At 35.6% G+C, this 144,179-nt stretch overlaps 4 protein-coding genes and 1 long non-coding RNA gene across 11 annotated transcripts; 2 read left to right on the top strand and 3 right to left on the bottom strand.

Annotated features, from left to right (window-relative positions):
* Positions 1–638: 638 nt before the first annotated feature.
* On the bottom strand, positions 639–41,639 carry LOC125650217 (ankyrin repeat domain-containing protein 24-like). 2 transcript variants are annotated; one of them, XM_048878293.2, is made up of 23 exons: positions 41,509–41,639; positions 32,329–32,441; positions 30,100–30,230; positions 27,238–27,326; positions 22,469–22,533; positions 21,976–22,104; positions 21,179–21,285; positions 20,813–20,907; positions 20,531–20,635; positions 19,282–19,358; positions 18,961–19,047; positions 17,812–17,898; positions 16,591–16,605; positions 15,135–15,254; positions 14,833–14,859; positions 14,657–14,740; positions 14,465–14,534; positions 10,316–10,413; positions 9,261–9,410; positions 8,063–8,134; positions 4,745–5,803; positions 2,977–3,042; positions 639–2,677 (listed from the first exon to the last, which is right to left on the bottom strand). In XM_048878293.2, the coding sequence occupies exons 2-23, from the start codon at positions 32,398–32,400 to the stop codon at positions 2,603–2,605; spliced, it is 2,880 nt and encodes a 959-aa protein (XP_048734250.2). In that variant the 5' UTR covers positions 32,401–32,441; positions 41,509–41,639; the 3' UTR covers positions 639–2,602. The 2 variants fall into 2 exon arrangements, with proteins under 2 accessions (XP_048734250.2, XP_048734251.2); XM_048878294.2 differs by lacking the exon at positions 16,591–16,605.
* Positions 41,640–41,876: 237 nt separating this feature from the next.
* LOC125650083 (furin-like protease kpc-1) lies at positions 41,877–96,775 on the top strand. 6 transcript variants are annotated; one of them, XM_048878037.2, is made up of 15 exons: positions 41,877–42,307; positions 47,146–47,244; positions 58,050–58,169; positions 74,456–74,584; positions 76,660–76,736; positions 81,412–81,500; positions 81,729–81,901; positions 82,877–83,089; positions 83,670–83,770; positions 84,930–85,033; positions 85,138–85,255; positions 85,552–85,853; positions 87,408–87,806; positions 92,171–92,290; positions 92,897–96,775. In XM_048878037.2, the coding sequence occupies exons 1-15, from the start codon at positions 42,140–42,142 to the stop codon at positions 93,508–93,510; spliced, it is 2,826 nt and encodes a 941-aa protein (XP_048733994.2). In that variant the 5' UTR covers positions 41,877–42,139; the 3' UTR covers positions 93,511–96,775. The 6 variants fall into 6 exon arrangements, with proteins under 6 accessions (XP_048733994.2, XP_048733997.2, XP_056022621.1 ...); XM_048878038.2 differs by having other exon boundaries at positions 41,901–42,307; positions 87,408–87,767; XM_048878039.2 differs by having other exon boundaries at positions 41,903–42,307; positions 87,408–87,542.
* A 1,503-nt stretch (positions 96,776–98,278) lies between these two features.
* LOC130055127 (uncharacterized) lies at positions 98,279–99,049 on the bottom strand. Its single transcript, XR_008803383.1, has 2 exons — positions 98,613–99,049; positions 98,279–98,470 (listed from the first exon to the last, which is right to left on the bottom strand). It is a non-coding gene; the product is annotated as an uncharacterized LOC130055127 (long non-coding RNA).
* A 15,842-nt stretch (positions 99,050–114,891) lies between these two features.
* LOC125651338 (uncharacterized protein K02A2.6-like) lies at positions 114,892–117,678 on the bottom strand. The gene has a single exon (XM_048879903.2). It carries the CDS (start codon positions 117,676–117,678, stop codon positions 114,892–114,894), a length of 2,787 nt encoding a protein of 928 aa, XP_048735860.2.
* An 11,173-nt stretch (positions 117,679–128,851) lies between these two features.
* LOC125651914 (potassium voltage-gated channel subfamily B member 1-like) lies at positions 128,852–139,155 on the top strand. The gene is made up of 2 exons (XM_048880765.1): positions 128,852–129,295; positions 138,172–139,155. The coding sequence occupies exons 1-2, from the start codon at positions 128,852–128,854 to the stop codon at positions 139,153–139,155; spliced, it is 1,428 nt and encodes a 475-aa protein (XP_048736722.1).
* Positions 139,156–144,179: the final 5,024 nt, after the last annotated feature.

The following is a 144,179-nucleotide window of genomic DNA, read 5'->3' on the forward strand; positions in this document are numbered from 1 at the left end:
CTGAATGCCATGTTGCAAGCAATACTTACTGATTCTGTGAGCACCTACCCAACTATGTTGCTGAATGCCATGTTGCAAGCTATGCTTACCGAGTCTGGGAGCACCTACCAATGACATAGTGTGAACAGAGACAGTAGGCTTGCTTTGTGACAATGTGTTGCATGGGGATGCTGTGATTAAGGTTTGCTTGTTCATCAAGTGCAGATGTATTTAGAGTGTATATATATATTAACTTCCTATTTGGATACCTTCATCAATACTACTGTACAGTCACCAACGCTACAATCTGAAGAACTTGAATCTATTTAGATAAGTGATATGTAATCAAAATGAGACTTTTGATTTCTCAAGAGAAGTTGCTTGGGTATTAACGTGAATATCTAAAAATTGATAAAGTATGGAGAATCTTAAGTACCAAGTGTTGGTGTGGAAGCAGAGTCGCAAGGACGAAAGTTCTGTATGCCTTAAGGCAACTGAATATCTAATAATGACAGTCAAAAACCTCCACTACAGACGGTTTCCTTTGATGACTTCTCCATAGTATTTAATTTAGCAGCGAGATTCCAACTTTTTCATTCAGCAGTATCAATATACCAGCGATAAAAATACTAACCAAAAAACAATAATAACAGACCGTGTCATGTTTCCTGTTTATTTCGGAATATTATTGTTCATCATACATATTAAATATGCATTTCACCAAAATAAAATTTATTGTGTAAAAATATATATTTTTTATTGCAATAATATAATTATGTACAAACACACACATTTTCTGGGAATGGTGACTGATTTTGGCCAACAATTGAAGAGAAAATTAAAAAGGTAATGGCCACATAAAAAGTATGATATCTATGATTTTGAATAAGGAAAATAGTTTAAAAGGGAATGTGGAAAATAAAAATGAGAATAGGTATTAATTTAGTTTGTTCAATGCTCACATATTTAACATGAAAGGTGTACACGAATGGAATGTTCAAGAAAGGATCCACCCCTTCATTCTCAAAGTGCTCATTTTCAATATTTTTTTCATATATATCTTGTTACATCAAAATACTACTAAATCTCCAGTACTTTCCATGGACAACCCCCCCCCCCCCCCCCCCCCCCCCCCCACAATAATTTAAAAAAATAATAATACAAGAACAGAATACAAACTACAACCCATGCTGATACTTAGGACTTTTTAGATTTTCCTTCATTTACAATTTGTACAATTCGTTTAGTGTTCAAAAAGGCACAGCCAATATCTGCACAAACAGAGAGAATGGATATAATTATTAAAATTTCTTTTCTTGTTTGTACAACAAATAAAATTTCACGATATTAGAAGAAAATTGATTTTACTAATATAATCATCCAATCTTGATGAAAAAAGAAGGAATTTGGCATATTGTATATACTGTAAATTTTTATATGAAAGATATCGACCTCGCATAATTAAACACTACACGTATGATTTGCAAAGGAAATACATGTAATCAACACCACACGGAAATATCCATGTTGACAATTTGTTTCTTTCATAGTAATGTTTACAATTTGTTTCTTTCATAGTAATAAAGCTGTACTTTACAATCATTAAAACTGTTGTGAGAAGACTCACATGACAAATAAATTGTAAGATAATTTGTATACATCCGACTACTCCTAATTACCAGGCCCTATCAGGAATACAAAGAAAACAGATCAGTTATTTATATCACTGAGATTTTCCTACAAGAAGCAGTAATGCTGCCTTAATTAATGCTTTTTTCTGTACACTGAGAATAACAAGCAAATTATGTAGACCAGCTCTGCTTTCGAACTGTCAGACACCTGCTTTTACCCTTTCGATAAAGGAAAATTTGTTATAAAGCAATAGTACAAGAGCAATTTTTGAAATGAGATAACTACAATATGTAATTAGAGACATATTTGTTCAATATTCCCTGCACCTTTTCTCATACATATAAGACTGTTAAAAAACTGTTTACACAGACACTTTTTTAAAACACAAAATTCAGCTAGTGTTTTTCAGAAACTACATTTCGAGAACTATGCAAAACTAGAAATTTAAAAGTTTTTCAAGAAAATGGTATAAAATTTATAATATGATATGAAAATACACACACATATATATATATATAGCATTAGACAAAATGAGTATGAGTTAGATTCCTGAGTCGACTGTGAATATAAAAACAGACCTAGCCACCTTAAGATTGTCCTCTCACATAATGCACCAGTTGCTTGATGCACCGAATCTTTTATTTAAAAAAAATTAAATAAATAAAATTTACTGCATTACTCCAGCACACACAGTACCTGTGATCTGCAAAGCATTCAATTGTCAGGTATTCAACTAAATTAACTCAAAGAAAAAATTGCTTCACATTTCATTTAAACATTATGAGACTACCATGTTAAAAATATTTCCTCCAAAAAAATGGCAAGCATTTTCCCTACAAAGACAAAAACATCCTGATCTAAAATCTGCACTGTTGTGATTGGACACGCCCACAATTCCTCCTTCTCAGACATCAATGGGAGATCTTGCTGACTCTATGATTGGCAGTTTAAGAACATTTCCTCTTGACAGGCATTTCATTTTCTCCCGATTTTAGCAGTATTCTTCCATGCTACGGAGCTCTATGATATTATACAAGGCCTGTTGCACATCTGGATCCATGTGTCCCTAAAACCAAAGAAGGAATGTAGCGAAATAAATTGCCAAATCGACAATAAAAGTGAAAACTAACAAGGATCTTTTATTTTGTCCTGGGTTTTTAATTGCTAAATCTTGTTGATGATTCTCAAATGTTAGCATTTCTTCCGAATTGTGTAAATGCCCATTTAATTAAAATCCAATCTTTTCCACTTAATTACTGAATGATATTCTATGCTGGTAAGACCAAGAGTATCGAAGCAAGTAGGAAAGAATCTGTTGACAATGTAAATCATCTGCAATGTTCTGTTATTGTAATCAAGGTTTACCTGGACTGCGCTGATCAGGTGCGTTCTGTATGTATTGATCACATCCATATGATGACGATCGGTTTCCTGCAAATGGGAGCAGTAGAAGACCAATTAGTGTCAGTTACAAACTTTGGTGTTAAATATCACACGATTGCAGTTCTTGACAAATAAATCTGATCCTGGAAAATCCTTTATTTTCGTGGGATCAAATTTACATACTTTAAGAAAAATAAGCCAGACTTATGGGGACTTCGAAGAGGTGTTACTGTTGTCAAGTTTCTTTTGTTTGAAAAAGATTTAAATTCAAGGGTATATCCAACAAAAATTAACCTCCCATGAATATTAAATTACATGCAAATGTTTCAGATTTACATTGTCCTGAATAAGAAACTGTTCAAAGCAGCTAAATAGATACATATTCTGTTATATAATAGTACACATACATTTTTCCTTGGTATAAATACCATGTAACGAGGGCTGTTAAGACAGTCAGTTTGTGTGTGAAATGTGCAGTTACACATCAAAGCGGCAAGTTACTATCCAACAAATGGTTTATCTGTCAACACAACAACTGCTATTGCTCTGTGCTTCAAACAATCTGCAGTGTTATTTCTGATTGCAATAGATATACAACTATATATATTATATCAAGTTTTCATGAGCAAGGTCTTCTGATTTAAAACTTCTACAGCTGTTCACAGCTTGGGATCTGCTGATCATAACATAGCAACACACTGATTTTGACAATCACTGCAACATACAAAAATAAAAGGCTTCTATCACACTCTGAGTAAAGCAGCGAAAACACGAGAACTGAGGAGCAATTAATGTATAACGGCAGAATAAAAATACCTAAATAATCGGGAACGAAACAGTGCAACTATGAGCAGCAAATACATACGACAACAAAAAATGCAAATCCTGAAAACCACGGAACAACAAAAATCAGTGATACAATGACATGTGAAATCTACTTTCACTTTCTGGTGTACAAAGAAATCTACTTTCACTTCCTGGCGTACAAAGTCATGCTTTGTTCTTCTCAACACAACAGGAAGTACTATGTAAAACTCAACACAGCTTGTATCTATGTGTATTACACAATCAGATTGTGAGCACGTTTCCTCTCATTAATTTTAATCAAATTAATCATAGAAAAGATCTCAAATAAATGATCAGTTTTCTTGATTAAAATCTGGGATAAATGAAAAATCTAGCATTTATAGAATTACCTGATGAAGGATTTTCCTGAATATACTGTGAATATTAGTGACTCGATTATCCGTGCTCCAAACAAAATATTAAAGAGAAGAAAACTTGAGCAGGGTGACATTAGAAGCAGAACACAATACTCCAGATTAAGATGGAAGCCAATCAATTGGAATATGGTTACCTGAGTGGAGACGCCCCTTGTGATGAAACTGGTTCACATAATGCCTGTAAAATGTGGAGAGGAAACCAGCCTGCTTGCCGGTGTTGATGCGCAAATGTGGACCATTGAAACAATGATGACGACGATGCAGGAAAAAACACACACAAATAATGACCACTCTGTTGCATGCAATTTGATGCTCTGCTATCATTTCACACACAATAACTTAACCAAAATTTGAACACAAGGTAACCAAAATCATGAACCCACATAACCAAAATATCAAAGTCAGACTAGATAAGAAAAATAGTAAATATAAAGTAAAAAATATCCACCGGGTTTTGAACTTTTGGAGTGTGACATTTTGATAAGAGATATTGGATTTTTTTCCAATTAAAGGGATTAGAAACCTACAGCGAGCTGTTGTTGAAGTCTGGCGACCTGGACTTGAAGCGACTTGATCTGCTTCTCCTTGTCTGCTGCTGAGGGGTCTGATTGCACTATGTTACGGGCTGCCACTTCCTGTCTGAGCTGTTCCTGTGTTTTGGACAGCTCCTGTTGAACCTTACTACTCTCTTCCTCTATAAGAGCATTACTCTTGGACAGTTCATTGATTGTCATTTCTAGCTGTTCCTTTTCGTACGCAAGGATTTCGTTCTCCTGCTGCAGTTGTTCCTTTTCTTCCTGGAGGATTGGGTTTCTCTGTTCTACCTGAACACTTGCTGTTTGCACTTCTAGAAATTCTTGCTCTAATTTGTCCTTGTCCTGCAGCAGTTCAGAATAATCCTGTTCTAACTGGTTATAATCCTGCTGCAGAATTTCATGATTCTGAGTGAGTTGGTCAAACTCGTTTTGTGCATCCTCAAAATCCGCCTGGATCTGATCTTGCTCCCTCTGTAGAAGCCGGTTTTGTTCCTGAATATTCTGGACTTCTTCCAACACCACATCATGGTCATGCTTCAGACTTTCATTCTCACTTTTTAATTCTTCATTTTCCAGCTTTAACTTGTCTCTCTCTTCCATAACCTTCGCCATCTCACTAGCTTTCCCAGAAAAGTTTGAAGCACTAAGTTTTCTCTCTAAATCTTCCTTTTCTTCCATCACACTTTTGTACTTTTCCTGAAGTTTCTCCAGCTCATGGACAAGCTTCTCAAGGTCATCATGCATGGCATTACCATCTGAGAGAAGAAATTCATTTTCTTTGACAATTTCTTCCTTTTCTTGCACCAGTTTTTCGAACTCTTCGTACTGCTGGTCTTTCTCCATCAGCAGCTGGTCGTACATGTCCTGTAAATTGTCCCCCGCCTGTACTAACTTATCGTAAGTGTCCCTCAGAGCCTCCAAATCCACCTTCAGATTGTCTCGCTCTTCTTCCAGCCTGACATTTTCTTCCTGTAGTGTAGACATGTCTGTAGTGGGACTATCCTCTCCATCATTTTCTGGTTTTCCACTTTCTATACCATTCTCAACAACCTGCAACAAACCAGTCAAAGTATAAGTGCCAATATTACTGTCAAAAAGTTTGTCAACTTCATATTGTTACAATGTTTTGAGATTTATAATTTGTTATGATTGATTGATTGTATCTTGCTTAACATCTAGCTAGAGAATTTTTCACTCATATGGAGACGTCATAATTTGTTATGTCTTTCCAATCAACTTCATATTGTTATAATGTTTGGTGTTTTACAATTTTCTGTTTTTTTTAAATAGTCTTAAGTTATTACAATGTGATGTTCATGTTATTACAATGTGGTGTTCATGTTATTACAATGTGATGTTCATGTTATTACAATGTGGTGTTCATGTTATTACAATGTGATGTTTATGTTATTACAATGTGGTGTTCATGTTATTACAATGTGGTGTTCATGTTATTACAATGTGGTGTTTATGTTATTACAATGTGATGTTCATGTTATTACAATGTGGTGTTTGTTATTACAATGTGATGTTTATGTTATTACAATGTGATGTTTATGTTATTACAATGTGGTGTTCATGTTATTACAATGTGATGTTCATGTTGTTACAATGTGGTGTTCATGTTATTACAATGAGGTGTTCATGTTATTACAATATGGTGATCATGTTATTACAATGTGATGTGCATGTTATTACAATGTGGTGTTCATGTTATTACAATGAGGTGTTCATGTTATTACAATGTGGTGATCATGTTATTACAATGTGGTGTTCATGTTATTACAATGTGGTGATCATGTTATTACAATGTGATGTGCATGTTATTACAATGTGGTGTTCATGTTATTACAATGAGGTGTTCATGTTATTACAATGTGGTGATCATGTTATTACAATGAGGTGTTCATGTTATTACAATGTGGTGATCATGTTATTACAATGTGGTGTTCATGTTATTACAATGTGGTGTTTATGTTATTACAATGTGGTGATTATGTTATTACAATGTGGTGTTTATGTTATTACAATGTGATGTTCATGTTATTACAATGTGGTGTTCATGTTATTACAATGTGGTGATCATGTTATTACAATGTGGTGATCATGTTATTACAATGTGGTGATCATGTTATTACAATGTGGTGTTCATGTTATTACAATGTGGTGATCATGTTATTACAATGTGATGTTCATGTTGTTACAATGTGGTGTTCATGTTATTACAATGAGGTGTTCATGTTATTACAATGTGGTGTCTATGTTATTACAATGTGATGTTTATGTTATTACAATGTGGTGTCTATGATATTACAATGTGGTCTTTAAGTTACCGTATATCAGGTTTTTTCCGCGAATCAGAACCTAAAATAGTGTATTTAATTTACGCGAATCAAATTTTCACTATTTTAAAGTCATCGTGAAAATATAATTCAGGATTATTTAAACTTATAAAAGAATCCAGCTTGTGAAAGTATAACTCCTGATTTCTAAAGCAAAAAATTCACACAGGGAAACGATTTACACGATTTCTGAGTTACTGATCACACAATGATTTCGCACTTTTCTTTACACTATAGTAAATAAGCGACTCACTGCTGTATGTGACCGTAATAATCCACCCAAGGCGTTACCCTATCTATTGTACTTGTATTAAACGACCATGATTTTTATAACATTTCCGTGTGATTTCACGAAATTTTACCTTTATTCAACGACTTTACATTTTTCGATTATAACGCGATTTCTACTTTCTATTTCAGTCGAGCATGACTATTCTGAGAATTATCGCCCCTAGCACTTTCGTTTTAAAACGCACGGGTAATAGTTTGGCTGTGATCTTGTTTAGTTGACACACTGATTCAATTATTATACCCAAGCCATCAACTGATTAACATATAATCAACACTGGGTCGGATGAGGTTAATTAACAAAACCCGAGTTGTTTATTTAATAAAATCAAGAATCGGGGAATCAAGGCCGGTTTTCATAGTTGTGAATTTCGACAGACTTTGAGATGTGCGGGTTAGATCGGCCGTATAACTTTATCATAAAAGTAAACTTTGTATCAAATTTACGCGGATTTATTTTCCGCGATTTGGAAATTGTCGTGAAAAAAGCGGAAATTGAATACACGCGGAAAAAACCTGATATATGGTATTACAATGTGATGTTCATGTTATTACAATGTGATGTTCATGTTATTACAATATGGTGTTCATGCTGTTACAATGTGATGTTCATGTTGTTACAATGGGTTTTATAACTTTTTCCATCCTCTTACAAGTACTGACGGTAGTGGTACAGTACCTTCTGAAGTTTTTCTTCCTTTTCATTTTCCTCTGCTCTCAATTTCTTTAAAACCTCTGCTTGCTGACTTAGCTGAAAAGATAAATGGTGAAATTTAGGTACTGTAAACATATTTTTTGTGCGGTACTTATTTCTGCCAAGTTCACAGTCACATTATATCCGCATAATTTTATACCAGTGGACTTAACGCATGTAAGCTACTTTTATGTAAGCTAATTGCAACTCAGTGGAATTTCAAACCTGTGGATCAAACCAAAAATGATAATCCTTGAGATTATGACTCTGTGGAATTAAATACGTCTGCAGTATACGAAAGGAAGTTCATGTCAATTTCTACCAGTGGATCACACACATAGTTTATGACCCATGACTAAACAGTTCACCTACAGGAATATAACACTGTATGTTTTGCACCACGTGTTAGTTTAACAATACTCTGGTACCTAAATTTGGCGAGTGCTTTAATGCCATGTGTAACAATCTTTTAAGGATTGCCTAATTTTTCTTAAACTTAACACAAGGTCCAAGTGTTTCTTTATCACAAAGCTACGACCCAAATAAGGATTCCATATCATGGTGATTGTGACCTAATTGAAATGACCTTGTGTCAGGTCATCACACCCCCTCTAGTCACATGGACAGCCTTCATGTTAAGTATTTCCTCTTCTAATGTTAAAAAGTTACATGGCCTGGACAAGGTAAGAATGGAATTAAGAATTAATTCAGAATGGAAGACTTGCACAGACACCTGTACTGAGACAATTTGATTCTTACAGAATCATGCATTCCAATATCCTTTCCTTCTTCTTCAGATCAAATACATGTATTAAACAAATAAAAACACGAATATTCAAGGGAGGATTACATATTTTGTAGTGACCACTTGGTGTGACAACACGAGTATTGGAGGATTACATATTTTGTAGTGACCGCTTGGTGTGACATGAAACACGAGTATTGGAGGATTACATATTTTGTAGTGACCGCTTGGTGTGACATGAAACACGAGCATTGGAGGATTACATATTTTGTAGTGACCGCTTGGTGTGACAACATGAGTATTGGAGGATTACATATTTTGTAGTGATAGCTTGGTGTGACAACACGAGTATTGGAGGATTACATATTTTGTAGTGACCGCTTGATGTGAAGGAAACATGAGGATTGGGGGAATACATATTTTCTAGTTTAAACTGACCACTTGATCTGACAAAGCCTTGTTCTCCTCCTCTAAAGCATCAACACGTTCCTGCATTTCCTCCAGCTCCATCTTTAACTGTACCACCAGGTCATGTGATTCAATGTCATCTGAGTGATTAGCTTCACTAGTCTGGGGCTTTTCTTCTTCCTAAAAAAATACCATACAAATTCTTCTATTCAAACATTCGCATTGTATTTGTATTAGAAATAATAGCAGAACATTGCACCGATTGCTCATAAGATAATGCATAATATAGCAGATAGAAAATAAATGTTGGTTAGTGTAATGAATACAAAAACATTTCTTGACATGCTTGTCACTGAAGACTCATGCCTGCAGACAGATTTCATGCTCTCAGATGCTGCTAAAACCCATAATTTGGGCTTCTGCTGAGAGATATTCAACACAAACTGTCTAAACTTGACATTGGCAGGATGCAGACCTGTGAAGCAATATTCCTATATACAAAAGGAAACTGCATTCTGACGAAAGACAATATTTTCGATGTAGGAAGTGGTTTCCCAGTTTTTTTACACATTCATTTTGTTCTTGTCAATATAGTGCCTAAACCACCACAAAACTACCAATATGTGAGTCACAGTGATTGTAACAAATATTTTCTACATCCAAAATGCCCAAAATAAACAAATCAATTGAAAATTTAGTATCAAATTTTGCAAACCTGACAAATTAGTATAAAACAGTTGAAAATTTGGAAAAGGAAGACAAAACAAAAAATAAATGCATAAATAGAATTACTTCAGAGATGAATAGGACATGCATTTAATACATGTGCAGTTTAAATCAACAGTTTTAAAGGTGACCTTCAATTAAAAAATCATCATGCAGTACCGCAGTTAATAGTCTAATCACCATGTCCGCAGCAATTTTTTCTGAAAAGCAATCATCTATTGGTTTTGATTTTACAATCATTCCAAACCTCTAACATTTATGTATTCAGTTTCCTACCATCAATGACTTTCATCTCAAACAAATGAAGAAAGGTGCTTTATCAATTAAGAAGACATTGTCCATTTTCTGCAAGAACTAACCTTGTGCAGCTTTTGTTGATTAAGTTCTTGTTCTAGGGTGTAAATCTTGCTCCTCAGCATTGCAATCGTCTGTTTATCCTCTGGTTTTGATTTCCTTTCTAAAAAATAAAATAAAATACAGATATGACAAGTGCTTCAGATCTACAGCGACTGACACATAGCAACGATAAATACTGTTATCATAACTGGAATCTAAAGAAAGAACTACTCCGATTGGTTTATTCAGGGAACTGGGGGAACAAAACATACCTACTTTGGCGTCAGTTGAAATCTTAAAGTTTTTCATTTTGGCGCAATTCTCATTTCACAGGTGTATCATTTATATAAATAGAAATATTGGCACTTTCACTTTTGGCAATTTTTCCTCATCTGCCAAAATGGCCAGCATTTCCAATATGCCAACGTTACATGATATACAGTATTTCTCTGGAATAAAATTTATATTCCACTTCTCAGAAACCCCTCTAACATTATACGATATACAGTATTTCTCCACCTCTCAGAAACCCCTCTAACATTTCATGATATATAGTATTTCTTCATCTCTCAGAAACCCCTCTAACATTTCATGATATATAGTATTTCTCCACTTCTCAGAAACCCCTCTAACATTTCATGATATATAGTATTTCTCCACCTCTCAGAAACCCCTCTAACATTTCATGATATATAGTATTTCTTCACCTCTCAGAAACCCCTCTAACATTTCATGATATATAGTATTTCTCCACTTCTCAGAAACCCCTCTAACATTTCATGATATATAGTATTTCTCCACTTCTCAGAAACCCCTCTAACATTTCATGATATATAGTATTTCTCCACTTCTCAGAAACCCCTCTAACATTTCATGATATATAGTATTTCTTCACCTCTCAGAAACCCCTCTAGCATTGCATGATATATAGTATTTCTCCACTTCTCAGAAACCCCTCTAACATTTCATGATATATAGTATTTCTCCACCTCTCAGAAACCCCTCTAACATTTCATGATATATAGTATTTCTTCACCTCTCAGAACCCCTCTAGCAATACATGATATACAGTATTTTTTCACCTCTCAGAAACCCCTCTAGCATTGCATGATATATCGTATTTCTCCACCTCTCAGAAACCCCTCTAACATTACATGATATACAGTATTTCTTCACCTCTCAGAAACCCCTCTAGCATTGCATGATATATAGTATTTCTCCACCTCTCAAAAACCCCTCTAGCAATACATGATATACAGTATTTCTTCATCTCTCAGAAATCCCTCTAGCAATACATGATATACAGTTTTTCTTCACCTCTTAGAAACCCCTCTAGCATTGCATGATACACAGTATTTCTCCACCTCTCAGAAACCCCTTTAGCATTATATGATATACAGTATTTATCCACCTCTCAAAAACCCCTCTAACATTACATGATATACAGATTTCTCCACCTCTCAGAAACCCCTCTAGCATTGCATGATATACAGTATTTCTCCAACTCTCAGAAACCCCAAATTTCCCTTCCAATTCTTCCTCGTTCAACACATTAATGCCAGAGGAAGTAAATAAGCATTCCCCATTTGCACAACACAATCAAATGTCTACAATTTTGTTGCAAATGGAAACATTATGAGAATAGATGTCAATTTTTAAATACATGGATAATAATATACATTTATTGCATGATAGTGAGGGCGATATGAGGGCGTTGCCCTCGGGGAATATGATTTTTCTTGGGTGAATAAATCTTCATACTCCCGAACATTCATGCAATAAATTGTTTATTATACTGAAACAAAGCAAGACCACAAAATTGCATTTGAGATAGCTGAGATTGTCCTAACGGTAACACCGCGCCTCAACGAATTAGAAGGTACAAACAGCGAAATACAGTGATATGATAACCAGTTTTTGTTTTACCATTCTCCTTGAATGCTGATTTATTTGCTTGTTTTTGTATCAACCCAAACCAGGCAATTTAACTGTGTATCAGAGACCTGCATATTTTGTGCCTTACGAACTATGGAAGTAGAATGACTCGGACTTATTGTGACGTCACAATACATTTCGTCGTCTTTGACGTTAAATTTATGGAAAATGCACGAGGTTGCCCAAGCGGTAAATATGATAGGGAGATATGATGTTTGAGAGGGAGATATGAAGTTTTGTTATCCCTGGCATGTGACCGTCTAGACCAATGAGATTACGCGTTGCATAGAATTCTCATACTGAGGTATAATAATAAACAGTATATTGCAGGAATGTTTCATACACATGAAGCTTTTTTCATCCACAAAATATCATATCCCCCTTAAGCATAGCTGGAATATGACTTTTTCTTTGGTGCTAGTGGTAAATATCCCCTCCCCCCGCAGTCAGTTCTAAAAACAAGAGATGTTTGTAAAACACATATGCCCCCATGGTGCAAAATTGAAAAGGGTTATACACACACACATCATTTAATTGAGAGTAGTATCATCAATTCAAAATATTGAGCAGGCAATATCTTCCTATGTCAAGAGTGGATTGACCATGTGACCTAAAAATCAATAGGGGTCATTTTTTCCTGAAGATGTACCAATGTACTAAGTTTGAAGTCTGTCAAGCAAAGGGTTCTCAAGATATTGACCGGACAGTATATTCCTATGTCCAGTTTGACCCTTGACCTTTGACCATGTGACCTCAAAATCATTAGGGATCATCTTTTCCTGAAGATGTACCAGTGTACCAAGTTCGATGTCTGTCAAGCAAAGGGTTCTCAAGATATTGACCGGACAGTATATTCCTATGTCCAGTTTGACCCTTGACCTTTGACCATGTGACCTCAAAATCAATATGGGTCATCTTCTTCTAAAGATATACCAGTGTACCAAGTTTGATGTCTGTCAAGCAAAGGATTCTTGAGACATTCAGTGGTCAATATATTCCTATGTCCAGTTTGATCCTTCACCTTTGACCATGTGACCTCAAAATCAATAGGTGTCATCTTCTCCTGATGATGTACCAGTGTACCAAGTCTGATGTCTGTCAAGCAAAGGGTTCTCAAGATATTGAGGGGACAGTATATTCCTATGTCCAGAGTACATTGACCCTTGACCTTTAACCTTTTGACCTGAAAAACAATAGGGGTCCTCTTCTTTTTATAACCAACCCACATATGAAATATCATTACAATCAAGTGAACGGTTCTCAAGATATTGAGCGGACAACTCATGGTCTACCACATGGGGTTAAGATCAGCAGTTTGACCTTGACCTTTGACCACGTGACCTGAAAATCCATAGGGATCATCTACTCTCTAAGGAAAGCCTCTGTATCTATTTTGGCTATTATCAAGCAAAGGGGTCAAAGATATTGAGCAGACAACACATGGGCTTAAGACCAAAGGTTTGACCTTGACCTTTGACCATGTGACCTGAAGGTCAATAGGGATCATCTACTCTCCAAGGGCAACCCTTGTACCAAGTTTGGTAGTTATCGTGCATAGGGGTCAAAAGTTATTGAATGGACAACACATGGTCTACCACATGGGGTAAAGACCAGCAGTTTGACCTTGACCTTTGACCATGTGACCTGAAAATCAATAAGGATCATCTACTCTCCAGGTGCAACCCCTGTACCAAGTTTGGTTGTTATCAAGCAAAGGGGTCGAAAGATATTGAGCGGACAACACATGGTCTACAGACCGACCGACCGACCAACAGACCGACAGTTGCAAAACAATATGCCCCCTCTTTTTCAAAGGGGGGCATAAAAATCAATGTGACATAATGATGGCTTTTTTCATATGCACATGATCATTAAAGGAAACAAAATTGTTATATAGGAAATAAATTTCTGATCTAGGTCTCATTCTAGGAGTAAATTGTTATATAGGAAATAAATTTCTGATCTAGGTATATCTATACACCTTCTGTCTCAGGTTGTACCAAAACACAATCCAGGGCATATTTGTGTACATTCCTGATTAGACCTAGATAATTAATATCCCCCTTACCATCATATGAACAAGTACAAACTCTTATTACACAGGGTAACTTCCTCTGATTACACAGGGTAACTTCCTCATTAGTAATGTGTCTGAACTAATTTCCATTGGTAAGAATTCCTTGATATTCTCCAATCTACTTTAAAATCATCCCTTAAAAAGATTGGTTTATATGTACCTAGGGTATCAAACAGGCCTTTCTCATTGTCGTTCCACGTGTCAGCGGTGATTTCACCATCTTCAGCAACCTGAAATAAATCATCATCATGAAAAATTATTTCACTTCAAATCATTTCACTTCATTATTTACTGAAATTCATGCCAGCGTAATTAAAGACATATCATTGAATTCTACTGTTTGATAAGATACCTGTTTTTCACTAGCATCAAATTTCTGTTGAAGTTCCTGATTCTTTTCCTTTTCTACAGACAATGCATCTTCAAGTATCTCAATCTACAACACGTGAAAATAAACCCACAGATATCCTACAATGTTAATCATACACTCAATTCTTCATCAATTCCATGAGATTCTATACAACATACCCGCTCCTGCATCTTCTCAACCTCCACCTAAAAGCAGACATCCATCACATTGTATATCCCCACGAAATTTTTCATTTTGAGTTTAAGTTTTTAACACAACAGTACAAATTTTAGATTTCTCTGAAGTCTCGGTATGTGTTCTTGAGTTCGATACTATTCCTTACCCTGGACTCGGTTTGTTCCAGCTGTTTGAGTTCGATACTATTCCTTACCTTGGACTCGGTTTGTTCCAGCTGTTCGGTACTATTTCTTACTTCGGACTCGGTTTGTTCCAGCTGTTTGAGTTCGATACTATCTCTTACCTCAGACTCGGTTTGTTCCAGCTGTTTTTTGAGTCGAACCACTTCGTCCTGCAACTTCCTGTTGTGGAGCATCATCCTGTTCAAGTCTTCGTTGAGTTGTTCATGTTCTTCTTCTAATTCCTACCATTTAAAACAACGTAAAGCAATAAATCATCCATGAAATGAGGCATGACTGAAAATCCAGGACAGTCAAGAATACAGAATGGTCAAAAGGTCATTTTACAATTTTACATCCAAACTCTACAGTTACAGGTTTTAAATACAGTCAAACCTCATTATGTCCAACTCGAATGTGCAGAGAAATAGAAACATTCGAGGGTTTGAGATACCTAAAGAAAATGTAGTGCAGACTTCCAACTCCCTTTGATATATCCATGGTATTCGAAATATTGATGTTCGAGATACCAAAGTTCAACTGTACATTCAAATAAACAGCATAATTATTACTCTCATTCCAGATGTGTTATTTACTATCAGAACAGAGGACTCAGGATAAATACAGGGGAATACCACCCTAAATTGTCCAATCACACAATTTTATTTTAAACAGCAGTTCAGATTAATTGCATATTCTTATACATGTCCATTTAAAAAGCTATGTAATGTATAAATCATGATACAAATATTCTTTCTGAGGTTTCAACACCGGTTATATTAAGATGTTCTCAATGTCAACATTTAAATCAATTTCAGGTCTACAGGACATGCTGATATTCAGATCTATGACAATTTAATTTGAAATTTCAAAATAGTTGAGCTGCACAATACATTTACATGTGGACTCTGAAAAAGAAGGTGCTACAAGGGATATGATACCAAAATCCATGTAACACATCCTCTAACCTGTGGATCAAATTGCATCCAAGAATTGTAAAATGTGAGGTGAATTAGTGAGTAATAGACAAGTGTTAAGGGACTGTCTCAAAACATTAAAAAACACTTCTAAAAAACATCAAAACACTGTGAAAAGCCAAAGAGTTTGAAAACGTTAGAATTCTGCTCGGTGGATATTAATGGAACCTCTGAAAGAAATTTGTTCATTAAAGATAAGTACTAAGCATTATGAATTCATTGCTGACTGATAAGATCATAAAGCTCCAAAGAAACAGGAAATATATATTGTAAAAATCTCCGAAATCTCACTTCAAACCATCTAGCAAGTACAGCTTTTCACTCATGATATTTAATAAAACGCAAATTCAAAGAAAATTATGTCTGGCATTCTAATAATATAATTTGATTCGATGTCCTATACATGTATCAGGAGAGCATGATAACTACACATTTTCAACAAATGAAGACAAGAAAAAAATGTGCTCTTTTCCTTATTGACAGCCACTAATGACCTGATGATCCAAGATAGAATAAAAGGGTAGAGAGATTGTGCCAGCACCCATGCAAACTGTCATGCCAGGCCAGAATATTCAGGGAGGGGGGAGTCTTTATCGTTCCTTACCTGTGTACCCAATTCCTTTGAAACAAGAAAATTAACAAAGCTTTAGATACATCAAAATGAAACAAAAAAATGTCTGTAATACACGCATGTCCCCTTCCCTAAAACTTTGATCCATCTGCAAAAAAAAACCTGTTGACCTTCAATCTTTAATGTGTGACCAACCTGCCCATGAAGTTTAAGGACTAGTTGGATATTTTGTTAAAGTATGTTAGAAAGTTCTGTGACCTGTAACTTTTTGACCTGAAATCAACTGGCTTCATCAACTAGTTATGACCATCACATTCTCTTGTTATCATCCACACAATTGGTGTATTCAGTTATTGTAGAAATCATGGTGACCATTGGCCTTTGACCTTCAAACATACAAATTCATCTACTAGTTTTGATAAATTGTATATATATCAAAGCTTTATGATTATTAAGTTAAATGATACCAACCAACCAATTGAAAAGGGCAAATCAATCACCCATCTCTTTTTAAGGGGATATAAGTAATTGTAGTATAATTATCAATCATTTACTTGTGTGTGTGTTTACTTTATATTTCAATGCTGCATCAACTGTAAAGATTGCACTTGTACAGGAGAGTCAGATATTTGTATTTAGTATACAATAAAAAATTTACTTCCTAGTTCTTTTGTAGTACAACTTTAGGTAGTAATGAAAGCATTGTTTTACTGTTCAAATGACACAGTTTCCCAATAATTATCCCAAGACAAACTGTTTTATTGCACAGCTCCTGTTAGCTAGACTATAAAGTGTTAACGTTTTATCTCTGCACCAATAAAGTTGCCATCATTACATAACCATATCTTACTTTTTGTCTAGTAGCAATGCATCAATTTTTCAAAGCATTAGTTTCACAAATCAATAATGTGACAACATAATGTATGTACTCACATAAACTGAATTGACAGCTGTAGTACTACTACGTCAAATTCGTGATTAGTTTGATAAAATTTGCTACTAAATCTGAGATTTTAAAAATAATAATACAGAAATGAAAACTGGTTGCAATACAAAACAATCAAGGCTTTGTACAAAACATGCAAAACAAAATATATCCAACATTCCTTTCCTTTCTGCCCACCATCTCCCTCTGTCCACCATCACCCTCTGTCCACCTTCACCCCCTGCCCACCATCTCCCTCTGCCCACCTTCACCCCCTGCCCACCATCACCCTCTGTCCACCTTCACCCTGCCCATTTCCCTATCATTACCTTGTATGCTTCCATAGCTCTCTGTTGCTGAAGTTGCTGTTGTTCAGAATTCTGGGTGGAAGAACTGGCTGTCGACAATGTTCTTGGCTACAAAACACAAATTGATTTCCTTCATCTGCATAAATCTAGAAATACCTTACCTCCATTACATCATATTCCCATCCTTTTAAACCTGACATTGATTTTTTTAATCATTTAAATCTTATGTTCCTGTATCTCTTCAATCTAGATTAAGGACTCTCGATTCATGGCACTTCGGAAACGCACAAGAGTGTTTAGCAGTTTGAGTGATCTGCACCGATTCACGTTATAGACCGTTTGACTTTAAATGCTCAGTGTGTATACACTTTAGTAGTCAAGTGGTATTAGATCGACAATGACTGATAATCTTGATTCATTAGAGTGACTTTACATCCTGTTGGAGATTTTTATACTTTTTTAATCTTGACATTGTGTCAGTTTATAAGAATAAACCATTATCATTGTCTTACAATTTCTCTGTCCAACCTCCCACACAATAGACATTGTCTCATAATATCCCAATCCCTGGTACAGGTGTATTTACTGATAACTCCTCCCCCCACCCCCACGTCCTTGGTACAGGTGTACTTACTGATAACTCCCCCACCCCCACATGTCCTTGGTAGAGGTGTACTTACTGACAACTCCTCCCCCCACCCCCACGTCCTTGGTACAGGTGTACTTACTGATAACTCCCCCACCTCCACATGTCCTTGGTACAGGTGTACTTACTGATAACTCCTCCCCCCACCCCCACATGTCCTTGGTACAGGTGTACTTACTGATAACTCTCCCACCCCCACATGTCCCTGGTACAGGTATACTTACTGATAACTCCTCCCCCCACCCCCACATGTCCCTGGTACAGGTGCACTTACTGACAACTCCTCCCCCCACCCCCACATGTCCCTGGAACAGGTGCACTTACTGATAACTCCTCCCCCCACCCCCACATGTCCGTGGTACAGGTGCACTTACTGACAACTCCTCCCCCCACCCCCACATGTCCCTGGTACAGGTGCACTTACTGATAACTCCTCCCCCCATCCCCACATGTCCCTGGTACAGGTGCACTTACTGATAACTCCTCCCCCCACCCCCACATGTCCTTGGTACAGGTGCACTTACTGATAACTCCTCCCCCACCACATTCCTATGTTCCACTTTGGGGGATGGCTTTGGTGAAGGTTCTTCTACAAACTCTACAACATCAGCCTGTAAAAGCAAAGCTAAAAATGAAAGTAAAAGAAAAAGAATTCTGAGATCTGTAATTTTGCCTGTAATAGAAAAGCTAAAGACACAGCATTAAAGATGTTACCCACCAACTGAAATGCCTAGAAATATATTTGTATTAGTTTCCTACATCAATTTCAGCAGGTATGGAATATTCTCTACTGTATAATCTAACTCATTACGTTAAATAAAGCTGGTCAATGTTTTAAGCATTACCTGATCTACATGTGAATTTTCCACGGCTTCTCCCACATCAGGTCCCCCTGCTGCCCCCTGGACTGGCTTCGATTTGGCTGCAACACATATCATTCAACAGTTACAAACAGTGCAACTCAAGAAAACCAAGTTTACATATAAAGCATGTTTTCATATATAAGAAATTTCTTTGTAAATGTAAAAAGTATGGATGAAAAGAACCTCGGTTATAGGGAAGTGAATGTAAATGTTACTATGATATTTTTAAAGGTAAAAGAAATGATAGACATGGCATTGGCTGTCAGTCCTTGCAAATAGTTCTGTATTGAGCATTTCTACTTCATTCTCAAAATGTACTATGAAATAAATTTCAGTGATATTTCCAGAGCTCCAGATAATTTTTTACCCCAAAGAGTATTTACCCGCTGATTTTCAAATCAATGAGTATTTTGCTTTTCAGAAGAAGTCAAATGAGTATTTTGTTATTTACTTGTTATCTTTGCTGTTTTGCCACTAATACAGAATTGGATCGTAATCATGTGACTGGGTGTCTGACATATTAAATTTCAATACCCCAATGATATATTTAAAAATCCCAATGACAATGAAGAGTTTCAATAAAAAGAACTACAAAGGATTTCCCCCCCGTAAATATACAAGTAGCAAATAAATGTGTGACTCCCATTCTCGCAAATGCTTTTAAATACTTATTGAGACAATGCTGCTGGAGCGGCCTTTCAGTAAAAACGTTAAGTCAAAGTTTAACAGATGAAGTATTGTTTATCCTGTGATATTTTCTGTGCCATGTTTTTAGCAGCAATCATTCGTCCACAATTAATAATACAAGATTTTTTTCTCTCTGTGCTTTCAACTGCACACTACCTCTTTAAGAAAAAAGTATAATGAGTAGGACTATATAGTTGTGTTGATTTAACTCTTCCCAACTTTCAAAATTCTGATTGTCATCGAAAGGTATTTCATAGCGCTATTTCATGTATGACCAAACCCTGGGCTAACCTCAATTCATATGAATTGATAATTCGTATTTATGTTATACTACATGTATCACAAGTTACTTTAGGGGTGTAAAGCGTATCTAAATTCGCTAATGCATAATTGTACGCATGATTTTCAACTTAAATGCGTATCTGGTCGAATTAAACGAATATTTACGCTGATACGCATCTTATCTGGAGCTCTGTATTTCCGAGCATTATTCTTGTAATTACACAACTATATTACATGAGCAATATGTTATGAAAACACATACCAATATCGTTTTGTAAATCCCATGATGCTCTGGTGGGGGCTTTCTCAAAAATTCTTTTTATTTCATTGTGACCTTCATGCAATGCATAATCCAGTGCTTTACGACCTAGAAAGAAAAAAGGAAACATGTGCTGCGGTGCAATGTAATTTAAAAAAACCCAAAAAACACTGATACATAGTTTTACCAATTTGTTTCTTAAATAATCGAAATAATTCTCAACCATATTCTGCTCACGTGACCAATAAGCAATACAATGGGTGGAACATGATTAGTTTCTGTTACCCTGAACGTCAGTGAAGTTCCTGTCAGCTCCTTTCTTCAGTAACCACTCACAAACATCAGTGCGACCTTTCTTTGCTGCGGCCATCAGTGGAGTACTGGAAAAATTCCAAACAATTGCAATGACTGTAATTGGAATGAAGGCTCACATATTGACAAGACAATTTTCCCTAAAAATTCTTGGCAGTACCATGATTTCTAAACAAAACTGTTGCACTGCTACAGAAGAGACTTTGATTAAATTTCCTGTGGGTTGATGTTACTTCTGCGATCTTACAAGCAATGCTATTCTGAAGACTAGTCAGGCATTGAACATTTATGATATTTCTAAGTAATGAATGCTGCCCAGGTTTCCATTCTGAATCTTACACTTTGTGATTGTCACATGTATTGACGTCTGCTCCTTTGTCCAGCAGTTCCTTGCAGATGTTGAAGTCTCCACAATGAGCTGCATAAAACAGACAGGTTTTCCCGGTCTACAAGTAACACCAATTTTTTTTAAAATTTCAACAGAACCTCAAAATTTACTACTAATTTATAAAAGACTCTTCTAAATTTCATAAATGCTAGGTCAAGGTCAATTTGAAGATCAAGGTCACCAGATTTTGGCATGACTGAAATTCTCTCACCGTATCTAGTTAAATGATGAAGGAGTAACAAAGCTCCTTTTCTGACTAAATTCAAAATGGAATGGACAAAGTCACAGAGGAACAACAGAAAAATATGACCTAAATTAAAATTGGCATGCTTTAATTCACTAATTCACATTCTGGTGTGCTTTATATGTTTCCTTGCGGATTTACAATGTTGATTAATTTGCATTAGATTCTGTCATTACAGGGTGACTGAGTATTTTCCTCTTCCTAGATTTATTGTTACTGTCAATCGCAATAATAACAGTGCACCATCATTAAAACCATACCTAATTTTTAACTGATGACAGTAAGTTTTACATTGAGTCACCCAAAGTCTCACCACCTTCATTCAGGTCTCACGAGATTTTGAATAAATGAGACAAAATGTAAAACCAAGCCTAAATGGACATTTACATGTAGCATCTTGCACCTTTGATGGTCAAGAGATCCCCACTAACATGACAGCCCCACCTTATCCTTGATGTTGATATCAGTTGATGTTGATATCAGCTCCACTAACATGACACCCACCTTATCCTTGATGTTGATATCAGCTCCACTTCGGAGTAAGACCTGGACACACTCGTGCTTCGCATCCATACAGGCATGATGGAGGGCAGTCAGGTTGTTCCCATCCTTGTGGTCCACTACCGCTCCAATCTGAAAGGTTCAACCGTCTCCACATGTCACTCACAGTAACAGTAAAGGGGAATCCCTTACCATAATTACAAATCGCAGCCCCCATCTCATGTTAATCTGAAGTAATTTTTCAATGCTGTGTTGTTTAGGTTAGTGTAGTGTTAGTATGTTCTGTATGCCTTTTTATGTTTTAACGAGTTTGTATATTCTGCTACTGACCAAAATGTAAATTCACGGGGTCATGTTTGTACTTTAGAAAGATACTGCCAAAGCACATGTGTGCCCAATCATGCAGCAATACCCACCTGAACAAATCTGAGAACCATTTGTGTACCTACTTTAACACATTTAAGAACCACATGTGTACCCAATCAGCATTACCCACCTGAACAAGCTTGAGAACCACTTGTGGCCACCCATTGCTGGCTGATAACTGTAATGCTGTGCAACCTAGGAAAGACAAAATCAGCATGAGAGAAGATGGAGGGTAGAGTAATTTACTAATTTATCATCATCTCACAACAGACAAAATCAGCATGAGAGAAGACGGAGGGTAGAGTAATTTACTAATTTATCATCATCTCACAACAGACATATAGTGAGGATATAGTACCGTACAGCGGAGTTATCTGCAGGGTGATAATCTTGACTTATTCTAGCAATTCAGTATTTAATTTATTATTGAAATATGCAGCCAAATGTGTTTGCAATGAAAATACGTACTTCTGCAAGAAAGACAACTCTTTGGGTCAATTTGTTTTGACGCACAAGTTGTCTTCCATATTCTTACCTGAAATCATTTGTGAATTAGTACTCATTGATATCAAATATTCACCGTTAGATTAATAGATACCATTTGTAATTGTTTTACAGGCAACAGTTTGCTTCAGACTTTGAAGAATTAGCATCTTAAACTCCAATTGTAGATCTTCTTGGGCTGAGTGAATTGACAGAGGCAAATCATTATGTGCAAGAACTGGTATAGTCAAACCTTGTTATCTCAAACTCAATGGGACCAAGAAAAAAACTTCTGAGATATCTGAGGATTCGAGATATTGAGGGTAAAATACTTCGAGAATAAGTGGTTGGGTCATTCAAATCACGCAACATATCCATGGTATTCGAGATACCATTGGTCCAGATACCGTAGTTCAAAGTTCGGTAATTCTACAGAATCTCCAAAAGCGAGGAAAGTCTGTTACCTACTTTCCAAAAACCCGGGCTGACATAGGGAAATATGCTTTTGAAAATGGACCAGCAGCTAAGATTTGGAAGTTTAAAGACAACTTTCCAACATTAAGCAAAAGCATGGATGGTGGAATACAACAGAAAACGAGGACTCTCTGAAGTTTCGAAAATGAAAATTGGACTTGAGAATGAAGAAATATCTGAACTTCATAACAAACAAACGTGGAAGGCTGTTACTTTTTGGGAAGCACTTGATTCTAGAATTCAAACTTTAAAATATATGTGTGTGCTATGTGACAATAGGGCTGTGATTAACACTCAAATAGTTTATCAGTCGGGAGGGGGATCACTACTGCAACAGGTGAAACAAAGAAAACGGGAGAACTATCCATCTGGCAAAAAACTAGGCAAAAAAATTAATTCTATTTCAACCCCCCCCCCCAAAAAAAAACAACAACAAAAAAAAAAACTCTGTAAAACACCACACTTTTACAGCATGCAAAAATTAAAAAGTGGAAAATTTTGACAATTTAAAGTCCGAGTTTCTTATCCCTTTAAAGAATATGGTCACCGAATATAAGATTGTCTCCAAAGTCATCATAAACTTGGACCACATGGGCCTGAATATTGTATCAGTCTCCAATTGGACAATGTCTTCACATTGAAAAATTGGGTCCGTGGGACAAATACCAGAAAACACTTTGCAGGGATACTCTAAAGTGTGTCCACAATTATAACATTTCATTTTTAAGCTCATAGGTAAGACAATTTTGTTTAGTTACAGGTGAATTCCTGCTGCCAAAAATTATCTACTGTGGAAAAACAGAGAAATGACACTCAAGAAAATCCCAGCTGACTGGGACATAAGACACTCTGAAAATCCCAGCTGACTGGGACATAAGACACTCTGAAAATCCCAGCTGACTGGGACATAAGACACTCTGAAAACCATTGGGCCAATGCAGAAACACAAAGGAAGTACATTGAAAACATAATTCTGCCATACATCAACAAAGTTAAGAAAACTGAAAAGTATACTGGTGAATCAAAAGAGTTTGTGTATACAAATGTATCTAATGTGTAAATATCTAATGTTTTTCCTGTTCAGATTGGTGAAGAATTTCTTGACCATCTAGCAGAAAATAATGCAAAAGAAGTGTATGTTCCAGCTTGCAGTATGAACTGCCTGAAGGTCATTCTAATTTTGCATACAGAGAGTCATGAAAAATAAGAAGCTTCAGTCATTTGAGGACTGGGATTGCAAGCAAATTGTTTCACAGTTGAATGGTAATGACGATGTGCCCATTAACCTGGTTGACTTGTCGCTGAAAAAGCTGAAACCACTATCTGCCAAAAGGACTTGTACAAATGCATCAGCATATCAGAAGCCACCCCAACATCATTTGTAATGCTTTCAATGAGGCGGGGATCACAATAGCACACAAGGTGCATCTGGAGGTGAAACATCATCTCTCAGCATTGATTTAGGATGACTTCAGCATAATAAAAGACGTGGCTCTGATGACAGTGTCCATTTATCATTAAATTACTGATCGTTAATAAAAGCATTATTTTTGTCGAAGGTACATGTAGCACTTTTCAGTTTGGGAGGTAAATAAAGTACTAGTCACTTGTTTTCACTGACTGTAAAATGTTTTACAGATAAGTGATTAACTCTGATTTTCAAATCTTATGATTTGGAACTCCATGCCTGCCAAAATATTTTCTGTTAGAAATTAGAAATATACCTTTGAGCAAGCAAATTGCAAAATATTAGACCTGTCGAAAAAACGCTATACATTATCTTAAATCTTAGAAAAGGAATTAGGGATAATGAACATTATGAGACAACGTGGAACATTTTGATAAATGTTTTGTCAGTAACATACCAAGTGTTGTTTCAATGTATTTTATTTCTCAATAAAAACATGTCATGGATTAGTATTGTTTCAGCCTTACACAAAATTCTAAACAACTTAAATCATAATTCAAATAAAAGAATAAATGTATCAAATAGCACTGCAATATCTTCAAACAACCGTTTCTCATCTAAATTGCCAAGATTTGTAATTAAGTTATTTTACTTTTTACAGAAATCTAGAGCAGTGTGTGCATTAAATGGAATAAAAGTGCCGAGAAAAATGTATGCCATCCCTATCTCTAACGTCCAGTGTCATTTTTACAAATGTATGCCATCCCTATCTCTAACATCCAGTGTCATTTTTACAAATGTATGCCATCCCTATCTCTAACATCCAGTGTCATTTTTACAAATGTATGCCATCCCCATCTCTAACGTCCAGTGTCATTTTACAATATTTGTGATGATATAAATCAACCATCAACTTTTTTAAATTATCGTAATTCACTGTTCAATGAAAGGTTACAAAAATCCTTTGCTTTGCATTATGTATTTTTTTAAATAACATTTTCCCATAAAAATGCACAAATGGCTTAAAAATACAGAGGCTGTTTCAACACTTAGTGCAATAATACATTTAGTAATAAATCAGCAGTATTGTTTGACCTTGCACCTAATGCACTTTGCCTAGGACCAACTTCTGCCCAATCAGTGATTATCTTGTATTGTCAAGTAGAAAGTCACTAATGGAAATTGCGATAAATAAATATTCTGTAGATCCCTTGCTGCTGAGCAAACGAGGGTTACATTGATTTTTGGTTGTTTTGATGGACCCAAATCATTGCAGAAAAACATAATTTAACATTGCCCTTAAGCCACATACCACAGAATGGTGATATACATGAAATGGTTATTGCACTGTGGTACACCAAATTTATGTAATTTGCATTTTTTTTGCCAGCCATAAATGTATAAAATAAATACTTTAAACAGCTATTTTGCATTATTAAACTTTTAAAATCCCTCTAACCACATCATGACAGAATATGATATCTTTTGCCTTAAAAAAATCTAGGACACAAATCTGCAGAGGGATTCAGTGCATGGAAGAAAATCTTTTTTCCCTTCTATTAAGATTATCAAAATTTCTAATTTTTTCACGACTTGCGCATATCAAAATACCCTCTAGCATACACAAGCCATATTGTTTAGCGTAGGTAGTATACTAAAAATTAAATCCTTTTCACATGCCATCAAAAACTTACTTTTATGTTTGTTGAGATAGTAAAATCTCATTAAAATTGAATTAAGATAGCTGTGTCTATTTCCTCTGACAACCCTATGCCATTTTTTTTTTTTTTTTAAATTCACTTGTGGGATTTTAAAACTCTTAAGATGAAAAGGACACTTATCGGTTGGGAATGAAACCAACATTTAAAAATTTAGAGCATGAAAAATATTGATCTAATCTTGCATTGTTCACATGACAGTGATAAATTCATTTGGCAAAATATTTTATAGATAACACACCTGATCATAACATGAAAAGTATAAAACATCTCATTATATCAAATCTCGTACCCTGCACCTAGGAAATCTACACTGCAGGTGGCATGGACATATTATTTAGAGCAAACACGAATTTCAATTTAACTATTTATTGATTTTAACTAAGTTATTTTCCTTTATGCATGACAAATAACCCCTTTAAACAATAACTTCCAGTCACATTTGCATTAATGAATTAAATCCCAAGAGAAATGATCACTCCGATTCATTATTCATATGCGATAAGAAAAATATTTTTTATAAAAACATGCACTTTTCACAGGTTTTTGTCCAGAATGATTTAAAGTACACATTTCAATAACCTGAGGACATCATCTCTGGATAAATTTTAATTTATCTAAAGATAAATCAATGGGAATGAACAGATAAAAATTTAATTTTTGGCACAATGATTTCTAAAAAAAAAAATATAAAAAAAATGAATTCATTGAATGAGTCAATAACCTGATAACTGGAAGATTATACCCTACATTGGTATCCTGTGAGTGGACACCACTGGGTGGTCACAACTGACCATGGTTTTCAGCTGCCATTACCTTGTATTGTGAGTACATTTGGTTCAGCACCATACTGCAATAACTGGTCCACTATCTTAATCTGGCCTGAAGCACACGCCACATGGAATCTGTGGAAAAATGTACCATTACATAAGACAAATAAATCTCTTCATATTTTGAGAATTTATCATTTTATTTCCAAGAATAACAATTGTCTATTCTTATGTTTTCCCAGTGAATAATAATAGATTTTCTCACAATTAATGTCTTGATTACATGATTTAATTTTTACAACTGTCAAGCAAATCCTCTGTCAGACACTTGTTTCCAAATATTCTAAATTATTCAACATCCTAAAATATATGACCTTAAATTTTTCAACATGCATATATTAAAACAGACTGAAATACAAAAATATATGGGTTTTATTTGGGTCATAAAACTTTCCAGCAGTCAATGTATTTCATCTCCACAAGACATCTAGTGGAGACAGATCATAGTGACTCGAAGACTCTTATCAAATTCACATCATAGAATAATATGAAACCGTGATAAACCTTCAGTTCCTCATGTCATAACAAGGGTAGTTATGAGGACCATGATGAATGAATTGTCTGTTTAGGAAGTCTATAAAACTCATCATCTCACCAGGAATCAAGTCAGTGACCCACAAACGAACACGTCTGCCGACTGCCCCTGTACAAATTCTCTTCATACAGTGACCAAATTTTTTTTTACCCACCAAAGTGCAGAAAAAACTCTGTTTCCTCTCATCTTGTGTGGTGTTTGGGATGAAATGGGTTTTATTAACAGAGAGCATGACACCATATTGCAAGAGGAGCCATGATTCTGTGAAATGTTTGATACTAACATTATAATCTAAATTGTCAGACAACACCATTCTGACCCCCTGTTCCTGAACGACCACACAAACATGTCTTGTTTTCATCAACAACCCAATAATTAAATGCACCTACTTCACATTCCCAGTCAGGAGTCTTTGGAGGATAATATGTATTTTTGTCCAATTAAATTAATTGACATTAAATAGAAGAATTCTGACCACACAGTGCACACAAACCATACATAAGTTAACTGCATTAGCCAGAGTAAATAGAAAACATCTGGCCACAAACACACTGGCCATCCTACGTTTAAATGCATGAACTCGTGTAAAGTGAGAACATCTGGTTATAAATACAGACCACACCTTAAGTTTAAAGGTATCAACTAATGTTCCACTGATACCCAGGATTCATGAAACATGTGTCAACTAATGTTCCATTAATACCTGTGATCCATGGAACATGTGTCAACTAATGTTCTACTGATACCCAGGATTCATGAAACATGTGTCAACTAATGTTCCAGATATCCAGGATTCATGAAACATGTGTCAACTAATGTTCTACTGATACCCAGGATTCATGAAACATGTGTCAACTAATGTTCTACTGATACCCAGGATTCATGAAACATGTGTCAACTAATGTTCTACTGATACCCAGGATTCATGAAACATGTGTCAACTAATGTTCTACTGATACCCAGGATTCATGAAACATGTGTCAACTAATGTTCTACTGATACCCAGGATTCATGAAACATGTGTCAACTAATGTTCTACTGATACCCAGGATTCATGAAACATGTGTCAACTAATGTTCTAATGATACCCAGGATTCATGAAACATGTGTCAACTAATGTTCTACTGATATCCAGGATTCATGAAACATGTGTCAACTAATGTTCTACTGATATCCAGGATTCATGGAACATGTGTCAACTAATGTTTCACTGATAACTGATCCATGGAACATGTGTGTTGCCTGCCAATGCTTAATTGTAAAAGTGGCACTCCACCCAAACAGATATACAGACAGACATGTGATTCACAAGTGTCTGCAATGCTTTAACAGATACCTAATTCATAAAGTTGCCTATAAAAAAATAAAATACAATAAGACTCACCAATGAGTGACTAAAGTCGACTGTTAATGTTCTAACTAATAACTTATTAAATGATACTTAACTATTTTTGCAGTACAGTTGTTTGATAAAGTTCATGCTAAGACATAATTGACATCAGAATAATACAGTCCATCTGATTGGTCAAGAGCATTCACATGCAGGAAGACAATTTCTGATGTCTCCTTTACGTGCAGAATAACAACTGTTTTGTCTCCCTTCAGATGACAACAAAATGGCGCAAGTGAAATAACTCAGATAAATAAAATATATTAGATAATCTGTGGGATTGATAAACCATGAATTCGGACGGCGGCTTCAGTGTTGTCTGTTGTCATGCAGCATACTCTTATTTTTTTTTGAAAATTCAGACTCTTCAGAACAATAAAACTATGAAATGCTTATTAGGGAGACATCACAGATTATTCGGATTAAAGAAACTATGGACTATTTATTAGGGAGACATCACAGATTATTTGGATTAAAGAAACTATGGACTATTTATTAGGGAGACATCACAGATTATTTGGAATTATGGACTATTTATTAGGAAGACATCACAGATTATTCGGAATTATGGACTATTTATTAGGGAGACATCACAGATTATTCCGATTAAAGAAACTATTGGACTATTTATTTGGGAGACATCACAGCTTATCAGGCCTGTGTAATATTCCCATTCTCTGACACTAGCACCCTTGGGCGATAACTGTACTCAGACCTGATAGAGTGTAATGTCTCCTTACTTAACAGTTAATAATCGTATTCTGCAAATTTCATGTACAGAAACTGATTTTTATGTCATTTAAACACTGTCAGTTACACCTACATGCTCTCTAAGGAATTCTTACATGATGATAAAGTGACTCTTGACCATTATGCAGCTGTTGTCTTTTAGTTTTAGTGAAATCTGACAAAAATTTGCTCACACAGATAATCCCCGGGGTCCCAGTTTGGTGGGGACTAAAGTTTTCTTCTGCAGGAGGGACTGGACTTTGTCCACATCCCCCAACTCAATGGCCTTCAAGAGTTTCTCATCATTCTTGTTCCATTCCGATAACTGCAAATAGAAAAATAGCATGATATTCAGCTTCCAGTGCTGACAGAGGAAGGGGGCTATGAGAGAAAGCTCAGCCATCTTGGTCTATATGTGATCTCCTCATGCAACATCCTCATTGACATGGCCCTGTCTTTAAAAAACCCGCAGCATTTTTGCACACCCATTATAAGTCATACTGCACGTAACCAATACATCTATTCATATAGATCTACATTAAAATGAGGCAAAATTGTAGAGCTTAGTGGTTAAACTTTGATTGAAAATAATGTCGATGAGTTTTGAGATGGGATTAGCTGTTTCTCCCTAAAAATGTTTAGACACAGGAGGAAGTTGTGAGTGATAAGCAAAATGTCTTGCTGGCACCAACAGATATAAGCACATGCACACCCTACATAAAACACAAGGTTTATCTGATAAGACCCTATCTTCTTCATCCTCCCCTTATCTTCATCTTACAACCTGCTATTTCCTGCCATTGTATGTGGTAATTACCTAATACTTCCACCTTTCCATTACACTGCACCCAGGAAAGTTTTTGTTCACTTGAGCATTTAGATGGAAGAATTGCATGCTAAGTACTGTAGGAAGGAATTCTACTATATTCCTGCTGCCGTGCATGCTGGGTAGAGAAAAATGAACAATTTCCTTGGAGGCCAAATATTGTACTGTGCCCATATGCTTATCTTTCTAGAGACTGCAACATTTCTTGTTCATGCATTATGCAATATATTAATGTAATTTTATCTTAATATGCGTGAAAAGTGCCAATAGAGGTTCACTCCCTGAAATTTGAACATGCACGATAAACACAAAACATCAAACTATCTGCTTTATCTCTCAGAGATACAACATCTGAACTAGTACTGTCAAGAGGACAGACCTCCCCCCCCCTCCCCTCCCTCACCAAATCTTTACGCATAATCTGTAGCCTGTGCAAAACAATTACATGCTACCAATATTCCCAATAGATCTTGTTTTTTTATGGAGAAACAGCTGTAAATTTATGCATTTATGTATAAATTTTCTTCCTCTGTCCACATACCATCTAATGTGTATACTTATTGAGTATGAAACTGAGAGTCCAAATACTGCATGTGTACTGATTTTTTAAAACAGGATTCATATTTTGGTACCCATAATGCCTCAGTCATAATATGTGATTCCTCATCAAAATTTCCATACACAATGACAACAGTGATTCATGCTTATGCCACAAAATTTGGATACACTGAAATATATGCTAGTATTCTTTATCAATTAAATTATAATTGTTTATAATATTGCTTGAAACACACACACTATATATATATATATATATATATATATATATAATTATAATTTAATTGCTAAAGAATACTAATATATATATAATATATATATATATATATATATATCGCTCTTTAACTTTGCTGGTGGAGAAATCCAAATGTTGCAATGTCAAGAACATCACAGCAAAACAAGCAATATTTACATCTCCTTTCATAAAAATGTTATATGATCCATATCAAGGCTTGTCAAATGAGTTATTTCTTTGTTTCTTCACTCCCTGCTGATTTCCCATTAACATTGGGATAGAAATCTAATGATTATGAGCTTTACGTCACTTTTTTATCCTGTTTCTTCATTATCAGCCCTGAATTACGTCTGATCTATGGCAAGAACCCATGCTGTGGAAAATTAAATTTTAATTGGCGGCACAACATGAAGTATGGGTTCAGAGATTTGGATATATTTACAATGGCACAGCGCACGCGAGAGTTAAAACTTTCATTTTCTGGGGTTTATTTTTCATGTCTAGATAAACAAAATTTAATAGTTAAAAATAATACATATTGCTTTCAGGAAACCCTGAACTTTAAGTTCGTTTCTTGGATGGCCTGAAAATTACAACTGTTTAGTTGTGTATCATTAGAAAAGTTTGGCAAAATTTTTGTGGGGTGCACGGTCAGTGATTCTAATGTCATTACCCAGGAGTACATCTGCACAAAAACAAAACACTAATTCCCGAGGTAGTAAATAGTGCCAATTCACTGACATGTTGTTTCTGCTGTGTTTTCCGGACTTTTTTCATTATCTGGAGGCCATTCGGGATACTTACATCTGTTGTGCTTTTCCGAAACTTGAACAAACCCAGCTTTTTACTCTTGTTTTTGGCAATTAACTTTGACATGTCTGGTCTCTCACAAACTCACATTGTCCACGATGTCACATCTACAATACAAACGTAAAGGCATTTAAGAAAGGCCAGACGCACACAGACTTCAATTTTACAAAGCATTTGGTCAGAATTTTCCTATTTTTTGAGTAACCTCCAACATAGGTCTACTTAATTAATAGTTTAATAGTCTATTGTTGGATCCTCTGACACAACAATATCATTTTTGAAAAATACTCGAGAGTATGAACAGTGACGCCTTATGCCAGCATACTTCATGAAGCATGTTAGCGCGCTTCATGAAAGTATGCTGGTGTGAAGCTTCGAAGTTCATACCCTCATGTATTTTTCAAAATTGAAATTTATTCATTATATTTACACTTTACTTTCATCTTTATCAAAATTTCCAGCCGTTGAAATAGTTGTACTATATTTATCAAGATTCATCGTACGGACAATGTTCACATTCATGAGGAAATTACTATCATTTCAGTTAGTAAAGACAACAAAGCAAAAACATGGGAAAGGTGGCTTGTGTATTGTGATTTCCCTGCTAAACCGAGATTTCTCCGCCCACCTCCACCCTGCTTTTTATATACTGACATGTATTATCAGTACAATGTAACATGTCACTATATAAAACACTGGGGAAATATAAAAGTCAGGGGAATCTTTGGTTTCACAATTCCTGCAATTCTACGAACAAACTAGGGAGGGGGACCAGTAAGCATACACCACAAAATATTATTCTTATATTTCACCTAACCTGCAACATTTATAATAAAATATATTTCCTGCTTGGTTGCATGTTGTTTAACATCCCACTCAAGAATCTTTCATTCATGGAGACGTCACCATTGCCAGTGAAGGGCTGCAAAATTTAGGTCTATGCTCGGTGCTTACAGCCTTTGAGCAGAGAGGGATCTTTATTGTGCCACACCTGCTGTGAACACGGAGCCTCGATTTTTGCGGTCTCATCGGAAGGACAGCCCCATTTGGTTGCCTCTTACAACAAGCAAGGGGTACGGAGGACCTATTCTAACCTGGATCCCCATTTCCTGGTAATTATATGGATGTCTAATGATGGTAACTACTCCCAAATCCTCATTTCCTGGTAATTATATGGATGTCTAATGATGGTAACTACTCCCGGATCCTCATTTCCTGGTAATTATATGGATGTCTAATGATGGTAACTACTCCCGGATCCCCATTTCCTGGTAATTATATGGATGTCTAATGATGGTAACTACTCCCGGATCCTCATTTCCCGGTAATTATATGGATGTCTAATGATGGTAACTACTCCTGCTACTACTTCCCTAACATTTGTACTCAGAAATTTAGAACACAATGGGCTCTCTGGCGGGGATGTACTCTAAGCTTCCACGAAGGACAAACATACCTCACCAGTCCAGATCATTGTAAATCACAGTCAGATTGAATATCTTCTACCAGATCATTGTAAAGCACAGAGTCATATTGAATATCTTCTACCAGATCATTGTAAAGCACAGTCAGATTGAATATCTTCTACCAGATCATTGTAAATCACATAGTAAGATTGAATATCTTCTACCAGATCATTGTAAAGCACAGAGTCAGATTGAATATCTTCTACCAGATCATTGTAAAACACAGAGTCAGATTGAATATCTTCTACCAGATCATTGTAAAACACAGAGTAAGATTGAATATCTTCAACTAAAACTTTCAAAGACACAGTGACAAGAAGTCACTAAAACAATCAACTTGATCAAAAAGTTCATATGATTTAAGAATCCTTATAATGCTTTAACGTCACATCACCAACACGGACACAGTTCACAAGTATAATAAAGGTCAGCAGACTATCAACATGAACACGTTATTCCCAGATGAGAGCTATTGAACATTAAAGATAATGCAAAAATTTCGTCCATTTCAAAATTTTCCTGTGGAAAAAAAATAATCCTGCCTCACAAACCTCCTTTGTATTTTAATGTCCATGTTTGCTGTTCCTGTGACCACCAACCAAACTGATCACATGACAGGCAATACACAAGCTCTTTGCTTTTGGTGAATGCTAATCTTAACACATCCCACTTCCCAGGAATATGAGGGTATTTCTTTTTCTTCTTATTACACCATACCCAAACTTAAGATCAAGCCATTTTCATGAATAATTCATAGAAACTAATAAATAATTTTGTTTTCCTTTGCCGGCCATCATTCCATGAAAACTTACTTTGAATAAAAAATAGTTTTTTTTATATGAGAAATGAACCTTAACCTAATGCATTATTCTGTGTCTGCATATTCTGTGCATAAATACCTGCACACATTAATGCGATTTCCCATTATGCATTAACGAGCATCTACAATGTACACTGTAAATTATGGCTTGTGGCAAACAGACATCTCCCCCTCTTGCCATGATTGAGAATTTGTGGCATTTTGTGTAGGTCTTTCTGTATGTACAAATGTCAATTTGTCTCATTGCCTGAATACAAACCAGCCTTGGTCATTTCCACGGTCACTTATTACTAAACCCTCTTACACCCCAAGGATAATAAAGCACTCATTTGTCAAGAAAAAGGGCCGAGTTGTAATATATCTAAAACAAAAACTATTGAAACAACTCAGTGTATGATATTTTACCATTATATTTAAGATACTTTGAATGATATTGATGTTCATCAGCTTTATCCATTTTTGTTCAGCTTTAATTTTGCATTGATCTTTAAATTTATAGCCTTAATTTCATTCTTTTTTTTAACAAATTTCCTTCTTTCCTCCTCTCTGATCATGATGATTATATTCAAAATTATTCTGCCCTTTCCTCAATATATCTTACATGTACTTCAAATTTCACAGATATATGTAAAAATTGAGATGAGTTCCACAAACACAGAATTTCATATAAAATTGCATTGAGTTGAGTTCTTTCATTACGAACAAATTAATATACTTTAGATTTGTTGATCATTTGATTTCGTAGTCTGACAAAACCACAACACAAATCAAATATTTCGGTGAAACAAAATAAAACCCTAGCGTACACTTATTAGATCAAAAGTTGAACACATTTAAAATGTATTTTATAACTCCAATGACCTTGGAAGATGACATCAAATCATAATATCCATAAATATGTATAAGAATGGTTCATTTCACACAATCCATTATTTTGTTTCCATAAACTCTTAATAAAATCAAAGTATTGAAGCCTTCATGCCTATACACACTGTCGCATGTTTATATGCGAGTTTGAATTTTCACTGCACGGAATGTCGGCATTATCTTGATAGCTGATCTTACAATAAAAAGGTGCTATACAAAAAAAAAAAAAAAAAAAAGGAAAACAAGATGTGAAGAGGCACATGTGGTGGCATCTTCACATACACTTGCCCTGATCTCAACATAGACAGTACATTCATTTTAAATTTGTCAAATTGTACTTCTGGAGAAGATTTTTAAAGGAGGATGTGGTCCTTCATGTGACGCAAATTTGGACCCCTTTGCCCAAGGAGGCTTTAATTGTTCTACATTTGGTTGAAATTGTCCAAATGGTTCTCGAGAAGAAGTCGAAAATGTGAAATGTATACAAATGGCAAACTCCTACTTGACAAAAGGTGAAGTCACCTTTCACATAAATTTTTTTACCTCTTTAAAAATACGTCATTAATCTTCATACATCTTAATACATTATTTTTAAAACTGAATCATTAATAGCTACAATTTCGTCAAAACTTGTTACTTTGCAAAAACACTTGAACATGTTGAAAGAAAGAAACCTGCAATGGTCTCCATATAACCTGCAGCTCCTAGATCAAATCTTGGAAAACACAAGAACATACCACTTCCTTACCACAGTTATCTTTACAAAGATGGTCCTACAGAACTTCTTTTGAATCAAATACAATGAGTTTATCCCTTATACCAAAACAAAAACAACTTACCGTATCATCATGCCATTGTAACACAAGTCTGAATAGTCAGGAAGCCTAAAAATTGCTGAGGTGTTCAAAGTAACACAGAAAACAAACAGGCTACGGAAAAAAAACAACAGTGTTGAAATGTCGAACAAATAGCCCCAAGTTGTGGTCAACAAGCTATGTACAACAATTAAGAGCCTCTCTCTAGTCAGGTGAGAAATTGTACGTGGAAATTACTACAGGTAAATAACTGCCAACCATCAGCACAGGTACAAGTGTCAATATTTATTGGGCTTATCTGTGTAAGAAATGTCAATAGATTTTACTGCTGCATGGAGATTTGGAAGACAGACTCAAAGGACTTGAAGGAAGCATTATAGGAAAACTTCCTTGAAGCACGGAAACTTCGCATTTACAATGTCCTGGAATTTTTTATGCGAGTTTTCCTGAGGACATTAAACGGTGAAATGGAATGAAAGACTATCTGGAAAATATTCAAGGTGAACACAATTTGTGACATTTATAACCACAGAAGGAATTTCTATAACACGTGGCTGAGACTACACTAAGAGCCTATATATATACAAACAGCTTGGTTCCCTTAACTGAAATAGTCTTCATACGCACATAGCAGGAAATTTACCAATTTGAAAGGACAAATCTTACATTTGTTTTAAAATTCTGAAACCCCCTTTATATAATACCAAGGCCCTGCACATCTTATATCATTTTGCAGGACTCATTTATCCATTTAAGAAAAAAATCCATTTAAATAATGTTCTGCCAGGAATTTAAAATATGACCTACTTTAAGCATTGAGAGAAGTTTGTTGCATTCCATTGATTGACAAAAGACGACTCTGGTATTGATCAATTTAAAAGGAGAAGTTTCTGTGTTACTGAACCATAATCAATCAATTTTTTGTTCAAAAGAAAAATGCTAGTTTGTGCAGTGTAGCAATAGTAGACAATGCATTATATGCCCGATACAATTATATCTACGAAAATACTCAAGGATGAGACCGCAATGAACCAATGGCAGCGAGTCTTCCAATCCAAATATTTTTATTTATAATATACACATCACAATATGAAACAAAATATGAAATGGAACCAACTTCTTATGAAGGAAAGGAACTTTTCATCCTAGAGTTGCCCGAGTTGATTAGTTTTTCTAGAATATACATAATTATGAAAGATATTTCATATTGAAGATAAAGGTACATTACTAAACTGTGTTATGAGGTATATATATTGGGTTGGGGTATTTTAAACTTCTTCATTAAATCACAAAGCAGTTTATATAGCAAGCATAAACTACCCTACACCCCATTATATTCCCATATAACATGGTTTGCTCTTTGAACTTGAGTACAATTTAATTTCTTACTAAAAAAAATCTTTAGTCTGCATTAACATCATGATTTGACATCACAATGCCTTTACATGCAATCTATTTTAAAGAAAAACAAACTGAATTTGAATTATCTACCAATGGTTAAAGCTTGCTTACTATAAGAAATATCAAGGGGGGGGGGGGGGGGGGGGGGGGGGCCAGGCATTTTCATATAATACTAATTTTTTTCAATTAACTAAAGTTTTAAACATTCACATACAATAAGAAATCCTTTATAGTATTAGAGATTTCACCATGTGATATGAAACCTTATTTTAATCCTGCCAATGTTAAGATTTTGATAATGTTGATAATTCTTCACCCTTGAGCGGAATTTGACGTATAAAATATGTGAAATGTTTAGACGTGTAATTAGTAATTAACCCCCCCCACCACCACCAGTCATATAAGAACAAATACTAGTGTTCATGGTATTTGCTGATTTAAATCACTTACTACTGTGAAATGCCTGAATTCGGAATGAAGATGGCAATTTCAATTACACCAATGACATTGAACTATGTCAAGTCTGAGCAATCAGATAAGTTGAATGTCTTGTCTGATCAGTAGACATAGCACTTAAACTTGAACAGGCTGCAGGCACAAGATTCATATATTGTTAATAACATCATTTCACATTTGGAAAAAAAGGACTATTTTCATTTGTATATTGCCTAATAATAGATTTCAGTGTCAAGACCACGTCTATTGACATTTTCACTGTGGTCCGAACTCATTAATAGACAATTCATTATAGACAAAGAAATTACATGGTGACATTCAGATTATGGAGCAGGGAAATGGCTTCCTTATCACTAACTTCTTTATTTTCTTTTAGCAGGTTTTTTTTAAACCAATCTTTATAACTGAGATTTCTTTAAATATATGTACTCTGTATTGTAAGTATCTACTTCTGTACCTGTCCTTGTAAAACACATAACTTCAAGAATGAAAAACTAATACCATAAAAGACTTACCATTGTCTTATCTTTTTTCCCTCTGCTTCGATAAGGCCAATTCCAACTTAATTAGTAGATTATCATCCGGGGTCTCAAAAAAATATGGGGCGGGTAGGAGGATTTTAATTTTTTTTGAATTTTTATTCCCCCCGAGAGAAAAAAATGAATAAAAAAAGGCATCACACAAAGTGTTAATCAAGGTAACATTCACAGAATCCTTGGTAGAAGATATAAACCCAACATTCTGTGACTTTAATCTGTGACTTTAAGAAAACCAAACCAGAGCATTAAAGTATGATTGGACTCCTACTGACTTTTAATTTGGTCAAAGCTGACTTCATTCAAATAATCAGAGGTAAAAAAATTAGGCTTACTTAACAATTTTGAAGCAAAAATTGTAATATATGGGCCTGTGAAGGACACTTTTGAACAAAAAGGCTACAAGCTGTTTTTGATTTGTTTTCATTGTTTGGGAATTTAAAAACAGAAATCAATATATGCACCCAGAGGTGCATGAGCCGAGTTGCATGGGATACATTGTAAAGTCAGGAATGATGTGGCATATTTATAATTGTGAATATTCGGATTTAAACTTTTAGAGTTATCATGCATATACAGATATTTCTAAAATTTTCAATCTTTTTTCAGGACTGTGACCATGACCTTTTTTCTCCAAAATCAATAGGGGGTCTTCCTAACCTGCTATCCAACAATATAACCAAGTTCATTTGATTCAGTTTTAAACTTTTCGAGTTACTGTCCAGAAACCATATTTGTCTGAAGTTTTCAATCTATTTTCGGTCACTGTGACCTTGACCTTTGTTCTCCAAAATCAATAGGGGCCTTGCTTTGCTGAAACCATTTTTTTTTTTTGAATTTTAAATCTATTTTCGGTCACTGTGACCTTGATCTTTGACCTATCTTCTCCAAAATCAATAGAAGTCTTCCTTACCTGGTACATAACAATATATTTATGTATCATTTGATTCAGATTTAAACTTTCTGAGTTATCATCCGGAAACCAAGTTTTTCTGAAATTTTCATTCTATTTTCGGTCACTGTGACCTTGACCTTTGACCATTTTTCTCCAAAAATAATAGGGGTCTTCCTACCTGTGTACCCAACAATATATCAAAGTTTCATTTGATTAGATTGTAAAGTTTTTGAGTTATCATCAGGAAACCAATTGTTGACGCCCAATCGCCCGCCCGCTAACCCACCCGCCCGCATCACCAAACCAATAGCCGAGTTCAACTTCGTTGCAACTCAGCTATAAATTGGGAAAAATACCTGCTTTTTAGCATTGGGATTGGGGCCTTATTTCGGCCCCCTACAGACCCTTAAAAAATCCTGTGTTCATGAAGAATTTTCATCTAAAAAATCTGTTACGTATTATGGTATTACTAATTACAATGCAGACTGCTTTACTTGATTTAACAATATGAATTAAATCAATTGACCTGTGACCTTTCTCTTGTAATCAAAACAATGAAGTTTCAATTCTCTGTAGGTATGAATTCCACTTCCCAGTAACCTACAGTATATATAATGCTTCAAAACTAATAACAAGAAGATATTTACTTGAAATTTTATATTTCCTCCTTAATCAAATTACTACTACCACTAGAATATGAATAATGCATGCTCCAATTAGTCTTTTTGTTGATGAACAAGTAACGATAATGAACAGTAATCACTAATCAATATATTGTAAATTTATCTTAATAAAGAGTAGAACAAATAAAGACCCCTGGACATACCAGAGGACTCCCCCCCCCCTTCCCCCCACCACCTTGGAGCCCTATACCTTGATCAGATAAACAGTATAATTTGTAGTCAAAATCCGTATGTAAATTAAGAATGGTCTCTCAATTGGCATGAAACACATCAGACAGCAATTTTGACCCAGTGATAGATTGTATTTTCAAATTAAATCCTTAAAACTGTTGAAACCGCTGTAACATCAACTTAATTTGTCAGTAGCCTGCCTAGATTTAAATCTACTGAACATTAAATTTTAATATCTTTGTACAATCTAGATCTCTTAAGCGTTAAGGATAAATAACATTGTAAAAATGCTGGCTGTATTTTGAACCATACGTTGTTAATGGAAATTTAAAGCAAAGATCAGCAACATATTTTTTATCCTTGCTGGGTAGCTCAGTGAGTTAACATGTGACAGTCGATCTATTCATCAACAGTTCAAAACTTACGGAGAATCTACATTTCAAATTTTACAGAGGTTGTAGTTTTATTCTTCATCACTTACTACTAAACAGTATTTTTTTTTTTTTTTTTTTTTACTAAATTAAGTAAATTTAAAAGCTTTCAGTTCCAACACATCATTGTATATGTCCTCTACTTCTGAACAGGTTGTAATTTAGCATTCTTAACTTCGAGGTATCTTCCTCAAGAAACATCCATTTTTTAGTCCAATATTTACATGTACATGTACCCTTGTTGTCTACATTTAAGACATGACTATACAACTTTGTACACATACTAGTGCACTGTCTTGATAAAAATAGTTCCATCATGTACTTCATTTTCCTTAAAATGTGTATTAAAAGAATTATTTCAAGCATGCTACAATATTATCGATAGCAAATCACTAACTAGTCAATAGCAAAAATCAATAACGACCAATTTTGAATGTAGCATGAATCTGCATGGCCACAGGTGTTTGTTCCCTATTATCTCTCCACACGTAGAGTGATTCTGACAGGTTAATCAGGGTCATCAGTGCAGAGGGAGTTGTCTCTCCTTTTATGTTTTCCACATCTCTGCAGGTAATATTCGTTTATGAATATGACATATCAGTTAGAATTATGAAACTGGCTAAACAAATTTACCTTTAACGTTTTCTGTGGGATATCAGTACACTACAAACGCTGTAAGCGCAAAAATGAAGAGGAACCCATCAAACTCCAAGACACTAAACCCTACCTCAACTTTGTTGAATAATACTGCGCATGCTTAACTTGCATATCCTGTTCCGTTTCATTTATCTTTCAGGAATGGTTTATCTCAAAATGCTAAATATATTACATATCTTACCAGAAAAATCAAGGACATTTTAGATTTTATTTTTGATTACAGAATAAGCTATAAATTGGTTTAATGTTAACTTTATCCTCTTTTTGTGTATATATTGATTGAACCGTGTATTAAGTATTTTAATTATTTCCCCAGTTATGAACTGTGATAGAGCCCCTATAACGTCACTTCCTTGCAGTGTAAAATCGAAGTCAACGACGATTTACCATCAGTTGGTGCTGAAAATCCTCTATGGATGGACGGTTGGGTTGGATTTTCTGAAGTACTTTTTTTTCAAAATGGAATACGGTTGACTTATTCAAAATGACGTGGAATTTCGTTAATATAGGGATATATTTATAGAACGTTGAGAGTAATTTGTTAATCCATTGAAAACTGATTGGTGCTGATACTGGACAAACCATCGACCATTCCAATAATCTAGCCATGAGGCTTCATGGCAGGTTCATTATTCAAATCTCAGTACTAGGTTTCGTCCTGATTAACTATGTTCGTTCAAATAAATACACAAACACATGGGCTTTACACATTGAGGGAGGTGAAGCCGTAGCAAGAAGTTTGGCTCGAAAGCATGCCTTCGTTTATGTTGACCAGGTAAGAAAAACCAATGTGTGCAAGATATGCATTGGGTTTTACATTATTTCAATCAAAAGTGTGTACAGTATTTTGTGGTGTAAATACAAACAGTTCAGTACTGTTGAATTTTGAATTGTGTAAAGTTCTAATAAGTTATGAGATTTTTGGTAAAAATTGTTTTTAGTTTTTGATCATGCAGACAGTATCACTTTGAACATGTTGAATACTGTTTTTTTTTAAAAGATCAAATCTTTTCATAAATTAGAATGATACACCTTTTGTTTCTGATTTTATTCACCCTTTATTAAGCAGTTGAAAGAGTGCAATTAGTGCACACCTAAGAAGAGATGTACTTGAATATACATGTATGAGATTGTTTTTGACGAACCTAAAAATTTCCATGGAAACTCAATATAGATAAGCAATAAATTTGGTAGTTTCAGAGACTCTTTCACTGATAAAAGCTTCTCCCATCTTCTCAACCACCATGCTGCCTGGAGATTTTCTATCAGAGATACTTTGGCATACATATAGTTAGATAAAGGGTTGCCTTTTCATTATGTTATCAAAGTAGCTTAACTGGATTTTTTCCCCTCTTCTTTACATACTTTTCCTTAAATTGTTTTTGAAGGGAATTTATGATTATCCAAATCAGCTTACCATTGTCAATTATTAATGATGTTAATTTAACTGGGGCAGCCATAAACCTTTTTATCAAGGGGTTGTTTACATGGTCTGATGGTCTGTTTTATGTGCATAATTTATAGTACACTTAACTAATATTTGTAAGTCAATCATTTCAATCAATATATAATTCATAGTATGCTGTTAATTTTTGAAAACTTTAAAGTACCAACAATTGTTTACTTGGAATTTACAGTTCTAACCTTCCTCTTCAAAATAAGTTTAATTTAATCGTACTTTTAGATTGTCCAAAATTGAGCCCTTTGACAACAGGGATAATTTATTGCATGCTTAAAGTAGCCTTCCTAACCTATAGGTAGATACAATGCAAACAATTTCTCATTTATAATTCAAAAGAATTCCATATCACACTTGGGTGTGGGGTTGATACATGTCCAGAATAAATATCTGTTACAGATTCTTGAGCTTTGTTAATGTTATGAATAAATGATAATACGGACATAAATGATATGTAAAAACCAACTGTTCAGTTTTCTTAAGCACATTTGATAGATTGGTTATTGCTCTCTATAGCATTGATTTACAAATCAAAAAAATATATAATTTCTTTTATATACCATGATGTCTACTCTGCATACAACTGTGGAAAGTAAAGTTTGTTGAATTATCACATGAATTCAATGTCCATCTTAGTGTCTTCAGTGATGCACAAATGGCAATAAAATAAAGTGGTAAACAAAGTGCAGTCTATACATATTCAATTATCCTTTTCGCCTCCAATGTATCCTATTTGATGGAATCAAGCACCTGTTTTCTGAATTTCATAAGAATCCAATTTACAAGGTGATTAGAAAAGGGCCCCAATCATTCCAGCAAGTGAAATGAATTAAAGTAAAGTTTTCGTGTGTTTTCACCTCATGAATGTACTTTGAAACAAGTATGTTATTAAGTATTTACTGGTAACAATAATGGGAGTAAGGAAAATTTGTTTTTCATTTGTATATGTGTAAAGCAGATGGTCTGAAGGGCACTAAAAGAACAGGAATGTTTAACATGTACAGAAGCATTCTCTGTTCGGATATTGACAGAGAATGGTAGGATGTCCTTGATTTGTGGATACACATGAAATAAAACTATATAATATGAATCTCTATCAAAAACATATTTATTTAAGGTAATAGACAAGCCTTCTCAGTCACTGAAGAAATAAACCTCAAGCAAGGTTGAAAAAATAAACCTCAAGGTTTCTAATTCAGTGATCATGCATTTATGTATCCTTGATTTTTTCCTGTGTTTTTTCTTTTTATGAGAAATACAGTACCTGGGGTATGTAACCACCATTTCATTCAAGGAGTGTTTACTAACATACAATTATATAATTAGGTATAATGTGGTATTAGTTACTGGAAGTGAGGTAAATGGTGATAGTTCAGGATAAAAAGAGAAGGTCAATAAGTTGAGTGTCGGATGTTACACGACAAAAACAACAGTGTATTCATGTTCACAGAAATGTCACAAGCTTCTTATCAAACTTCTGTTGTGTTTGATAATCAATGTGGTTTTTGTTTTGTTTTAGTTGATTACTTTGTCCCTCATATATATCAGAATTTCTCAATGGAAATGAAATAAGTTGGTAATTAATGTGTTTTTCCTAGATTTTTTTTTGGTGGTTTTAATGGATTACTTTCATCTTTGTCTCTCAGATATAAATTATCAGAATTTCTCAATGAAAACGAAACAACTTTGTGAAAACGTGTTTCATACAAAATATTTAGATATTTTAATGACTTCATTTAAAAATGAATATTAATCCAAAACTAAATATATGTATTTTAAAATTATTTCAAAAGCTATATAAAGTATCACTAGTTTAAATATGAAAAATTAGCCTCTTTTCATAGAATTTCACAAGGCAAGGTTGTGCATCATGTGCATTTGTAACTTTGAACCCAGAAATGGATTTAATTCCAAAATGTTTCATTGATCTTCTATAACACAAGTTATATGATTGAACTCCCATGGTGCGGTGATCACACACAATGCATATAAATGCATATGTGGCCATTATTTTATATTGAGTGCATTTCCAACTAGCTAGAAGCTTAAGAATGGACAAACATTTTGTCGACTGGGATTTATTCAAAATCAATACTGGCCTCAGCACAATACAGAATAATGTTGACTGTTAGGGCAAGGTCTCCATTGATTTGTTGGAATCAATTGGCCTTCTGTCTGGTCCAATTATTTCCTATATATGCTGAAACAAGTTATAAAAAAATTCTGTCTTGGTATTTGTATTGATACGAGGGACCTAGAGCTACTATGATACTAGATGAACAAATCTTGTGTTCTGTGTATCAGCACATAACTGTTATGTTTTGAAATAGGTGTATTTTTAATTCCTCAATATTTACCTGTATATTCTATGCATTTACTTATGATTCAGAAATTCTTGAAGGTTAAGGGTTAGCCATCAATGGCACTCTCTACAAAATTCACCCTTCTGAATTCTGATTGAGGGGTATATTGTTTTTGGATGGTCTTGGTAATATTCTTTTAATTATACAAAATAGAAATTTCATACATGTGGAACAGAATTTCAAAGGTCAAGTTTATTATGAAGGTCAAGGTCAAATTTGCCACAATCACATGAGGCCACAAACCATGGGGGCATATGTTTCACATTTTATAGCCAAAGTCCTATAACCAAACTCCCTCTGTATTCACCAATTGTTTAAGGCCAAAAAAAAAAATTTGTGTTTCCAGTAAGGCCTAAGATGCCCCCCTCCCAAATAGGGTAAGCAGGTCATATTTTTTTTTTTTAAATTTAACTTTAAATGTAGTAATTTATTCATTGTATTGTACTTTTCATCATAATATGTATCAGTGATCGTAATGCTTATAAAGAATCACAATATTTTTATGATACAGAGGTTATGACGTACGATCCGCTCTTCATTTTTGTTTTGGTAGAAGATGATCCAATGCCATTTGGAGGATCATACAACTAATTATGATGTCAGAAATGCCATGGTTGTATTTTAATTACAGGGATGGAAGGTGCCTGTATACTTCTGAAACTTCTATAGTTAATGTTTTATCTCGTAGATCGCGTACCTGTGGTTTAGGCGGGTTAGAATAGGTACTCAGTACCCCTTGCTTGTCGTAAGAGGCGACTAAATGTGGCAGTCCTTCGGATGAGACCGCAAAAACAGAGGCCCCATGTCACAGCAAGTGTGGCACGATAACGATCCCTCCCTGCTCAAAAGGCCGTAAGCATCGAGCATAGGCCTAAATTTCACAGCCCTTCACCGGCAATGGTGACATCTCCATATGAGTGAAAAATGTTCACGTGTGATGTTAAACAATACTATACAACCAAACAACCGCCCTGTGAAGAAAACTCAGAATGACAACATTGATAGTACATTACATAACAGGGATTTTTTTTAGGGTCTGTAGAGGGCCGAAATTCGGCCCCATTCCCAATGCTAAAGAGCAGGTGTTTTTCCCAAAAGGATGCCTTAAAATTCCAAAATGATGGATGCTTTGATGAGAATATGCCATGAGGCACCATCCAACCTTGGTGCCACTCTGTTGCAATGCATTTTTGACAGTTTTTTCTCTGCCAAAGACTGGAAATTAAAGCTACTTTTTCGTTGTTTTTCTTGTTCATTTGTATGAAACAAATTTCCCAATTTCAATCAAATATCGTTATTTTTCCCAAACTTGAAGGCCCTGGCCCCTGGATTCAAGGGGTAAAAAAATCCCTGTATAAATCCTAATTTCATAATATCTCTTTCTAGCCATAGCAAAAAGATTTATGATGGAGGAGATAAGATTTTATCAATGGTTTAGATTTGTTGTCATTGGGCCATATCCACCATATTGTCACTTGGCTTCACATGTGTAATCTTTCATGTACTTTGTAAAAAAACTGTGCAATAGTGAAATCAGTTATGTTTGCAGTCCCAATTTGAAATAAAAAGTACATGTGCCAGGGTAGGCAGGTAAATTTAGGGTCAGTCGGGTTACCGGAAACACACAATTTTTTTTTTGGCCTTAAGAAATTCAACTACTTTCACCAAAATGAAAAAGTATCTTCTTGACCCACCTCAAAGTCTTTATGTTTTCAGATTATATCTGTCATTACAATCAATGTTTAGCTATATAATACAAGGTGTTTTTGATCCATTCTTTGCATTTTTCAGATTATGCCAGATTATTATGCATTTCAACACAGAAAGGTAGCAAAACGGTCAGCGTACCCCAGCTCTTTCCATCACAGAACTATTGTCCAAGAGCCTAACGTAAGTGAAATTAACATATTATATAAGTATAGTGAAACGTGTCAATGTAGATCGAGTAATATTCAACTAACCATAACTTAATGCTGTTGAAATTTCACACAGTATGTAGTATGTGTACACTTCTTTCATGGGGAATGGATGAATGTTTACAGCAGAATCCAATGAAATAAGACTTACTGAAAAATCTGCTCAATGCATGTATATAAACAATTCGGAATGTATGCAGTTTTTCGTAACATTTTAAATTTTGTATCTTCTGAGTATAAAATGGACCACAAAATAACCAGAATTTGGAAGCTAACAAGAAAATTGATGGCATGTTTAAATAATGAGATTTTAACTTTGAGATTAACTCTTGACCAAATACTATTATCTATTTCTGAAAAAGAAAATCATCGCGGATCACAAACTTTGCATTCGCCTGTGAACAGCTGCTTATCGTGTTCGGGAATAAATTGGGCCTCTTTTTACTGTGTAACTGTTTAAACTTGATGGCAGTAAATTCATCTTCTTGTCATTTTTTCTCTTTTAAAAATTTTTTTAAAATGTGTGTGGCCTACTTGAATAGAAAATGATTTTGTAAAGATTCAATTGAGACATTTATCGTTGTGTGCCTGTTGCAGAAATTCATATATTTTCAACCATCTCATGAATATAATAGAAGTTGAATTAATTTACAGGTATTGAAGTATAGTTAGTTTTAGAGATTGGGCATAGAGAGAGAATTGAAATTGCAGGTGGCAGATTTAACAGAATATAATGCAACACCCAATAAATTTGAAGTGGGATTTGAAATTAATAATGTGTTCAAAATTTTGATTCTTGTTAGAATTCCAAATTGGTAGTCTGCTCCATGGAAAGGCAAATAAAAAATGTATTATATGTAGTAAATGTAAACACTTGAAACTTGGTGTGGCTGTTTGAGTTTTTGCCTTGGTGTATAGTACTTTTCAATGAAACCGCATTTAAACACAGAACAACATGCAGAACATTTTTACATAAAGCAGAAAAGGACATAGAGGGTTTCAAATCTTTGTCAACTTTATAGCAGTTCAGATTTTGAGAAGTGTCAAATAGAAGAGCATGAACATTTTAATATTTACAATGTACTATAAAGATTAATGATGGATGTAATTTATAAATAATCTGCTATAATACAAAGTGATTGAAGAATTACTAAATGGTGGTGAAAGATAATAAATCCTCACTGTGCAATATAGCTAGCAGTTGTGGTTATAATATTATCTGTTCGAAATCGTATAAATTTACATATTTTTAAAAAAAGAAGCTGTAGATTCTTTATTTTACGCGAGTACTTAATGTGGCAAAATGACTCGTATATATACGTCAAATTGCGTGAATATGAATTCACGTATGTTAATTAAGAGTTCTTAATTTTCACATGTATTTTAGCAACAGAAAATTAAAAAAGCGAGTAATTCTATTTTTGAGAGTGATGTCTATCACGAAATTACGCGATAATAAATTACTCATACATTGAGGAATCTGCAGTATTTTGGGTTTGAAGAACATCCAGGCTGCAGTATTTCTAACAGATATGTGCAAGCATCCTTATTCGGTGAAAATGTGTTTGAATCATATGGGATAGCAAATGAATAGGGGCCACAATAAAGGGATTATAAGATGTGTATGTAACAACTCTTTCTTCCTGTTCATCTGGAGAAGTGATATAAAAGTGTACTTATCTGAACTCTGTATTTCCACCTGTCCAGAATTTTTTCAGTTACAAAGTAATATAAAACTTTATGGTGTTCTTGGCATTTGAAATGAATAAAAAAATGCTAAACTTGAAAATATTTTTGTTTCCAAAGTAATTAATGCAAAGAACTGACGTACAAATTCCTGAAACTGGAAATGAATTAAATGTTATTTTGTAGTGCGGATTGGGTTAAATGTAAAGATTTGATTTCTACTGGAAATATTCATGATCTGAACTTTAAGGAAACATTTATTTTCTGAAATATACACGGACTACAAATATTCAGCAGAAAATCCATAAGCATGTGTTCATTCACTGCATAAAAATGCCATCCCCAGAGATTGGTCTGCAGTAAATGTGTACTCATTGTGTAAGCCAGCATCGTTTGATTGACAAAATGTTTAATTATTGCTGTCTATGCAGATCTGAAGTTGTGCTCGTAAATTCTCATATGGACCATCTCCTGGCATATTCCGTGGATGGAGTCGATATTCTACCATCTTTCCGAATCATAACCCAGGGATGGCCAATTCAGAATTACTTCTTAAACTGGCTGTAATCAAGATTTTATTGATATTATCATGCAATATTGTACTGATTAAGTATAGCGATGCAGTCTCCTGTACTCTATATAGCTTAGCGATGTACTTTGGGAAGGAAGTTTTAGGGATTTAGTAATTCATTGGCAGTTTTTTTTTATTTGCTTGAAGAGTCACATTTCCAGTTTTCCACACTCAAATTTGGACAAGTGGACCATGAAAGTTCTGGGTTTGAATTTGTACTGCATCAACCTGAAAATGTTGAAAATTTTAGGCCAAAATAAAATATATGTGTGTTTCCTGACTTTCACTTCCCCAAAAATTAGGTAGGGTAGGTAGGTGAAACATTTTATTTTATTGAAACATTTTATTTGAAATCTTAGTTTTTGATATACTTTGAATACATTTCTATGCACTACAATTACTTTTCAAATATTTTGTAGATCCAATAGTAGTCAAAATGTAAGAGAAACACTAATGCGAAAAGAAAAAAATTCCACTTTGAATATGTTGAAAATTGCAGATTTTTATTTTTATTTATACATGTGTATATATTGTCAATCAAATCAATAAATGAAATCTTTAGGGTTGGCAGGAAAAAATTAGGTAGGGTTGGGAAACTGGAAACACATATATATTTTATTTTGGCCTTGTTATAATTGAGTTCCTAACAGAACATGTTAATTCTAGTATTAAGATTGTCTTTAATAAACGAAATTCCAAGATACCAATGAAGAATACAAGTATATAAATCATTCTCTATTCAGTATTTCATGGTTATTATGTGGCATTATTTCATGGTTATTGTGGCATTATTTCATGGTTATTGTGTCAGTATTTCATGTTTATTGTGTCAGTATTTCATGGTTATTGTGTCATTATTTCATGTTTATAATAGTGTGTCAGTATTTCATGTTTATTGTGTTAGTATTTCATGTTTATTGTGTGGAGTATTCCATGGTTATTATGTCAGTATTTCATGGTTATTGTGGCATTATTTCATGGTTATTGTGTCAGTATTTCATGTTTATTGTGTTAGTATTTCATGGTTATTGTGTGGAGTATTCCATGGTTATTGTGTCAGTATTTCATGTTTATTGTGTTAGTATTTCATGTTTATTGTGTCAGTATTTCATGGTTATTGTGGCATTATTTCATGTTTATTGTATCAGTATTTCATGGTTATTATGTCATTATTTCATGTTTATAATAGTGTGTCAGTATTTCATGTTTATTGTGTCAGTATTTCATGGTTATAATGTGTCAGTATTTCATGGTTATTGTGGCATTATTTCATGTTTATTGTGTCAGTATTTCATGGTTATTATGTCATTATTTCATGGTTATTGTGTCATTATTTCATGGTTATTGTAGCATTATTTCATGGTTATTGTAGCATTATTTCATGTTTATTGTAGCATTATTTCATGTTTATTGTGTCAGTATTTCATGGTTATTGGGTCAGTATTTCATGTTTATTGGGTCAGTATTTCATGGTTATTGTGTCATTTGAGAATCGGAATACCACTTACTCTGTTGTTAGTCGTTCTGTCAGACTCAGAGATGGTAAACCTTAATTAATTCGTTTCTATATAACTAGTGACTTCATTTGTTATAACTCTTTAGTGAAGAATCACAACAAAAATTAAGCTTGATAGAATTTATGAATTTCGTTAACCAAAATTTAAAAAAAAAAAAAAAATGCGGAAAATACCTTGACCAAGGGATATGGTCCTGAAGAGAATTGAAGAAAATAGGCTGAAGTTGGATAAATCATGGAGAGATTAGATCTTGTGCCAAACAGTACTGTACACAGAGAGAGATGTTACAGAAATCTCCAGCTGGCTTGCTCCAAGGGGTTAGATGCAGATTATCACTTCCATTAAGATCCCTATCCTCAGTACTTACGTCTGCTTGCACCATATCGTACCATATTCCTTTGCTGTCAGAACAGACACTCTTCCTCTACTCTCTCTGACTTTTACTGGAGAGAGAGATACCTACAGATTATCATAATCAGCTAAAAGGATCAAACAGCTCGAGATATATGTGTGTTGAGAGAAATAAAAGAGAGCAATAAAATCTTGATAATGCCAGTTTTCTATTTTTATTTCTTCAGACTTCCAGGATTCATCTTTCAAAGTGTTGGAAAACTTATCTCTCTATGTTGGAAAAAAAATACCCCTCCCTTTAGTAATTTTAAAAAGAAAGAGGAAAATATTGGTCTTTAACCTAAATTGAATACATGTATTTGTCAAGGCTGTGATGTTCGAGATTTCTGTACGTGAGATGAAGGAGATCTAGCTAGTTGCGTTAATGTTAAACTCTCTTTTTTTAAAAAAAAGAAAAAAATACTGTGTGGCACTGTGCTAAGGTAATAATACAGTACTTCTGTAAGTCATGTGGGGTAAAATTGTTATTATGTTCCTCAACATGACATTTTCATTTAGTTCTAAATCTAAATACAATGCATGTATGTATAACTTGTGCTTGTTTTGCAAAAGATAATGATGGATGAAGCAGATGACAGAACAACTACAAAAGGGCATCATGGGAGTTTGAAGGTGTATCAGGGGTTTTTGGCTGTAATTGATCCAAGACAAGGAAGGAGCCATAAAGTTTTTTGTTTCAGACACAATCTAATTAGTGACATTAGCTGCTACCATAGGGTCTCCGATCTCCATGCACCAAATTATCTCTTGCATCCATCTGTGAGGCTTCTGGTTGTGCTTTGTAAACCTGTGGTATCAGAGTACAAGCTAGAGAATGAAAAAAATTAGTTAATGAATTCAGTGGTCAATTATGTCTGCTTTTAAAGAAACTTTATAATATATGAAAAGGACAACTCTTAAGAATACAATAATCTAAGTCTATTTTGTATTGAGAAGTGGAGTTTCTCCATTTATATGTATTGATAAACATTTAGAATTTCTCATGTGCATTGTTAAGTGAAATTTCTCTATTGTCTATTGATAAGTGGATTTTCTCTATTGTGTAGTCATTGGTAAGTGGATTTTCTCTATTGTGTAGTCATTGGTAAGTGGAATTTCTCTATTGTGTAGTCAGTGATAAGTGGAATTTCTCTTGTGTAGTGAGTGAATTCAGATAAGTGGATTTTCTCTATTGTGCATTGTTAAGTGAATTTTTTTCTATTGTGTATTGATAAATGGATTTTCTCTATTATGTATTGATAAGTGGAATTTCTCTATTGTGTATTGATAAGTGGAATTTCTCTATTGTGTAGTCAGTGATAAGTGGATTTTCTCTATTGTGCATTGTTAAGTGAATTTTCTCTATTGTGTATTGATAAGTGGAGTTTCTCTATTGTGTAGTCAGTGATAAGTGGATTTTCTCTATTGTGTATTGATAAGTGGAATTTCTCTATTGTGTAGTCAGTGATAAGTGGATTTTCTCTATTATGTATTGATAAGTGGAATTTCTCTATTATGTATTGATAAATGGAATTTCTCGATTGTGTATTGATATGTGGAATTTCTCTATTGTGTATTGATAAGTGGAATTTCTCTATTGTATAGTCAGTGATAAGTGAAATTTCTCTATAATGTATTGATAAGTGGAATTTCTCTATTGTGTATTGATAAGTGGAATTTCTCTATTGTGTACTCAGTGATAAGTGGATTTTCTCTATTGTATAGTCAGTGATAAGTGGATTTTCTCTATTGTGTATTGATAAGTGGAATTTCTCTATTGTGTATTGATAAGTGAATTTTCTCTATTGTGTATTGATAAGTGGAATTTCTCTATTGTGTATTGATAAGTGAATTTTCTCTATTGTGTATTGATAAGTGGAATTTCTCTATTGTGTATTGATAAGTGAATTTTGTCTATTGATAAGTGGAATTTCTCTATTGTGTATTGATAAGTGGAATTTCTCTATTGTGTATTGATAAGCGAATTTTCTCTATTGTGTATTGATAAGTGGAATTTCTCTATTGTGTATTGATAAGTGAATTTTGTCTATTGATAAATGGAATTTCTCTATTGTGTATTGATAAGTGGAATTTCTCTATTGTGTATTAATAAGTGGATGTTCTCTATTGTGTATTGATAAGTGGGATTTCTCTATTGTGTATTGATAAGTGGAATTTCTCTATTGTGTATTAATAAGTGGATGTTCTCTATTGTGTATTGATAAGTGGGATTTCTGTTTGGTGTATTGATAAATGGAATCAGAATGATTATGGCTAAGTAAGGTCAATGATGCCTTTCTCTCCACTGATACCACAATGCACTGTACAAAATCTACCTGTAGATAAAATTAACTGTCTTTGGGAATGATAGTGCATTCTGTTTAGTAGCCACATACATGTTTAAAGATTCATTGACTCAGATCACAGGTATTTTACAATTTGTTTTCCTTAGCTTAATGGTGGACGGAATCGTATTACACACATGAACATTAAATTAGATCTCATTTGAGAAAACTTTCCCCTCCTCACTTCTCCAAAACTCTTCATGCTAAAAATCGAAAACTACCAAGCAACAAAGGAAAGTCATCCATACAGTGAAAGGAAGGGTGGGAGTTTTTTGTTGCTGTGATGTCCCCCTGACTTACAGAACTATAAGATTACTGTATTCACCTAAACTGCGCCCATAACACCTGCTATAAGGTTTCAGGAATACAGTCCCCGGTGTTGTTTGTTTCAGCTGATATACGAAACACCAACACCAGAACACTCTGACCCTAGTTTGTGATTTCTTTTGATCACGAAACTCTGACAGTCAAAGAGGAGTGTTGTGTGTGTTTCTTTTCTTGTCTCTTGGTGGGACATTTTTTTCCCCAAAGTGACAGGATGTTTCCAAAACAAGCAGGAGTCCTGCTTTTCAATGGTGTCAATGAACATTAAAAAGGTCAAATCTCTTGTCTTTAATTGCTGTATTATGATGCAATCAAATTACAGTTTAAAAGGATGATGAAAGAGTTTCTCCAGGTACGGTATTTTAAACACAGGTATAATATGTTTATAAATATACGGTGGGAAAATTTTGGCTGTTTTTGGAACACTGTTTTATTGTATTTAATCAATGTTGACCTGGCATGCCACCTTCCATGGTAGAATATTCATTATGGAATTTATATGTAAAGTTTCTGGATTGGAAACTTTTATAATTATGTTTGGCAATATTTGGAGAAATGGTCACCCCAAAAAAAGGAGTTCTAATGGCCAAGATTTTAAGCCCCACCCTAAACTTTATCTGGTCAAGGTTGAGAGAGTGTCAGTCAAGGTGAGAAACATAGAGATAAACTTGTATTGATTGACATAACCACTCAAGCATGGTCATGAAGGGGTCACGGTCACATCATATGTTTTAATGAATTAACACTGCATCTTCGTTAAGTGCTGATTATGAAAATTGGGGTCATCTAATTAAAAACAAAATTGATAGATTAATTACATTTAAGCACTTGAGTAAATAAAAATATTAATTGAGCACATTATTATTACTTTCGTTCATCACTTGCTAGATCTGACATGACGACTAAGGTAACAATTAAGACTTTTGTGAGGAAAAATAAGCTTTGATCACACCACTTTTGCCTACAATAATTAGGATTGGGATCGGGGGAATTTGATTGGACAACGGCTGTCAATGAACATGGGATTCTACTTTAATGTCTCATTATTCCATCAGAAGGATATTCAAGAGTGTTGGGAGAGACAGAGCAATTATAAATTTGTATGTATGCCAATGATTCGATGTCATCTTTGTTTTAACATATTTCACCTATTTTATGTAGTTCTGTATTGAACAAATTGTGTGTGTGTGTGTTACCACATTTGTGTTACCATTGTGTAGCACAGTAGATACCCATCTTTCAGTTTTAGCTGTATAACATTTCAGTTGAGAAGGTTGTGTGGACCCATTTGGGTATAGATCTGGATATGTCTTTAATTAAAAAAAGAAAACCAAACACTGGGCAGACCGATGCTATAATGTCCTACAGGGAATGAAATCACTTTGCTTTAGGCATGAATTCATTATAAAGGTGTTTGCTGTAGTCTTGTTTTACTGTATTTGGTTCAGAGAAGTGAGCAATGTTACGGGGAAAATTTCATTACGCATTGCATTTAAAAAAGATGGTTTCAGCAGATATTGATATTTCTGCTTTTGAAAGCACTGTTTTTGAGTCCTCACTTTGTGTTAGAGTTCATCAAGAGAAGTATCAGTAGGTTAAAGGTATCTATATGTACAGTCAGAATTAATCACACAATACCCATCCTGTCTTAGAGGTAATGCCGGTGATAGGTGAGAAGTTGATAACAATTCTTCTTTAAGACTTGCTGTATCTAAATTCTCAAAAAGTATGTACTAATATATTCCTTAAGCATGGAAAGGAGAAGATAACGAACAGTGATCAATCTCATAACTCCTATAAGAAATGCAAAATAGAGATTTGGGTAAACATGAACCCCTGGATATACCAGAGGTGGGATCAGGTGCCTAGGAGGAGTAAGCATCCCCTGTCGACCGGTCACACCCACCGTGAGCCCTATATCTTGATCAGGTAAACAGAGTTATCCGTAGTCAAAATCAGTGTGCCAAGAACGGCCTAACACTCGGTATGAAACACGTCGGACAGCATTTGACCCAATGATAGGTTGTATTGGCAAACTTGATCATTATAATGACCATAGAATTTGAAAAATGCTGACTTTAAACAAGACTGTTGAAACCCTTGTAATATCAACTTGTTAATATTCTCAAAGAGTATATATGTAATATATTCCACGGTTAACATAGCTGGTGTACGTGCGCATTGAAGCCAAGTTTTGAAACCTTCTCAACTGAAATGTTATAAAGATATGAATCTGGTCATTAGGAAATCGTGATGGGTATTTTAAGTAAGTAAGCTAATCGTTAAGTCGGACATCTGTGTTCAGTTAAGTTCTGAACAATAGATTGAAGTAGGAACATGATGTCCGAAGCTAACATCACAATAACATCGTCCTTCTTTACTGCACGATTAAATGTACACGGAATAGATCTGAAGACAGTTGATTTTCCACGTGAAGTTTTTTCATCACAATTACTCATTAGTCTGAAAAAACAGGATGCAGCAGCACTATCTGTTTCTTAGGGATTTGAAACATTCTTAGAATGTTAAATGGGATGAATGATCCATAGAGTTTGGCAATTTATTTTTATACACGATAAAGAAGTTCAATATCACTTACCTTGAGTGATGAACGATGAGCTATTTAGAGATCAGAACAGCTCTTCTATTTGAGGTGTTCCATTTGCTGTTCAATCCACCGGGAATGCTGAGAACAAATTGAATTTTCTATATATATATAGGGCAGTTTTAACCCTTTAATATAGTGAAATGTGATGACAGATTTGTTTTAGAAAACATCAAAGGTACAAGAGAAGGAATTTGTTATGATTACTTTAGTAATGTCATTGGGTATGATTTTTTTGTTTAGGAGGACCATTCTAATTCCCACCCTGCCAAGAATTAAGATTTGTCATAAGACAATGAAATTGTTAAATTATCAAGGAATTTGATTTTTAAGCTGAGAAAGGTTTCTGTTTTGAGATGATAGAAATGTGGCTTTTTCTTACAAATGTGAGTTGGTTTTTGTATTGAGAGAGCTATCAAGCAGTGATGACAACTGATGGATGATGAGGATGGGGAGGAATGTAGTAGGCAGGCATTCTACTCTGTGTTTGTGTAACAGTTACAGAGACCGTGATGGATATGGGCTTCCAGCTACAATAAACATTGACGTTTTCTCGCTTCCATCTGCTTCTTTTAGGCTTCTCAGAAAGACATTCACCTGTGTTTTGTTGTGGGGGGTAGTGTTTATATAAACTTGTTGTAGGATGTGTTTAATTAAGTAGTGGGGTATCTAAGAATTTTTTTTAGAATCAATACTAACAAAATACTTTATTCTTAATGTTTGACCAATTGCTCAGATTGGGGCAATATGGCTATAAGATGGATTGATTAAAAATTGTATTATAGAGCATCATCACAATTATATAAATTCTCAAAATGATTGGTCAAATTTGTTTCTTCAAATTATGTTATGGAAACATTTTGAACCAAATTAAGTAGTTGATACTTAAAAATTGGTACAATTACAGCCATTTCTGGTTCTGAGTTTTACACATTCTTTGATTTTTCTGAAATTCATTATACTGATTTCCATGTTGACAAACTGAAAAAGGAATGAAAACAAAAAATTAAGTTTTATGTTTTCATTGAAAGTTATTGAAAATGTGGATTTGGAATGGAAATCAGTGGCTGCTTGCATTAATTGTTTACATTATTTATGATAAGCAACATTGAGGTATATGGTGCTTTAATTATCCTAATATGGTCATGGTGGATGCATGCATAGCATATATTCTACTTTCAAACAGAATAAAATAATGGTGATTTTACATACTGTAATTTAAAATTATGGTCAGAATTATAACCAATTTAGACTACATGTATTAGTAAAACTCATTCTTAACATGTATCAATGTGTAAAGTTTTCAGTCATGTCAAATAAATTTTACCTATTTTTTTGCAGGTGAAATGGGTAGAACAGCAAATTGTTAAAAAACGGGTAAAACGTAACATATATTATCCAAGCAGCATGCACTTCAGCGATAAGTTCAACGATCCTAAGTGGCCCCGGATGTGGTACCTGGTAAGATTTTTGTCATATTAATTAACTATTGTTTTCATACTTTGTATGATTTATTGGCAATTATGCACCATAATATTGAATATAGGAGAAAGTGTTTTTAAAGAGAGAAGGCATTGAAATAATAGAATACAATGGTTTCAGAAGGTGTCAAATTTGTTATTTTCTCCATCATTATTATATGTGATATTGCAACCTCGATCAACATCTAGTAGTTGGTCTGACCTGGTAAGTTGTGATACAGCGATCCAAGGTGACCCCGGATGTGAAGCCTGTTAAGCTGTGATACAGCGATCCGCAGTGACCCCGGATATGAAACCTGGTAAGTTGTGATAGTGATCCGAGGTGACCCCGGATGTGAAGCCTGGTAATTTGTGATACAGCAATCCTAGGTGACCCCAGATGTGAAGCCTGGTAAGTTGTGATAAAGTGTAAAAGAACCAGGATAATTGAAAATTAGAACTAATTTAAAAATGAAAGAGAGCAAAAAACTGTTTCACAAGAAGGCATTCACCCAACAAAAAGCAAGGTTATAATGGAAATTCAGGAGGTGGTCCAGGGTCCGTATATAAGTGAACATCAAGACCACAAGAGTTCACGGACATGGAGCTGCCTGACAATTTTAGGTGACTTAAAGGTATAATTATCAGATTAAAAATCAATGCATATTCATCAGCATCAAACAGTCTGCTTTGTATTCATAATTGATCAATCCACTTCTTTATTCAGAGTATTCCCTTCTGGTTTCAACTCCAGGTATCATCCTCTTCATTTAAATGTGGAGATTCTACTGACATGATATTTAAACTGTGCTTTTGACACTAGCCATTAATTCATTATACTACAGAGCTCTTACATATGACAAGGTCTAATTTTATTGTTTTAATCAAAGAATAAATAGAACGATCATTTTAAATAGAATGTACTATTAAATTCTGCATGCAATTTACACTGGAGCCCCGGACTAGTGATATACGTGTAGTTTATTTAGAACAAAATGATTTGTGCACTGAAAATCTATAGATAAATCCACAGGAAAAAAATTATCAAGGCTGAAAGCATTAACATTAACGATTTGAGTTATTAGGGTTATTTTTAAAATGAAGTGTAAATTTTTTTTAGCTTGCTTAAAAATATATAGGTTTAGAATTAAGATTTTGACTGCCAATAAAGAATTTTTTAGCGCCAAGTTGTAGACACTTGTTGCAGAATAATTCCTAGTTAGAAGTACATTTCACACTCTTGAGGCCCAGTCTGATCAAAAGCCATCATATGTTGTTTTTGAAAAGGTGAATTAATTTTTCTTTAAAAGAAGGAAGGTGCAGTAAAAATTCCAGTAGTCTAATTGATTTTGATATCATACATAATATGAAGGAAAAAATTTCAATGATATGAATCACAAGGTTTTATGTCGATTGGAAATTCTTTCATGAAAACATATATGTATATTGGTAGTATTGACGCAGACAAGTGGCTTCCTGCAAAGACGTCTTTAAAATTTGTTTTCTGTAAATTTCAATTTTAGCCTCCTAGGGGTTCGGCAGAAATTGTTTCATAGTTGTGATAATGAGAAAGAGGTAATTTCTAACTTGTTTTCTTTCAATGAACCCCACACATTACTGATAATAATCCCTGTTGAAATGACAGTTTCAGAAACAGAAGGGGAGGTAATTAGTTATCCAGTGATGTACTCTTCTTTGTTTTGACTTCGAAACTAATACATTTCTATCTCGGAGCTGGTGATCCTGTGAAGAAATAGATTGAGTTTGCATGCCAAAGCAAATATGCTTGAGTTGTTTTTGTTTTTATTTATGTATAACTGAAAATTGTAAATTGGAACAGGATGATGTTGTTGGCAAATCAATGTCAAAGATGGTCAGAGTCATCCCCCAATATATTCTACTTGTTTTTCAGAATAATCTAGAATAGATGACAGCAAACAGAAATGATAATGTGGTTAATTTCATCATCATTATTTCTGTGATGAGGATTCAAGTGTGTTAAAGGGTTTTGAAAGCACTGTATTTTTGTAGATGCAAGGAGTGTCTTCAGTAACATTAATAGTTTGTTGAGCTATTTTTGAAAAAGAGAGGTTTCGAAGTTGAATCTGGTTGTTTGAAAGTCATTTGGGTTAAAATGATGCTGTTTTGTTTTACTGCTTTGCAAAAAGCATGACATTGAATGTGAATTACGTGGAGCAATTCAATGAAACAAGACTAAGAAATATTTACTGAGGCTTCTTTGTTACAATGTATTTGCATTTCTTAACTTAGAAAAGATCTGACAGGTCGAAAACAAAAACTTGTGTAACCTGACAAGTCTCTTTGTACAGATAGGTAGTGACCCTGGCCTACTGAGAAGAGAGAATAACACTTTCATTGATAATTTTCTGTTTCCCTCAGTGTAAGACTGTCCAGGTGTTGTTATGCCATACTTCTTGCTCTATACTGAGGGTCATTGTATCATTTGTAACCATACATAACAGTATTTATTCAATGATCAGGAATTTTGATGCTCTCTGATTGGTCCAGACAAGCTGGCATGTACCCCAGAGTGAACTCACCTCAATATTAATATTGGGAGGTTTATTCAGGATTTCTCTCCTGACCACCCATAAATTTTCTGACATTTTTATCGACCATCAAATGGCATGTTTTAACATATCGACAGTGGTCAGTAAGTCAAATTTAATATCGTTAACAGGGGCGGATCCAGGAATTACAGTTACGGGGGGGGGGGGGGGGGGGCGCCACTTTATGAGGCAGGAGCTCTGGGGGCCGCCTTTAGGCCCCCAGTGGGTCCAGGGCGAAGCCCTAGTTGGGGCCCAGGGGGCGAAGCCTCCAGAAACTCCTGGACTTTACAGGGCTAGAAATATGTCTCCTATTTAGTCATTTGTACTATTTTCTATCATTTTTTAGAAGGTGAAATTAATAAAATGACGCAAATATTGGGGGTTTTTGGAAAAAATTAAGTTATCCCATCAAAGTAATTCAAGAAATTTAAAGATTTTTTCATTTATTTCTCCGGGAGTGGATGAAATTATTGCTGCTTATAACGTTTAATACATTTTACTGAAAAAGATACCACAATTTACCTTAAATTTGAAAATTTGAAAATCCGCCACTGGTTAATAGCTTTACCAAACATTGCTAATTATTGTCAAATCCCTATCACCTACATCATGAAAAAAAATTGAGAATCCGTTTGATTATATACTGTTACAGTTTCTGGGTTATAACTGTTGAAATGTTCACTTGTTATAATGTGTTATGATGCACATGTTTTTATTTGTTGAAGGAATAAAGAAATTTTTTATGAAAACTTAACTGTTGTGAATTTCCTGACCATTTCATAAAACAGTTATTGATTTTTGATTTGATCTACTTGTGACTATATGGGCATGATCAGATGTTGGTTGACCTCGACCTATGGCCTCGGTCAACCAATGCCTGACCAGGCCAATATTGTCATGAAAAGACCACATCAAATGTCATTTGTAGTGTCCTGGTGTGTATTATACAGAACATGTTGAAGAACTTAAGTTTGAAGCTATTGTAACGCAGTAGTTGAGGAAGCGAAATACTGAACACACTGTACTAACACTGGAAGAAATTTAAGCCTGCAACCGAGAGAAAAAAAAAGTTGGAAAGAAACTTAATCTGTCCTGGTGGATGACGAGGAGGGATATTTTAAATGCCTAGAGAGCATCATTTTGATGGGAAAAATCACAAAAGTCATAGTTTGTGTAATATAAAATCTCTGATAAGGGGAATATATTGGATGGAACATTTTTCTAGGTTCTCAAGGGGTTTCTAATTATCCCTTGTTCAGAGATCAAGAGGAGAAATTTTATTGACAGACTAGCTGTTTTTACCAGACAATGAAAAATGCCTGTGCTGAACAAATTGCCCTTATGCAGGTTAGACTTTATGTAATATGAAACTGGTATTTAACCATCTGCCCTATTATGGTAACATTTCATGATGCTTTTCTACATTGTCTATTGGTAACAAATAGTACATGTTTTTTCTCTCACTTTGTCTTGAAGAAGAAACTTAAGCGTATAATGTCATACTTTCAAAGAAAACTCGTAAGGGAGAACTTTTCTATCCTCTTGAAGTAAGATACATAATGTAATATATTGTCACATGTTTAGTGTGTGTTAATCATTCAGTTTACTGGTACCCAGTAGACATATAGGCTAAATGCTTGTTACACAAAGAGGAAAATAAAATGCCTTAGCACTGGGAACTGACATTATCATCGATATTCAGAGGACCACATTCCTCCTTTGTGATAAATTCTACCAGAAAAATTCCTAGTATTGATTCCAAAGCAAAATGCTAACAATGCAAGTTTGCATGCTTTCGAATTAGAGACCCCTCAGGAAAAAATTAATATCATTTCCAAAGACATAAATCATGATGTAGAAATTGCTTGCCTCGGCATCCTTTGCTTGCCTCCAGTGACACCTCGCTACAGGGCTGTACAGAAGATGAGACGGGGCTGCTGCATTGTTAGAATTAAAACAGAAAGGATCAAAATGGCCATTTAGCGCAATTTATGGGCATTTAAGGGACCTGAAATAAAGCCTTACATTGCACACATTATATAAATCATACTCACAGAAAAATATATATGTACAAAATATTTCCTAAAATATAGATTTTCTTGTATCAATTTATTTGAGGATCAGATTTACTTTAATTTGTTCTTTTTCTTAAAGAAAATAAAAGTACTAGTAAAATATTTTATGAAGTTGAATTATGCTTGCAGAAAAACTGGTATGTAGTTATGACTAGTTTTTCATAGTCTTTCAGTAAGACGTTATGGGAGGTACGATACAGTTTATGATCAGGTTATCATCATTCAGTTGTCAGATCTGATTTGATAGGTGGTATTATAATTGATGACATGCCTTTGTACTAAGGGGAGAGAAGATGAATATAGTGGCTGCCCTTCACCACTGGGTAGAGGCTTCCGTTTTTCAGGAAATTCCAATCTTCTTTATGTGACGTTTTGGCATTTTAATACCATGTGGCTCCCTGAACTATCCTGGTTTCTGTCTATTGGCAAAGCTAGATACAATTTATTGATGATAACTGATTTATGAGGAAGATCCTTCTTTTGGTAAATGTTTTGTAACGGTTCAATCTTGATGATAAAAATGGCTTTGAGGATGAAAGCAATGGTAGACTTAAATGTTGAATAAACAACACAGCCATTACATTGTATGTTTGGAGGAAAAAAATAGCTAGAATGGACCTGTCTATTTGAGTCTGTACCAAACTCACAATTTAGTAGGAAAAATATACTTCCAAGGCAACATGTAGGCATTTGAAGCTTGACCTTCAAAGACAACTTTGATACTGAAACACCTTGGTGGATATGAGATGAAAGCTCAAATGTGCAGATGAAAAGAGAGTTAAATCTCTTTAAAGTTTACATGAACCTTACTTAGGGGCCAAGACCATTGAATATACTGTAAAACCAAATCTTATTCATGACTTTATTTCATGGTTTACGAATAATGTAGAACTGGTTCACAGTGATTAATTTTCAGGACCAAGATTATCTTAAACAAATACAAGAAACACATTAAAGGACTGGTTTACTGCAAGAAATGTTTGTGGTTAGATGTTCTCAATCTCGGTTAGATGTTCTCGGATAGATGTTCTCAATCTCAGTTAGATGTTCTTGCAAATCTTGGGAATAAAAGTGGGTTTCCGGTATTGTTCATGTCTACATGTCAGAATCATGAGAATGAATAAAACAAACTGTGTCAAATTCAGAATAAGTAAACCAGAAAATATGGTGTATATATAGCTTTGTATTGTACATAAATGAATAAAACAAACTGTGTCAGATTCAGAATAAGTAAACCAGAAAATATCGTGTATATATAGCTTTGTATAAAATAAACTGTCAAATTCAGAATAATTTTTTAAACCAGAAAATATCGTGTATATATAGCTTTGTATTGTACATTAATTAAATGTAGTGAATTCAAGAAGGAACAATATTTTATTAAGATGATTGATCCATCAAAAGGAATGCAATATAGTATTGTCAGTTGTTTTAAGATTATATATCATGAACCAGTTTCAGTTGACTGTTTTAATTTTAGAATTTTAGTAATGTGAAGTTTTTGCACTTGACATTTTTCCTGAGTTGTCCACCCTTAAAAAAAATTTAACAATAGAAATTCAGAATTCATCTTTTTTTTTATGTGGTGGTCTCCAGATTTCTCTTTGGAATTTGATCGTGTCTTAATTTATGCAACCTTTTACTAAGAGATTTCTTTATAAAAAAATAATGATTTTCCTATGTATACTTTTTGCAAAATGTTTTATTAATTACAATATTTTTTCCATCTCGTAAAAACGCTATTAAATCATCGCAAATAATTTGATTTTAAATCGATGTTTACAAATAGCTGCGTCACTCTGCCATTTCAAGTGACAGTCACGTGACCAGTTCAAACTTTCATATCATCGGTGGTCTTATCTGTGTAAAGCTGTGTATTTTGTTATAACAGTACCGTACCATAAGTTTAATAGAAATAAAAATATCAAATACCTCTTAGTAATTCGTTGTTTTACGCTCTTTCCGCCTTAAAACTAGATATTTGCGTATGAGTTAATACATCATGTTGGGATTCCCCTGACGCGTGTGGGTCTATTTATAGACGTCTATTATGGGATGATTTATATATGTAGCCACTATATTTACTTTCTAAAATAATATTCGCACTGTTTTCTTTTACATGCAGATGTTTTCAAGCATGTAATTAAGGGAAAGTTAATAACTTTATAAAGTAATTAATCTGCTTTAAAGTAATTATGTACAAAAATTATACAGTGATGAACATCGGGTCATACAGCTTTAAATGATTTTTCATTTGTTCAAATTGATACAAAAGATACTGTGATCTACATCATTGATTAAAAGTCAAATATGTATCGGACTCTAAAATATTTTATCCACTGGTTGTGAAATAAAACGATATATAGGTGGGGGGCTCATAATACCTACAAGTAAATCTCTCAAGAAAAACCTGCCTAAATAGATGGCACAATGGGCAGCCAAGAAGCTGTTCCAGTGATGTGCATCTTATCAGGGTTTGCAATAATTGGTGTGTGAAAGGTAGGCAGAATATCTGTATTATGAAGTGAGATGTATGTTGCTTGGCACTGCTGTACTGAAGGGGTCCCCAAAAAATGCTACATGTGACTGATTATAAGGCTTCTAAGAAAGAGGCATTGCAGGTTAATACAAATTTCTTATCACCTAGGTTCACTCTGAAAGAGTTTGGTAAATCTAAGTGTTGATACGGATGTTTTGGTGTTGTTTTAAAGTTTTCACCCCAACAGTCCTTGAATTTTAAACTGCCCAGCTTTTTTCATTAACACAGTGGTTATATTATATGTTATCAGTTTTGGATTGAAGTGAACTGGAACAAAACCTTAGGAAATCAGTGATATTTATGATTTTGTGGAAATCTCTTTTTAAAGTCTAGAAAATTAGAACATAAAATATTACACCAACTTTCGAATCTGTACATTTACAATTCTTCAACAGATCACATTGTCAAATAGTGTCATATATGTTGCAGCCTGTATAAAATTTGGGTGTTAACTTCAGGTTTTGGGGTTGTTGTTTTTTTTAGCTCACCTGGTTCATAGACTCTTAAAGTGAACTTTTTTAAAATCTAGATTTGTGTATTCCTTTTCATAAATTTTTCACATTTCCAATGTTACCAGATCTTAAGTTAATCTTATGAAATGGTTACAGTGGCTTCTGATTGCTTGAGACAAATTCAAGGTCAGCGAGTTGACTACTGATCTGTTAATCGTATGTTCATGTCAATCGGGTTTTTTTTCTTCTTCAGATTACTTTTTGCTAAAACTGCATTTTTAAAACTAAATAAAGTAAATTTGAAATTTTTCAATTTCAAAATATTATTGTACATCCATCCATTACAGATTTCCTTTTCAATGTTCAGGGATATGTGAAAACACGCGTCCTGTTAATTATCAATAGAAGCAGTGCCATCCCATTATTATATTACTTGTTATACATTTGATATGTGTATTATTTCCAGGATTTATTTCAAAGAAAAATTTTAGTTATGTAATGATGAACTAATGTCTCCAACACGTCAATAAATTCAATCAAGTTTTACTCGCATCGAATTTAATGCTGTACTGCATTGAATTTTTCAAGTTAGGAAGTTGAAATTTAATTAGTATTGACTTTTAACTGTGAAGTTGTTTTGGCAGAAAAACCTTATAATTTGCCTCCATGCTATTATGTAATACATGCATTACCAAAACCAGCTGACTACAGCGTTTTGGATAGATCTGTGGACCATTCCCATAATGCTGGAATTCCAGCATATGCCACTTTGTGTGATCCATAATGGTTTGCAGAGGCATAATAAAGCAACTGGCATTTGAAGAGTTTCCCTATCCATTGTGTAGAACAAGGACTGGACAATGTGTCTAATGGCAGACTAGGACCTTTAACGACAGAGTTTCCTATTGATCCAAATACAAAATATTTTTCCAGATATCAGCATAAATACATGAAGATCCACAAATATGCGTCCTGACATTGTCGGAGCATCAGGATTGCTTTCTAATGACACCAAAATTGGACAGTAATTGTATTGAAAAAGTGCAATCCGCACATTTCAGATGATTTAACTTTGCTCCAGGAAATCTACTGTCAAATGAACTTTATCTAATATCCGGTGATCAGGCATAAAAACAGATAGGTCAGGTCATTGGTAACTGATAATCCTGGTCTGACAGTAGAAATATCGACCTTGGTGTAGTTCATATTTATGATGGTTCTTACTTTTAAGACCTTAACAAGTTAATAACAGTGGTCTTAGTCTGAGTACCACATTACAGGTAGATAGAGGGGAATTATTGTGATCAGTGCAAGTTACTGTCTCATCAGAAGGGGTGTGGTAAAGTTCCAATGTATATCTGCATGTCTCTTATAAGTATCAGGACAATAAGAAATAAAATCAGCAGTGATGTGCTTTTAAGTCGACATCTGTCAATCAATAAAGCAATTAGTTACTGCATTGCTAATTGCCTTTTGTATTACATATATTATTTAAAACTTTCTATAGGGAAAATGTTGTATTATATTTTTAGGTCAACTGAATTACTCCGGTGACCTAAAATTGCTATTGGTCTGTGTTCGTTGTCGCGTAAATGTGCATCGTTGGTTAAAAATTGGTTGTTTTAAACTTTATTATAATTACCCTTATAAATTGTTTCAAATTTGGTATGTCTCAGGCATCTTTGGGACAAGGGGGACATAAATTGTAAATTTCAGAATTCCTACACCCATGGGGTCTGGGGTGGGGCAAAAAATGACCAGTTTTCAAAATGTGTAAGAAAAACTAGATGCATATAGTCATGTTGAGCAGGATTGAAGGCCTCAACCAGAATTGTAAATTTCATGATCCCAGGGTAGAAGTTCTGAATCCAGGGTGGGGTGAAATTTGGCTTATAGTTTATATGTGTAAAGCATTTGAATAACATCTTCTTTAATGCTATTGATATTGAAATGAAACTAAATGGATATTTAAATTAGATGGAGCAATCTGGTAGCCCTTTACCAAGCTTGTAAATTTCATTGTCCCAGGGATAGGGAATTTGTTATCGGGGTGGGGTCAAAATGGTCATATTAGTGATTAAATGTGTATCATTTGAAAGACTTAATTTTAATAATACAATATGAAAACTAAGAATATTAAGAAAAAGCAGAAAGGGATGTACTGAAATTAATAATTTTGCAACCTCTGGTGGTTCTGAATTCAAGGGTAGGTCCAGAATAGTCATATAATAGTGTTAATCAACATTTATGACATTGTGTGAATTAAGTTTTTCTTCTATATAGGCACGTTTTGGAGCATTTGTGTTTTTAAAATTATACTGTTACATCTTGTTTTATACTGCTGTTGAATATTAGAATTTAGATATGCAAAAGAGGGAAATTATAGATTATGTAGCCCTTTAAGAGGCTATAGTGATATATGTACTTTTAACTGTTACATAGATGACCGATTAGGTCTGTGGACCTCATGTTACATTTCTTATGTTTTGTCGGTAATAAACCTGTGCTATTTCAATGTACTTTATTTCTCAATGAAAGCACTGATCTTTTAACTAATTGACAAACGATATATTTATCAAAAGAAACAATAAGTTAATTACGGGTATTCTGAATTTAAGATCAGCTCAATTTGTTAATTTTTCAATTTTGGTGTATGTAAAATTATTAATGTAAATTCAAAATACATCACTTAATTGATAGAGAGTTCATACTCATTTAACTAACTTGAGTGTTATATTTGAAAAATGCATCGGGACCTTTATAATTTTAAATAGATTTTAAAAAAAATTTAAAAAAAGAACAACAATGCTTTTCTTGCAATGTTTTATCTTGCTCACAAGCAATTCTTTTATTTAAGGAATAATACCATATGAGTGGAATTTTTAGCAACACACCAATTTAGTGGCTTTTCCATAAAAATGGGTATATATATATATATTTAGCGAGAGCCAATTCTAGCGGCTTTATAATTTCAAGAAATTGACTATGACCTCCGATATGGAATGAATTGTTAGTGATATTCAATCTTAGCGATCTCAGCACTCTTGCTAATAATGCCATTAAAATCAAATCCTCACTAAAAATTCTGCTTACACAATGTATTATGAGAGTATAAAGACAATGGAAACATTAGGGCAATTCGTATAGATCTAATCGGCAAATTATCCCAATATAGTTTGTGTATATCCTGGGAGAGGGCTAAAATAGGCTGTGGCTGCTGCCCACAATCCCTTTCACTATTTGTGAATAAAATTGATAATAATTCAAAATCCTCTACAATACAAATAACCTCATAATCTATTCCTTATATACAGATAATTCATACATTATAATCTAACAATGCTTAAGCTTAAGGGTATTCAAAACACTGAAATGCTAGTTAATGACTCTGATTGAAGGTTCCACCAACTATGACTATTTCAATAAATACGTCCACTAAATGATCAGAATGTATAAAAAAATCAATTGCAGAACAGAACTTTTATTTCCAAGGGATTTAAGACTAGTACTGACCCCAAAATCTATATCTGTGTATTGATCTTTGTATTAAAGAAACATTAGCAAGAAACGGTCTGTACATAGTGTCATGTGCAAACTATACGTAATATTGATGATCAAGATAGCTCTAGATTCTCTGTGTGTTAGCTATAAGCTTTTCATACATCCCTGATGGTCTTCAATAGGCTTCAGCAGCAAAGAGGGTCTGCTCTTTGTTTGCAGTCGGACCATTAGTCCATCTACCTGTTTCTGCACACCTGCTGCCATTCAAATGTAAATGTGTATTGAGAAGGCCAAGATGTAATAAATGCTGTCAGTGTAAATCTAAAGGGAAATTAGAATAAATGCTTGTCTGAAATTTTGCTTCTTACCTTTGTTTTTAACACCAAAATCTCTTTGACTTTGACATGATTTCATGAAAGATGGATTGTGGTTTATTAAAAATTCATGGAAGACCTGGCATTTTTCATTGTTGTTTGGATAACATATGACAGACTATGCTATGAAGTGTTCGAATGATACAAATTTTGTTCGTAAAAGAAGAACATGAGTATATCAGTGAAAGTGTTGTTGTAAAAATTGTGCGGTGTGATACTGGGTGCCCAGATTAATGAAACCAGTTACTTGACTGATGGTATAATGTCAGAACATCAGGAAGAGTATGTCTTGTATTGTTTTTGTAGAAGGATTCTTCCTTTCTTTGAGTTTTCATATCAATTGTGGGCAAAAAATGACTTTTTCTTGTATGGCTCACCTTTAGTCTTGTACAGAAAGCTCACATGTCAGCTTTTGTATTGAATTGGTTTTGTCATGCAATGAGTCCGTCTTTCTGCATTGTCTGTGTGTCTGGCTGGAACGTCTCACATTTTCATCTTTTCAACAACCACTGGGCTAATTTCTAAATGAATCATTCTTGGGTGAAATGGAATTCAAGGTTGTTTCCCTAAATAGACCATGCCACCTTCCAAGGGAGATAATTAAGAAAAATAAGATGGGAAGTGTTTAAAAATCTCAAGAATCAAACTGCTGGACTTGAAAATAGAAACTTGTGTGAAAGCTTTTTTGATATAATCCACATCATAGTTTCAAGTTTATTTCAAAGCCACGATCCCATGGGCTAGGGTCACAATAAGGCTTTCAAATTGATGGCTTTTGTACAGAAATTACTTTTGTTTTAGAACATTTCGCTCAATTAAGAACCACAAAGGTACACTTTTGTCACATTAGTATGCAAGCAGCCTTGTATATGTAGAAATCTAGAATGACATTTATTCAAACCATGACTACAGGTCTGGCAGATGGACAGGGCCACTAGTGGGGTGTCATGTCTTGCATATAGAGATAAATAGGATATTATTTCAAAGGTTTTCTTCTTAAAAACCAGTCAGAAGCTACCAATCTGTCAAAGTGATACGCAAGCAACCTATATAGCGTATATAATCAACTGACATACCCCACATCCCACCCCCAGTTCAGGTGGGGCCACAAACATGTTTGAAGTTTTACATTTTAGGGATATGATTCAGTTTGGAATCATAAATATTTGGTAAATTTTTCTCAAAAAAAGTAGTTTGTAATTTTGTTGTTTAATTGTTTGGCACAACATAATATTATTTAATTTAAGTGTATTATTTGTATAAATGAAGGTTTTGTCACTTTTATATTTGATGAATGTTTCTCACCTGCCAAAAAAGAAAAAAATACCTCTAATATTTCCAGCATGCCAAAATACCAGATATATATATGGTAATTTAAGAATATCTGTATTTTTTACAATATCTTCTCAAGAAATTAACAACAGTTCACATTCAAGTTTGTTTAAATTATGATAAGGCAAGGCAGGACATAACAGATGCTGAATAAAAGTATACAGATAAATGATGAATATAGATGAATGCATGCACAAGTAAAGGACTAGACTGAAGGAAACCTAACATATAAGGGAATAATGTAGACTATAAGTTGACCCTAGATAGTAAGGGATGGTATCAAAGCAATGAAAATGGTACAAAATTATGTATTAAATTTGTATGTGAATTTCAAATATATTGTGTATTATGCTTTTAGATATAATCTGGTATTTCCTGTTGGGTCTTGGTTTCTGTTGATTCTGGGAAGTCATGCTATTGATATTTTTGTACATTGGACAGTCGACCACTGTATATAGTTTTGGTAAACTGACAGGTGGTGTTGCTCATTGGTAGCAGACTCAGATTGCATCAACATGAGGAAATGAGCATTGGGTTTGATGGCTTGCAAATGTGCATTGAAATGAAGTCAAACTGCATGTAGATTTCACAGAGACATAAGTCAAGCCTATACTAACAACCTTTGTGAATTTTAGCCATTAATTACCTGGTATTACACAGTATAGTATTTATTGCAGGCCTGTAACCAGGACTTTTATTGTGGACAGGAGGGGGGAATCTAGAATTTCCCATTTGGTTGTAAGTTTATGGATTGGTAAGGGTTTTGAGCTCCTGACCAATATATATTTTACTCCTACAAGTAAAAGCTTTGGTTAACATCTCAAAGCTCTTTATATACCACATTATGCAGTATTAAAAATGAATAGGATAGAACGAAATAAGATGAAAATTTAATGGAGAAAAACCCACATGCATGATAACACAGAATAAAAGGTTTGGTAATACCAGACTGAGTTGAGAAAGAAAGTCAAGGGTAAAAATGCAGAAGTGAGGGGTTAGATTTAGATATATATTGTTTTACAAATGGAGTTGGTTACTTGCAGTTTCCCTAATTTACTTTATTTAGTAATCAGAATTCATCATGTTGCCGAAGGACACCTCGCCTTGGGTCTTGCTATTTGTTTCGATCTTCCAAGTTCCAAGTTTTATCAAAGGGTATACATTAGTCCCACAGTTTATGATATTCACGCTGTCTGTACATGAATATGAGAAAGGATGTGATAAACTTGAGGACACACACGGCATTTCCGACATTTTCTCTAAATTTATATTTTCATCTCCTTGAAGAGGTCTTTGTATGATTTCCGAAATAAGTCTGAATTTGAAATTCTAAGTAATATTACCGGTATATATTGTATGTTGGCCTGGATAGCTCAGTGGTTAGATCACTTAACTGATAATGCAAGGGTCCAGGGTTTGTAACTCATTTGCTCCAATGATTTTTCTTTCTCTTCTTTGCTACAGTAATGTTTTTTATACAACTTCTGTAATACATAAGAGCTGACAGAAAATGTTTACTTCCAACATTACAACCACATTAGCTATCGAAAATATGCTAACTCTAACACAGACATAATATATATATACCCCAAGATTTTTTTGTAGAAACGAGATAGAATGCAGGTGAATTATATGTGAAATGTCTCGAAAAATTATATATTATCAAGAAATGTTTTCCTAACACAGTGGAACTTATGTAACATGATATTTGTTTGGGAGGCAAACTTTGTGTTGGGTTAGACAGGAAGTTAGGTGGCATTGTATAAAGACCACAGGGGAAAAAAGACAATTGCAGGTGAAAGTTAGTGTCAAAATTCAAAATGAAATGGATTGCACAGGTGTTGTATTAAACGGTTTTAACTGTAGTCAGAGTGGTCCATTAGACTATAGAGAGCTCTGCCAAATTTGATGCTAAAGAGAACATTGTCTACATGTAACTGACATTTCTGTATCACTCTAAAGATCCCACTGAGTGACAGATGCATTTTCCTAATTGCCCTAATCATATTAATGGAAAAGCATTGTTTCACACACTCTGTCCCATCATAGATAATGAATGGAGATACCAATGTACAAAGTACACATACAGTCAGTGTCATTGTGTCAGGAGGTTTTTATAAGTACATGATGGAAATAAAATGTCTGGAGTAAGGAGTCCTCTCTCTGAGCTGACATTTCAGCAGGAGATAAAAATTACAGATTCTGACACTGATAGAGACAAAGGGAAGGTGTTTGTTTCCATTGTCTATACCGCTGTAACTGTTTCCATTGTCTATACCACTGTAGCTGTTTCCATTGTCTATACAGCTGTAACTGTTTCCATTGTCTATACAGCTGTAACTGTTTCCATTTTCTATACAGGTGTAGCTGTTTCCATTGTCTATACAGCTATAGCTGTTTCCATTGTCTATACAGCTGTAACTGTTTCCATTTTCTATACAGCTGTAGCTGTTTCCATTGTCTATACAGCTATAACTGTTTCCATTGTCTATACAGCTGTAACTGTTTCCATTGTCTATACAGCTGTAACTGTTTCCATTTTCTATACAGCTGTAGCTGTTTCCATTGTCTATACAGCTATAACTGTTTCCATTGTCTATACAGCTGTAACTGTATGAGCTATATTCTGACAGATCAAAGTGCATGTACTTCTTTTAGCTTATTAAGGATGCAGGAAGGCATCAAATTGAAACACCTTATTAAAAGAAGAAAAAATAATATTGGTATACTGATGGTATGTTATTTTGAATAGACCATGATATGTTTACAGAAGACAATTTGATGCTAATTAACTTTTCAATCATCCCCTCAGCTACTGGGAAACAAATTCATGGTCTATTAGCAAGCCACCATCCTTAAGCAATGTCATTAATGGACTTTTGATTGCAATAGATGCAATCTCTGCCCTGGCTTATTTTAGCTCACCTGGAGCTGAAGGGTCAAGTCAGTTTTCTTGACCTGTCTGACATCTTCAATTTCTTAAGAGCCACTGGACCAATTTCATTCAGTTTAACATAGAAATGTATAGGAAGAAATTATTCAACAGTCATAAGAATAAGATATGTCAAAATGATTTATAAGTATCTTCATGACTAGTGTAGATTCCAATTTAATTACTTCTTGGGCCAGGGGGGGGGGGGGGGGGGAACAATTATAGAAAGATTATCTTTTTATCAAGAACCACCAGGGTACAATTTGTCCAATAGGTGTATGCAAGCTATTTGGTGTTTCTACATCATGACCCCTGGGGCCAGGGTAGGACCACAGTGGGTTGTTTCAAGTTTAATTACATAGGGGAAAATGCAACTGCTCAAGTGAGCAATGTGGTCCATGGGCCTCTTGTTAATTGATTCCCTCTATGTGGGATGGAGTAATTTTGCTTTGTTTGACAGACTCTTTCTCAAAAGAGAATGAAGTGTAAGTGGTTGTGATTGATTGTTTCAGACAAGAGGAGGGGGTCTGGACATGAATGTCAAAAGTGCATGGGAACAAGGTGTAACTGGCAAGAAGGTAGTGGTCACTATACTGGACGATGGCATTGAGAAAGACCACCCAGATCTGGAAGACAATTATGTATGTATAGACCATATATAATGTTTATTATACGTGATGAAATTAAATAAGGAATGTACTTGGAATAAAAATAAAAATCATGAGAGGACCGGTACCTGTGCACTGCAATTTACCATGAATGTGGGCCTAGCTCATATGTCATGTTGCCGTGTTAGTCATTTGAAATACCTAAACATAAAGTAGTAAACCAGCACTGTCCTCACTTTTCATAACTTTTGTTCTTATAGGAATCATTCATTTGTCACTTTGACATTGTAAGAGATAGGACATTATTTTTTAGCCTGTGTGTTCCTAGTGTGAAGATTATTTACACTGATGCCCTCACTTTCATTACATACAATCGTTACTGATGCCCCCGCATTCATTACATACAATCATCACTGATACCCCCGCATTCATTACATACAATCATCACTGATGCCCCTGCATTCATTACATACAATCATCACTGATGCCCTCGCATTCATTACATACAATCATCACTGATGCCCTCGCATTCATTACATACAATCATCACTGATGCCCTCGCATTCATTACATACAATCATCACTGATGCCCCCGCATTCATTACATACAATCATCACTGCATGATGTCCCCGCATTCATTACATACAATCATCACTGATGCCCCTGCATTCATTACATACAATCATCACTGATGCCCCTGCATTCATTACATACAATCATCACTGATGCCCTCGCATTCATTACATACAATCATCACTGATGCCCTCACTTTCATTACATACAATCGTTACTGATGTCCTCACATTCATTACATACAATCATCACTGATGCCCACTCATTCATTACATACAATCATCACCGATGCCCTCGCATTCATTACATACAATCATGAACACTGTAGTTTTAAGGTGGCTCACTACGCCTTTGATAAGTTTTATCAAATCAGCAATATGATAAATTTAAAAAAAAAACTACAATGCTAGCTACCTGATAAAACAGCAAAGAAAGCATTTTATTGTTTAAATGAACACTATCGAACTTCCATTGTCTTCAAATGATCTGACATTATGATTAATTTTTTTTATTGAAGAGAGATGAATAAAAGTGAACATGTCTTTGGATTTTTCAGTAAAGCACAAGATTATAGTGTCCATGAAAATTAATAGAATTGCAGTACTTTTGATACATGGCTCTCATCATTTATGGAATAGTTTCTAACAAGTGGTATAAATCAAACAGACCCTGGATTAGTGTGAGTGTCAAGAAAAACACATGTAAAATAATGATGTGCAAAGATGTGCTGGAGAAAAAAATAACACTCAAAGAATGCCACAGATCCTTCTGTTTATAGTTCCAATGGTTTCCTGGTTAATCTAATTACCCCCAAAACATCTCTCAACCAATTCGGGAGGGATATGTTCAATGCAGTGCATCTCTGGTTCTCATGAGACCATCACACAGATCTTGTTTACTGTAGGGGCATGGAAGACAAGGCAAAAATACAAAGTTGTGGAAAGAGTAATGGATAAATTGTGGAGGGGGAGTAGAGCTGAGGTAGTTTATTAATCAAGAAGTCCTGTAATTGAACTGGAGGCTTCCAGTGCTCATTAAACATACATGATGTGGCCGTTAGATAGTAAGAGATACCAGCCAGTTTAGGCTTCATCTTACATGAGATATTGCACTTAGAAATATTCTTTGTTCAATGGTTAGGATGAAATACATATAGATGTCAGGGAGCAGATACTCACTGTAAACACCCAATATGGAGAGAGTGTTTCTAGAACCCATGCCTCTTGTGTGTTGAATTACAGTAAGATATGTTCCAAATTCAAATCACTAATTAGAGGAAATAGCAGGAGTCTTGTTGACTTAATTAGAGCTGCTTTGTTTCTTTCATTTGAATGTGGCATATAGTGGTCAGAGTTGAGACCCAGCTGAATATATATTTAAAAAAATAAGGTCATATGATCTACTTTTGAATTAAGACTCTCCCATCAGACTGTATAAAGATCTACTTTTGGGATGAAAATTTTCATCTACTGTTCTGTATAAGTATTGAATTTATGAAAACTGAATTTTCTTCCATGATCTGTGTATCTTTCAGGACCCTGATGCCAGTTATGATGTGAATTCCCACGATGAAGATCCCCAGCCTCATTACGATTACACAAATGAAAACAGGTGATTTATTGAAATATTTGACATTTACATTTGGTGTAGTGACCTTCTGCATGCTACATTAAAATTCCTACCATTATTCCATCATAGTATACACTAAGAGGTTTGTTAAGGTAAAAGTGCAAGCTGTGTAAGTCACAAGATATTTTAATTGCCTTTAAAAAAAATTTAATTGCTCATATCAGTGTTAGAGTTATTTCTCATAACAGAGGGACAGTGCTCCTAAAATTCATATATTTAAAAAAAAAATTGTAAGGCAAAAATTGATATGAATTTAAAATAATAGTTTCCAGGCCAAAATTATTTTCCTATTATCCTAAGTTGGAACTTTTTCACTTTAAGTCATTCGAAAGAACCACTAGGTTATAATCTGTAAATTTGATATGCAAGGGCCCTCATGTAAATTTTTTTTATGGATTTTAGAAAAGATTTTTACTTTAATTAAAGGAAAATTGTATGAAAATCTTGGTAAAGAAGTACAAGGATACAATCAATCAGATTAATAAGCAGGGATCCTCATGTACTCTTGTAGATTGAAATTTGTTCACATTTTACCATGGGACTCACAACAGGGGTTTAGAGTTTACATGTATAGGAATATAGTGAGTAAAATTCTATAAAATCTTTTTAGGACTACAAAGTGACTCTATTCAAACATCCATATGTAGTGTAAAATCAAGTTGTTTGCACCACAATCCCAAGGGTCAGGGTGAGGTCACGATAGTAAACTTTAATTGGCAAGATTGGAAATATACAGCATCTGTGAATGTCATGTTGCAGTCAAAACGTTTGACGTTGAAAAGGACAGGTTCGATTCAGTGTGAACAACCGTAAAAACATTAGATTCAAATTGTAGTTTTTTAAGTGTATCTCCATCCATTTTGCGATTGCATGTATCATAACCAATATAATGGGTATCAGGCACAAACATTTGGCAGGCAGGTAGAATGGGAGATGGCCATTATTTATTTTAATAATGCAAATAAAAGATATTTTGGATGTCTCCCCCCCCCCCCCCCCCCCCCCCCCACACACACACACACTTTTAATGATAGTAGTAGTAATGAGTACAAACTTGGACCAGTATAGGTTCTGCTTAATAGACACACACACAATCCAGGTGTCAAAAGGAAGAGAAATCTCAGTAGAAGGTGACAAAAGAAAGGGGATGACAAAGGGGGGGGGGGGGGACCCTAAAAGCAAAAAACAGAAGTCTTTCGCACATACTTCTTGTCGGCGTGACCTCATTCTGTAGGTTTTTACAGATACCCCAGATGCAGAGTATGTATTGATACAGGGGTTCATATTTCTTTTTCTACTCGCCCCCTCTCAACAGAACATTCATCAAACTCTCTGGCCATCAAAAGGATATGCAATAATTTAAAAATGTATTCAAACCAAAATGGATTGAAATTGACTGCAAAAACTACAATTTTAATCCTATGTTTTCAAATCGTACGTTCTAAAAAAAAATGTTCCCGCCCTATGGCGATAGAACTAGTAATTCAATGTTTGTAAGGGAGTCCGCGCTGAGTCAGTAGCCGCCCATTGCATTGTGACATCAACTTTTTTGACTGTAACAGATGAAAATCACTAATGCTTATTGATGTATATTTCATTTCTTGCCAATTCATGTTCCATGGTCTTAATTTTTGTGGGTCACAAATTAATGGGGAAAATGCAACAGCTCAGCTAAATGATGTGGCCCAGTGTTACTTTTTCTTTTGATCTTTTGTATTTTTGGATTTGATATATATTATTAAAGTAATGAATTCATTGTTCCCCTCCTTCCTTTCATGAAAGTCTACAATTTTAATTGGGTTTCGAGAGCCATGTGGATCAGCCAGATAGGATTTTATATATAGCACTGCCTACCTAATCAAATTTAACAATTACAAAATGTGTGATGCATGAGGCCCAATTATTTTCTGAATCCAAATAGCAGGAAAATTCTTTTTGTTTCCTTGCAAGTATGTAAGTAGTGAAACCAAGTCTTACATTAGATTTTTCAAGTGTAAAACATTTTTTTCTGCTACTGGTTTTGAAATTAACATCCATATGGCCAAGCAAGTCCTATAGATATAATTCTCCAGGAACTAAGGTTTCACGGCCACTGCATTACATGTAATGAATTCGTACCAATTTATGTCTAAACGGATTGAATAACATTGATGTGGAAATGTCTCATCTTTTAAGGGTGATTTTGTGTGCATTAGTATTGTACTGTTTTTAGCTCATAATCTGGTATAGGTTAAGGATTTGGCAAGGTTTACTGGGACGTAAAAATTGGAGTTGTGAAAACGTGGCGTGTCTGGAATATTAACATCTCTAAATGAATTCCAGTCTAAATTCCTTGGTTTCCAGTAATGGCCGTCTCTGTGATCTGATGGCGTGATCGGTCCCCAGTATTGATTTGACCAACTATCTTCTGTCTTAATTTGTTCGACAATCGACAAGACTCTGAAATGGTCCCCCGTCTCTCTGTAAATTGTATGAGAAAAACATAACATCTCAGAATCTATTGAACTGGAAGGGGATTTTTTCTCTCTCGCCATTGGATTGTTTGTGGACAAAAGCCAGAGGGACAATCTGTACAAGTTAGGAAATTGTTCCTGGAAGTGAATGCAAATAAAACTGAAGACTGTTGGCAGTTGGAACTGATTGTGAAGATGGTTATGCAACACTTTTAAGTTTTTTTGGACGAATATTATATAATGAATTATAACTGTCTGGATATGAAACATATTCAGAAGAATCTCTAACGACATTCCAAGACAAGCGATATCTAGTTTCTATTAATCATAATTTTATTTCAACCCAGAATGATAGGATGCAAAATTTTAAAATAATGATCAAGAACATTCACTTTGTCATTTTTATCAACATTCCTTAAAATTCTGGAGTGTTCCAATGCTTTGTTTTGATGCCCCATAAATGCCAGATGATTTGAACTCAGGTAGGCTTGATAGAGAGGAAAAAAACTCCACTGGCAGTACATGAGGCCTGGAAGTAAACAGTTCTCCAAGAGAGAGAGATATACATCTTGCCCTAGAATGAAATACATATAAAACATACATTTGGTAACAGCAGGAGAAAAGAAGCCCAATTTTATCTGGTAATGTCTGATCAATTTCCTCCTCAAAATACGAACTTGGTAGAACTTAGTAGGAGCACACCGCCTTGCAGCAAGCAGTCAGTGTCTACTCGGTGCCAGTATCGGGTTTTAATTGCAGGTGGAACACCTGTTGCATGGTTTAACTAGTAACATCTGCGACCTGAATACAATCAGATGTTGAACCCAGTTTAGTTCAATTACAGATTCGTGTTGCATGTGTAATTTGTTTACCTTTTAAAGTGAAGGTCACATGTAAGAAAGTGAGCTGTGTTGATTTCCCTGTATCTATCAGTCTGAAAGCTTCTGTTCCGAAAATGTATATTTAACGGAAGACAATTTTGTCATTCCATGATTTACGAGCATACAGATTCTACTTTCATCTGGCAGAATTGTTTCCTTTATTTTAGAAATTTCATACATCAATTCACATATGAACAGTCAGGGTTTTGACATGCCTTTACAAACTCACCTCTATAGAGGGGGTACTGTTTTTAGTTTGTTTTTCTTTCATATTACTAATTTCACTCGCACATCCACAACAATATGCACTCATTCAAAAATAGAAAAAAGAGGGAGAGTAATAAAATACTCTGGCTGATCTATGTACAAGATTATATTTACTTAAGAACTTAATACACTCTGTCCATGTTTTAAATATTTTCTGTGATAGATCCGGACTTGAAATTAGACTTTGCTGAAAATTAAAAACTATTTTCATGCCCCCGTAATTGGAGATTTGGGGCATTTATAGTTTTTGATGTGTCTGTTTTTCTGTTTGTCTACAAAAACTTTTAACATTGGTTATAACTTTTGAATGGTTTGATGATAGGGATTTCATATTTCACATGTATATTCCTTTTGACAAGACCTTTAGTTAGGTAGCAAATTTTTTGACATTATGACCTTCACCTTTGGGTTTGACCTACTTTTGAAAAACTTTAGCTTTTGCCATAACTTTTGAATAGTTTAGTTTAAGGGTTTCTATATTTCACATATGTATTCCTTGTAACAATACCTTTCTTTTGGTACCAAACTTTTTGACTTCATGACCTTGGAGTCTGACCTACTTTTGAAAAACTTGAACCTAGGTCATAGCTTTTGAATGGTTGTTGATTGGACTTTCATATTTCATATGTGTATTCCTTGTAACATGATCTTTCTTTGGTTACCAGAATGACTTTGCTTGTTTATGAGGGCATCGGTGTTTCACAAACACATCTTTTTTTTATCTTTAAACCAAATTTGGTACATGTATTTAGCAACTTTGATGAGAAAGACAAACAGCATACCTGTACATACAATTATGACATGTGTGGGTGATAAGTTTACAAGATTGAGTTATAATAAAAGATCCAAAGGTAGTCAAAAGTAACCCACCCACCCCCTCAACGATAGGAAGTGGGGGGCACATATAGGTCTTGTTTTCAAATAGTGCAAAAATATGTCCTTTGATAACCAAACTCCATCTATGTTATCCATCAGATATACAATTTATACTTTTCAATTTTGTTTTTAATTTTCATTGAACTACTGTTACTAATTATTAAAGTTTTACCTTTCAAGGCATGGTACTAGGTGTGCTGGAGAAGTGGCAGCCAAGGCTCATAATATGATATGTGGTGTGGGGGTAGCTTACAATGCGCGGATTGGAGGTAAGACCAGCATAATCTATAGGTGTATACATCAAACACTCCGTGCATTTTAAATCACCGATTCAAATTATATATTTGGGAACTATTTTTATGCCCCTGATATCGAAGATTTGGTGTTGGGCATATTGCTTACTAATTTGTGACGATTTGAACATGCTTACAATCACGGTACAAAATACTTTATCATTTACTGTGCAACTGACAATATCTATGGCCTTTGTTTGGTAGGTGTGCGCATGTTGGATGGTGATGTGACAGATTCTGTAGAAGCTCAGTCCCTCAGTCTCAGGAATAACCACATAGATATTTACAGTGCCTCCTGGGGTCCTGATGACGACGGCCGCACGGTGGACGGCCCTGCCACTCTGGCTAGGAAGGCCTTTTATGATGGAATTACAAAGGTTTTACTCTTGTCTCCATTTACAGTTAATAGGAAAAAACTAAGCTGATAAAAATGATTTACAGTCTAGGTAATTTTGATGCCAGTGTAATCAGAGATTTGGGAACATATAGTTTTTGGTCTCTCCACCTGTCTGTTACTTACTTTGTTTGCCAGCGTGATGGGGACAGTTGTAATTGTGACGGGTACACCAACAGTATCTACACCCTGTCCATTAGCAGCGCCTCGGGTAACGGGGGGCGTGATGGGGACAGTTGTAATTATGACGGGTACACCAACAGTATCTACACCCTGTCCATTAGCAGCGCCTCAGGTAACGGGGGGCGTGATGGGGACAGTTGTAATTATGACGGGTACACCAACAGTATCTACACCCTGTCCATTATGTTTGATTGGATGGTGACAGAGGTTTTATATTTCACATGTATATTCCTTGTGACAAGACCTTTGTTTTAGTACCAAAATGTTTGACCTTTACCTTGGAATTTGACCTACTTTGAAAATTTTTGCGCAATGGCCATAACTTTTGAATGGTTACTGATATAGTTTTCATGTTTCACCTGTGTATTCCTTGTGACAAGACCTTACTTTTGGTACCAGAATTGCTTTGATGTCATACTGAGGCATCAGTGTTTCACAAACACATCTTGTTTTCTGTTTTGAGTGGGAAATGTTATGTTATCCTTGTACAGAGTATATCTTAGAAACAATTTATTCTTCAATGAGCACAAATTCACTATTTTCCACCATCCAATGTGCTCTGTGGGGATATTAGTCCCATTAGGACAAGCATTTAGGGGTGGAGGGTGGGGGTGGGGGGTTACTGTTTTGTTCAGAGGAGAAAGCTTATATATGCTCTGCCTATTGCCTAATCCTATTTTGATATACATAACAAAGTATGTTTAAAATTAAAGGGCATATTCTGTTCATGTTTATGATTTCGTTATATAAACAAATCTTACTGTTATTCTCACAGGGCCGTGGAGGATTGGGGTCCATCTTTGTGTGGGCCTCGGGTAACGGGGGGCGTGATGGGGACAGTTGTAATTGTGATGGGTACACCAACACTATCTACACCCTGTCCATTAGCAGCGCCACTGAGTTTGGCAACATTCCATGGTATTCAGAAGCCTGCTCCTCCACTTTGGCCACGACCTACAGCAGTGGGTCGGGGGGTGAACGTCAGATAGTAAGTCATGGAGAAGAAAGTCTCAGCTTTTACATTATAATATTAAATGTTCTTTTTTCAGAATTAATGGATTTGGAAATTCTGGCCTATGTGCACATCAACTGAAGAAAAGTACTCTTAGAGATTTATTGATTTGTGAACGCTATACTGTATGAATACTTGTTTTAGTGGGATTCAAATTTTACCAGTGAAGCAAGGTGCTCTGAAATGTGAAATTCTTTATATATCCATTCTTATACAAATCAGGATTACACCAAATAACACATTAACTTCGACTGCGCCAAATTTTGAATTACACGGAGATAAGTACGCATACAGTTCTCTTTGGTCCATTAAAAATCTTTCAATAGTACGTTATGCTATTAAATGAGATTGGAACTATTTGATAAATTTTCTGACTATTTTAACATTTGAAGATGTTTGATCCAATTGATCTGAAAGTGTCTGTAAATTGTGGTTACATAATATCATGTTTTGTGGGCATGCATTCAAAGAGAACTTTAAAATGATTTTCAATGAATGTCTTCATTTCCATTCAAATTTTTTTGGGAGGTTGATCATGTTTGTGAATATGTTGCAGGTGACCACAGATTTGAGGAAGACCTGTACTGTCAACCACACTGGTACCTCAGCCAGTGCCCCTCTGGCAGCAGGGATTTGTGCCCTTGCCCTGGAATCCAAGTATGTGTAAATCCTGATGTTGAAAAACTCTTCTATAACATACGGCATAGGACTGGATTGAAATGTGGTGGTTTTTTTAAATCGAGTAGAAAACTATTAGATTCTTCACTACATGTATTAAGTTAATCACTGAGTCAAACCTTACAGCCACCCCACTGTTAAATTCTTCACAGCCACCCCACTGTTAAATTCTTCACAGCCACCCCACTGTTAAATTTTTCACAGCCACTCCACTGTTAAATTCTTCACAGCCACCCCACTGTTAAATTCTTCACAGCCACCCCACTGTTAAATTTTTCACAGCCACTCCACTGTTAAATTCTTCACAGCCACCCCACTGATAAATTCTTCACAGCCACTCCACTGTTAAATTCTTCACAGCCAACCCACTGTTAAATTCTTCACAGCCACCCCACTGTTAAATTCTTCACAGCCACCCCACTGATAAATTCTTCACAGCCACCCCACTGTTAAAATCTTCACAGCCACCCCACTGTTAAATTCTTCACAGCCACCCCACTGTTAAATTCTTCACACCCACTCCACTGTTAAATTCTTCACAGCCACCCCACTGATAAATTCTTCACAGCCAACCCACTGTTAAATTCTTCACAGCCACCCCACTGTTAAATTCTTCACAGCCACATTAAATTCTTCACAGCCACCCCACTGTTAAATTCTTCACAGCCACCCCACTGTTAAATTCTTCACAGCCAACCCACTGTTAAATTCTTCACAGCCACCCCACTGTTAAAATCTTCACAGCCACCCCACTGTTAAATTCTTCACAGCCATCCCACTGTTAAAATCTTCACTACATAAAGGTAGTGAAGTCATGGACTTAACAACCTCTATAACCTTGCCCTCTAACAACCTCTATAACCTTGCCCTCTTAATATGTATGAAATTTGGTAAACCCAGTGTGACCCAAAATAATTGCAAAGTCATCCTATCTGTAATCGTTTGAAAATTAATTTTGATCAAATTCTTGGCTTTTGTTCATATTCATGCCATTTAGGTGTCTATTTGCATTACATTTATGCACAGAAATGTAGATATGAATACATGTATTAGAAATGAATTTCTTGTTAGGACCACATTACCTCCATTATGGAGCTCACATGTATAGTATATTTGACATACAATTTTTTTTTCATAGTCCAAGTTTAACCTGGCGTGACATGCAGCATATTGTTGTTATGACAGCACGCAAGGCAAATTTAGAGGCCTCCGATTGGACGACTAATGGTGTCGGTCGACTTGGTAAGAAAGTAACCATGACATGTCACATATACAGAATTGAAGGCCATAAAGAATGGCTAGAGTGGTGTAAGGGGGATAACTCTAACAACAAACCTTATTTACAGTGAGTCACTCTTTTGGATTTGGTTTGATGGATGCTGGAGCTATGGTTCGCCTTTCTCGTAACTGGACCACTGTCCCCCCTCAGCGCATCTGTGAGATACGCTCTCAGGAACGCAACAAGTAACAACTTGAATTTTGTCCTTCCCTATAAATGATAAATCCTGTCATAATTCATTGTATTTTGTGGCCACCCGATTGGTCACTTTAATAAAGATATGATTTTTTTTTTTTTTTTTTTTTTTTTTTTTTTATATTATAGATATATCCTAGGTTTTTGTATTGTATGTTTAAATTAAAAATTGCAAAAATGAAATAAAAATAATAGACATGTAACTCAGGAGCTTAAAATGATGACATTTAGAGATAGTTTGTTACTATTTTGTATGAGTAGTTAAATTCTACAATCTTTCATACAGACAAATTCCCATGAATGGCAAGATGGTGGTTTCCATGTACACTGACGGCTGTAAGGGCACTAAAAATTACGTCAAGTACCTCGAGCATGTCCAGGCCCGAATTACTCTCACCGCTGCCAAACGAGGTGAAATTGAGATCTACCTGACATCGCCAAGAAACACAAAATCCACCCTCCTGGCTCGACGTGAGAGAGATGTCTCTCGGGAGGGATTTAATAACTGGGCTTTTATGACCACCCACAACTGGGGGGAGGAAGCCGAGGGAACGTGGCTGCTTCAGATAGAGAATGGGGCAAGTTCATGTAAGTACCGAGAGTAGTGGGTGTGAATATTGTGCTTTCATGGCTTATCATTTTACTTTATTATCACACAGTGTGGTGACATTTAGAACAGCTTGGTTCGTTTACAGCATGTAATATATACCACTTCATTTTTATAATAACATCTCGTTTGTTACTGAAGTGATTTGTTTTTCTAGCAGTCTACGCAAAAGTTGCACATCTTTTTCTGCTTCATCTGACAGGGCTGTTTTCTTTTACTTGAATTGTAGAACAAAATAAACATAAACAGCTGCACTTATTGTTACACTTTGAATTGAACGATAACACTTGAACCAAAACCAATTTGTACTTGTGAACATGATTGCTAAAGCAAAATCTGTTTAGAGATACTTTATATACAATTCTTTACAGTATTGTAGGGAAAAAAATGGGGGGGGGGGGGGGGAATACCTATTGATACAAGAAAACTACATGGTGAAATTTGATTGTCATTATTTTTGTATGGGATGACTGGTCTTTCTAAAATCCAGGGAAAATATATACCAACTCGACCAAACTTTAACAAGTAAAAGTCCATGGTTCAGAGACTCTTTTGCATAGACTGTTGTTCTTGAATGAATATTTTTACATGTTTTGAAGCATAGTGCAATCGATGTACTCTGTTGTGATTTTTGATTTTATTTGTATTCAAATTTTCTGTAACATAGTCATACCAATGAGGGCATCTCATATCATGTAAATTAGTATAATATCAAGTCTAGTCACAGATATTTGACTTTTTCTCAAAGGGCTATTGATATGCAAATACATGCACTAAGATTGGCTTGTCTAATACATTTATATTATTTTGTGAAAATCATTATCAATCTGGAACAGTGGACCTATTGCCAAACATTCCTTCAAGTTTGACATACGCTTTAGTATTCTAACCAGTATTTCACGATTTTTAAGATGAAACAGAACAACTTGACTAAATCTACAGGGAGTGGATATAATTCATGGCAATTTTTCTTGTTTTACCACTAGAGAAACATTTTGAAATATATCTTTAAAGAAATCATGTTAAATTATTGTAACATACTTTATGGAAATGATGTTAACATTTTCCAGTCAAGGAAAAAGCAAGAGTCCATCTGTTTTGGGTACTGATGCATGATATACAACTAGTTAAGTATGTGTTGTATTTTTTGTTTGATGATTCTGTATTTTAGATGGTTATTTTTATTTTCTGTGATTATTTTTGTTTGTTTGTACAAAATAACCTGTCATTTTCATGTTAACCTGTATCTGTTCTATCAGAGAGGTTAAATTCCATGTGTTAAATGGAAAGAAGAAAAAAATCATGTGTGGTACACTTCTTATATTTTGATGTACATATACTTGTAGAAAACTGATGTGTTGAACAAATTTGAGTAGATCTCTCCTGATATTACAATGTTTATGCTTTCATGTATGTAGCTGATACATATTCATTACTTTTATCTTGTTTTGCTGCCAGGACAATAAATTGAAAACAGAAAATCTGCTGAGTTACTAACATCGTGAAAGTGTTTTCTAATACATGTTCTGTTACAGTCAGATGGGCGGAGATGAAAGACTGGGTTCTAGTGTTGTACGGAACAGAGGTGCACCCCCAGGACATGGCCACTACCACCACCACAACCACAACCGCTGTAAACAGGAACAGTCTCAATAAGCGCCATAATAAGGGTGCGTTTCCCGACTTACCTATCCTTGCTGTCAATAATGACCTTCGGAGATATCCGACCCCTTATCATGGAAACGGGAATCGTCCTAAAATCTATCCCCAACAACCATATAACCCTTATTCTGATCACAACCGAGCCGATGATTATTACTATGATCTCCATCCATCGCATGAGAAACACATTTGCATTTTTGAGACTTTGGCCAAGAAAAACAACATGTCCACTGGTGAATATTTGCGGATGGTGCGATCTAATCTCTCGGAAGGCAAGCCATACTGTCTGTTGCATGCCTGGCTTCTCACAGCTGTTGTTTGTCAAGTTTTAGTTGTCCTATCAACCCTCTTCTGCGGTCCTATGTGTAGAAAAACTCTTTGATATTACCATTTGATTTTGTCCAAGATTTCAACTTTTACTTTTACAACGTATTTTTTTTGTAGCACGCAGATGTACTGAAACTAATGTCAAGTTTCAAAAGAATGAGACTAACACTAAAAGCATGGACAACAGCATGTTGATGCATGAAAACTTGTAATAATTTACAAATGAAGTGGTATTGCATCTTCTGGTTGTTGAAGTTACTGTATGACAATGCATCTACCCTCATTACATGCCCTCTCCACAAAACTCCATCATTATTGCTTTTTCTTAAAGTAAAACTTATTTTGGTAAATTTCTTTCATGAAATTCAATTAATTTTCTTGTATTGAGTAATGTATAGAAACAAACGAGAACAATAAAATTTGTCTTTTGTGGGTGGAAATTACATTAATTTGCTTTACTTGTCATACTTGACATTCAATCATATAGATACAGTCAAACCTTATTATCTCCAACTCTAGGAGATCAAGAAAAAACTGAGAGATTTCTGAGGGTTCGAGATATTGAGGTAAAATACATAAAGAAAATGTAGATGGAGTTTCCAACTCACTTTGACATATCCATAGTATTCAAGATAGCGCAATGTTTGAGATGCCAAGGGTCAACTGTATTTTTCTTGTCTTTATATAATGCTAAACTCTGTGCAATATTTTCTATTTGAAATTAACATAGGTAACGTTTGAATAGATTTTTCTTACTAGTAAAAAGAAATTGCAAAATTATTTGAACATGTTTCTTTTTTTTACAGGAAGTGCGTTAAAAGTTGGTTAAGATATGTTGCAGTGTAGATTGATTGATTGATTGTATCTTGCTTAACGTCTCGCTCGAGAATTTTTCACTCATATGGAGACGTCACCAAGACCGGTGAAGGGCTTCAAATTTAGGCCTATGCTTGGTGCTTATGGCCATTGAGCAGTAAGGGTTCTTTAGCGTGCCACACCTACTGTGACACAGGTCATCCGTTTTTAAGGTCATCTCCGAGGACCCGTGACATTCACACCTGATGCCGTGCATTTGGCGATGGAACTATCACTACCCATTTTAACGACTTGTGTCTGTCGCGGCCGGGATTCGAACCCCGGCCTACCGCATGCGGGGCGAACGCTCTAACCTCTTGGCCACCGCGGCGGTTGTTGCAGTTTAGAACAAAATGCAACAGAAAATGTCCATGTAGGATGTTACGACTCAAAATCTTGAGATATTTCAGTATAGGTTAACCATCTAGTATTTGTTGAATTGAAGGGGTGATGAAAAAGATGAAAATCTCTCCAGTTAAATTTTTGTGGGACCCATTACAAAGTGTGTTTTACACTATAAAATACTAAGAAATAATATGTAAGTTGGAAGATAATTTCAAGTTGTCGACATACGATTTGATGATTAAACAATACTTATTCTGTATACATTTTTATTATATACCCATCAATGTATCGTTTGTTGATACTGTGGATTTCACAGCGTGTGATCCGGTTTTCCGGATCACCACGCTGTGGTTTTCTGATTCCGTATCAGTATCCTCTGAAACTGATGCCGTCACAATGCATCAACGCAACGTTTTTTTGCTTAAAATATTGGCCGCGTCACAAACAAAACTGCACACAAAACATAATTTCACTGTATGTCTGTATTTTTGATAATTTGGATTACATTTAGTATCATATAAATGTGGATTTAAAATGCATAGGGGGTATATAATAAATTTATCATTACTACATTAACTTGATCCGAAGAGTTGGATCACGTCTCGTTGACAGGCGCGGATCATCAGATCAAACTCGACGCTTCGCGTCTCGTGTGATCTGATGATCCGCGCCTGTCAACTCGACGTGATCCGACTCTTCAGATCAAGTTACTGTAGTAATAATATATATGTATTTGTCGTCATGTGGATGATTTGCTAATTATACAATACTTATATATGCATCTATATGGGGGGGGGGGGGGGGTATAATAAAGACAATAATGCAATAGGTAACCACTGAAGTGGTATTTGATAATAAATATTATGATATCTTTGTGAGTTGCCACATAAACATCTGTGCTTCTGTCAAAACTTCAAAATTAGGTTTATCATCCTTAATGTTGCTAGATTTTAACAAAATGACACAAACACTATTAAAGTGACACTACAGCTTATATGGGGCAGTCCTTCAGATGAGACTACAAAAACCGAGGCCCCATGTCACAGCAGGTTTGGCATTATCAAGATCCCTTCCTGCTCGAAGGCCATAAGCACTGAGCATAGGCCTAAATTTCGAAGCCCCTTACCGGCATTGGTGATGTCTCCATATGAGTGCAAAATTCTTGAGTGAGACATTAAACAATATGCAATCAATCATTATGTGGGATTTTTTTTAACACTTATTGATAAAATGATAGAAATCATATCAATATTGAAATTTTTAACAACTTGAAGCATTAATTTGCTCTTAATTGTACTTAGAAGATCATTGAAAATTCAAAGGTTTCTTCTCGCTGACTTGGACTTTCGAATGTATATTTACATCACATGATTTTGAATGACAGCAAAGAAAGGTGTTGTGTTCTTTTGCTAAAGATAATTATTTAAATACCCATTGGTTTGATCTAACTATTATTTTTCTTCTTTCTCGCAGAATTGTCAAAATTCTGGGTCTACCCACTGTACACTTTCTCTCACTGGACACCATGCCGCACTGTTTATATGCATATAAATACCAAAAAGAGGAAGTTGTCAAAGTTTATTTTTTCATGGACTGCAAAAATGTATTAATTTTTGTGATGAAACGAGAATTTTCCACTGTAGAAATGTGTTATTTTCACAACGTTCGTGCATTCAAATTTGAAACAAAATGTGAGAAAGTTGTGGCAAAATTGTCATGATTTTTATTTCACTTTAATCTTCTTTTTTATTAATTCAACTAATATGTTTGTATAAAGTGTGAGGACCAAACACATGTAACTTACCAGTAACCTTAATCAAGTTCAAAGGACTTAAAAACACGAGGATAAAAAATGTATATGACGGATATATTGATATTCGTGCAAAGAGAAAATTGATTTAATCTTTCGCGCTGCTATAAATCCCATCCATCTGCATTTTTGATCTCTATTTAATTTTTATTTGAGAGTTGCATGATGATAGAATTATAGAATCTGATATTGTTTTCCATTCTATATTTTGTACAACATTTTTATTTTATTTCTGTCACATTTCTAATAAAGTTGTATGGTCTGTATTATTTCTTGGTTAAATTTCTGGATAATTTCCACACAAAAAAATGTATGTGTAATACACTGTTTGAACCTTCCCATATTTACAAACCTTAAGATATTTTCATGAAAAAAAACAAAACAAATAATGATGTAAGAAATATTGTCGGGTAACACAATAAAAAAGAAAACAAATAAGATGTAAGAAATAATGTCAGGTAACACAATAAAAAAGAAAACAATATAATGTAAGAAATATTGTTGGGTAACGCAATGAAAAAGAAAACAAATAATGATGTAAGAAATATTGTCGGGTAACACAATAATAAAGAAAACAATATTATGTAAGAAATATTGTCAGGTAACACAATAAAAAAGAAAACAAATAATGATGTAAGAAATATTGTCAGGTAACACAATAAAAAAGAAAACAAATAATGATGTAAGAAATATTGTCGGGTAACACAATAAAAAAGAAACATGTGTACAACTCGGGATCTTATGACTGTTTAGACAAAATACAAATATGTTTCCCAAGTATCGAGTTAATTCATCAAACACAAACTTGAGAGATGATATCCAGACATACATAATACAGGACACTGTTAACAAAGTTCAGCTACAGGCACATACTTATGACAGAAAACATCACAAGTTTGTAAATAAAGGTTTTAGATTAAATATTTCTTTAGGAAAGCTGGTCAATTAGGTAAAATATAAACTGTAGATGAATTAATTTTATCTCTATTTGAAAAACATTTTCAAGTTTTATTTTATGTTAAAAAGATATACCAAATTTGCAGACCATACAACTTTCAAATATGAGCATGAAGATGCAAGTGTAATTATTGAATGTTTAATCGTATATTGTACCTGTATGTGTAAAGTGGACAAGAGATAACGGTAGTCAGAGTGTTGTAGCATTGTTAGTCTTAATTACTTTCATATTTGGAAATTTAGAAGACCACATGGAATCGTCTAACATGTAGTTCTTAATAAACTGAAACTATTTATTTATATTGTAAAGTAGTTTCAGTACTTTGATTTTTTTCCTTGCAGCTGAGTTAAAAGAATGGAAGCTGACAATATATGGAACCGACAAACACCCCCAGAGCCAAAACATCTCTCGCCCAGTGTATTCCAAGCAATCAATTAAATGTCCAGAGGGCTCCTGCCTTGGTTTGTATAGTTGTACTTTTCATTTCACTGCCCAGTCTCGGGTACACATACAACATATTACTCAGTTCTATTTGCTGCAATACTACAGATCTTTTACTTGTAAAAGCCATGATGATGATATACTGTACCATAGTATCGTGGCCTGCACTTACCCCGGGGCTTGGGGGTTAATAACTGTTTACTTGCAGTTGCTATGTATTTTCTGTGTGGTGTGTGTGTATATATACATGAATTTTAAAGTAAATAAATATCATTACACATTTATGAATATTACATGCAATGGAAACACTATGAAAATTATGATTTTCATTGAAGATTTAAATTTTCATGTGATTTCATCAATTTTCCTTCAAGAGCAACGTTTGTACTTCATTGATCACTGGACTTTGTGATCTAACACAAACCACAAAAACAACGAAACTTGATGTCCAATGAGACATGAAACCACAGTAGGTAATGGTAATGGGGATTCATTCAGAGTTACATGGTAGATCCACGGGAAGGATAGGTAGTGGCATTAGTCCGCACAGAGAAAGCAATGTGTCCGTGCAGATTGTTTGGAAATTTGGTGTAACTGTCAAATTTACCTGGTGTATTTTGTTTCAGAATGTAAAGTTGGATTTTACAAGCACAAGGATGAATGTGTTGCAAGCTGCCCAGAATATTTTTATGGTGACAAAGAAACTTTCATGTCACGAAGAAACTCCACAGCAAAAGCCAAAAAGGAGCCTATTTTTTTCCGTCAAGGAAAGTGTAACCCTTGTAATGAGGCCTGTAAGACCTGTAAAGGCCCCGATCTGGAGGACTGCTTTCAATGTAATAAAGGTTACGAGCTTCGAGACAATTTGTGTCGCAAGAAACTCATCATGAACTTCTTGGATCCAGATATGTTGAGTTTCTTTGTCTGGGTCATTATCCTATGCACCTCTGCCATTTTGTTGTTTGGGATTATTTTTATCATCCTTCAGGCGAGAGACCACAGAATTCTGTGTTGGAAAGAGAAGAGACATTTTGACGAGCGAAAGGGGAAATACGACGGTGTAAAGTCTGCTAATGACAGCGGTGAGAGCGAACACGACCATTTAAATGTAGTGGTGAGGAACATTCATTATCGGCATGATGATAATGAATTCATGTTGAATAGACCTCTGCCCCCTCTCCCTGTGAGCCATCATCCCGTTCCTCACCACACAAGACATTTACTGCCCTACAGAACTTGAAGACAGTCAATCCGAATTAGCGGTTGTTTGCTGTCCATGTAGGTCTGCTGAATCAAACCTTACTACTGCCAACAAAGGTTCAGTTTTGGATCAGTGCATATTGATGCCAAAATGATTTTGTTTTTAGAATAAAGAAACACGATATCAGGTTTTGTAAAACAAGCTGCACTTGATGAGGCGATGTTTGTGTTACGTTGGAATAGAAAGGGTTGTGCAATTTTCTGCTGACTATTTTAACCAACAACTTCATTGTTCATGACATTTCAGTCAGTTTTTATTTATGATTTTCACTGTTTTTTACATGGTATAAATGTTCTCTTATTGTTACAGTTAGTGATTTGATCATGCAGTGTTATGTCTGCTGATTGGTTAGTTGCAGAGGTCAAGTGTCTGTCTGCAATGCCATTTCAACAAGATTAACATTAAGTACCTCTCTAAATCAAATTTTCACTAAACTCATGAAAGACAAGTGAATCTTGTTGAGAGCAGCCACATTTTGTCTATCTTACTGTCCACTGATGCTCAAGAGAAATTTGCTTCAAAGAAATTTAAAAAAAAAAAATGTTTCTGCTTGTTTAACATGATCAAATGGAGTAAACTTGAAATAAACCAATTCACTGGTCTGTTTCTTAATGTGCGACTGCTCCACATTCAGAAATGAGGTTTTATCTGTGCTTCATCAGAAAAGCTACAGTGGGTTTTTTTTTTTTTTAGAAATTGTAATGTTATGTACAAATAGAGAAGTGGTATATTTTCTCTCTTGTTCTAATTGCTAAAGCATGCATCTGTATGAAGTTATGTAGGTCTCATCTGTAACAGTTGTGGTTAGATGTGTTGTAAGCATACATGCTGAGCTGTGAGAGTCTTTGTGTGTAATTTTGGCCTGTTGTATTTACATTGAGAGATTGATTTTCTAATGTGTTGTCCATGTATCAATTTGAAATCCTAAAAACAACTGTTCAAAGCACAAATTTTGGGTATACTGGTGTATTTTGTATGTGTGTATTGTTTTCAAATAGGGATAGGAATCTCTTTTCATGGTGACTGAATGGCACCAGTATCATATTAAGGGAGATTTTTTTTTTTCCAATTTCAGGGATTGTAAGTGTTCTGGGTTTTTATTTTCTCTCTGGTTGATAGTCTACATGTGTACTGTACTGGCAGTCACATACAAATAGTGACCGATGCAGGTAAATGTGGCCTTCTTCAATCTAGGGTCAGAACACCAGTGATGTGGTGCATTACTAACCAATGTTAAACAACAATTTTACCATCCATACACTCTTGTCTGCTGTAAGAGAGCTCATGTCGTGTGAGATTTTTTGATTTCTGACATACTGAATCGATTGACATGAAGCGTAATGAAAAATAGCTGTAACAGAAATTTGACATTTGTATACAGAACAATGGTAAAAAACAAAATGATACAGAAAAAGTTTTAAAAGAAAGTTGTTTTGCATTATAAAGTCAAACTTTAAAAACATCATGACCATTTTGAAATAATTAATGTGGGATCCAAGATAAAGAAAAACAAAGAGCAACAACCTTCAGCCACATGTTGCACTGTGCAATACATTGCTATTTGCAGTGTTGCATTCCGATCCCACTCTTAGGGGAAAGCTCATCGTCGATACCAGTTCAATTTAATGTTGTGAGATATAGCTTTTGTTTTAGACTCAGATCAAACAAAGTAGACACACATGTTCCTAGGCACACACATGTTCGTAGACATACACATGTTCGTAGACACACACATGTTCGTAGACATACACACATTTTCTAGGATTTTCTGCAAGTTACAGACTTCAGAATTGAATTAATTGATAATTAAAAACATATAGATGTAGCCAAAGAATCTTGACCAAACAGTTTTTAATGGCATTTTTGAGATATTTGATTGAGTTAATGACTTTGTTGGAAGTTTTACAGCATATCATTTTTATGTGTATATACCTGTTTTTTGTGATAATGTTTGCAGCATTAATTTCAATGAAGTATTAGCCTATTAAGTTCTTGTCACCCACCGTACATATATTTCTCCAATCACTGTCAGCATTTGATATTAAGATGTTTTGTACTGATTTGAACAATGTGTTGTAATTGTTTAGAGTCACTTCATTGCCATGTTTAATGGTTTCACTGTACCGCGATGTTTTGTAACTAGGAGCCATGCCTCTCGTGTTGAAATTGGTGACGAGAGAGTGGATTTTCAGATGAAAGGACCAAATTCAGGCTTTCAGAAGTCATTGCATGTGTATTAAAGTTCTCTCTCGGATCCTACACCATTGTACCTAAGGAGAAGTGTCCTGTCAAACCTTTTGAATAATGTTCAAGAATAGGCTAGGACCAGAGACATTTTATTGCTGGATTTTGGCTACTAGTTTAGAATTCACATCGCTTTTGCTGGGTCTGTTAGAAGAGTGAATCTGCTGAGGACTAATTCTAATGGTACAGTACTGTCATAAGTGATTCGTTCATTTTTTATTGTTTTTGAAATGGACATCTGTAATATACAGTAGTTGGATGTAATTTACCATAGTAAAGCACAAACTACAGCAGAGATATGTTACATTGTGTCTGTAGGTCCATGTAACTGTGTACAGGAAACGTCTCATTTACTGCTGATGTCGGGGGCGTTATTCATTCATAAACACTTCAAGTTGAATCTCCAATTTTTATTTACATGTAGAATGGTTTACAGACAGAATCTGAGTTTTAGGTATAGTTTAAATTGTTTGATGACTAAGAAACTTGCTCAGTAGTGTATACAATGAATTCGGCCGATATAGGGTTTGATAAGATTCAACAAAGTGATTCGTTATTGGAACAAGTAATCGTAAATCAGTCTTAGCAACAGCAAAAACACCAATTGACCAGGACACACAGTCCTAGTGCATTGGTGAGCAGAATATTTTGATTAAGACCTAAAATTTTCTAAAAGTCTTGAGAAATTGTAGGTTTTGCAAAATAGTTAGACATTGTCAGGTATCTCTCAGAACTTGAGTAAATTGATAAGTAATTGGGGTCGTTTAGATTCGGCTTTTTGCTGGTGTAATTGCTATTATGCATGTCAGACTCGCTCATTTTCCTTCTGTTGTACATAATACACTATTTTGTTACATTTTTCTGTGGACCTTTGATTTTCCTGTGAGATGTGTATAATTTCTATGAAATTGAGTCCTATAAAATCTATGCTGTTTACATGGTCAGCTATTTGACATGTTACTATGGTCAGTATGTTGAGCAATAAATAATAGATCTTTAACATTATGTTGTTATTCTTTTAGATATTTCACCTGTTGCAAAAATAATGATAATATAAAAAAACGACAATAACCAAATAACAAGAGGCCCATAGGCCACATCGCTCACCTGAGTCACCTTGGTCCATATCAGAAGACTTTCCATATATATTTGCATGTAAAACCATAGTCCCTATTATGGCCCCAACCTACCCCTTGAGGCCATGGTTTTTGCAAACTTGAATCTACACTATGTCAGAAAGCTTTCATGTAAATGTGAACTTCTTTGGCACAATGGTTCTTGAGAAGAAGATTTTAAAGATTTTTTCTATATATTTGTATGTAAAACTTTGACCCCCCCCCCCTTTGTGGCCCCATCCTACCCCCAGGGGCCATGATTTGAACAAACTTGAATCTGCTCTATGTCAGAAAGCTTTCATGTAAATATCAGCTTTTCTGGCTCAGTGGTTCTTGGGAAGAAGATTTTTAAAGAATTTCCCTACAAGGTGTATATATTTGTATGTAAAACTTTGATCCCCTATTGTGGCCCCATCCGACCCCCGGGGGTCATGATTTGAACAAACTTGAATCTGCACTATGTCAGAAAGCTTTCATGTAAAAATCAGCTTTTCTGGCTCAGTGGTTCTTGAGGAGAATATTTTTAAAGATTTTCTCTATATATTTGTATGTAAAACTTTCATCCCCTATTGTGGCCCCATCCAACCCCCCGGGCCAGGATTTCAACAAACTTGAATCTGTATAATGTCAAAAAACTTTCATGTAAATATCAGCTTTTCTGGCTCAGTGGTTCTTGAGAAGAAGATTTTTAAAGATGTTCCCTATATATTTGTATGACTTTGATCCCCTATTGTGGCCCCATCCAACCCCCGGGGGCCATGATTTTAACAATTTAGAATCTGCACTACCTAATAAAGCTTATCTATAAATTTCATCTTTTCTGGCCCAGTGGTTCTTGAGAAGAAGATTTTTTAATGACCCTACTCTATTTTTACCTTTTCTTGATTATCTCCCCTTGTAAAGGGCCACTTTATTTTAACAATTTAGAATTCCCTTTACCTAAGGATGCTTTGTGCCAACTTTGGTTGAAATTGGCTCAGTGGTTTTTGAGAAGAAGTCAAAAATGTTAAAAGTTTACAGACGGACGGACGCCGGAATACGGGTGATCAGAAAAGCTCACTTGAGCTTTTAGCTCAGGTGAGCTAAAAACGGTTGTGGTATTAATGTGGGTAGGGTGTTCACTTTGTTACCGGGTGATAACTCAAACAAGTATACCGGTCACACGGTTTATTTATCACAATCGCTCAGAATAACATCATTCACAGATCATCCAAATGTTATCCAATAAATATCATCCAAAAGATTATACAACAAGTAATAACAAATATTAAACTTGCACACATTACATATTACACGACATAAAATCACGGACAGACATGACAAAGAAATAATTCCATATTAATCTTCATTAATCACATAAATAGAATTGTCTTTTCTTCATCAGATCACATCATTAATATAAAATCATAATTAATCAAATTTACTTAATATTCTGCATTTAAACTAAGAACCTGTCCAGAACATATAATGGCAAGACAAACATATCAAACACCACCTAAACAATACATAACACAGTCTTACCAAATATGTGGTATTAGAATCCGGATGGATCTATAGTAATGTGTAGATCTGGTGTATATCTATCAATTAATACAAACATATATATTACTCAGATTTCTGAAGCAATACACTCATTATGAAATAAATAGAAATAAAGTAATCATACTACTCTTACTCTCACTCACTCTATGCATAAAATCCTTAACATAATTAGTAACTGACCTGATTAGTAGATTGTAGTCTGTAAGTCCAAATGTCCAAAGTTTTCAACTAAAGTATGACACAACTGCCCAATTCAATTTCTAAATTCAAACTGAATCTTACACTGACCAAGAACTGTCATGTGACCAATAATTAAGAAACGAACCGATGAACCATGAAAAACAATCCGTAACCAACCTAAACTATAGCTGGCCATAAGGGAAATACTCAAATATTAAAAGTTGTTCAATACCAACTATGGAAACCTGTTTGTGTATTTATTGCACATATTAAGCTGATATTATTTATCGTAAAATTAAAAACACTGAACACATGTAATAATATAAATTAAACATTTTATTATTCCAGACGGGTAAGGATGCTCTACCACAACTTCATAACCGGGAAGACAATTTGAAGTTCCTTCGCCATGTGACCAGTATTTGAAGCAAAATTCGTGGGTCTTTCAATCCCCTATTTTTGCCCCACCCTACCTCCCATGACCACTATTCAAACAAATATGCATCTGTACTACTTGACGATGTTCAAAATTTTACCTATATAAAGCTTATAATCCGTATTGTCGCCCAAACCTATCGCTGGGGAATTGATTTAAAGAAACTTCAATTTACACTACCTAAGAATGCTTGCATATTCGCTAATCCGGACCTGCTACACTTAAGATTTTACAGATTTTCTTGCATGTATATAAAACTTCTATCCTATTGTGACCCACTCTACCCCAGGGAATCTGCACTGCCTGGGGATGCTTGTCTATTAACATGGCTAATCATTACCTACCAAGCTGTTCATAGAAGAGGTTTTTAAAGACTTTACTATGTAATCCAATGTAAAAAAAAAATAAAAAAAAAATTATGATCCCCCCCCCCTATTCTGGCCCCACCTTACCCTTATCTTAGAAAAGACCTATTGGGGAGAACAATTTTCCGGAAAAAGTAACATTGTTGTATCAAGTTTCTTTAATTAATTTCTGTCGTACTTATACAACTGTATATGAATTTAGAACTTACCATTTATTATCTACAACATTGAAATTAACCTTTAAAGTTAGCCTGAACAGCACATCCACGCCCATTTAAGCACTGGTTTTGACATGAATTTTGGCTTTGCAGTCCCTCATGGCAGGTCTGCCCTTCAATAATCTAGTTTAAATGCACATTCATTAAACATTGTTTAACGTCCCTCTCGATAATATTTCACTCATATGGAAACTTCACCACTGCCGGTGAAGGGCTGCAAAATTTAGGCCTATGCTCGGCGCTTAAGGCCATTGAGCAGTGAGGGGTCTTTATCTTGCCACACCTGCTGTGACAGAGTACCTCGGTTTTTGCGGTCTCATCCGAAGGACCGCCCCATTTAGTCGCCTCTTACAACAAGCAAGGGGGTACTGAGGACCTAATCTAATCCGGATCCCCACGGGAAAATGCACATCCATTCTTTATTAATACAATAGATGTTTGTAAAACACATATGCCCCCATGGTGCAAAATTGAAAAGAGTTATACACACACATCATTTAATTGATAGTAGTATCCTCAATTCAAAATATTGAGCGGACAATATCTTCCTATGTCAAAAGTAGATTGATCATGTGACCTAAAAATCAATAGGGGTCATCTACTCCTTATGCTGTACCAGTACACCAAGTTTGGTGTCAATCAAGCAAATAATTCTTAAAATATAGGAGACAATATATTACTACATGTATATCCAGTTTAACCCTTGACCTTTGACCATGTGACCTCAAAATCAACAGGGGTCATCTTCTCCTGAAGATGTATCAGTGTACTAAGTTTGATGTCTGTTAAGCAAAGGGTTCTCAAGATATTGAACGGACAGTATATTCCTATGTCCAGTTTGACCATGTGACCTCAAAATCAATAGGGGTCATCTTCTCCTGAAGATGTACCAGTGTACCAACATTGATGTCTGTCAAGCAAAGGGTTCTCAAGATATTGAGCGGACAGTATATTCCTATGTCCAGTTTCACCGTTGACCTTTGACCATGTTACCTCAAAATCAATAGGGATCATCTTCTCCTGAAGATGTACCAGTGTACCAAGTTTGATGCCTTTCAAGCAAAGGATTCTCAAGATATTGAGCGGACAGTATATTCCTATGTCCAGAGTAGATTGACCTTTGACCTTAAAACCATAGGGGTCCTCTTCTACTCATAACCAACCCACATATGAAATATCATTACGATCAAGTGAAGGATTCTCAAGATATTGAGCGGACAACATGTGGTCTACCGATCGACCGACCGACAGGTGCAAAACAATATGCCCTCTTTGAAGGGGGCATAATAAAAAGCATCGAAATTATCTGCCAAAGGCAGTCAAGTGGAACTATCCTCGCCGTGGTTGATTTCATCCCACAGCCACTGTTGACTATGCTTCTCTAAAGAAAATACCCACGCCGTAGTCGATTTATTTCCAATGACAATTTATCATTCATTCTGCGTTACTCAAATGAAACACATGTGCGGCGAAACAAAAAGTATGCCATACAAGAATTGCTGTGTTTGTCTGTCCAGAACGTCTCTATGTTCAGGAGTTCTAGATCTGTTGTTGTTGAAGTACTGAGAAATCGATTTATTTCATTGCAGGGGACATATATGCATTTCATATATTTCATTATTGCCAGAAATAAATGTCTTGTAAAATAAATGTATATGAAATAGGAAGTTAGCCTAATAAGACCAGATATATACTATTATAAAAATATGAAATATCAGAAAGAGCTCAAAATGCGGAAACATACATGCATCATGCTAAACGTCGTTGTAAGAGGTTTATGAAAAGTTTACGTCTAAATTCACGTACTTGGAATTTATACTAATTCCTTAGACAAAATCGTAGCTAAAAATTAAAGATATCTTCAACTGGACTAAGAGGTCATGAAATCATTTATACCGAGCTCCACCACATTGATCGCACATCCATTCAATTATTGCGCGCAATATTGGAATTGATACACTTAATAAAAACCTGGCCTGATGATCGATTCTCGTTCTCCTTCTTAAATATGGAAAGAGTAATGCTCGTTCAGATTTTCCTCAATTTTGTTAAAATGCGGATTTGATATTTGGACAATATTTTGCTGAAATGTTGAGAGTTTGGAGTCCATCATGTTCTGTAAGCTGTTTAATAACTCTTTTTGTTGCCTATTCACCTCTGTCGCTAAAGCTTTATGTAAAAAGTCCATATTATCGGCGTCCATCTGCCATAAAAAAAAACTTGACTTGCTCAAGAAGAGCGTGCGCTAGAAAGTGACAATACAGCCCCGAGATTCTCAATCGAACACGTAATAATATACTTAAATCTCATTGGTTATTGCTATGTAAACTTTTCAAAATAACCTACGACACTTCCACTATTGAAATTCTAAACATGTCGTTAGGACAAATATTTCTCGCTATACTATCGTAACGCGAGAAATTACAATGATGCGCGTATGAAAATCAATTATTGCGCACAATCATTCAATTGATGAGAGTAATTTATAATTGATTTGATGCGAATTATTACGCACAATAAATGAATTAATAAAATCTGCAATCATTTGCGTTGGTGATAATTTGGCGCTCCATAAACCCGGGATCCTTGCGTTGATGTTAATTTGGCGCTCCATAAACCCGGGATCCTTGCGTTGATGTTAATTTGGCGCTCCATAAACCCGGGATCCTTGCGTTATAAGTTAGGTGATCTAACCACTGAGCTACCCAGGCCGATACACAAAGTATTGTAATATTACTACAACATATCGAGGAGACGAAAAAATAATTTTATACGTCGTTCAATGACAGAAGTCACACCTTTGTCTTCATGCACTTAATTGGACACCTGATGCCAGGCACCTTTACAACTACGCAAGTGACACTTGCTAATCAATATGGTAACACGTGTTGCCCTAAAGTGTTCCATGAACGGCTTCGGATCAGGGTAATCTGATCTCGAATTTGATCGTGAGTCGAACACAATTTGTGTACACTCATTTGATGGTGCCGTACACAGTTTCAGTGTCGCTGAAAACGTAGGCGCGCTTACGTAAATAATGGCTTATTACTCAATGATTATATGGTGATATTTAATCATATTTTTAGAATCTAGAAGAATTTGGGAATATTTATATTGATGTGGAATTAAACGCTGGTAAACCTGCAACCACGTTAAAATAAGAAATTCAAGCAAAAGCAACACGTGTCATCCTATCAAATGGCGTAAAGTGAAGAGCGAGTGATGAAAAAACAACATTTCAAATGTCTAGGTGGTTGTACTATGAATGTATCTATAAAGACATTGAAAGCATGGCGTGAATTGTATAATCAGTAGAATGATAAACATAAACAGTAAATGCTTCATAAATTTAAGTACCGATAGTACTGATAGACGGTGGCATTAGTCGGGGGGAAATTCACAATATCAGTTCCCCTTACTTTAAAAAAAAACACCTCTCAGATCGAATTTGATGATAAATGGCCCTGTACTTTCAGAAATGAAGTTTTTTTTTTAATGTTAAAATAAGCATTTTGTAAGTATTATATACATATCACTGTTGGCCCCAAGTTAAATCATTTGCAAATTCTACGTAAACAATCTTACATCAAAGTAAGATTATAAAGAATAGACAAATAAAATCTACAGATTATTCAGTTTATATGGAACTCATATACATCAAAGAACATATAAAACTAGTATTGTATTGTATTGTTTATTGACCAAGAATCATACATTTCATAGATATAAAGTATATATACAACAACAAATTTATATACAATGGAATAGTAATAGAACAGATCATACTGATGTACTGGTAAAACGGAATTCAAAAAGTTCAGTCAACCTATCATTTTGTTTCCGGGTCACAATTTAGGTTAGTTTGCTTTGCTTTCGAGCAGACACTTATCCTTAAAGCTTTAATTGAATATGGTGGCTTATTTGTGCCATTTTACATTTTGTCATCTTTTTCGTTATTTCGAGGCGAAAAAACTCCGACAAAACGAAGAAACTTATAGAAATAACGAAAAGACGTCAAAACAAAAAGTCGAAAAATACATGCAAAAAGACGACAAAGAAAACCCGCAAATTAGAGACTAATTATGTCGTCTTTTCCCATCGAAATAACGAAGAAATGCAAAAATGACACGAATCGGCCACCATGTTTAAATGTAACCTTACCATGCTATGTAAAATCATAAATAAATGGCTATTGTCAAGAGCAACAGTATTAGACTGATACCAGACATTCTCACCACCTTGTCTTCCATCAAGCCTGAAGCAATACTTTCCATCATAAATTCTCATTCTTCCCACATACCATCAGGGAATGGAACGCATTACCACCAGGAACTGTGTCTCTCAAAACACCTGAAACCTTCAGGTGTTAGGTTGAAGTTGTTAGTTTTGAATTTTTACTTGCGCTCTCTCAATGGCAGAATAATGATGATTGTGGTCATTACCATGCAGAACCAGAAAAACTAGGAATAAGCATTCTTCAAATTGGCGCCTTCTCCCACACAAAAATAACGTTCAAGTGAATTCTGATTGGTTAATAATAATTCAGGGAGACCTCAGAAGGGGAAATTCATCATATAAATAGCGAAATTATTCAAATTCAATACAGTTCGTTTATGAAACATTTCATTTTACAATGAATTAGTATTTAAAATCACAATTATCCCATTAAATTCACAAAGAAGCAATCAAATAGATTCTCAGACGACTTCTTCTACAGATCGAACATTTTGTCACGTACAAACCCACGTGATTTAAAGTAATTTTTCTTAAAGCAAGTTTCACACCTCTTGTCCTAAATATGGATAAAGTGTGGAATTTGAATAAATCTAGGTGCTTAGCAGGAAATCGTTATGAAACCACTCCCTGAATATCATAGCCATGATACATCATAGGAGAAATCACACAATATTGTTATGAAAACACTAGGCGTTATACCTTTGGAAACTGTGTATACAGTAATAGGTATTTCAGATACTAATGCCATAGACTCTGGAAAAAACCCACTACAATACAAAAAAAGAAATCTATTAGAGCACAAGGCTTTAAAAAGTCAATTTCTTCATTACTTTCTAAACATGAATCAAACTCATATCGAATGATTTGTATAAATTGTTATGGTGGCATATCCCCCTCCCCTACATGCAAGATAATTATGTTGACATGCGACTTATTTAAGTCACTATGCAAGATAATTATGTTGACATTAATTTACCAATCTTTTTGAGAAAATTACTGAAAATCTAAATTTACTTAACTAACGCTAGTATCTGTCATCGTTCATGTAAGATCTGTGACATATTTAAAGTACAAGTTATCTATCATTATCATAGTGCAAGTTACCTATTACGTAATCTATGTCAGTCAAGTGTTTAATACAATGCATGATGATGATTATGATAAGCATCCTGATGATTATGATTGAATAAACATGTTTCCCAGACACATGTTTTATATATGACATGGTGTCAGAAGTGATCCTCGAAAAAGCCCACCCAAACAAAGGCATCCGCAACTGAGACTGGTATGTTAGGCTTACTTAAGATGTTCTAATAAAAATTTAACGTCATTTTTGCAAGATGGCATCAAATAAGGAACAAAATCCTCGGATGGCATGGGAGTCAGCAGACTTACCTAGTGCTTTTAAGGCTTTCAAAGCCCACTGTGAATTTATGTTCGGTAGATCCCTTAAAGAAAAAAATGAGAAGCAGCGGTGCAACTACCTTATGTTATGGGTTGGAGAAAAACGAAGAAATATATATTCGACCTGGAATTTGCAAGGTGATGACAAAAAAAACATTGTCAGTGTATTTTGATAAGTTTGAACAATACTGCAAGCCGAAGCTTAACGTGATATATGCTCGGTACAAGTTTAAATGTCGCACCCAAGGTGATGATGAAACATTTGAACAGTTTTATACTGATCTGAAAGCGTTATTCAATGACTGTAGTTATGATCACGCCATTGAAGATGAAATGTTAAGGGATCACATAGTGTTTGGAGTGAAGTCAAAGAAAGTTCGTGAGAAACTAATAGAAGAAGGATCAGAATTGACCCTACAGAAGTGTACAGATATAGTACGTACATATGAGCTGTCACAGAAACAACTCAAAACCATGAACTATATAGAGGAGGACCCTCATGTGAATATGGTGATGAAGAAGAGGTAACACACACCTCGCACAAATAAGGAGAAACAGAAGAAATGTTTCCGCTGTGGATATGAGCATTCGCGTAAGGATAAATGTCCTGCCATATGACAATCATGTAATTTGTGTCACAAGTCAGACCACTTTGCCAGTATGTGCAAATCTAAACGTCAACAATTAGACTGGTAAAAGAAAACAAAGGAACGTCAGAAACAGAAGAAAATCAACTTAGTGCAAGATGAATATACAGATGAAGATAGTACAAGTGAGGAAAGTGACTGTGGTGGTGGTAGTGGTATATTTATGAGTGTTATAGACGATGTGAACTCAGTGACCCCCAGAATCTGACTGGACAGTGAAGTGCAAAGTGAATAACAAAATTGTTATCATGCATGTGGCCACCGGAGCCAAATGTAATGTTGTCAGTCACAGTGTTTTCGAAACTCTGAAATTCGAAAAATCGATACAGAAATCGAGTGCCTTGTTGAAGAATTTCAGTGAACATACCATGAAATCCAAAGGACGCATTGTGATACCATGCACATTTAACAAGGAAACTTTCAACATTCCATTTGAAGTGGTAGAAGTTAAAACACCAACCATACATGGATCATATTCAAGCCAGGAGATTGGACTAGTACAGAAAATGTTTAGTGTGTCACAGTCAACTATTGACACTGATGAGAACCTCACAGAACAGTTCATACAGAAGAACTATTCAGATTTATTCCTCGGAATTGTCTGTTTACCTGGTAAACACAAAATACACCTAAAGGAAAACGTACAGCCAGTCGTACATCCACCAAGACGCATATCTGTTGCTCTTCGCCAAAAGGTCAAGGACAAACTCAAAACAATGGAACAGGAGGGAATCATTGTTCGACAGTCTGAACCAACGGATTGGGTTAATAGCTTGGTGACTTATTAAACCTAATGGTTCAGTTAGACTTTGCCTTGATCCGAAAGATCTCATTTCAGCTATAAAGCGACCTCATTATCCTATGCTCACTATTGATGAAATAGTTTCTCGCATGCCGAGTGCCAAATATTTCTCCAAGTTGGATGCAATTTCTGGATTCTGTCAAATCCAATTGGATGAAGAAAGTTCTAAGCTATGTACATTTAACTCGCCTCTGGGAAGGTTTAGATTCTTGAGAATGCCATTTGGTCTGAACTGTGCATCAGAGATTTACCAAAGTGTGATGTCACGAATGGTGGAGGATATCGAAGGTGCTGAAGTTATTGTGGATGATATCCTTATATGGGGTAGAACTCTCAAGGAACATGATCAAAGACTGAAGAAAGTTTTGAATAGAACCAGAGAATATAATCTGAAACTTAACGCAGACAAATGTGAATTCCGCAAACAGGAAATAACTAATGTTGGCCATGTTTTAAGTAGTGAAGGACTGAAGGCAGATCCAGAGAAAATTCAAGCAGTGACTGAAATGATTCCACCAAGTAACAGGAAGGAGTTGAGAAAATTCATGGGATTCATTCAATATCTCGCCAAATTCCTACCCAATCTATCTAAGGAATCCGCACCATTGCGACAGTTACTCTCAAATGAAGTGTCATGGCATTGGGATGGAGACAAACAACAAAGTTTCCAAAAGCTCAAGGAGATGGTTACAAACACTCCAGTGCTCACATACTTTGATGCGGAGAAACCAGTTCTACTTACTGTGGACAGCAGTTCAACTGGACTAGGAGCTGCAGTTATTCAAAGTGGCAAACCTGTTGCTTATGGATCACGAGCTCTGACCACAACACAACAGAAATACTCACAGTTAGAAAAAGAGACATTGGCTATTGTGTACGGTTGTCAGAAATTCCATCAATATGTTTATGGAAGAAGAATTCAAGTAGAAACTGACCACAAACCTCTACAATCCATTTTCTGTAAACCATTACATGAAATTCCAGCTCGTCTGCAGAAGATGGTCCTTACATTACAATGTTACGACTTGGACGTTACATACAAACCTGGAAGTACACTTGTAGTTGCTGATCACCTCTCCAGAAATTACTTGAATGAGACAACTGAGAAGTTAGTTGATGAATTCTCTGTCAATGCTTTGTCGTACTTACCAATAACACCAGAAAAATATGCTGAATTGCAGAAAGCAGTATCAGCAGATCTCGAAATGATGTTGCTCAGGAAAGCTATTCTAGAAGGATGGCCAGAGAGACGTGATCAACTTCCTACAGAAATACGTACCTACTGGAATTACAGAGATGAACTTGCTTGTATAGATGGTTTGATATACAAGGGTTTACGACTAGTGATACCGCAAGCCTGTCGCAAAGAGATGTTGGAAAGAACTCATGAATCTCATCTAGGCATTGTGAAATGCAAAGCTATGGCACGTGAAGTTATGTTTTGGCCTTCCATGGGAAGCCACACTGAAGACATCATTTCCAACTGCAGCATTTGTGCTTGTCAGCAAAGAGAAAATCCAAGGGAAAACCTTATTCCTCATAAAATCCCAGACCGACCTTGGTCAAAAATAGCCATGGACTTGTTTGAATTCTGTGGAAACCAGTATCTCATATCAGTGGACTGTTATTCGAAATGGCCAGAAATAGCAAAACTAGATCAGTCTACATCCAACTGTGTGATTCAACACCTTAGGAGCCAATTTGCAAGATATGGTATTCCAGATGAAGCCATGTCGGATAATGGACCTCAGTTTGCTAGTGTTGAATTCCGGAAATTCACAAAGGAATACGAATTCCGTCATGTCACATCAAGCCCTCACTATCCACAATCCAATGGACAAGTGGAGCGTATGGTCCAAATAATAAAACACTTGCTTAAAAAAGGAAAGGATCCTTACCTTGCTATTTTGGATTATCGGAATACTCCCCTGGAAGAACTTGGATTATCACCAGCTCAGCTATTCTTATCTAGGAGACTCCAAACGAAATTACCTGTTTCATCAACTCTGTTGAAACCACAGAATGCAGAATTCGTCAGAGAGAGCCTCATGACTCGTCAGGCTAAGCAGAAAAGGAAATTTGATCGGCATTTCCCAGCATCTGACTTGAAACCATTAGTTCAAGGAGAAAATGTGATGATCAAGTACAACGAAAAATGGATGCATGGATCTGTTGTGGAAAAGCATGAAACCCCTCGTTTGTATATTGTTGAAACGAGCAATGGTAAAAAGTACCACAGGAACAGACGTGACTTAAAATCTACGAAATCAGTTCATGAAGATGTGACCATAGAGGAAGACTTTGACCTCAAACCGTACCGCGGTGAATGTACCGTACAGCCCAAGAATCCTGATAAAGGGAAAGGAACACAAACACTCAAACCAGGCAGTCCTCATATAGAGAAAGCAAAGGAGGAAGACCTGCAGCCGAGAAAAAAGTATTCCAACTGGACCAAGCACCGTGGAATCAGGATCCAGATGTGAAGTAATGCCAAATTCGGTGAAAACAAAATCTGGGCGTGAAGTGAAAAAGCCATTAAGGTTTCGTGACGAATAGGATTATGTGCATTTGTGAAATTGTGAATGTGAATTTATTTTAGTGGCTCAGATAGAGCATCAAATATTCCAATTCATTCTGGAGGATTCCTTGGTGATCAATGCTATTATCTGTTAAATATTTACACCTTGAATTATTTCAAATGACTATTCAAACATTTGTTGTTTTCATTATCAGTTGGTAATTGAAAATTTATGTTCTTGAAAGAAAGGGAGATGTGACATATTTAAAGTACAAGTTATCTATCATTATCATAGTGCAAGTTACCTATTACGTAATCTATGTCAGTCAAGCGTTTAATACAATGCATGATGATGATTATGATAAGCATCCTGATGAGTATGATTGAATAAACATGTTTCCCAGACACATGTGTTATATACGACAGATCCAACATAATTGTCATTTTACTTTGACATGCGACTCAATCTTATCAACATGCGATTTATTTACGTCAAAATGCGATCTATTCATGTCAACATGTGAGATAATAATGTTTACATGCGACTTATTCATGTCGACATGCGGGTTGATTAAGTTGACATGCAACATACAACTGTACTTATTGACATGCGACTTATCTATGTCAACATGTAAGATAAGTTGCATGTCCACAAAAGTAAGTTGCATGTTGACTTAACTCACATTTTGACATAAATACGTCGCATGTCAACATAAACAAGTCGCATACCCATATAATTAATATGTTGTACGGTGTGACCGTTGAGACGAGTGAAGCCCACTAACATCTTGCAACACGACTTTTATCCGCCTCTTCATTTAACGCGGGAAATATAACGCGCTTGGTGTAAACAGTTACAAATTGTGACGTCATATTAGCTGCAATGTTTTTTCTTCTCTCAAACCAAGCAAAAACAAAACGTTTGAAGCTATGAGAAAGCTTGTCTGGAATTTAAAAACGTTAATTGTACTTTCTAAACAATCTAATTATTTTAATTACGGTTTGTCAATGAAGTATACCGCAGTGACGGCGACATTTTTGCAGAAGCATTATGGGTAATACTCATCTTTTTTCAGCTGAAGAAGAGCAAATCACGTGACTCATCAATCGGATCACGCGCTCGTCTTTTTCCGTAACCGGTAAGAAGACTCGGACGTGGATCGGCGCAAGAATTGCATCAAATCGATGCATTTCTTCGCCGGAAACGCGCCCGTGGATGAGAGTTAAAAGGCCAGAACCGAATCCCTGAATATTATGTTATTTATATTTTCACCATAGATTCAGTTTTGGTATCATTAACGTCTTATTCACTCTAATACATAACATGTAAGTGGAAATTGATAGTGGTACAATACCTTAGATGTGTATAATATCTTAGATGCATTTGAAAGTTCACGTTTCATAGTGTAACGTACGACTGTGACGTCAAAGTTACGTTTATGTATACGTAACAACCAACTCTGATGGCGTCGATCCACATACGAGGTTCATTTGCGGTTACGGAAATAGCCGAGTAGTTACGATTGGTGACTCATATGTGTAATCATTGGAGCGAGCTTCGCTCGCTATAAAGTTGCATCTTGAATGTAGGATGTCAGATACTGGCGTTAGTAAGTAGTAAGTAAATTTATAAAGATTAAAATCCGATTCGCATGGCAACATAATTATCTTGCATTTTGACATGCTTTTCTCGCAAGTTGATATAATTTATCCTGCATCCAGGGGGCAGATATATGCCACTCTAAATTGTTCAGATTGACATTAAGTTATCATGCTAAAAATTTTGAACAAACATATGCGACATATTTCCTATGTGTGTAGTCGTCAGCATATTACTTTCATACACTACTTGGCCTTTGAAAAAAGTAAGAATAAAATAATATATTTTCCACTTTAAATTTGATTATTTTTACTGATTTGTGTGTGTTGTTTCTTTTTCCATCTTTAGTATTTTCATACTAAATTATTTCTTTAACTACTGCGCTCGTAAAGTTTTCCCTAAGTAGACATAACATGTGGGTCTCCTAACTATTACTGAACGCTGAAGGAAAAACAATGAATTATGAAATTATATAATTTATTTGATATACAAAAGTACATACAAAGAAAAGAAACGGAAATCAGCACTGAATCCTCCTGGAAAGCCACCCATCGATTTACCTGTAATAAAAGTCAACCCCCCCCCCCTCTCCCCCAAGCTGATGACCGATTATAATATAAGTGTTGAAATAAATCGGGCACAAAGTGCTGGAGACCACAATTATAAAAGTGTGCTGATTCAATTTCATAACGGACGACAGGTATAGCTAGAACGCACTAACTGAGAATCTCAATCAACATAACTTGGAACTAAGTATCCCACTGGGGTGTCGATATACACAAACAGATGTCAATCATTAACTTTAAAAATATAAAGTGACAATTGCCCAACGAAATTCCCCAATGCCCACCTCTTGGAGCATCATATGGTACTGAGAGACTTTATCAACTTTGCTATCGAGAGCTTATGATTTCACCTTCCTTGGAAGTCTCGACTGAAACTAACGTCTCCCGAGGATTCCTCCGTATTTATCTACTTTATGTACGTCACCCAGCTGTCAAATGACATCAGATACAATCGTATTTGGTGCCATACTTCAAGAATATTTAATAGGAAATAGTTCGAAAATATTCGGAAAACACCCGGAGAATACGGAACATCGAATCCAATTATCGCGCCATAATTCAAAACGATCGAATACAATAATAAACATTAATCAAACTATGACTAAAGCTGCATTATACTCTGATTATATGATAAGGTAAACTAATGGATTGTCAAACATATGTTCCATAACAATAGTTTGTCTCCTTTATACTTTTCGACGTACGTATGACAGAATGAATTCGGACTACACTTGGTTAATGTAGCTATTTCACATATGCAGCATAAAGAAAATCACAATGATCAATATGGAACAAACATATGATATCTGTTAACAATATCATGTTTGTACTATATTAAATACATGGCAAATACCATGCTACTCATTTGTATCAAAATTACAGAATCATAACATATACAAGAATAGATATGGGTATGGGTTACCCCATATCCAAGAAATTCGACTTTTAATTTACTCGTAGCAAATACTGTGACAGTCTTGCTCCACTAGCAAACATGCACACCTGTCCTTGACCTTTTAACCTTGAAAAAAATGTACAATTACATGAACAATACTAAAGAAGGATAATTTAAAATCTTGTCTTTATATTAGCTGAAAAATACATATATAGAGTAATGCAAAAATCAAGAAGGTGAAAATCACTATGTAGATATTTATTATGATATCCCCCTCCCCATCTAATTTTATTTCCTAGAAAATAAATTGCCCAATTATGTTATTTCTTTTTTAATTGAAAAAATGCCCACCCCAGAATCAAATGTGTGTCCCCTTTTCTGATAAAAAAAAATAATTAGTAGAAATATCTCACTTCCAAACTTTTAATCCACCCCTCCTATTTTTCAAAATTTTCTCTGTTATGGTTATATTTGTATTTTCTTATCTTTATGAATTCATAAATTTTGTACATGAGGATCACAACCTATGCACTTATTCAACAAGAAATGTATACATTGCCTTAATAAATTTCAATTATATATTGAAAAAAAAACCAAAAAACCATGGGAATCATTTTGAATTGCAGGGAATTTCGTAAACGAGAGACTTAAATAAACTTTTCTGCGTAAACTTTTTTTTCCATGCAAAGTATCACCTAGTACCTCATCAACGCAATTACCGAGCTGTCTTGCAGTGAATATTGCAGATGTAAATTTTTTTTACACGTGTTTCTTTACTTTGTTCACTGACAACAAGCAGAAATCACATAAACTGCAATTTAAATGTTGATAAGTTGAGTACCTTTAAAAAAGGAAAAAGAAAAAAGAAAAAAAAAAACCAAAAAAAAAAAAAAAAAACCACTCGTCATTCGTACATTTTTTACATGTGTTATATTTTTAGAAGTTGGAAAAGCCCACATATATGTATTACTTTAATAAAATGATTTGATAGCCTTTTGTCTTTCAAAACTACCGTTACCAGTGGTAACATGTTTTCCTTTAGATATCACATTTATTCTCTTTTCTGTTCAGTTGTTTTCCTCTGCTCTGATTACATATATTTAATTAATACCAGCGTCTATGAAGCCGTGTTGACAAAGCGTCAGTATGGATTTAATGATGTATTGTTCTGAAATCATATTTGCGTTTTTTCACTATATGCCATAATAAATGAACTTGATGATACAGAGGATAGACTTGATATTGTGTGTGTTTGATGTCGTTGTTTAAAACGACGGAATGACATGTTGTTTTGACGTCATCTTATAACGTTTAGATTGAATATTATGTATATCTACCTATGTAATACATTGATTTGACATCATGTTATTGGTTTTTCACTACATATTATATCAAGTAGACGTAATGATATAAAAAATGGCCTTAATGGTATAAAGAATAGACCCATTGAATAAGGAATAAACTTGATATTATATATCAGTGACAATATGTTGCATATTTTATAGTCTTAAGACAGCTGCGGCGTTCCATAGTCATGCTTGTTTATAACGGTCGATAACTTGTAGTCGTACGTATTGTATAAGACAAATGCCGATGTCAAAATCATCGGCATTTACCAGAAGTGCTCTGTTATACATATAAATCCTTATAAAAAAGAAAAAACACACACACAAATTTAATAATTAACATTCTCTCTCAGAAGAAATTGTATGATAATCAACGAACAATAATCATGAAAGGAAAATAATTGTCAATCGAAGAATGGCCTATATATATTGTTGTGTTGTTTGCGTGTATTTTCAGAATACATGTACGCACATGGTATCAACACAGCTCAGCCATTGTGAACTACTTTTTATTCATACGCAGTTAACAGTAGTAGCAAAACCAACCAAATTAACCACATAAAGTTCCGGATATAACATCTTCTCCCCCTTAAGATTGATGTACATACATTTGTCAATTACGTTAAACTTTATACTGCCAAAATGAAAATGTCCAAGGGTAAAGTGTCATTGATTGAATTCACTGAATATAGTCTATATTTTAAGAACATGTCCATCACAACACACAAACATAGATGTATTATCTATACACATGTTAATATCAAAATAACCAACAACAAAATGTATGACTATTGAGTAGAGTTTGAAATAAACACACAGAGTTGTACAGGGGATTATTATGCCCCTAAACACAGTACAACTTATTCCTACACACACATATCAGGTATTGGTCTTCTGAGCACCAGAGTATACGAAATCTTCCATGATCTTTGGTTTGCGGATCCGAACTGGATATCGTTTCTCCTGTGCAATAGGCATGGCTTTTCGGGGTGTACGAACAACTTTCGATGTTCTCACTGGTGTGACATCGGACTTAAGCGGTTGCGAAACTTTCGACGTTCTCACTGGTGTGACAGGTTGCGATGTTCTGTACTCTGGAACATTCATCTCCTGGTCGTCACTATCCACGTATGTACCACTTGGTTCACTTGACTGTTTTGACTCTGGAATTTCTACGCTGGGCGTCATCATTGGAACTTGCGATACCACGATTTGATCTGCATGTCTCCTCCATTGAGTCATCGGGTCAACTTGCACACGATGATACTGGTCCTGTTCGTTGCGCAATAGTTCCAGGAATCCATTTGTTATTTCCTCGATAATCTCTCATCATTACCGATTGTCCAGGTTCAAATTCTCTGTTATGCGCACTTCTCTGTGCACACATCTCCTGCTGCTTCTGTTTAACATGTGATTCGACATTTGGTCTCATCAGCTGCATTTTCGTTCTCAACTCTCTCCCCATCATCAGTATAGCTGGAGTTTCGTTGGTAGTACAATGCGGAATATTTCTGTAAGCTAACAGAAAGTTTGCCAGTTTTTTCTTGATGTTACCCAAGTCACTTCTGCTGCATTTCATGGCTTGTTTGAATGTTTGTACGAAGCGTTCGGCAAGTCCATTACTGGATGGGTGATATGGTGAAGTTTTGATGTGTTTAATGCCATTGGCATCAACAAAATCTTCGAACTCCCTCGACGTAAATTGCGGCCCATTGTCACTCACAAGAGTTGCTGGAAGTCCGTTTCGGGCGAAAACTGTTCTCAAAACGTCAATTGTGGACGCTGATGTGGTCGTACTCATTTTGATCACCTCCGGCCACTTCGAATGTGCATCCACCATTATCAGGAACATAGATCCTAGGAAAGGTCCGGCGAAATCTATGTGGACTCTATCCCATGGTTTCGTGGGCCACTCCCATGCATTCAATGGTGCTCCTTTGGGTGCATTCTGATTCTGCTGACACCCATGACATTTCTTGGCCACGGTCTCAATATCCTGATCAATGCCTGGCCACCAACAGAAACTTCTGGCTAAAGTTTTCATCTTGACAACACCCAGATGTCCTTCATGTATTTGGAATAACACTTGGTCTCTGAGTTTGGCAGGTATGATCACTCTCACACCCCACATCACACATCCATGATGTATACATAGTTCATTTCTGCGTGCATGAAATGGTGCCAGATCCCCCTCTTTATCTTTTGGTGTCCAGTCACTTTTCACACATGACATCACACGTCCGAGAATTACATCATTCCGAGTTTCCTGTTGAATCCTTCTACTGGAAACTGGTAGACATTCAATCTGTCCAATGTGAAATGCGTCCACCAAGTCTATGGATAAGTCAGACTCTGTGCTTTCCAAGGGTAGTCGCGACATTGAATCTGCATTAGCATGCTTGGACGTTTTCCTGAATCCGATCTCATAGTTGTATGCTGACAAGAATAGAGAATAACGCTGTAATCGTGATGATGCAGTCACTGGTACACCTTTCTGAGGATTGAATATATGAATCAAGGGCTGATGATCTGTGATCAACTTGAATTTTCTTCCAAACAAATAAGCGTGAAACTTCTTGATTCCCCAGATAATTCCTAAGGCTTCTTTATCAATTTGGGAGTAGTTCTTCTCTGCAGGCGCAAGAGAACGAGAAGCAAATGCAATTGGTTTCTCGGTTTCATCCGGTAACTCATGTGAAATCACTGCGCCAAGTCCATATGGCGATGCATCACATGCTAACGAAATAGGCAGATCTGGACTGTAGTGCGTCAACACCATATCTGAAGCAACCAAGTCCTTGACCTTGTTGAAAGACTCCTCACAGGCTTCAGTCCATTCCCATTGACAGTCCTTCTGCAGCAACTTGTGTAAAGGTCCAAGTACAGTTGCCAAATCCGGTAAGAATTTCCCATAATAATTCACCAATCCAAGAAAGGACCTAAGCTGCGACACGTCGGAGGGTGATGGTGCCTTGACAATAGCATCAACCTTTTCTGGTGTCTTGTGTAGACCATGTCTATCAATGACGTGTCCACAGAATGTGATGTTCTCTTTGAAAAATTCACACTTGTTTAAGTTCGCACACAAACCGTATTCACTAAGTCTCTGCAACACTTTTTCTAAGTTTTGTAGATGCTCTTCATCTGTTTTCCCTGTGATCACCATATCATCTAGGATACATTGTGTTCCAGGAACCCCCTGTAAAATCTGCTCGATCGTTCGTTGCCAGATTGCTGGTGCTGATGCAATTCCAAATGCCATCCGGTTATAGCGATATAACCCACGGTGTGTGTTGATGGTCAATAGCTCTTTGCATTCTTCGTCCACTGGAAGTTGCAGGTATGCTTGTTTCAAGTCGATCTTGGAGAATTGTGATCCTCCATTTATGTTGGCAAAAATGTCATCAATTTTTGGTAGCGGATATTGATCAACATTAAGTACTGGATTTAATGTCACTTTAAAATCACCACAGATTCTCACACTGCCGTTTTTCTTTAATACGGGTACAATCGGGGTCGCCCATTCACTGTGTTGAACTTTCGTAAGAGTACCTTCTGCTTCCAACCTCTCAAGTTCCTCCTCAACTTTTGCTCGCAATGAAAATGGTACAGTCCTAGCTTTGACGTACTTGGGTTTGTTTTCTTTGAGAGACAGCTTCGCTGTGATACCCTTCAAAGTACCAACATCATCGTTAAATACGTCTTTGTATTTGTCCATAATTTCACTGATGCTCGTCACCTTCACAGAGTGCATGGCATGTGTTTCTTTAATCACTTTCCAGTCCAATGGAATTTTTCTCAGCCAATCCCTGCCAAGAAGTGCGGGTCCTCCTTTTTGAACCACATACAATGGCAATGCGTAACTACTGTCATTGTATTCTACTTGCACGTTAACACAACCGACTGGTTTAATGTGTTCTCCTGAATATGTTCGTAGTATCATGTCTGGTTTTCTAAATTTCTGTTTTCCAAACTTCCTATGGAATTCATCCTCAGCCATCACTGAGACAGCCGATCCGGTATCCAATTCCATCTGTCATGAAATGCCATTCAATTTCAGGTTGATCCAGATGATATCTTTACTTGATAGATTATTTAGTTCTAAACTGGCGATGCAATCACCACCATCATCCTGGTATTCATCCACGTATCTAATCGGTTTCTTACGAACAGGTTTCTTGGGATTGGACCGACACGCTTTCTTGATGTGTCCACGTTTGTTGCAGTTATGGCTCACCGTATCTTTGAATCGACAGTCTTGTGCTGTGTGTCCGCCTCCGTTACATCTGTAACATCGCACCGTATCTTTTCTGTAATCGTTCGACTTAGAATGTTTATTCCTGGGAGTCGCACGTGTTTGAAGTTTGTTTACTGCCCCGGTCTCTGTCTTGTTCCTTGACTGTAATTCTGTAGCGTCCTTGGCAGCTGATTCCATTGCAAGACTGATTTCCACTGCTTTTCCGAAAGATAAGTCTTTTTCCGATAGCAAACGCTTTTGAATGTGGGCATGTCTCATACCACAAACTAATCGGTCTCGAAGTTTCTCGTTCAGCGATGCATTAAAATCACAATGAATCGTAAGTTTCTTTAGTTGAGCTATATACTCAGCTATCGTCTCTCCCTCCTTTTGATCACGCTTGTCAAAACGGAAGCGCTCTGCCGTGCTAAGGGGTTTCGGGGACAAGTGGTTATTTAGTAGAGTCACAAGTTCTCCATAAGATTTTGCTGCAGGCTTGTCAGGAAAAGTTAGGTCACGTAACAAAGAATACAATTTTCCACCAATAAGACATAATAACGACGGTACCTTCTTTCCTGCATCTATTTCGTTGACTTCGAAGTACTGTTCAAAGCGCTCAACGTAACTTTCCCACGGTTCGATTGTCTCATCGAAGGGGTCAATTTTTCCAATTAATCCTAGTGCCGCCATCCTTGCGAATTATCACTGCAGATCCGGTTTAAGGAACGAGTTATAAATCCAGACAAGAACGGAACGTTTTCTGCACTTAAATGTTTCACCTCGTCGCCAATTTGTTGTGTTGTTTGCGTGTATTTTCAGAATACATGTACGCACATGGTATCAACACAGCTCAGCCATTGTGAACTAATTTTGATTCATACGCAGTTAACAGTAGTAGCAAAACCAACCAAATTAACCACATAAAGTTCCGGATATAACATCTATTTTCGTGAAAAACACTGAGGAGGCAGCTAGCGTAGAAATATGAATACTTCTTATTTATATTTCTGGTGAAAAAGTGATTTTTCTTAAAATCATTTGACGTTAATTTTGTTTTCTTCTGCGTATTACATACACATCGATATTCTAAACAATTGCTGTAATGTTGTATCTGCTGATCATGAATGGAACTATATTTTTTCAGAGCAATTGTGTGAAGAGTACCTGAATGCAGTAATAAATCTTGAATAGATAGTATGCACTGATCGAATATATTAAAAATAAATGAATAATAACATTTTGATGACAAGACTCTTCTCTAAGAATGCAAAATAATAAGTTCGCAGTTCACATTTATTACTGTGTCATTTTGAAGCAATGGCCAAAACCAAAAATTACAAACAGTAAAACACGGATTTTGTAAGGTTTCCCCGAAACGCGAAATATACCCGGAACATAAATAATGCGATGTAAGCGCCACACATTGGTCAAAAGTTTCATTTCTAAGCTGGTGAGGTCCCTATGTAAGTGAAAAATCCTCGAATAGAACGCAAAATCAACCAGCATGCAAACAAATACTCAAACTTGCTCAAGTATCTAAGTATTAGGGTGTTTTTGTAAATCAAAGTATGGCGACTGCTGTCTGTCTGTAATTGTTTTAAAACATGTTAAAGATGTGGCATTTATATCAAAAGAAATAAATATGAAAGAGAGCAGTGCATAAAATAAAATCATAGCACTTGACTTTAGCAAATCGAACAAGAACTTTTAACAATGAAGTGTGATTGTGTTGCCATTACAGGGGATATGATGAACACCCAGCATTGTAGTAAATTTTAATGACTCGCGTAGCCATGACGTTCATCTCACCCAATAATGACAATAAAATCACACTTCTTTGCTGATATTTACATCAAAACCAAAATAACTGTAGAAAGCATACAAAATACGCACTGAAAATCAGGTCACGTGAAGTGAGAACACTAAATAGAAGAGCCAACACGTGTTGTCACACAGTTTTGATTGGCGGGAAAGTCTGGAGTTTATTTCTGTTAAGTTCGTATGATGATACACTGAAAATATTTCAAGAAAACATTTATATTTGTTTAAATGGCAAACAAATTTTACGCATCAAGGATAATGGACACCTGTCGTTTCTAACGCTACCGCAGTGAACGCGTGATTCATCTGGGTCGGGATTTGCCCACGCGTGCAGCAACACGTAACTTCCGTTTTTATGATTTCTTTCGAAAGACCCCGCTACATTCACTGATCCATACCGAGCGATTGGTGTTACTTAAACGCCCTAGATTTGACTATCGATTAAATGTAAGTATTCTCCTAAATGATGTTGTTTTTAAAAGAAAAAGTAAATGCATTGAATGAGGGCATCATTCTGTTTTGTTTGCTTGCTCATTTCAGTTTATCAGCACAAAACCATTCGGTTTACAGGCGTGGATAAAATACACCACATATATTTTCGCAAAGAGGGTGTCCGAAGTCTCAGGAGAGAAAATCATATAAAACTACTGCCGTTGATAGAGCAATGGTTCCTTCAATACTGTACAAATAATACGACGCAAGATATCCACACCAAACTGTGGTAGAGTGTTCGCTTCGAAACCGGAAGGTCGTGAGCTTGAGCCCCGCTCGTATCATGGCCGCTTCAAACATACCACGTGAACATAGGTGGTGATTGCTTCTTCATCAAACACTCGGTATTTAGTATGACACTGCTACGGCCCTGAGTGCTTAGCATACATAGTTCGGTGACGTCTCATTTGATATTAGTGTCATATATACAACACATGTGTATGGGAAACATGTTCATTGAATCTAACTCCTCAGACAATCACCTTGTATTATAGTAAACTTTTGAATAACATATATTACGTAATAGGTAATTTGTACTATGATAATGATAGATAACTTGTACTTTCTATATGTCACATCTTTCAAGAACATAAAATTTCAATTACCAATTCATAATGAAAACAACAAAATGTTTGACTAGTCATTTGAATTGATAAATTCAAGAACACTTTAACAGTTAATAGTATTGATCACCAAGGAATTCTCCAAATAAATTGGAATGCTTTTTCTGAACCACTATAATAAATTCACATTTCACAAATGCTCATAATAAAACGTGAAGATAACGAACAGTCATCGATCTCATAACCCCTCTAGTCAATACAAGATAGAGATTTGGGCGAACACGGTCCCCTGGATATACCAGAGGTGGGATCAGGTGCCTAGGAGGAGTAAGCATTCCTCCCCTGTCGACCGGTCACACCCGCCGTGAGCACTATATCTTGACCAGGTAAACGGAGTTATCCGCAGTTAAAACCAGTGTGCCAAGAATCCCATTCGCCACAAAACGTTAATGGTTTTTTCACTCCACGCACAGATTTTGTTTTCACCGAATTTGGTATCACTTCTCATCTGGATCCTGATTCCATGGGTCTTGATTGCACGGTGCTTAGAATACATTTTCTCAGCTGCAGGTCTTCTCCTTTGCTTTCTCTGGATGAAGACTGCCTGGGTGAGCGTTTATGTTCCTTTTCCTTCATCAAGATTCTTGGACTTTACGATACATTCACTGTGGTACGGTTTAAGGTCAAAATCTTCCTCTATGGGCACATCTTCATGAACTGATTTCGAAGGTTTTAAGTCACGTCTGTACCTGTGGTACTTTTTACCATTGCTCGTTTCAACAACATAAGAACGAGGTGTTTCATGTTTCTCCACAACAGATCCATACATCCATTTTTCGTTGTGTTTGATTTTCACGTTTTCTCCTTGATAAATTCAAGAACAGGTTTCAAGTCAGATGCTGGGACATGGCGATAAAATTACCTTTTCTGCTTAGCTTGATGAGTCCTGAGACCCCCTTCTCTCTCTCTGACGAATTCTACATTCTGTCGTTTCAACAGAGTTGATGATACAGGTAATAATTTCGTCTTGAGTCTCCTAGATAAGAATAGCTGAGCTGGTGATAATCCAAGTTCTTTCAGGGAAGTATTCCGATAATCCAAAATAGCAAGGCAAGGATCCTTTGCCTTTCTAAGCAAGCGTTTTATTGTGTGAATCATACGCTCCACTCGTCTATTGGATTGTGGGTAGTGAGGGCTTGATGTAACATGGCGGAATTCGTATTCCTACGAGAATTTCCTGAATTCAACACTAGCGAATTGAGGTCCATTATCTGACATGACTTCATCTGGAATACCATATCTGGCTCCTAAGGTGTTGAATCACACAGTTGGATGTAGGCTTATCTAGTTTCGCTATCTCTGGCCATTTTCAATAACAGTCCACTGATATGAGATACTGGTTTCCACAGACTTCAAACAAGTCCATGGCTATTTTTGACCAAGGTCGGTCTGGGACTTTATGAGGAATAAGACTTTCCCTTGGATTTTCTCTTTGCTGACAAGCGCAAATGCTGCATCAGGAAATGATGTTATCAATGTGACTTCCCATGGAAGGTCACAAAATGACTTCACGTGCCATATCTTTGCATTGTACAATGCCAAGATGAGATTCCTTTACGTGTATCTCGTGTTTACCAGGTAAACAGCCAATTCCGAGGAATAAATCTGAATAGTTCTTCTGTATGAACTGTTCTGTGAGGTTCTCATCAGTGTCAATAGTTGACTGTGACACACTAAACATTTTCTGTACTAGTCCTATCTCCTGGCTTAAATATGATCCAAGTATGGTTGGTGTTTTAACTTCTACCACTTCAAATGTAATGTTGAAAGTTTCCTCATTAAATGTACATGTACATGGTATTACAACGCGTCCTTTGGATTTCATGGTATGTTCACTGAAACTCTTCAACTAGGCACTTGATTTCTATATCAATTTTTCGAATTTCAGAGTTTGTAAAACACTGTGACTTACATTACATTTGGCTCCAGTGTCATCATGCATGATAAGAATTTTGTTATTCACTTTGCACTTCACTGTCCAGTCAGATTCTGGGGTCACAGTTCACATCGTGCATTACACCCATAAATATACCACCACCACCACAGTCACTTTCCTCACTTGTACTATCTTCATCTGTATATTCATCTTGCACTAAGTTGATTTTCGTCTGTTTCTGAGTTCCTTAGTTTTCTTGTGTCGGTCTAATGGTTGACGTTTAGATTTGCACATACTGGCAAAGTGGTCCGGCTTGTGACACAAACTACGTGATTGTTCCACGGCAGGACACCTTTCGTTACGTGAATGCTCATATCCACAGCGGAAACATTACTTGTGTTTCTCCTTATATGTGCGAGGTGTGTGTTGCCTCTTCTTCATCACCATATTCACATGAGGATCCTCCTCTGTTAAGTTCACGGCTTTGAGTTGTTTCTGTGACAGCTCATACGTACGTACTATGAGATACGTATATCTGTGCTCTTCTGTAGGGTCAATTCCGATCCTTCTTCTCTTAGTTTCTCACGATCTTCCTTCAACTTCATTCCAAACACGATGTCATCCCTTAACAATTTATCTTCAATGGTGTAATCAAAAAATAGTCATTGAATAACACTCTCGGATCAGTATAAAACTGTTCAAATGTTTCATTATCACCTTGGGTGCGACATTTAAACTTGTACCGAGCATATATCACGTTATGCTTAAGACTTGCAGTACTGTTCAAACTTATCAAAATAAACTGATAATGTTTTCCTGTCATCATCCTGTAAAGGTCGAATATACTTTTCTTCTTTGTTCTCCAACCCATAACATGAGGTAGTTGCTCCTCATATTTTTTTCTGAAAGAGGTCCACCGAACATAAATTCACAGTGGGCTTTGAAAGCCTTAAAAGCACTAGGTATGTCTGCTGACTCCCATGCCATCCGAAAATTATGTTCGGCGCTTACGGCCTTTGAGCAGGGAGGGATAGTTATCGTGCCACACCTGCTGTGACACGGGACCTCGGTTTTTGCGGTCTCATCCGAAGGACCGCCCCATTTAGTCGCTGTCTACGACAAGCAAGGGGTACTGAGGACCTATTCTAACCTGGATCCTCACAGGACCAGCATATGATGAGGTTAATACAAAGTTTGGATACTGGAATAATGCGACCACCACGAACCCCTTTTGCGTGAAATATGGTATTGTTGCGCAAGAAATATTCCAGTCTCATACTCTGTTTTGGCTACCACCAGTTGAGCAATGTCACCAAAAAGGGCAGCTATGCTTTACCCAGGGTGGAAAATTTATTGGATTGTTTGGCAGGTGCTCACTGTTTTTTGTTGTTGTTGTTGTCATGGACATGAAATCCGTGTAATATCCTATAGAGATTTATGAACAGTATAAGGAGAGAACAGTCTTTACAGTTGGTCCGTTGGAATTTTATGAGTATAACAGGATACCGTTTGGTCTGGCTAACAGTCCTGCAACATATAAGCGGATGATGGAAGACTGTTTGGGAGATTACAATTTCCATACTTGTTGTGATTCTATTCATGGCATCATTATTTTGGTAGAACATTTAAGGATAACATCTCAGGAATCTTGGATTAATCATGGAAAGAATACGCCAAGCTAACCTTAAGCTATCCCCAGAGAAGTGCTTATTCTTTCAGAGGCGAAGCAAATTTGTTGGACATACCGTATCTAAGGCAGGTAAAGATGTATATCCAGATAAGACAGATCAAGTTACATCATGGCCAACTCCTTCTTCCCCAGAAGGTGTGCGACGCTTTCTCGGATTTGTAGGCTACAACAGAAGAATTAACAAACACTTAAGCCAAATTAGTAGACCTCTGACTGAGTTTATGCTTGTTTCAACTGCGGAAAAGACTAAAGTTAATAGCAAAAAGAAAAAAAAAGAAAGATTGGCGTAGGGGAGAAAATCTGGAGAAACCATTCGCTACTCTTAAACAACTATTAATATCTACAGCATACTTGGGTTATGCTGACTGACTCGATTGATTAATTGAATATTGTTTAACGTCCCTTTCGAGAATATTTCACTCATATGGAGACGTCACCATTGTCGGTGAAGGGCTGCAAAATTTAGGCCTATTCACGGCGCTTATGGCCATTAGCAGGGAGGGATCTTTATCGTGTCACACCTGCTCTTTATCGTGTCACACCTGCTGTGACACGGGACCTGGGTTTTTGCGGTCTCATCTGAAGGACCCGAAACTCCCATATGAATTGCATGTTGATACCTCGGGAAGTGGATTTGGTGTCGTCCCTTATTAGGAGGAAAACCACACAAAACAAAGAGCAATAAGCTTCGTCAGTAGGTGACTTACCAGAGCTGAAAAGATTATGCACCCCGTAAACTGGAGTCAATGTTAAGTAGGTAATCACAGACAAGTTTCGGGGTTATTTCTTTGAACAACACTTTACTGAACATGCTAGGAACCCTAGGCAATGAGCAAAAGAAAAACATGATATCCCTCGTATATTTCTATCTACTGGTGACTGTGAAGGCTGATTTCATCTGCTTACCAGGATGTTATTAAATGCACTCCTTGTAAAAAAGAGAAGAAGCTGCAGAAATTTTAAAGACGTTTGCAAAAATGTCGATTCATTATTTGTTTACATAATTTGTTTCAACACTGAATCGTTATTTCTCGCGTTACGATAGTATAGCAGAAATATTTGTCCTAACGACATTTTTTGAAATTTCAAGAGGGGAAGTGTCGTGGGGTTATTTTCATAAGCGTGCATAGCAATGACCAGTAAAATTTAATTAGAATATGATTACGTGTTTAATTGAAAATCTTGGTGTTGTATAGTAACTTTCTAACGTACGCTCATTTTCAGCAAGTCAAGTTTTCGGGATGGCGCCGAAAATATGGAGTTGCTACAAAATACTGTAGCCAGCCATAGAAGTTGATAGACAGCAAAAAGAATTGTTAAATAGTTTACAGAGCACAATGGATATTTATATTTCAAAATATTATCTCGAATTCACAGATCCAGAAAATTAAGGAAAATTAATGAACATTGTTCTTTCCGTAAAACGGGGAATGGAAATGAATTTAAACACCAGGTTTCGACCAAATTCAAGAGGCCACGGATCATACCGTCTAGAATCATAGCATTGCAGACGAGATTGTGGGTCCACAAACTCCAGCGTAAACAAAAGTATTAAAAATAGTCAGAAAGTTAATAAATTGGCTGATTCCAATTAGGACGAAGAGTTATAAAAGAGTATGAATCGAAACCTGTCGCCAAAGAATCGAAAGGTGAGAAGATGTACAGAGCCCAGATGAGAGCCGAGAAAAAAAGCTAAGGAACATTTACAGGGACTCGAGTAAATTCAGCTTCCCGCCATGTTACAAGTAACTTGAGGCGGCAAGTATAGAAGCAGACGGACAAGGACCAATCATCAATGAACAAATCGGGCATATGTTTTGATCGTGAACCTAAATAACACTGGAGTCGGGGTTGTCTCAGGAAGGAAGACAATAAGATGAGTGTAAATTTATTTCAAACACATTTAATAGTAGAAACTTATATGGTCAAAAATCTTACAATGGTCATTCCGCCAATGGACGTTTAAGGTCAAACTTGAGGGAATGGAAAATTTGAGACAAATAGTAGCATTATCTAGGTGATGAAGGTAGGATATAGAATTACATTCAAAACAGAACTGAGGCCTATTCAATTGTGTTATCTAAAGATAAATTCGCTTTAAATGGCCCATCTTTTTGTCCCCCACCGCAACGTGGATGGGGACATAGAAATACCGGTGTCTGTCCGTCCGTCCCACTTGATTTTATGGACGCAACTCCTCAGGAACTGCTCAACGGATTTTGTTCAAATTTTGTAGGATTGTTAGTCACCATATTTAGTTTATCATATTATGTCACCATGTTGATTCGACAAATTTTACAGGAGTTATGGGGCTTTCTTGATTTTGTACATGCTACATTTTACAGGAGTTATGGGACTTTGTTGAATATGTACATGCTACACGAAAGGAACACTTTGTGGACGAAACTAAACAGAAACTGCTCAATAGATTTTGTTCAAAGTTTGTAGGATTGTTAGTCATCATATGCAGTTGATCATATTGCGCTGTCAGTTTGATTTGACAAATTTTACAGGAGTTATGGGACTTTTGTCCTTCAACCCTTTTGTGGCATTTGGGGACATTGCTACGCGTGGTAATCTTGTGTACAGAAAGAATTGGAAAGCCTAATGCAGAAAGGTTGTATTTCACGTGTAGCATGTAAGATAAATGTCGTTAACCCACTGACGATAGCCTACAACATGGTAAATTACGATTGGTGTTTGATTGTAGGCATATAAATCCTCATTTCCTCAACTTTAAATTCAGGCATGAGGACGCTAGTTTTGCTAGAAAATGTCAAAAGGGGATGATTTCAGGTGAAAATAGTTGATGGTGCAGGGGTTTTAACAGTGTTGCTCAAAAGTCAGCATTTCGCAAATTCTATTATCGTTATAACGATCTAGTTTGCCAATGCTGTCTGACGTATTTCATACCGATTGTTAGGCCGTTCTTGGAACACTGAAAATCAGTGTAGCACCGCTTACCTGATCAAGATATAGGGCTCACGGCGGGTGTGACCGGTCGACAGGGGATGCTTACTCCTCCTAGGCACCTGATCCCACCTCTTGTATATCCAGGGGTCCGTGTTTGCCCAACTCCCTCTTTTGTATTGCTTATAGGAGTTATGAGATTAATCACTGTTTGTTATCTTCGCCATTCATGTTTAAATTTGATTTAAAGTCAAATTATCACCAACCGTTGCGGTAGCTCAGTGGTAGAGCGTTCGCTTTTAATCTCTTTAGAGAAGTCGAGAGGCATAGCCTTCATCGACTTCTCTTCGCAAGCATTCATATTTTGATTCTGGAAAATGTGTAAATGCCGGAGTCGGTGACGGTTTATGCTTCGACCGACGTTTCGACTAAGATATGTCTGGATTTACGCAATTGACAACTTGTTTTCAAATATTTAACAGCAATGTACAAAACCGTCACAGGGAAATCAAAACTTACTTGCTTTTAATCCATTTTCAACATGCCCCTGTCCCGGATTTAAATCATAACTCTGATTACGTCAGCCTGCTTTTCACTTAACTGGTTCCTTATTGTGACAGCTCCCAAGACCAGTTAATGTAAACCCGGGACAGGGGACGTGTTGAAAATGGATTAAAAGCAAGTAAGTTTTGATTTCCTTGTGACAGTTTTGTGCATTACTGTTTAATGTTTGAAAACAAGTTGTCAATTGCGTAAATCCAGACATATCTGAGTCTAAGCATAAACCGTCACCGATCCGGCATTTACACATTTTCCAGAATCAAAATATGAATGCTTGCGATACCCATATCGCGTAATTAAACACTACATGTATGGTTAGTAAAGGAAATACGCGTAATTTTCAACACGTGGAAATATCCATGTTTACAATGTTCGACGATAGGGCTGTGATGATTTTTTGCACAGGTTTTCGTATGATTTGCGTAGTAGATGTCAAACAAAGAAAATCATTGAATGCAAGTATTTTTCTTTGACTCTGAAATGCTTGAATACTTTGAAATTCACGGCTTACTCCGTACAACAGTAGCAGACTGGGACCGGTGTTGATGGGCTCTAGAGCAGTTAAATCCCCATTTTCTTTAACCGTAGGGATTCTGTCCGTTTTATCGTGGAATAAAACACACATAATCAAATGAGTGTGAATGGAATATAACTATCTATAGATAGAAAACTGTACTTTCTTAGAACTTATCAATAGTATTATTCTAATTTTAACACGATTTCCGAAATAGGCTAGACTGTCCATATTGTTACCGAAATAAAATATCTAGCGTTTCCAATATTATTTGAATTACACACTGATGGATATTTATGGCTTAGGTGTGAATTGCAAACCAAAAGGTGAAATCACCTGCGACAGAATTCAATATATCACACCACAGCCAACCCAAAATATCCATGGTAACATAGAACTGCGAATAGATCAGAGAAAAAATCAGCTTCTAACAAAACAGTGATTCCAGTGAGAGATAGAAAGCGGTCGCTCATTGAAACGGAATGGCAAACGACTTATTCATCTATATTGGAGGACAGAAATATTGTTTATCCGTCGAGGAAGTTTCAAAAGGACATTGTGAAAAATTAAAAGAGTTGATGCTGGAGAACACGGGCCGGAGAATAACTATAAATCGACCAAAATTAGCCTTTGAGGCCATTTTAGATTTCCACTTGACCGGATGTCTCCACATGCCGATCTCTGTGTGTCCGGAGCAGTTTAAGGAAGAGCTGGATCATTGGGAGGTTCCTCATATGACGATGGAGCGATGCTGTTTGACCCGGTTGTTGTCGTATTTTCGGGAGAAGGCCCTGCTAAAGGACTACAAAAATTCCAGAAGATGTATGCCGGAGAAATATTCATCGTCCCCAAAGACTGCCATCGCCAAAGTTTTTAAGAAACTTTGGAATATCTTGAATTACCAAGACGATTGTCTTGCAACAAAGGTAATATATAGAATTTAAACCATTATAAGTATGATAAATGATTAACTCTTTTGGTAAATGATTGTGTTGAGTTTTTTCAGTGCTTATTCAAATTATGTGAGCATAGAGCCAATGTAGAAACAGAATAATTTGCACAATCGGGCCGAGACGGTTATATAGATATTTCACGATCCCGTTCTTTTTATATCACTCATAAACATTTTTTCCGTTATTCTAAACTAAGTACATGTATTTCATGGCCCATTAAACGCTGAAAAATCAGATGGAAATCGGTCACATTCATATACCAGTAATCCAAAATTCATAACGACAAAATTCTTTGATGGAATCCTTGTTAATGCTGAGTTATCTGAGCCCGTCATTCCAAATTCCATTTAACCCTATGGTTTTTTTCTAATTTGACTATCATGATTTTTAAAAGTTTCAATGACACGTTTCATGAACATTTTTATTTCTCATCTCTTCTGAATTCTTGATATAAAAAATCCAAGTAATTGATATCAAGAATTCCGTAGTATTATCATATTAACATTTTGATTTCTTTATGTTTTAAAAACAATTCGAATTCGCACTATTTTCTTTATGAAGAATTCATGAGCGGCAGTTATGGTATATACAGTCATGGAAGAGATGAATTTCATTTTTTAATAAATGAGGGTATGAACGCTTTATCGCTGCATACGTCATGAAGCTCGTTAGCACTTCATGAAAAATAGGCAGGTGTGAAGCGTTGCAGTTCATACCCGCATCTATGTTCAAAAATGAAGTTTATTTCTGTTATTCACATTCTAATTTCATTTTTGTCAGATTTCCCCGACATTAGAAACGTACTGTATTATTCAAGATTCAAGCACGCATTCTTCACAACTGCAGCGTATTCATGAGGAAATGACTATGATTAGAATTTGTAAAGATATCGGAGGCAAAAACATGGAAATGTAGATATTTTAAAGTGATGTTCGAATAAGTGATATAATCTATTCGAATAAGCGATATCAAACATTCGAATATGTGATATCACATATTTAGCGTTTGATTTGATGATATTACCTTTTCTAAAAGGTGATTCAGTAAGCTAATCTAGGTGATTGCACTCTTTTTAAAATAGATGACATCATTTATTCCATTTGGTGATATTTTCTATTCAATATATATTTGAAATTACAAGTGCTCACACAACTATATGTTGTAACCTGAGTTCAACAAGTCGAAATAATCTTTTCCAATCAAATTAAGTAAATTCGTAAAATAGTAATGAAATCAACATCATCATTATTCAAGCAACAGCGAAGATTCGTTCTGTGAATGATTTTATAACGTCATTCTTTGCTTCCGCGGCTGCCATATTTCTTTTTAAGTTATATATATATATATATATATAGTCGTGAAGGAGATACCATTCATTTCTGTCACTCATATGGAGACGTCGCCACTGCCGGTGAAGGGCTGCAAACTTTAGGCCTATCCTCGGCGCTTGTTGACTTAGAGCAGGGAGATATCTTTATCGTGCCACACCTGCTGTGACCCGGGACCTGGGTTTTTGCGGTCTCATCCGAAGGACCGCCCCATTTAGTTGCCTCCTACGACAAGCAAGGGGTACTGAGGACCTATTCTGATTCTGGATCCCCGCGGAAGAATTTATTAGATGATATTACCTATTCGAATAAGCGATGTCACCTATTCTATTTGTGTAAGTGATATCAATCATTGGAATAAGTCATGTAACCTTTTGAAGTAGGTACGGAAGCTGCCATGTGATAATATTTTTTCTGGTGACCAACAAATCAGTTTCTGGCTGCCGTCACGTAAGAAATAGATTTCACAAATGTCAATCACCTGTAAGATATTCATTACTTTTGAACTGAAACTCCTAATATACAAACACTAGAAATTTGATGAAATAATTTTGGATAACAGTTTTATTTTGGAATGATTGAATTCTTAATCATTCATGGCAATATTCAGATTATGACTTAAATTTAGATGTGTTTCATGACCTTGGGGTTTGGTCTTTCAGTAGTCTTTTGGAATTCCCATGGACACGAATTGTGTCCATTGGTTAGCTGACCTGTTTTTATTATCTTAAGAGGCAAAAATTATTTAAAACCTTCTAGATGAGAAGGAAAAATACCTTGCCGTGTCCTTCAACTCGACATTTAGATATACCGAGGGCGTCTTACAGGTGGATCTATTAATGGTAATCATTTTCATTCATATGTCGATTCGATATATCCCAGTGAAATCGAAATAAAAGACCTCTCACTCTTCCACATCTGCTTCGTACTTGGATATTTTATTAAAGATAAATGTTGACGACTAACTAACAACTAAATTTTATGACAAATGGATGAATTCAGCTTCTCTATATTTCCATATTTAAGTAGCAATATTCTATTATCACCTGCATATGGTGATTTGTCTTTCAACTGATTCGATACGCAAGAACATGTTCTGCGTATGGTCAAGTTTTTAATTGAGACAGCTACTGATAAATAAGTTGATCTTACATGGGTTTCAAAAGTCTCGTTTAAAGTAAGCATTTCGCAAATTCTATGGTCGTTATAACGATTTGGTTTACCGATGCAACCTCTCATTGTATCAAATACTGCTTGGCGTGTTTCATACCATTGTTAGATCGTTATTTACAGACTGAATTTGACTACGGATTGCTTCGTTTACCTGATCAAGAAATATGTATATAACTCGTGGCAGGTGCGACTGGTCAACAGGGGATGCTTACTCTTCCTAGGTACCCGACCCACCTCTGGTATGTCGAGGGATCGATGTTCGCCCTACCCTTAATTTTGTATTCTATATAGGAATTATTCATGTGATTGATCACGGTTTTTTTCTTCATCTTTTCTGAAAACAAGCCCTCACAAAACAATTCTTGCCTAAGATCTGTTAAAATGACCCCCCCCCCCCCCCCACACACAGTCAGAGTATAAACGTAAAAAACCATACGTCAAATTGACCATGATGCGCATACTGTTCGCCGTAGATACTTTAAAGCCTTTGATGTAGATGCAGTCTGCAACAAGCTGATTGAAAAGAATTTACTAAATGTTTACAGGTATTTTACAGAAACAAGTTAGACTGACTGATGTTTAACGTTAAAAAATCAATTACATACACCTATCTACGCTAAATTGTTTAAGATCACGTACATGTACACGCTTTTCAATATAGGTGATTTTAAAAAAATAAATCGCAGGTGGTTGATATTTTCGATACATGAGAATTTGTGATTGGACAATAGTCAGAAGCAGAAGTCGTTCCCTTATTTGCTTTTTTGTCATTGAGACGTATATGTTTTCTACGTTACTCTGAACAAAATTACATAACAACAAGTTTTGATCGCTTACAAAGATAACAATTCAATATAGTGTTAATTACGATGCTAGGTGCAGTAATCATGACTACAGTGTAACACCGATAATGTTATTAAATGACCAGGTGTATCCTCGGATATTATAAACCTTACACCTACTCACCTGAATCCGAATAAACTTATATCGTGAAAACAATGAAAAAAGATACAATATACTTAATGGAAATAAGACATTGCCTACTGAGTTTTGATATATAGAGTTTATTTATAAAATTTATCGAAGCAATATGAGTGTCTTAGGGGCGAGATCAAAATATCATGTTAGATAAAAATCTGAATTCAAATAGTTAGAGGGATGGGGATAAAATTTCCCGTAAGTTTCTGTCATCCTACATCGATTACACTTTAGTAGAGAAAGAAAAACGACAAGCGACTGTTAAAACATCATAATATTATATTTTAAAGAACATCTAATGGTTTTAATGTACACTTTCATTTGTGAATAAATAGTAGAAAAGGTATACAGAGTGTTAATTTTATTCGTATGTTTTTACTTGTTAATAGATTAGTTTCAATATTCATCATATTTAGTTTAAAAAGGGGTGGGGTCTTAGTGAAAACTATGTGAATTTAGTTTTTTTTTGGTCAGACACTCTGTAATCCACACTTGACGATTTACCACCACTCAGATTCCAAGCGACACCTGGAGAGAAAATAATATATATCGGATATTTTGCATTTGAAGAAAAAATTATCCTTGCTTAATCGGAAAAACACAAAACATAAACTTTCCAGAGAATCCTATCGCACGTTTTTGGATGCACGCCAATAATGTATGTATACTTTATGGAGACGTTACTGCGAAAGACCGCACCCACCCCGGACGTTAACATGCTCACCTTAGAAATTGCTATTCTCACCCTCCTTTCACTACCCCGAAAAATCAATATTAGCTTATTAATAACTAATTTGGAATATAGTAAACACGTTCTTAATGTGATTTACGATTACAGGGATTGAAAATCACTTTGCTGTAAGCGTGAATTCATTATAACCGGGTTCGCTTTAACTATGTTTTACTGTATAAGGAAGACATGATGCGTTCGCTACAAGCGTGCAACGTCGTACTTATTTTAATTAACAAAATACGTACTAAATACCAAAGATATTGCGTAAACGAGGGTCTGCGTGGGTAGGCAAAACCAAAAACACTGATGTTCAACTGATAACAAACGTCGCATCAACCGGACACCCGCGTGTTCGACTGTATAAACTGGGCCAGAAAGCTTGCGCAATAATGTCAATAAATGAAGCGAAAAAATACAAAAACGAAGGATGAAAATGTGAAGGAATAGATTTTCAATAAAAGCATCTGCTTTGATCGTTAGAGCCATTCCTGAGCATCTCGAGATCAATTCAAAACGAGCACAGTTTAAATTCTGTAGCCAATATTCTTCCATATACGTGGGCCGTTTGATATGTAATGTACGATATCTCAAAAGCAATCGACTCAAATAGTTAAATGAACATTACATCCCTTCAAAGTATTATCTGCGGTTTGAAAAACATAATTTCAATATCTGAATCCATTTCTGAAATGCGTCACGGTACGCTGATTTAGGTAGACCTCTGAGGCACTGACTGGTGGCTGAGGCAAGGGCTTGTCGGGACTTGTTACGATGACCAGATAAGAACTTTTTAAATTTTGGAAAAAGGAAAAAGTCTCATGGGGCTAGATCTGGAGAGTATGGCGGGTGTGGCAAGACGGCAACCTTCTCCGACTTCAAAAATTGCTTCACAAGCTCAGATAGACATTGCATATCGTACAGCCCTCGTATGTCCCACCATCAGCACTGTTTTACCACAGCATCATCGAGTAGCTCCACTAACATAGTGCATGAGACATCTTAACTTAAACAATATGTGTTTGTGAAACACAAATGCCCCCGATAATGGCCAATTCCGAAGATGGCCAAAGTCACAAGGACAAATATCTTGGTACCAGTAAAAAGATCTTGTCACAAGAAATGCTCATGTACAATATGAAAGCTCTAATATTTACCATTTAGAAATTATGACCAATGTCAATTTTTTTTTTTTAAAAAGTAGGTCAAAAGGCTTAGTACCAACGGAAAGGTCTTGTCACAGGAATACTCGTGTGAAATATCAAAGCTCTATCACTTACTGTTCAAAAGTTATTAGCAAGGTTAAAGTTTTCAAAAAGTAGATCAAACTCTAATGTCAAGGGTAAAAAATGTTGATACCTACGGAAAGGTCTTGTCATAAGGAATACTCATGTGAAATATCAAAGCTCTATCACTTACTGTTCAAAGTTGTTAGCAAGGTTAAAGTTTCAGACAGAATGACAGACAGGACAAAAACAATATGCCCCCAGATCTTCGATCTCGGGGGCATAGAAATAGGGATTGATCTGATCTTTTTTCACGGACAAATCCTGGTTTCATGTTGATAGATCTGACATTCATACGCAAGTGTACCATCGACTTTGAGAACGATAAACTGAGCCCCTGTGTAAGATAGCGCCATCGAAATGAAAGCGGTATAGTTTTGGAAAGGATACCTGCTCACGCAAGAATAAAACACCACTTTTTGTCATTGAAGGGAATCTTGCGGGGTCTCTCAGTCGAGACGCGAAATTTTACGTCCCTGTGTATTTTAGTTTCATGTTTATTATCATTATTTGCTTAGACCACATGGATATGACCACATGGAGATGTGATTGTGAACAAAACATATTTTACAAAAATCATTGTTCGAGTAATTCACAGGATGAAACTGCCATTCAGTCGACTGAAAGGTCTGGAAAGGTGACGGAATGATAGATATGTTATTCAGTCACCTTTCAATTTACTGAATGCCATAATTTCATCATGTGGATTACAATAGAGGTACATGTATATAAAAGATAATGGGTGAAAATAGACACAAGAAATGCACAATGTACAATTGGATATGGGCAGATCGTTAAGGAGGACAGACTAGTATGACAACGCAATTTTCTATAAACACACATGTGCGTAAATTCTTTAGTGTTTTTGTATTAGAAGATGTCATTAGTTAAAAAAAATATGTATAGCAGTTGGTCGTAGACAATAGCTGTCTCCTAAGCACTTTTTTCTTATTGACTAGGATTGCTTTGAGAATAGTTTCTATAAAACCAAAACGGTATAAAAGGTGAAGATATCGAACAGCGATCAATTTTATAACTTTTATATGGAATACAAAATTAAGAGATGGGCAAACACGGACCCCTGGACCAGGTGTCTATGAAGAGTAAGCATCTCCTGTCGACCGGTCACATCCTCCGTGAGTTCTATATTTCGATCAGGTAAACGGAGTAATCCATAGTCAAAATGAATGTATAAAGAACGGCCTAATAATTGGTATAAAGTGAAGACAGTATTTGACCCAACGACAGGTTGTATTGGCAAACTAGATAGTTATAACGAGCATAGAATTTGCGCAATGCTGACTTTATGCGAGACTGTTGAAACCCCTGCACCATCAACTTGTTTGTCAGTAGCCTGCCTCGATTTAAAAACGGATCATACGCAGAACAAGTCCTTGCTTATAGAATCAGTTGAGAGACATAATCAATACTTGAAAATTGCAGAGTACACAGAAAGTTCAGAGACAAACTTTAAAGCATTATCCATTAATTTTTTGGTCTTCGGTACTACAAAGGTTAATATGAAGTATATTATTATATACTTTGCAAACGTAACGATAGAGTCATCATATAACAATCGTGCATTCTAAACATGTGACCAAAATGAATTTTCGTAAGTAAACACTTTTGTAAACATTCAACTAACAACAATTGTTCACGTAAATTCTCTTCTAAAACAACTTAGATATAAAATGTCAAGTTTGACTTACTATCTTGGAAGTTGGAAGTTTTCTCTCATAGAAATACATGTAAGGTTATCAGCACATGTACCTAATAAATGGCTCGTGGACCCGCTAAAATATAAAATCAAAGCTAACCCTGTATAATGTAATATCTCAAAAATAATATGGAAAATGTAAAACTGAAAAATTCGGAAAAATATTTCGTACAATATGCAGGTGATACTGAAGCATTGCTACATAAAGATGGGAAGTTGATGATGGAGAATCTGAAGTCATCCTCTGTTATAACGTTGAGTTCTTAGTTTGCCGTTAACATTTATGTTCAATAAAATATCTAAGTATGAAGCAGATGTGGAAAACTGCGTTGTCTTTTATTTCGAGTTCGCTGGGATATATCAAATCATCACATGAATTGTTAATAGATAAACCATGGCATTAGATTTTTCTTCTTCTCGCGTAGAAGCTTTTGAATAAAGTCTGCCTCGTAAGAATAAAAAAAAACCCAGGTCAGCTATTAAAGGAGCACAATTCGTGTACATTGGAATTCCAGCAAGCTGTTGAAATACCTAATCACAAACGACTAGGAAGATATTGTCAATAAGGAACTCCAGCATCTTTTTAATATTAACTTCAGAGTACTTGTGCGTAGAATCAGAGTGATGTTTCACAAAGTGATTTTTTGAATGACTGATCACTAGATATAAATATTTCCTTTTTTCCATTTCCATTGAAGAAGCAACTTTCTATGATATCGAAAAGTTTAGTCTTTAATTCATTGTGAGGATATAAAAAGGCCCCAAAATTTTTTCTGTTTTGAATGTGTCTTGAATTAAGCTTGATCTGTGTTTTAAGTAAGTTAACTATATGCCAAGTATACTATCTCAACTTAAATCAAAGTTATTGCTTATTTGATAGCATTATTACGTCATGAATAAGACTTTCTCCCGCCTTTTTTCAAAAAGAGCTAAATAACTGTTAAATTTCATCCAGATTATTGTCTAGGAAAAGGTGTGCCCATCTGTCGAGCAAAATGAAATTAATATATAATGTTTATTAACAGACGATAAAAAATGTATTTGAATATGAATTTGCTCGACGCATGGGCTGCATGTTTTCCGAAAGGAAAACACCCTGAATTTATGAATTTTTCCATTGATTTTGGCATTTTTGGCAATTTTATGCCAACTTCACGCTATTGTCATTACAGCAAGAAGCAATTCTGGATCAAATTAAATGTAGTTTGGGTGTGCTTATATATTCTTTATTTGAATGGCATATTTTGGGACTCCTATTGAAATCATCAATTTTCTGGGCCAGATGACTGTAGAAACTGTACCTGCTTCTTTAAGAATTATACATTTATGTACCCTATACCATTGTAGAATAGCATATATACATGAATAATTCCTGGCAAAACTACAAATATGTTTATTAATAAAATCTGGGTATGAGATTTGATTGTGTTTACAGTTCTCCATTAAAGAGCAAAAGCACAATGAAATTGGATTACTTGATGTCTGTCTGTCGTTAAGCTGTCAATTGATAACTAGTATCTTAACACATCCTGTGTTCTTATCACACATAAAATGCATCGAGTATCGGTAAATGTATTATATAGGATGATGTTAACCAGCAAGGAAAATTGTCAGTATTTCAGTCCTTTCATTTTCAGATGTACTTCTTCCTTTCCACGTGCATGATATTTTTGTCAATCTTCGGAGTCGCTATCAGCACATTACCCCAATTCAGGGTTCAAGAACCATCAGTTGAGACAGTGGTCACTCCCATCCAAACACCCCCAGCCCCTGACTACTGCAAACTTGTGTACGAAAGCATTACATGGATGAAAAGATTGAATTTTAATCTAAACGAAAGTACAATTGAACGTAGTGCAAGTGATAGGAAATTTTTTCTAACGGATGTTTTTCCAGAACCAGTACACAAGAAAATTCCATCCTTACAACAGACGATCGACCAAGGAACGAACGCGTTTTTCTACATCGAGATTATCACTACTGTTTTCTTTACGGCTGACAAGGTGCTGCGCTTGCTGACCTGTCCTGGACTTCTCTCGTACTTGTTTGGTATAATGAATATTGCTGAAATTCTGCTCCTTTTGGCCAGCTATAGCCGGTTCATTGTCCACTATCTATACATACAATACAATGGGAACGCGTGGTCTTTATTGTTGTACATACAGATGTTCCGTGTTCTCAGAATCGTCAGAGTCATGCGACACGTGACCGCCTTTAAGGTACTGAACTATTCTATGAAGGCCGGCTTAAAAGACCTCTGTGTTATTTTTATGTACATTTTCATTGGCCTCATAATTTTTTCCAATCTCATTTTTTTCTTTGAACTATCAGAGGATTTCCGGAGCATTCCAGATTCGTGGTGGTGGGCATTAATCACCATGACTACCGTCGGATACGGTGATATGATTCCTAAGTCAATTCCGGGAAAAGTTCTAGGTTGCATCTGCGCTGTTTCCGGCGTTATCATGCTGTCCCTTGTAATACCCATTTTTGTGAATACCTTTTTATTTCTATACCAGTTTGCAGAACTAGATTCGGTAAAAATTCCAACTCTGACGAAAAAACGTGAATTCAAGACGAATACATCCGCCAATACCGAGGTAACATTCACTTCAGAGTAACTGCATTTCCTCTTCACAACTATACAGGACTGTCAATTGTCCGTTCGTATGTTTTTTGTGCGATTAGCCTTGTTTACAAGATTTAAGCCACATCTGATGAAATTTGTTCGATTGATATCGTGTATAAAGACCATCGGGCCTTTTTCTTCAGGGTTACAAATGGAAGGTTATGAGCACTGCGAAGGAATTTCCCAAATCGTTTGACATTTTTAATCCTAATCTTGTAAAACTTGCAGATATTTTACTTTGTTATAAGACTGAACGGAATTTGTCCCCATTGTTTAATCCAAGGTAACTAAAAGTGAAATCAAGAAAATTTCTATGTGATAGATTTAAGCTTCAATTTCCCTTTAAATTTCGTCAGATTTGCTAGAATGAGATGCTTTGTATAAACTATAAAAATATTCATCCCTTTTGTCTTCAAGATGACGGATGAAGGGTTAAAATCACTTGAAGGAAAATCCGTAGACTTTCAGACATGATACTTTGCATACATGTCTTAGTTCCTATTAAAATCAAATGTCATGGAGAGGGAAGGTCCATATAACTTAATTTAGCTATTTCTCATTCTACTTTTATCAGAATTTGAGAAATGCTATTTTGTTTAAAGCCTTTGTTCACAATTGGCTTTGAAGATTAAAGGCGAAAGGTCAAGGTCACCTGACAAGGTTATGGCTATATTTCTTATCAATGGTTTGTGAATCTTTGAGGTATGATACTTTGCATGTAAATCTTAGTTCCTATCGGACTCAAGGTTAAATATAAAAGATGAGGGTTAAATATAGAAGATGAAGGTTAAAGTGCGGGAAATTTTGAAATGCTTGGTGTGCAAGATTTAATTACATTTCTTAATGAAATCTTGCATGAAGATCTAGAAGAGGCAAGCGCTCTGCACAGTGGAGCACTCCTTCATAACATGGTATGTTGTAAGATGCTCTAGCAATTGCTATTATAATTAGAAGCACAAAAAGTTTGTGAATTTTCATCTTAGAGAATTTGACATTTTCTATATAAATTTCTGCCAAACGACAACGATCGCAGAATTACAGCCTTGCAAACTCCACTGAGATTTTCAAGACGTTTCCACGAAATTTGAGCTGACAGAGAATCAGTGGACGGGACTGTAGCATTTACACAGAGAATCAGTGGACGGGACTGTAGCATTTACACAGAGAATCAGTGGACGGGACTGTAGCATTTACACAGAGAATCAGTGGACGGGACTGTAGCATTTACACAGAGAATCAGTGGACGGGACTGTAGCATTTACACCAATGTGGAATAATTGTTTTGTGCATGTATTTCCTTTCCTCCTCGAATTTGTTTGTTGATAATTGAAATGCAACAGCGTTTAACCAATACATTTTCCATCTTGAGTGTTGTTGCAATATATCTTGAGTGTTTGAAATTTTCATTTTCTGGAATAAACAAAACTAGAAAAAGATCTTAATCAACAGCATTTTATTACCACGCGAAATGATCTCACCCTCGTCTGCCCACATCTGTAGCTGCAAAAATGTAGCCCTCTCCAACTTTTTGTTGGGGGGGGGGGGGTACAACTCCTTAGGATCTCTGTAATGGTGCAAATGTGGGAGCGATTCACTCCCGCAACATTTTTGATCATTCTAAACATTTGCTGACTTTCTTTACGTAAATAAAATGATATTCTATGTTTCTTAGTCAATATATAAATTTACAACCTGCAACTTACGATTTGTATATTCTACCGTCTACAACAATTTCGATATATTCCAATTTCTCGATTCATATTTGTGCGCCATGTTTGATGTACTGAAGTTTCAACTTCCGATTGTCAAGTTATTTGCATATGCCATATAAGGTAGTATTTACTTCAATGGACAAGTATGGAGGAGAAAGCTATTTCGTCGATATTAAAAACGTTTAGATTTAATATCAAGTTAAAAAACGAACAGCAGAGTGTAATTTTTTTCTGCAACCATATCATTTTTCGTTCTTTGTCAGAGTGGCTCGAGTAACTACATTTTCGCGCAGATTGTCAATGTTTAGGTTTTTCAGTAGATCCACCTACCAGAAATCTTGCGATTAACAAGCATGACGGAGCAGAGGAAGAATTTTGCATGCTGTACATGATGTTTAATGAAAAACACCTTTATTAGACATGGCCAAGCACAAAGTTTTGGTGTAAACAATATTTGGTACGAATACACGAAACTTATTATCGGTTATTCATAAAATTATTTTGCACTATTACGGAGATCCTATGGAATTATAGCCCTATCCCGAAAACGTCAGAATAAAAAAATCGGATAGGGCTACATTATTGCAGCTATTGTCTACCTTGTGACAATTTCCATGTTGATTGTTGGCTTTTGAGAATGAATAAAGGCAACTGGTGATGATCTAGGCAACCAAATCTGGTTTCAATGGTTGCATACTCACCAGAATCGGGGGGGGGGGGGGGGGGGGGGGGGGGGCACCACAATGGTGACATATAACATATATTTTGGTTTGTTAACAAACGTTCGAGGACAGAACGTGTTTTTGTAGACTTGAAAACCACCCTGTAGTCAGAGGACGCTAGAGAACCGATTGATCTGTATTCAGAGGACGTTAGAGAACAGATTGTTCTGTAGTCAGAGGACGTTAGAGAACAGATTGTTCTGTAGTCCAGTAGAAATAAAAAACCACCCTGTAGTCAGAGGACGTTAGAGAACAGATTGTTCTGTAGTCAGAGGACGTTAGAGAACAGATTGTTCTGTATTCAGAGGACGTTAGAGAACAGATTGTTCTGTATTCAGAGGACGTTAGAGAACAGATTTTTCTGTAGTCCAGTAGAAATAGAAAACCACCCTGTAGTCAGAGGACGTTAGAGAACAGATTGATCTGTATTCAGAGGACGTTAGAGAACAGATTGTTCTGTAGTCAGAGGACGTTAGAGAACAGATTGTTCTGTAGTCCAGTAGAAATAAAAAAACCACCCTGTAGTCAGAGGACGTTAGAGAACAGATTGTTCTGTAGTCAGAGGACGTTAGAGAACAGATTGTTCTGTATTCAGAGGACGTTAGAGAACAGATTGTTCTGTAGTCAGAGGACGTTAGAGAACAGATTGTTCTGTATTCAGAGGACGTTAGAGAACAGATTGTTCTGTAGTCAGAGGACGTTAGAGAACAGATTGTTCTGTAGTCAGAGGACGTTAGAGAACAGATTTTTCTGTAGTCCAGTAGAAATAGAAAACCACCCTGTAGTCAGAGGACGCTAGAGAACAGATTGTTCTGTGGTCAGAGGACGTTAGAGAACATATTGTTCTGTAGTCAGAGGACGTTAGAGAACAGATTGTTCTGTAGTCAGAGGACGTTAGAGAACAGATTGTTCTGTAGTCAGAGGACGTTAGAGAACAGATTGTTCTGTAGTCCAGTAGAAATAGAAAACCACCCTGTAGTCAGAGGACGTTAGAGAACATATTGTTCTGTAGTCAGAGAACGCTAGAGAACAGATTGTTCTGTAGTCAGAGGACGCTAGAGAACAGATTGTTCTGTAGTCCAGAAGAAATAGAAAACCACCCTGTAGTCAGAGGACGTTAGAGAACAGATTGTTCTGTAGTCAGAGAACGCTAGAGAACAGATTGTTCTGTAGTCCAGAAGAAATAGAAAACCACCCTGTAGTCAGAGGACGCTAGAGAACAGATTGATCTGTATTCAGAGGACGTTAGAGAACAGATTGTTCTGTAGTCAGAGGACGCTAGAGAACAGATTGTTCTGTAGTCAGAGGACGCTAGAGAACAGATTGTTCTGTAGTCAGAGGACGTTAGAGAACAGATTGTTCTGTAGTCAGAGGACGTTAGAGAACAGATTGTTCTGTAGTCCAGTAGAAATAGAAAATTATTGGTAACTACATGTAATTGCTAATTGCAACAAACTGTTTCTTAACAGAAAAAATGTACCTTGGTATATCATATTTCAACTTCCGAACTTCAGAAAAATACATGTACATAAAACCCGAGGTAGATATAACATCTGGTTACGACGATCTAAACAAAAACAAAAAAGCAAAATAACGATGTATAGTACAAAATGGATACTTTTTTTCTCCAACTCTATTCTAAGTGTATGAAAGAAACATTCTGAGGGTCATTTTTCACTATCAATGAAAGCGACTTCTGAATATGCTTTGATATAAATCACCTATGAATTAATTAACAAGTGTTAACTCGAAAAGTGTTTCTTCAATGATCTCTTGATCAATATGTTAAAATATTCTAGGATAGGGAAAAAAGTTTAGGGTATGTCGGGTTAGCGGAAACACAGCCACTTTATTTCAGGCCTGATGTTTTGAAGCTTCGTGCAACAGAGCCACTCCCGGGTCTAAGAAACTCGAACCCAGCCAATAACTGTTTTGTTATATGACAAAAAGTGACGTAGGTACCAAGGAAATATAAATTGGAGTATTGCAACCACAGCAAGATGTGATTAATTTTTATTCTGTCGACAGAATTTAGGTAAAATGTGGTTTTTGTATTGAACGTCAATAAAATGTGTAGGCAATTTCAGTTCCCATATTTACTCTTTATAGGTAAACGCCTGGTTATGATTAGCCTTTGACATTCTTTGTGGTGAGTGGGTTTCAAGTCTACTAGTTATCTAAGAGATAGGATTTTAGCATTATGTACCTTGTGTGAAGGTCATTTTGATGACATGTGTACTTTGTGTGAAGGTCATTTTGATGACGTTGTGTACTTTGTGTGAAGGTCATTTTGATGACACGCTACAAATGTCCTCACATTTCAAAAAGACGCTCAAGCAAACTGCACTTGTGATCCTTGTATAGAATATGGAAGAGTATCATATTTTGTAATATTTATCAATCATTTTCATCAAACATCCTACATTGTGTGTCACAATGATTAGGTTTGTGTATTTTATTTGTGCATGATTTCACTTGACAAGTAAATAACAATCTTGTTTATGTTGTTATTTCTTCAGTAACATTGTGATGCATGCTTGCTGAATAAACTACTATATCAAAAGGATCTGTTTTGTGTTTTA

The sequence above is a fragment of the Ostrea edulis genome, chromosome 5 (genome assembly GCF_947568905.1).
Source record: "Ostrea edulis chromosome 5, xbOstEdul1.1, whole genome shotgun sequence".
In the NCBI taxonomy this organism is placed as follows: domain Eukaryota; kingdom Metazoa; phylum Mollusca; class Bivalvia; order Ostreida; family Ostreidae; genus Ostrea; species Ostrea edulis.

Excerpts from the sequence above, each read along its gene's own strand:
- LOC125651914 (XM_048880765.1), top strand. The coding sequence starts at position 128,852 with ATGGCAAACGACTTATTCATCTATATTGGAGGACAGAAATATTGTTTA. Across the intron at positions 129,296-138,171 it reads ACGATTGTCTTGCAACAAAG|ATGTACTTCTTCCTTTCCAC; the intron begins GTAATATATAGA and ends TTTCATTTTCAG.
- LOC125650217 (XM_048878293.2), bottom strand. The coding sequence starts at position 32,400 with ATGTCAAAGTTAATTGCCAAAAACAAGAGTAAAAAGCTGGGTTTGTTC. Across the intron at positions 22,105-22,468 it reads TGGTTCTCAAGCTTGTTCAG|ATTGGAGCGGTAGTGGACCA; the intron begins GTGGGTAATGCT and ends TGAACCTTTCAG. Across the intron at positions 20,908-21,178 it reads ACATGTGACAATCACAAAGT|TACTCCACTGATGGCCGCAG; the intron begins GTAAGATTCAGA and ends GAATTTTTCCAG.
- LOC125650083 (XM_048878037.2), top strand. The coding sequence starts at position 42,140 with ATGAGGCTTCATGGCAGGTTCATTATTCAAATCTCAGTACTAGGTTTC. Across the intron at positions 47,245-58,049 it reads CTATTGTCCAAGAGCCTAAC|GTGAAATGGGTAGAACAGCA; the intron begins GTAAGTGAAATT and ends ATTTTTTTGCAG. Across the intron at positions 83,090-83,669 it reads CGGGGGGTGAACGTCAGATA|GTGACCACAGATTTGAGGAA; the intron begins GTAAGTCATGGA and ends AATATGTTGCAG.
- LOC125651338 (XM_048879903.2), bottom strand. The coding sequence starts at position 117,678 with ATGGAATTGGATACCGGATCGGCTGTCTCAGTGATGGCTGAGGATGAA.